General features: G+C 45.0%; 2 long non-coding RNA genes across 2 annotated transcripts; both read right to left on the bottom strand.

Moving 5' to 3' along the window:
* Positions 1-34,812: 34,812 nt before the first annotated feature.
* Positions 34,813-42,609, bottom strand: LOC118695665 (uncharacterized). Its single transcript, XR_004981569.2, has 2 exons — positions 42,363-42,609; positions 34,813-35,346 (listed from the first exon to the last, which is right to left on the bottom strand). It is a non-coding gene; the product is annotated as an uncharacterized LOC118695665 (long non-coding RNA).
* A 4,933-nt stretch (positions 42,610-47,542) lies between these two features.
* Positions 47,543-131,082, bottom strand: LOC118695783 (uncharacterized). The gene is made up of 10 exons (XR_004981584.2): positions 131,009-131,082; positions 126,761-126,807; positions 115,915-116,040; positions 90,904-90,965; positions 81,849-81,880; positions 75,947-76,022; positions 73,612-73,765; positions 63,115-63,209; positions 48,946-49,024; positions 47,543-48,332 (listed from the first exon to the last, which is right to left on the bottom strand). It is a non-coding gene; the product is annotated as an uncharacterized LOC118695783 (long non-coding RNA).
* Between the last annotated feature and the right edge of the window lie 13,097 nt (positions 131,083-144,179).

Genomic DNA, 144,179 nt, shown 5'->3' with positions numbered 1-144,179 from the left:
TGGTCAGAGCTTTTATTGCTCAGCCTGGTCCAGGAGGAGGCTGGGAAGACACAAAATGTGCTGCAGTTTTCCCCATAAAAAGTTCCAGAGACCTCCTGAAGTTTTCAAGTCAAATCATCACTGAGAGGATGACGAGCTGTACTCTGAATTTCACTGGGACGAGACATCCAGGATCTGAGAGCTCCCTGCTTTGTCTGGGGGATCTGATTCACGCTGAGCTGTCCCTCTCACCCTTGGCCACCACTGCAGCTTCCTGGCTGCTGCCACTTCCAGTTTTCACTCTTGGTTTGCAAGAGGGATGAAAACAAAACAAGCCCTAAAACCACACCAGAGGCTCTGGCTTGGCTTCGGTGTGTCAGCCTTTGATTCAAAGGAAGAGATTCCAAAAAACCAGCAAGGAATTTCCCTGTGGGTTTTTTTTTTTTTTAGTCCACTTGAAGAGAGCCAAGAGATCAGGAGGCGGCACAGTTAAACCAGCAGTTAAACCACAGTCCTGGCCACCAGCTCAGCCCTAAACTTGTCCTTCCTGAATGATTCTGAGACATTCCCAGCTCTGGGGTCACCCCAAATCCCTGTTGGCTCCTGATTCTCAGGGTGCCCTGGGAATGTCCAGGCACTCCTTCACCTGAGGATTTCAGGGAGGTTGTCAGAATCCAGGAAATTCCTCTGACTGCCCTGGAGGGCTCCAGACCCTGGCAAGGGGCTCAGAGACCTTGGTACAGAGTCAAAACCACCTGTGCCTTTGATTGTAACCCATGGAAACAATTCCCAACTTTGTGTGAGCTACAGGAGTTTGAGTAGAATGATAGTGAATTTATCACAGGTTGAAAATGTAGAATTTGGGGTTTTTATAATGAGGGTTCAGGGGGCAGGATGGAGGGATTTGGGTGGAAATTCCTCTGGCTGCCCTGGAGGGCTCCAGACCCTGGCAGGGGGCTCAGAGACCTTGGCAGGGAGTCAAAACCACCTGTGCCTTTGATTGTAACCCATGGAACAATTCCCAACCTTGTGTGAGGAGTTACAAGCCACAAGAGTTTGAGTAGAGTGATAGTGAATTTATCACTGGGTGAAAATGTAGAATTTTGGGGTTTTGGAATGGGGGTTCAAGAGGCAAGATGGAGGAATCTGGGTGTGTCTTGTCCTTCCTCCTGCTTCTTCTTGGCCTCCATCTTCTGCTGGGATGGTGGCACTTCTGGATTGGTTTAGAGTAGAGACAAACTGTCTAACACAGGTGATAGGGTATTGGAAAATTATTGCAAATAAAGTACAGGTAGTTTTTAGTATAAAAAGATAACACCACCCCAAGGGTGGTCAGTGTGCCTCAGCCCAATCTGCTGGACAGATCTCAGCAGGTCAGAGAAAGAATATTATGGATAAGAGCAAATAAACAACCTTGAGAACGAGAGCCAAGGAATCCCAACTTCTTCTTCAGTCTTGGGGCTGGGAAAAAGAGACTTTCCAACACCTTGGGGTCATCTCAACCTCAGAGGCCCCATCAGGAGGTGCCCACCCTTCTGCTGCACAAGCCCCTGAATGATCAGAAATGCAGCCAGGGGTCCGAATAATGCAAACTCCCAGCGTGTTATTAGTGCTGTCAATTTAGCCAGGGATGTTATGGCACGTGTGTCACTGAGAGAGACAGAAGCTATTATTGAAATGAGATTAGAAGCGTTTTGAAACATCAACAGTGGCATTATAGTTGGTAACATTTCCATCTAAAATAGATGACATTGATGCTATACAATCAACAATGCCACTGGGAATACAATATAGAACTGAAGACTAGATTGTTTTACTCTATATTGATTTTCCCTTAGTACTTTTTGATTAACTGTCAAATCAATTAGCTCTCCCCACCCAAACATAATATTTTTTGATGTCCCCCCTCAGAAACTCCCTGTTCAAGAGCAAACAACCCAGAGGAGCTCAAGTGCTCCAAAGTGCTCCGGAACAGAGGAATTGCAGGCAGAGATAAGTCCCCACAGCGAGCCTGCTTCTCCTCATCCTGCTGGAATCCAGCCATGTTTTTATTGAATCAGGTTCTGAAGCTGTCTAAGGCACTGAGGGATCTGATTATAGCCTTGCCACGATGTCCTTTTAAAATAAAATGCGTGGCATTTTCACAGTGACATAATGTTCCTTTGTCTCAGCAGAGACAGCGTGGCTACAAGTTTTTTACCAGCTTGGCCTTCCCATATTATAGATCTATAAATCCATCCATCCATCCATCCATCCATCCATCCATCCATCCATCCATCCATCCATCCATCCACCCATCCTCATTTCCCAGTCTCTACACAGCCACACACCTTGATAATTTTATCTTTATCCCACAAAAGCCCCACAGAAGCTGTAGGAAAATGTTATTAAAGATGGGCATTAAGGAGAATCAGTGAGACACCAGGGAATTTGCCCAAAGTCGCAAGCAGTCCCCAAACCCATCTGGTTTGCCCAATTACAAGATCCTCACCTGGGCTGGAATGGTCAGGAAAAAGGGAAAAGAAGGTTTCAGTCTGTGGAACAGAAGCTGAGAGCTCATCCAGCTCCTGCCACAGCTTCACACCTGAGAAGCAGCAGAAACTCAGATCCAGACTGAGGCAAGATCCCAAACCCCAGAAGTTCAGGAACCTGCTGGACCTTGTTTTTTCTTGCACTTTTTATTCGTTAACCACTGCCTTGATTCTACACCTTCTCTTTGTTTCTCTAATTCAAACTGTGTTCATTGTGAGTGTTGAAAATCTTCTGGGGGTGCTGTACATCCCCTCCATGCACCAGGGCTGATAAACTGGACAATGGGGGAATGTTTGCACTAGCAGTGCCTGTGGGGCCAGCTGGGACCAGGCCCTGTTTCTGTGGGGTTGTGCAGCCACACCAGCTCCAGCTGTGGTGTCCTGGCAGCCTGAATGGAGGGGGCAAGGCAGGGAAACCTCAGAATCAGAATTCACAGAATTCACAGAATTCACAGAATTCACAGAATTCACAGAATTCACAGAATCACAGAACCACCAGGTTGGAAGAGACCTTCAAGACCATCGAGTCCAACCCAGCCCCAACACCCCAACTCAACCCTGGCACCCAGTGCCACATCCAGGCTTTGTTAAACACACCCAGGGATGGGGACTCCACCACCTCCCTGGGCAGAACATTCCAGAACTTTATCACTCTAACTGTAAAATCTTTTTCCTAATATCCAGCCTAAATTTCCCTTGGTGAAGCTTGAGGCTGTGTGCTCTGGTTGTGTCAGAGAGAAAGAGAAAATCTGCCTGGAGAAAGAAAGAGACAATCACAGAGCAGGGGAGTGTCTGGGACAGGTCCTGGGTAATTCCCAATTCCAATTCCCAGCTCTGTCCCCGCGTGTCCCTCATGACCAAGGGGCAACGCACGATAAATAAAGATTAATAAAGATTCTAATAAAAACCTCCACTGCTCCACTAAAATCCAGATCACCCAACTCTTCCAGACTCCTGCCTGCTCCCCAGACCCTCAGGAGGGACAAGGATCCCAATCCCAGCCCGAGGTGCCCCAGTGCTGGGCTCAGGAGCCGCGGTGGAACCAGCTGCTGCCGCCACGCCGCCAGCCAAGACTCTCATTTGTTTTGGCTGGCGCTGAAGAATCAGCTTAGGCATCTCTGAGAACAAAATGGTGCGTGGAACCGGGCCAAGCTGCAAAAGATAAGAAGCAATAAGAGTCGCAACAGATTATTTGTCTGGTGAAACAGAAGGAGAATTCTATCGGGGGAGAAAACGCGCGCGGATATCGGCCCGGTGCTGCGAGCAGAGGTTCTGTGTGTGCAGCTCCTCTTGGGCTGCACAAAGGTGCTGAGATGCTGCTGCTGCTCCTGGGGATAACAAAATGCTGCTGCTGAGGAGCAGAGGCAGAGGAGAGCAGTGGAGAGGTGTTGGGGAAGATGAAACAGGAAGGCCTTATCAATATGATTGTCTGGCAAAAGAGTTTGAGAATATAGAAACCATAAGTGAGATTGAAATGAAAGCAAGCTTTGAGATCCCTCAGTTACTGAACAACTGGAAAACAATGGTGTGGCTGCTGAAGGTGATCCCCTTTTGATGGAACAACACCCTCTGCTTGCAGACAGGCCCAAGGGGCAGAGCAGACCCTGCAGCTTGGCAGAAGGGGCCCAAAGAGGAGTTTATAGGGTTTAAAATGTGACACAGTCCGGTAATGTAATGATTCTTATAGGCTGTATGGAAATGCTGTAGGATTTGTATCTTGTACTAGATTGGTTAGTGAGAATTAGAATGTTCAACACAGAAGATGATTTATTGTATTGTAACGGGAACCTCGCTCTCTTACCCCTTTTACTCTCTCACCCTCTCATCCTCTCTCCCCTCTCTTCTCTCAGTCCTGCTCCAGCTGTGCTGGCAGCTCCAAGCAGGGCCCTGCACTTGGCCCTTTGCAATAAACCCCAAGTTCCAAGACCAGAAGAAGATTTATTGTATTGTAACAGGAACCTCACCCTCTGATCCTCTCTTCTACTCTCTCTTTCTCTCTTTACCACTCTCTTTATCTCTCTCTCCCTCTCTCAGGCCTGCTCTGAGCTGTGGCTGCCAGCTCCCAGCAGGGCCCTGCACCCACGGCCCTTTGCAATAAACCCCAAATTCCAGCCCTGGCTGCAGAGATCTCTGCTCTCTGTCCATCCCAACCCTCCTAGCCCCGTTTCTCCTACAGAGAGGTGATTTCTGCACGGCTGTTCAGAGAGGAAGGCTCTGCAGTGACATGGCAACGCTGCAGGGGAGGGATGCACGATTCAGCCAGAATAAACACCAGGAGCAACAGCCTAAAATAACTGCTGTGCTCTCCTGTGAGGCTGGGAAGGGAGCTTGGGTTGAAGATTAGCCACTGCCTTCCCCAAGTGATTCTCAGCCAGGCAATTAATCTCTCTGGAACTGGACCCAGGATAAATGTATCAGCTCCTCGTGTGTTTCAAACAGATTGGGTCCATTTTCTCTGTGGATCTCACACAGGAGGGGAAAAGAGCAGGGGATGTAAGTGAGGAGGGATGCAACCGAACAGATCACAGAGCCCCAGCATGGTTTGGGTCAGCAGGGACCTTAAAGCTCATCCAGTTCCACCCTGACCCCTCCCATTATCCCAGGGTGCTCCAAGCCCCATCCAGCCTGGCCTTGGGCGCTGCCAGGGATGGAGCAGCCCCTGGGCACCCTGTGCCAGGGCCTGCCCACCCTCCCAGGGAGGAATTTATTCCCAATATCCCATCTAAATCTACCTTCCTCCAGCTTCAAGCCATCCCTTGCTGTGCTAGCACTGCATGCCTTTGGAAATCCAACCCAAAAGAGGAGAAAAATAGGGAATTCAGGAATCAAATATAAGCTTACTAAGCAGTGAGTGAAGGCTGGCACAAATGCAAGGATTAGGTTCTCACCTGACACACCCCAGTCTGGCTGAAAGAGCCTCAAAGCACCTAAAGTAATTTTTATTCCATAATGGGATCTAAAGTAATTTTTATTCTATGTCACTTCCTTAGTCAAATGTAAACTTAACTTCAAAGTTAAGTTTAAAACTTAAAAACACTGATTTATTTTTTAACAAAATCTCTTTAAAAAAGAAAAATTAAGATTTAACACCAAATTCATTACAAGTCTCCCCTTTCAGATCTAGGTTCATTCCAACCCAACCATCAACTGGGAAATAAATCCCAGAGAGGAGGCTCTGAGCAGGCACAAAACAACACCTACCTTCAGCCTAAACAACTGAATTTGCACATATTTTGTGCTAAAAACCAAAGGAAAATACAATAGCAGTGTCTGTCTTGGTTCCCCAGCTCTGTGAGAGGATGCAAGGAGACAGATTGCTCCTCCCTGTGAACCCAGGCTGCCTCAGTGTGCAGCATCTCTTAAAATTCAGGATGTTAAAGCCCTTGTGATAAACACATCTCTGCAGCCAGAGGGATCTTTAATCTCCCTTGATTTACAGGCATTTCATTGCATTTGAGTATAACTTATTTTAATAGCATGGTGGAAATTGCAGCAGGGGCTAATTAGAGCAACGAAGTTAGTTAGGTTTGTGTGCATTTGGAAAACAGGCTGCATCTTTCTTAATGGGATAATCTAAATGGATCACCCTGACCTGCAGAGTTTTCCCTGTAGGTACCAGGACTCTTCTGCACTTCTCTGAATGAGGTAACTCCCTTGGAATTAGGGGACAAAGATAATTTATCCCTGGGAGGGCCAGATCCTACAACTCTGTGGGCAACTCCCCTTCCCACAGAAATAGTGGGAGGTCTGGGCAGCTCAGAACCTGGCAGAACTGAATATTGAGGAAAAAAAAAACAAACCTCTACTTTCACTGCCATGTCATTAATAGATGCTCAACGTGCCTGCAAGCCCCACTGTTTGGGATTTTTAAGCCTCACAGTCATGGTCTTAAACTAAATTACAAACCATTAGGCCTCAGCCAAATCTGACTTGCTTCAGCACCACCAGGCTGGTTTGAATTTTTCTCAACTTGAGGTCGTAGTCTACAACTAATTCAAAACACATTGTGGAGGTCAACAAACCTGTCCCTGCCTCTCCCTCTTGTCTAATCCCTCAAGGTGAGTTCTCAGACCCAATCATCCTTGGATCCTTCTCTATAAAAAAGTGGAGCAGCCATTTTTGGGGTACAGAGTCGTTTTCACCTGAATTTTAGGGTGAGGTGAGTCACATCCTACAAGAGAATTTATTTTAAAGAATTTATTTTAAAGGAGAATTTATTTCTGCACGACCAGATGGGAGGAGCAAACAAAGGATTGACCAAACACCATTCTGCTCTCTGCCACCATCCACTGACCTTCCCAAGCCTCTGTGGGCCCAGTTCTAAGAAAATTACCTGACTTCCAACAATTTAAAGGAGGAAAGGGAAAACCATTCCTGTGTTCTGCTTTTCCAGGGTTTCCCTACCTCACACTGGAACAAGGAAAAGTCCACCTGGGCTCAAGATAAAAAAAATAACTGGGGAGCATCTTTGATCCCCTTTGAAATTTCCACAGAAGGATTTCATTTAATTTTCCAGGCTTCTTTGCCTTTCTCCTGCAATAATGGCTGATATCATTTAGTGCAAAGCACAACGACAGCCATTAAAAATGGTTATTAGTCTGGAACTGCCTTCTTAATAGGAAACACACATGCCACACTCTGGGAGTTCAATGTTTTTTAATAGACTTGGAGGTAAATGCCACTGTGACCCTTTTTCTTCGGGAGGGAGCGAGGCAGACACACAGGAATACGTTCCTTGGGCTGAGATTTTGCCCTTAGGCAGAGCCTTGGGCGGGAGGTGGAGCAGCTCCAGCGCTGCCCTGGGGAGGGGCAGAGCCTCTGAAATGCTCCTCTGAGGATCTGCAGCTCTGCTGCAGGGGAGGAGGATGCATTAGCGCTGCAGCATCCCTGCTCAGCTGGTGCACCAGCAGACTGACAGCCTTCTCCTCCCTCTCCTGCCTCCTCCTCCTCCTTCCCCCAGGCACAGCAGGACCTTTGCAGGGCTGGGCTGCCCTTCAAAGTGACCCTGGCAAGGCTCAGACAGACACGGGGGCTGTGGGTTCCTGGCATTAGGGCTGATCCCAGCTCCCCCTGCCTCCCAAATGCCCCTTCAGGAGCGAGGGGTGCTAAAAATTCCTGCCTTGGGGAAGAGTAAGACTGGATTTCCCAGCCTTCAGCAGGATGAAGGGGGACTGCACATCAACATTGAGCAGGAACATCAGTAAGAGCTTTGTGTATTTACTCCCCTTCTCCTTTACTGCACATCAGCATTGAGCAGGAACATCAGTAAGAGTTTTCTGTATTTACTCCCCTTCTCCTTTACTGCACATCAACATTGAGCAGGAACATCAGTAAGAGTTTTCTGTATTTACTCCCCTTCTCCTTTACTGCACATCAGCATTGAGCAGGAACATCAGTAAGAGTTTTCTGTATTTACTCCCCTTCTCCTCCCACACCTGAACCTGCTGTTTAAAAGCAGAACTTGGGGCCTTTTAATTGAAAATAGTAAAAGCACCATCCCCACTGCAGTGTGAGGAGCTGGGGCTGCCTTGACCTGATGGGAAGTCTCTAAATCCACAGCACATCCAGTGTTTTCAGCTCTTTAGCTCACCCCCTTCCTCAAAGCCTATTTCACCAAGTGGGAATTTGATTTGCACTGTCAGGGAACCTCCAATGCCTATCTGATGTTTGCATTAGGGTTTGTTGTTGTTTTTGCTCCTTTCATCACCTTATAAAGGCCACACAATGATTGCGTGATGCTGACACTTTTGACAGATGTAACATATGTGCAACAATATTTATCATTTATTTAGCATGCTGGGTAGAGAGGCTGGCAGGGCTCTGCCATGCCTGACTTAAAGGCTGCTGGCATTTCCATGAGATAAAACCCCATCATGCAGGGGGTTAAGAATTCAGGCATTTCAAATCGCATCAGGCTGAATCATGATTCAAATCAGAAAAGCCAGTTTTTGGTTCACTAAGGGCTGACAAAGTGGGGCTAGGGGGAGGGTCAGGAGGAGCAGGAATGGATGGCAGGTCACGAATCTCTTCTTGCTCTATGACCAGGCTAATGCAGTCTGGATTTGCAAATAACTGAGGGAGAGGGGGGTTCTGCCCAGCTCAGGAGCGCTCCTGCGTTTTCAGAGGCACCCATCTCCTGCCTTGCTGCTCCAGCCAGTGTGGGTGGAAGCAGACAGCAGCCAGTAGCCATCCTCTCTGAAGGGCCCACTGCAAAGGGTCTGACAGCTGCATTTTAAGGAGCACACGCCTGCCAGGCACGGGAATTCTGCTCTGCACTGAGGTCCTGCAGCTCAGGGAACAGAGAGGCAAATCCGTGCTGATGGAGAGAGGCAGCAAGGCCACGGCAGCCAGAGCCCAGGTCGAGCAGGAGCTCCACATCCAAATCCTCTGGGCTGTCCCAGTGTCTGTCAGGTGTGAGTGACACTTCAGACCCCAAACCAGTGCTCAGTGCAAGCATCATTCCTTCAGCCATCCTCAAAATCAAGATTTCGCTGACAGGTCTAACGGTAATGTCAATTTATTTTCATTATGTATTTCCATTCCCAAGGAAAAAGGGATTAAAGACCCCACCCAAACAACCAAGGGCTGCCAGTTTATCCTGACCCTGAGTTGCCTGAAGAGTAATGAGAGGAGTCCTTTAACTTCTGCCCAGTTGCAGCTCTCTCTGTTCTCACGGAGCAGCAACATACCACACATTTCATAATTAGGGCGAGAGGCAGAGATAAGGCCATGGGGCTGAGCACATGAAAGGAATGTGCTGGGTGTGGGGAGATGGTGCTGAAAGGAAGGAGAGTTTTGTGTTTTGTACAGGCTGGAAAAGGCTCTGGCAGAGCAGGGTTAGGGAAGGGGGAGCTGCGTGTGCCAGCGGGAAGGAGCACGTGTGGCAGGGCAGCTTCCCCTGCCGGCCCTGCTTTCCAAGGATTAAAGAGAGGCTGGGAAAGATCCCAAAGTCCAGGACACACGTTTAGGAGGAGATTTGGCACCCAGGTAAAAGGAACAAGTGCCCTGCAGTCAGAGGGACACAGCCAGGGTGGCTGTCCCTGAGTCCTGCAGACCCGGTTTGGGGCAAAGGGAAGATTTGGGATTTTTCCCTCTGACCGTTCTGCACAAATCCACCTCAAGGTAATATTTATGAAGCCCACTCTGCATTCTGGAGGGATTTTGTGTTAGTTTGGTTTGAATAGCCCTGGTTTTGGCAGCAGGGCTGAGGAAACCACACATTTTTACAAGATTCCAAAGTGAAGAGAGACCTCAGCACTGAGCACAAAGCACACAGCGGTGGCACAGCATTATTTGCTGAGCAAATCCAGAAAAACAAAGCCAGGAAATATGAAAATACAGCAACACAGAACCTGCAAATTCTGATTTTTAGCCTGGTCTCTGCTGCCTGTGGATGAGGCGACCTTTGGTGGGCCCATCCATGTTTCAGTGCCACTCTTGCTCCTCAGACCTTGGGTTTCTCCCTCTGATTCCAGCTCTGGGCTCTGAGCCCACAGCTCTGGGCCTGCTGCTCTCCTGACCTTTGTGGGCACTCACAGCTGCTCCTGGAACACCAATAAATGTCTGCATTCCATATTTCACCTCCAGCCCACAGCCCTCCCTGACCAAAGAGGAGCCTGAGATGATCTGAATATTGGAGCTGATATTATTCCTGTTAAAATTCCTGGGTGGGAGCAAATCCATATTAACCCTCAGCCTAAAAAAACAGCCCATCCGATTTCTTTTTTTGCTGGTTTAGATATTAAAATTCAGGCCTGGGTATCAGGTGTGGTAGCAGGGAGTCTCTCCTTTGTCTCAGATAAAAGCAACTCTCCTGATTTTACACCACTGCAGCATCCCAGGCTTTGTTCCTCACGAGGATCCCTGCCGGTGATAAACCAGGAAGGAACGACCTAAACGTGGTTTTTTGGGTTTTTTTTTTCTTTTTAATATCTATTGAAATGCTGTGTTTGTACCTGCCAGCCCTTCTGCTGGGGGTTTGCTCCTCCAGCAGCAGCAGCCTCACTACAAAGTGCTCCCAAATCCTCCCATTTTCCTAACAAAAGCAGCACATGAACCCCCTCCATAAATGGTGGGGAGCATTTTCCTAAAATCAATCAGCCTCTATTATTCACTTGAAGGCCAATCTCATTGTCTACTTCTTCCTCCGGAGGCCGATATCTGCCAGGTAGAAAATTAAGTTTCCTTTACTTTTCTTCCCCTACACAATTTTTCAGTGTTTCAGCACCGTTGTTCGGTGTGGGAAAGCGACTTCCTGTCTCAATAAACAAGTGCACACAAGGCTTTTCTGGACACATAATGGGCTCTTTTTTTTTTTTTTTCTCTTTTTCTTTCTTCTTCTTTTTTTTTTTTTTTTTTTATTTTATACAAAAATCATTCCACACTTAACACATCAATGAAGCCACTTAAGCTCTACTGCATCTGAATTAAAGGGGGAATTGTGTGATCAAAGAGTGTGAAGGAACCACACATGGAGTTCTTCAGACACTTTACTTTTGTTACATTTGATACATAACAAACCCAATAAATATGCTTATCCCAGCAGCCCATTTCATTATCTCATATCCTTATGTTTAAGAGCATTTCCTTGAAGAGCTGCTCTTTCTCCTTTGTTTTTTCAGCATCGTACTTTTGAGGCGGCTTATTTTAAATGAAGATGCTAAAAAGAGAGAAAAAAAAGAATTTATTCCCTTTTTTTTTTCTCTAGGTGTGCTCAAACAAGACGAAAAATCCCCCTCCACTGAGTTTTGCCCTGGATATATTTATTCATGTGAAAATACAGGCATTAACCTCAGTTATTGCAGGTTATTAGAGACAAGACTTGCACCAGGAATGTTTCCTAAAACTCTTCACAATTATTCTCCCCAAATTCATCCCTTTCTCTCCACCATAGATCGAATCACTTGGAAAAAATACAGATTTTGTGTACATTGATGCTTTCAGTGCTAAGAATAATTACCTGTTTGCAGCTAAATCATTAAAAATAATGAAGATTGGAGCCTGCCCTTTTTTTCCTGTTGTTTCACATGGAAGTGACCAATTTCTCTGGCCAACAAAGGAGCTGCAAGGTCTGATTTTTGGGGGAATTGCTGATTTTTTGTAGCCAGCAGTGACATGTGGCTGGTCAAAGAGCTGTCAGAGCTGAGCCAAAATGGGACCTTGTTCAATGAGCTGGAGGTTTGGGGGGTGATTTTTACCCACAGATGGACAAACCCAATGGTTCCGCGAGGAATCTCCATTTCCAAAAGGAACTCCAATAGAATTCCTGCTGGAAATTGCATGGCCAAAACGATATTTAACCCATTCTACCACAAATAACCATGGCAAAACCATCCACCAAACCTCCTGGATAACTTATTTGGGAGGGAAGGACGGGTGCTTTTAGCAGAGCTGCTCATTAAGAGGCATTTCAAAAATGGAATTTTTCAAACTGCCGTTGTACCCTTTTTTTTGTTTTTCCCAGCTTCCCCTCCACTTTCCCCAAGGGGTTGTGACAGAAACGCTCGAGACAGGGGGTTCTGTATCCCCTGGAATGGTGAGATCAGCCCCTGGTTGCTGCCACACACAAGATTGGCTCCTTTTTCTTTTCAAAAACAAAACTGAAGAAGAAAATGATCCTGCCTTAAAATCATGGACTGAAGTGAACACATCCAAACGTGCAGTAGGGAAAAAAAGCACCTGAATCACCAGAAAAAATCCCCCCCCAAAAAAACCACCCAAAAAAACCCCTAATAAAATATATTTTCTGCTCTGTTTAATTCTTATCAGTAAATATCTTTACAAATATGCTTTTGTGATGAGCACAGCCTGGTTGGAGCTGCCTTTGTTTCGAGGCTTCCCAAATCAAAACAAGCAAACAAAACAACCCCTGCCAGCTCCTCTCCTAAGTAGGGCACATCCCCGACCCCATCCCAGCCTCAGCAGCTCCCAGCCAAGCCCAGCGAGGTAAAAATTTCAATATTTCACCCCAACCATGGGCTGGAAATTCTCTTTATGTCTCAGAAACCTCCAACGCTCCGGCAATAGAGGCTTGACCACTAATTTGCGATTTTTATCCATGAAACAGCTCCTGAAATCAGGGAAATCTGGGACAGCATCATCAAGAGGGATGGACATAGGAAGGTGATTTTGGCACCTGTGGTTGAGGAGGAAAATCTGGTAAAAAAAGCTCAAAGAGAACCAAGAATTTCAAAAGGTAGAAGGCTATGAGAAGTTTTGGGTGTTACTTTCCTAATTCCTTTTCAGACTCAGGATTGCAGCTGACACCGGGGTCTGGAACTGCTTCAGGTCACAATCCTACAGCAATATTTAATGAATTTCTACCAAGAAAGTAGGGAAAAGAGAACCAAAACCCAGCAGCCAGGCTGCTGCTAAAAATTAATGCTAAAATATCAACCCAAAGTGCCACCCTCCCCCTTTGGTTGTGGTGCACTTTATTTATAGTAGTGGAATCCACATAGAAAAGAAATTTTCTACATTTCCCCTCCTTCTGTTGCTTTTTTTTTTTTTCTTTCTCTGCAAATCCATACTGGTCATTAAATCAAGAATTGAAGAAGTTTTTAGCAGCAGCTGGGGGATAAAATCTTGCTTTAACTCCTTTAATGCATCCCATTTATTTAGGCATTTAGACACTTCCATGCCGAAAATGATCTGCTTGGAACAAATAGGAAGGACAGAAAACATTCAAAGTATTTTTATCATGTTCTTTTTTTACCCCCCATAATTGAAATCCTCATCCAGTTTTGGATTTCTGCTTCATTTTCTGAACAGGAGCTTTTAAAGGTGACTGTGCTGGGCGTGGTTCTAATCCTTTTTTTTTGCTCCTGAGAATAAACATTTTGGGGAAATTAAAAGAGAAATAATCAATTAATAGCGTTTAAAACAGCCTGATTGCAAGAATTTGAGGGAAAAAGTGCAAAGGCTGCAAAACTTGCCTGAAATCTTTGCCAAAACACTTAACTGGTAATGAAAAAAAAGCAGCATTTGGGTTTTATTTTTTACAGATTTAATTGAGAAAAGAGACCTCAAAGACCCACTGATGCTTCCCTAAATCACTGCAGACATTAATTCTGGCAACACGTTGTACCCAATGATTAAACCAATTCCCCAAGCAGAAACTTTTGAATCTTGATGGAAATTGGGAAGCAAATTTCAAAAAGGAAGACGTGGATTTTTTTTGAATGGGGCCGTTTGGTTTTTTTCCTGCTGCATGAAATAAATTTTCCCTCATTGTCTTAATTCAATTTAATTTCAGACCTGCCCTGGGAGAAGCCTGAAAAAATTAGAAAAGTTGGCTTAATGTGTAAATTAAGGTATTTCTACGGATTTAACACCCCCCAAAAAAATCCACCAGGTGCACAAAGATGATCCTCCACTGGTTTTGGTGTGGAAGTGAAGATTTATTTCAGTTTTTGAAGCTCTTTCTGACAGTGTAAGTGCAGCTTGGAAATTCCACATTTCCCCTTGCCAGGTTACAATGGATCATTTGAGTTCCTAAGTCCAAAATCCTTCATTTTTTTTTTTTTTAAGCTGTAGCCACTTTTCCTCATACAGGAAAAATCTAATCAGGAATTGGGGAAGCGCCTTTCACTAGCACTTCCTAATTCCAGATATTTTTAGGCCCCTGAAGATGTTAATCCTGCAATTAGAACAGAAATAAACTGGTTTGCACAACAGTTCTTGGCAGAAAGGGAATTCCAGCAGCCCCTTTTGCTCCAATATGAGAGATTCCAGGAAAAACCTCCCCACCAACCTCAGCACAAAAATAAAGGAAAAGAACAATTCCAGGCCAGGCTGGACTAAGGGACTCAGATCCAGGGTTAATTTATTGATTTAGGGTGAGCAGAAACCTTAGAGACACACACAGTGTCCCTTTCCCCAAAGGAAAGTTATAAATTATTCCATACCGGAAATAAATTCCTCATAATTATAAATTATTCCATACCGGAAATAAATTCCTCATCCATCCATGGCTGAAAATCAGACCCAAAATCTGATCATTTTAATTAAAATTAAAATCTGCAGGTCGTAATGAGATTAAAATGACTTGTACTTGAGAGAGGAATAGTGAAAGTAGAGAAAAATTCAGATTTTTTTTCCTTGGGGAGAAAAATCCCAACCAGATCCTGGATAGCCAGGATGGCACAGCTGAGATGTTTTGGTATCCTTCAATAAAAAATAAAAATTGTCACCACACTGTCCTTCATAGATACCCCTCAACTCTCCAACTACATTTTCCAAGTGCTTTACGCTTCATTTTAACTGATTTAAGAGAAAATAATTCAAAATACAGTGTTTTAATGCCTCTAGAGAAAGATTTTGGCTTTTAGCACTGAAATAAGAATGGGAAAAGGTGGAGCCACTTAACCTTCAGTGGAGCTCCTGAAAACACTGGATTTTGCATTAAAAAGGGCCCAGAAATGGATATTTTTAATAAAATAAATGTATATTTGATATAATAAATAATAAATAATAAATGCATAATAATAAATAGTAATTAAAATGCATTGTTTCAGTGCCTCTAGAGAAAGATTTTGGCTGTTAACTCTGAAATAAGAGTGAGAAAAGGTGGAGCCACTTAACCTTAGTGGAGCTCCTGGAAGCAGTGGATTTTACATGAAAAAGAGCCCAGAAATGGATATTTTATATAATATAAATGTACATTTGATATAATAATATCATAAACAATAAACCCATAATAATAAATAATAATTAAAATGCATTGTTTCAGTGCCTTCAGAGAAATATTTCAGCTGTTAGCATTGAAATAGTGAGAAAAGGTGGATCTGGACCTTAGCCTTCAGTGGAGCTCCTGGAAGCAGTGATTTTGCATTAAATATCCGGAAATTGATATTTTATATAACATTTATATAGTAATAATTAAAAGGCATCATAAGAAATGCATAATAATGAATAATAATTCAAAATGCATTGTTTCAGTGCTTCCAGAGTAAGATTTCAGCTCTTAGCACTGAAATAAGAGTGAGAAAAGGTGGATCTGGACCTTAATCTTCAGTGGAGCTCCTGAAAACAGTGGATTTTGCATGAAAAAGAGCCCAGAAATGGATATTTTTTATAACATAAATGTATATTTTATATAATAATATATGAATACATGAATAATAGTAAATAATAACTTAAAATGCATTGTTTCAATGCCTCCAGAGAAAGATTTTGTCAGTGAAATAAGAGTGAGAAAAGGTGGATCTGGACCTTAACCTTCAGTGGAGCTCCTGAAAACAGTGGATTTTGCACAAAAAAGAGCCCAGAAATGGATATTTTTTATAACATAAATGTATATTTTATATAATAATATATTAATACATGAATAATCGTAAATAATAACTTCAAAATGCATTGTTTCAATGCCTCCAGATAAAGATTTTGTCAGTGAAATAAGAGTGAGAAAAGGTGGATCTGGACCTTAATCTTCAGTGGAGCTCCTGAAAACAGTGGATTTTGCATGAAAAAGAGCCCAGAAATGGATATTTTTTATAACATAAATGTATATTTTACATATTTCATGGAGCAAAAAGACAGGGAGCTCTCTCCTTTTGCTACTCCCTCACTTCCAGCAGGGCCTGGGCCAGTGCAAGGGAAGATTTGCAGCCCAGGGTGTAACTCATGATGAGCTCAAGTGGGAATCTGAGCTGTGGCATTTGAATTTCAGGGCGCATTCAGAGGTAGGAGAGTCCCTCTGTTCTGGCTGAACTTTAGATAAGCACACGCTGTGCCATGGCTCTGCTCTCCTCCCAGCATTCCTCGAATTTTCACTGCAGTAGGAGGAAAGGGAGAGGGGAAAAAAAAACCCAAAAAAAAAAGAAAAAAGAAGGAAAAAAAAAAAGGAGAAAAGGGAAAAAAAATAGGGGGGGAAGAGAGAGGGAAAAGTTTGGTTTCCAGGAGTTGTTTCATTGTGTGGATACCCAAAGGCTGGGTTCAATCAAGCCCCCAGCTGCCTCTCACACACACAAAGCTCCTCCAGGACCTTCCTCACCCTCCAAAGGCAATTTTTGGGGGTTTTTCCTGGGATTCCCTCCCAGGACAGGGCTTTTCCTGAGCAGGAATCTCTTTGACTTCCACTTTGGAGGGAGATGGAGGCTCCGAACCCCAGGGATGCGCTAAAAACTTGGCCTTGAAGAATCAGCTGCTCCCCACAAGCCAGGGGGTAAAATAAATAAATAACCCTGAAGGAGATGCTGAAACGCTTTCAGTAAAGATTCCTGGCTGAGGTTCCTCATTTTTTCTGCTGTTCTAAAGGTTTTTCATGACCATCCCCAAATAAATCCATTTCCATCCACCCAACTGAAGCTCCAGTCACTGCATTTTTTGGTGTCCACAGGGTTAAAAATGCTCAGAAATCCACAGAGCTCAGCCCCACTGCCCTTATTTTCTTGATCCATCACCACCTCAGGTTGCAGAAATAGAGCTAAAAACTAAAATATAACTAAATAAAAAATATAACAAAAGTATAAGAGAAAGATATAAGAAATACAAGATACAAGAAATATAAGATATAAGAAGTATAAGATACAAGAAATATAAGATATAAGAAATAGAACTAAAAAATAAGAGGCTGGAGACAGTGAGATAAATGATACACACATCAATAGACACAAACAATTAATTAGATATAGCTGATAGATGTTCTCAAGTAAAACAAATATCAACTCCCAGAGATTTAGTTTTTCCCTTGTACTGTGAGATTTGATCAATTAATCTTAGTTAGAATGCCTTTTTTTGAGAAAATCAACCAGCACTTGAATTTTTGAGCAAGTTCATCCCTTCCTTTGCTAATTCCCACGTAGCCTTTTCTCCTCCTGAAAGTTCATTTTTTGCTCTGGCGTTTTGGCTCCCATTTTGTTTCCCAGCAAAGCCACCCAGCCAGACAATAACAGCAAAACCTATTCCTTCCTTACCAGATAACACCCATGTCTCGGTACAGAATTCTCAGGCTGTAAATCAACTTGAAAAGCTAATTTAAGGATATTCACTTGCACTATTCAGGGCTGTACAAACATTCCAAATTCCAATTTTTCATCAAGACATATGTGAGCATTTAAAAGGGACTTAAAAGAGCCATTTTGCAGCTGAAGGGAGAAGATCGAGCTCCAGCCTTTTATATTTTTTTTCCCCCCTTCCGACGAGATTATCATTTAATATTAATACAAAAAAAAAAAAAATATATATATATATAATTTCCAGTGCTTCTGTGTATTTATGAGGTCCTAAGGGATGGCAGAGCTCCTTCAGCCCAGAGGAAAGCTGGGGGAATCTGCAGGAACCATGAGAGCGACCCTTGAAACATCAAATGCGCCACGGAATCCGCCGGGCCGGCGCAATTTCTTGCCCCGATGCTGTGGTGTTGGTTTTCACTGTATCTGCTGCTTTAATTGTTTCTGCCTGTTCAGCCCTTTGTCTGCCCAAACCCCCTCGCCTTAGGGAGATTTCAGAATCAAAAGGTGGGACGGGGCTTGGGCAGGAAATGAGCGCTGGTGGCGCGGCGGAATTAAAGGAGAAAGTTCAGGAGTGGCTCTAGGAACGGGCAAATTAATACAAATTTCAAATTTTAGGGTTTCTCCCTCTCCCTCTGCTCTTGGTTTTTTGGTTTATTTTTTTTTTTTTGGTTGGTTTAGTTGTCAGTAATCCAAATAAACCTCAGGAGCCCTGGGTTTGTGACTCTGGAATCTCTGGAATTAAAGGAAAAAGTTCAGGAGTAGTTCTAGGAATGGGCAAATTAATACAAACTTTAGGCTCCTCACTCTGTCTCTGCTCTTGGTTTTTTGGGGATTTTTGGTTGGTTTTGTTGCCACTTCTCCCCCATAAACCCTGGACTTGTGACTCTGGAATGAAAGGAGAAAGCTCAGGAGTGGCTCTAGGAATGGCTGGGTTAATACAAAGTTTAGGGCTTCTCCCTCTCCCTTTGCTCTTGGTGTCTTATTTTTTGGGGTTTTTGGGTTTTTTTGGTTGGTTTTGTTGTCACTTCTCTAAATAAACCCCAGGAACCCTGGACTTGTGACTCTGGAATGAAAGAAGAAAGCTCAGGAGTGGTTCTAGGAACGGCTGGGTTAATACAAATTTTAGGGCTTCTCCCTCTCTCCCTGTTCTTATTGTTGTTGGGTCTTTTTGGTTGGTTCTGTTGTCACTTCTCCCCACAAACCCTGGACTCATGACCCTGGAATTGATGGAGAAAGTTCAGGATTGGCTCTAGGAATGGGTAAATTAATACAAATGTTAGGGCTTCTCCCTCTCCTCTTGCCATTGGTTTCTTTGGTTGGTTCTGTTGTCACCAATCTGAATAAACCCCACAAACTCGTGTGTGTGACTCTGGAATTAAAGGAGGAAGTTCAGGAGTGGCTCTAGGAATGGCCAGATTAGCACAAATTTAAGGACCTCTCTCTCTCTCCCCTGCTGTTCTTATTGTTGTTGGATTTTTGGTTGGTTCTGTTGTCACTTCTCCCCACAAACCCCACAAACTCTGGGTGCGTGACTCTGGAATTAAAGGAGAAAGCTCAGGAGTGGCTCTAGGAACGAGTAAATTAATACAAACTTTAGGGTTTCTCCCTCTCCCTCTGCTCTTTTTGTTGCTGTTGGTTTTTGGGGGGGATTTTGATGGATTTTGTTGTCGCTGATCCAAATAAACCCCACAAACCCTGGGTTTGTGCCTCCATCCCGCTGATGGGAAGCCCTGCCTGTGCTTTGGTGCCACCCCAACCCTTCCCACGTGGGAGCTTGAGGAGACAGAAAGAGGCACAGGGAGCAGCACTCAGGTCCCTGTTTTTGGTGGGGGAGCGCAAAGTGAGCTCCCAAAATTCCTTACAACGCCCGTGGCATGCTCCAGGAAAATAAACAGAGCTGGCACTGGGATCTGTGCAAGGAATTTTATTTTTTTCCCCCTTTTTTAAGTGCACTCAGTCCTCCTCCCCTCTGCTGTCTCTCCCTTTCCCTATTTTTTTTTTCCCCCCTCTCATCTCTTTGGACAAAAGATTCCATAATCAGAGACGCAAACACCAAGCAAGGAGGATATGTACTTAAAATGCCACATGGCCAATAAAACCTATTTTACAGCAGATCTCACCTTTTACAAGCAAATTGACCACTGTAAGGAAAAAAAAAACCACAAAAAACTGGCCCAAAATCCTGGTATAAAACAGCTCCCAACACCCCAAACCTCAGTTACAGCTATTTCAACAACTGCCTGAAAAATACCAAGATTTTAAAAAATCAAAATAATAATACTTAGGAAAATAAATAAAAAGAAAATAAATAAAAATAATAATAATAATAATAGTAGGAATTTCAGTATCCAACCAAACCAACCAAAAGGTACAAGGCCACAGATTTCAGGAATTCATTTGGGTTAATTCAGATGGCAGAGATGAGGTAGGCAAAATAACAAGCAATTACCTTTTCCTGCCTTTGAAGAACAATGAACTTGGGAACTGGTCCAACTTTAGAAAGAGTGATTACTGATTTTCTGCTCAGAGAAACCTCTCCCTCCCCAAGACATGCAACACATGTGTACATATGTACTTTTTATGGCCATCCACTTATCTGTAGCCCATAACACTTGCAGGATTAATTAAAGATAAAATTCAATTATTTATTACATACCCTGCTAATTATTTTTGAAGCTCCATAAAGAGAGCAGGAAAAGCTGCCCAACACAAGCCATAATTAAGCAGAAAAGCAGCATTTGTGTGGTCACTTGGCCAATCCAACATGCAAAACATTTATCATTTAACCATTTCCTTTATATTGTGCACCAGCCTAGAAGGGTTTGAAAGCCGGGCAGAATGACAAATTCGACTTAAATCGAATTTTGAGGAGGGGAATATCTATTCCTACGAGTTTCGACAATCACTTTAGTGGATAATAAGCAACGTTAAATAAAACATGTAGCTAAATAGGCATTAAAGGCCTTTTACATACTTGGAAGAAAAGAAAACAGTTTTTTTTCTCTTTTTTTTTTTTCCCCCCTTTTTTTTTTCTTTTTTTTTTTTTTTTTTAATGCTGCAGACTGCAGGCATTTTGGTCTATCTCTGTCAAGTGCAATTCTTTCTTGATGAATGACAAGGTACGATAATAGGCTGCCGTTACCAGGGCAACCAGACAGCAGAGCTGTGTGCCTTGAATTTTGTCATCTGAAAATGAAACCAGAAGCAAAAGAAAAGCTGAGAATCGAGCGACAGATTAACTCTGAGGGGGGGGAGACGGGGACTGGCGGGGGGAGAGGGAGCACAGGAGGAGGAGGAGGAAGGAGAGAGCAAGGAGGGGGAGAGGGGGGGCTGCATTACAGGCAATTAAAATTACTGTAATCTGCGCTCGCCCTGTGTGTCTGGCTTGCAGTTGCAGCTAGAATTTGTCAATAAGCTTCCAGCTCTGTTTTCCTCACCGTTCTCTTTGTTCCAGGGATGTTTGGGGGGGTGGTGGGAAAAGAAAAAGCTTTAAAAAAGTACTTTTCGGGGCACTCACCTTTACCAGCAGCGCCCCCGGTTGCTCCCAGTCCCACCCGGCTGGGAGCTGAGGGTGGGGATGCAACGCTCATTTCATTTTGTCCAAAGGTCCAAACCTTCAGTGTGAACAGCGCTTGAAAAAAGGATTTTGTACTCCTGGCTCGCATCTTCAGGTCTCATTAGGCTGAACAGGATCCCCTCAGCCCGAGAATTCCCCAAGGATTTACCCCAATGGCTTCACCTGGCCCTGGGAAAATCTCCCCGGAGTCCTCACCTCAGCCGCCTGATTCTCGATCAGAGCCATCCCCACGGGAATTGGTTTTGTCTCACAGGGACAAAGTTGGGGACATTCAGGCCAAGGTTGGAAGCAGAAGAGCTCAAGAGGGGGCAGTTCACCAACTCCAACCTGGCATCAAATCTAAACACCAGGATCTGGGCTTGGTTCAGCTTGGCTTTATGGAGATGAGCTAAAATTCTCTCCTTTGTACCCATAAATTCCAATCAAACAGAATCAACACACACACACACACACACACACACACACATACAAGCCTTGGGTTTATAAAAAAATCCCCAAACTGCCAAGTTTTAGCTGTAGATGCACGATGTAAATGGCTTCACAAACTCGAAATATTCCCAGCTGAGCCACTGATTTATTCTGGAATTGTAGAATTATGGGATGTCCTGAGTTGGGAGGGTGGCACAGGGATCCTCAAACCCCACCTTGTCCCAAAGATCCTGGGGAAAGAACCTCTTCCAAACACCCAAGAAAACCTGATCAGATTAAACACCAGGATGGCTGGGTCTGGGCTCTGTGGAGATGAGCTAAAATTCTCTCCTTTGTACCCATAAATTCCAATCAAACAGAATCAACACACACACACACACTCAAGCCTTGGGTTTATAAAAAATACCCAAACTGCCAAGTTTAAGCTGTAGATGCTGGGTGTAAATGGCTTCACAAACTCAAAATATTCCCAGCTGAGCCAAAAACTCTGCCTGCCCAAGCCCCAGGAACTAAACCTGTAGCAAATTTCCTCAGTTCTGTAACCTGAGCCCTCACAATATTCGTGTTTCACCCTCTTCCATTCCCTCCAGAGATTTTTACAGATGTCTTCTCTCCCTAACCTCCTGGGTTCGCAGATTAAACTTCGCTCCTGCAGTTTGGTGGAAGAGCTGTTGATAAAATAAACCTCCTGTAATTTCTCTGCAGCCCCTCAGGCAAAACTCCCCGTGATCCTTGTGTGGTGTGGGTGAATCATTAGCGCTCCTGCACCTCAGAAATCGGCATTTCTGCCAAGTTGGAAGATGAGGAAACCACCACAGAGAGAAATCTGCCTGAGTCAGAGCCTTTGAAGAGTCCACGGGACTCTCTCCTCCTCCTTCAGCTTGGGCCAGGCTTTAACAGCACTTGAAAAAAGGACTTTGGATTCCTGGCTCACAACCTCAGGTCTCATTAGGCCAAATTTCTTCTCAGTGAGCCTTGTCTGAAAACACTGATTTAAAACGTATTTAATTCAATTAAAAAAGAATGCAAAGCAATAAACGTTGCCTAACCAAAATTACTCCACCTTTGCACAGGAAAATTACGCTCTGAGCGTGTCAGTCATAGAGATGACATGTTCTGGAAATAAAAATTCATAACCCATGCATGTTTTTACATGGGCAAGTCAGTTACCTGATTTTTAAGGTATCTAAAGGAAGAGATCATCCCTCCTTTTTCTCCACAGTCTAATGGGTTATAAAAGAATGACTTAATTTTTTTGGCATCTTGACCGCCTTTGAATATTTTCCATGGAAGAAGTGATTTTTCTCAATATCATCACTTCTGTGATTGGCTTTTTTGCCGTGGCAAGCCCAGGACGCTTCAGTTGTGCTGATTTATTTTTGCCTGGCTGTCACCCCAGGCCCGTGCCTGCGTGGCACCAAGGAGAGGAGCCCCTGCTAGCTCTGGCAGCAGCAGCCTCATTCCACACGGACTAATTAGCTCTGGGTGTTTTGGGAGGGAATGTGGCAATTCACACATTCACACAAAGTTTTGGAGCTGGATCATCCCCACGTTCCAGCGGAGCTCCTGCACAGGTAGCAGGAAGCCAACACTTTTGGTTTTTTTGGGGTTGAAGGAATGATCTGGCTGCTCCTCCAGTCTCCATCCAAGCAAGTGGTCACCAGGGCAATTACAAACCTGTCTTCATTGCCAGCTGTTTCCAAACCCTGCATTTGGAAGTTGGCTTATTCCTCCTTTTCCACTCAGTTTTTGAGAGGCAGCAGGAATCCGCGCTAGGATTTGTCACCAGCTGCATTTACAACATGTGAAGGTGTTACTCCTGATGATCTGGTAACCCCCAAATTGGTTTTTTCCAATGCAAAAAGGGGCTTTATTAAGGGATTTGTTGTATTTAGGGTTTTTTTAAATTTCCTTTTTCTATTATTTCCATTTTTTGTTTTCTATTTCCCTTTTCTATCCTCTCTGCATTCTCCTGTTTGTGCATTGTGAGAAAGGAAGAAAATGAGTTCTGCTTTATTTGAGTGGCTAAAAATCAGGAGATTTGGGTAACATATTAAACTCCAGCCTTTCTGCAGCTACCACACATCAATTCTACTTTTCCCCATCGTGTAGCACAGGTGCCTTTCACCATTTGGGAAGTCTCATGGCAGAACCGTGAAAACCATTTGGGAAACGCTCCTTGAACCCTTGAGTAATGCTCTGTTCAACCTTGGGAAATGCTCCTTGAAACTTTGGGAAATGTTCCTTGAAACTTTAGAAATGCTCCCTTAAACCTTTGGAAATGCTCCTTAAACCTTGGGAAGTGTTCCTTGGAACTTTGGAAATGCTCCTTGGAACTTTAAAAAAATGCTCCTTGAAACTTTGGGAAATGCTCCTCAATACCTTGGGAAATGCTCCCTTAAACATTGGGAAATGCTCCTCAATACCTTGGGAAATGTTCTTTGAAACCTTGGGAAATGCTCTGTTAAACCTTGGGAAGTGCTCCTTGAAACTTTGGGAAATGCTGCCTTAAACCTTGGAAAATGCTCCTGAAAACCTTGGGAAATGCTCCTTGAAAACTTGGGAAATGCTCCTTGAAGCTTTGGGCAGCCTTTCTATCTGCTTTGGTCATTGAAAGCAATCCTGTTTAAAGAAATCATCAACGTATTAATAATTTTGACTAATTCCACGCTGCTTTTCTCACAGTTGGGTGAGGCAGTGTAGAGCGCAGCCACCACGGTTATTTTAAATTTGGGGCTGAATTAAGGCCTCAGAGCTGTCTTAACCCCACCAGACCATCCTGATTTTTAATCTCCCGCGTGTTAACTCAAGCCGAGGCTGGGTTACGGCTCCTTCCTATCCCTGATAAGCAGTGGCAGAGCAAAAGCTGGAGTTGACTCGGCCCTGCGCATCCATCAGCGGCGTGCCAGGCAGTTTCCAGTCCTGGAATCCTTATTAACAGTGGTGATGGAAGAGGCCCCTGGAAAAGAGCGGGGTTTTCAAACACCTCCACGGGGAGGTGACAGCTCAACAAATCACCTTTGGATTCGTGAGCTCAGCAGATTGTTCCTGGAAGCTGTTGAGAGAAAATAAATATGGAAAACCACAATGTCATTTTTAAGAGTCGCTTTTCAGAGCCTGACCACATTTTAAGTATCTGCTAAGTGATGTCCTTTCTCCTCCCCTGCTCCCGGCCAAAACCAATGTTGTATCAATCTCCCGACAAAGACAAGCTTGACGCTGGGGTTGCAGACACCAAAACAAATACCACCTACAGCCCTCGTGAGTCACACAACTCATGTGATTAAAAAAAAAATATATATTAAAAAAAGAATTAAAGAAAGAACAGCTCAACTAATTGTTAATCTGTGAGACTCACAGAAAGGAAATAACTCAGCGAGGCTTTTCTCTTTGTGAATGACTCGGTGTTTGAGGGAGAGAGGATGAGTTATAAATGTGAAATAACTCAGCACATCTTTATATAATAAATGAATTTTGCTGGGCCCAAACCCACCCTGCATGGTCTGACCCCACGGGCAGCCCCTATAAGAAGCGCCTCTGGGGAAGTGCAAAGCTCCCTTTCATTTCCATGGGGTTGGATGGTCCTGCACTGAATCACAGAATCACAGAATCACAGAGACACTGAATCACAGAGTCACAGAATCACAGAATTGCAGAATCCCAGAATCGTGAGGTTGGAAGAGACCTCCAAGATCATCGAGCCCAACCTGTGCCCTCACACCTCACCCAGACCATAGCACCCAGTGCCATGTCCAGTCTGTTTTTAAACACATCCAGAGATGGTGATTCCACCACCTCCCTGGGAAGAGCATTCCAGTGCTTTATTGCTCTTTTGGTGAAAATTTTTTCCCAATATCCAACCTACCCCTTCCCTGCCATAGCTTGAGCCTGCGTCCTCTGGTTCTGTCAGAGACCAACCCCACCTCTCTGCACCTCCCTTCAGGAAGGTGTGGAGAGCAATAAGGGCACCTCTGAGCCTCCTCTCCTCCAGGCTGAACAGCCCCAGCTCCCTCAAACGTTCCTCACAGGGTTCGTGTTCCCAACCCCTCTCCAGCCTTGCTGCCCTCAGCTGGGCAGGTGAACCAGATCCATCCTGGGTTGTTGACACTGAAATGTCAGCACAGCTTCCAGACCCCAGCCTGCTGCCTTTGGGAAGCCCTGGGTGCTGGCAGGAGAAGCTTTGATGTCTTTGCACCTGTCTGTCCTCCTGTGCTGCTTCCTCCTCGTGGAGATCCCTTGGCTCAGCAAACTTCTCCAAGCGTCCTTCCTGAAATCTGCCTCAGGGATGAACAGAATGTTTAGTAAGAACTGGGGAAAAATGGTTCTTTTGGAGAGAAAGATAATGCTAAGCTTGTATCCATGGCATCTGGGTTTTCTGGTTATGGGTACATTTAAATGTATTTAAATACTGGTATTAAATGAGAGCTTCTTGCTCTGAGTGCAGTTGTCCAATAAATTATTTCAGAAATGGCTTCAGACTTTTGCAATAATCGGTTTCTGGCAAGCAACAGGACTCTTAAAAGAACCACTTTATCATTCTGAGGAGATCATAAATGGGAGTTAACTCCTAGATACGGTCGTTTGCAAAACCATCAGAGGTAATAACAAAACATGAGCCACTTCTAAATGGACTGCAGAGGAGGAAAAAACCTGTCACCAACCCTCAGCAGGCCAGCAAATGCAGGCAAAATGTATTGTACCCTGCAGCCCAGCAGATCCCCTCTCTGTCAGCTGCAGCTGGCACAAGAGAGTTTTTCTCTTTGAGAAGAATGCCAGAGCTGTCTGGTGGGCATCATCTCCAGTGGGCACTGAGAACTCTGTGATCCCAGCTCTGCTTCTCCCTTTGATGCCATTTTCAAGTTTCGCTTTCAGCCTTCTGTTCTCTCCAACAAAAGAACAAACAAGTCTCTCAGATTTTTATTTTTATTTTTTTTTCCCCCCCAATAAAAGCCATTGCTCATCAACCCTGAACCACTTTCTGCAGATTCTTCACAGGAGCACAGAGCCAGGAGGGATTTTCTCCTGCTGGGGTGGCTGAGGGGCAGGTTGGTTACTCATGCACCATATCCCAAACGATGTCACTGCTGACTCATGGTGACACAGGCATGGTGAAAATACGGGAATTCTCACTCTCAGATCTCAAATCTCTGCTCTCTGTGACCAGGGACAGGACCAGCATGGTGAGAATATGGGAATTCTCACTCTTTGAGGGCCCTCAAATCTCTGCTCTCCCTGACCAGGGACAGGACCTGAGGGAATGGCTGGGAGGGGTATCAGGGGATTTTTAGCTCAGCTGGGAATATTTTGAGTTTATGAGGCCATTTACACCCAGCATCTACAGCTTAAACTTGGCAGTTTGGGTATTTTTTATAAACCACAAGGCTTTTGTGTGTGTGTGTGTGTGTGTGTGTGTTGATTCTGTTTGATTGGAATTTATGGGTACAAAGGAGAGAATTTTAGCTCATCTCCACAGAGCCCAGACCCAGCCATCCTGGTGTTTAATCTGATCGGGTTTTCTTGGGTGTTTGGAAGAGGTTCTTTCCCCAGAGGCTGGTGGGGCACTGACCGTCCCCAGGGAATGGGGAAGGAGCTGCCAGAGCTCCAGGAGCTTTGGGACAAGGTGGGGTTTGATGATCCCTGTGCATCCCTCCCAACTCAGGACATCCTATAATTCTACAATTCCAGAATAAATCAGTGCCCAGCAAAATGATGAGCCAAAACGAACCAGTTACCCATGGAAACACACAAAAACCACCCCTCAGACACTCTGGATTTGGGGACTCCTGATGGAGAGCTGCAGGCCTCGAGCTGACAGAGGAACCCAAATATTTGGAGTATGACAAGAAGCAGCTTTGCCAATTTCACTTATCTGTTTTCATAACAGTTGGAGAGGCTCCTGCATCTCCAGTGGGGAGTGGGTGGGGGGTTAGGAGAGCTGCCACACTTTGATAAGTAGGGCACTCCGTTATGAAAGATTAAGGCCAGAGATGTGGATGCAGCTGAGTGTAAATGAGACTCCCAAGAGTGAAGATCAAAGTTGGGAGGGAAACCATAGTAAAGCATGAAAACCAAACTTCCTGCCAGGAACTGAAGCATGAAAGGGCCGTGGTGACTTTCAGCTGAAGGCCTCGCTGAAAGCTTTTGGGGGGAGGTCTCTGTGCCAAGGTTGGATGGTCCTCACTGGAAGCAGAAGGGAAAAGAGGGGTTCCTGCATGTCCCATGAGAAGAATCAATTCTGCAGGCTGGGGAATGGTGCTAACAAAGCCAGACAAGATACAGCTTTGATATTTCTTGGCATTTTTCTCCTACAAATATGAAGACCACAAGACTTTAAAAAAAGCCCAGAGGGTTCTTGTCTGTGTGTAGTCATGTAAACCACTGCTCATCAGAGAGGCTTTCTGGCCAAGGAATTAAAGCTGTTTCCTTCCTGGCCCCATTTGTTAAAGATTTTGTCTCTGCTGTTTCAGTACATCATAACTGGCTGGGACTTCACAGGATGGGAGAGGGGAAATCTCTTCCACAACAAGGTGATAGCCATGAACACTCATCTGGTGCAGGAAAAGAAGGTGCACTGGCCTCAATTCCATACTCCCTTTATCACAGGAACTCTGCACATGTTGCTACCTTGGCCAATTCCCTCACTCTCTGAATGACTTCATGTGAAATTTCGGGTAAATCATTCAATTTCCCTGTGCCTGCAAAAGAGGAGGGGTTTAAATAATGACTGTACTTACCCTATAAACTGCAACTCAGCCATTAGATCCATCTCATCTGAGCATCTGATAATCTCTTGCTGCTTCCCACATTGTGAGCATCAAGTTTGTGGAAATGTGGCCTGGAAGGAGCAGGAATGAGGTCTGTGCTCGTGCTCAGGTCAGAGGAGCAATAAAAGGAACACGGAGGAGCTGCTTTGGCAACGGTGCTTCTCACTTCCAGATCCCAGCCTCCTTTAATTAACTTTTCTAAAGTATGTGAGGAAAGAAGGGAGGAACACTGAGCTCTTCTCGTGTGCTCTGACTGCAGCAGAGCTTCTCTCCAAGGCTATTTTCAGCAGCTGCTGCTCATTGCAGCTCCCAGTGGAGGGGGATTAGGGGTGGCATCTCCCACTGAATGTGCCAGCGCTGCTGCCTGCACCACCACGTCTCAATTCGGGGTTAAAAAGGATGGTTTAAGGTGCTTGCTGAGCAGCCCTGGGCAGCTGTAGGTGAGGGAGCTCTGCCCTCCTTTGGATTTGCCCTGTTCCATGCCCAGGGACAGTGGCCTGCTCCCACAGCTGATGCTGGCCAGCTCCTTCCCTTTCACAGGGTTTATGGTGGGAGACAGAGCCTTGCTGGTTTATTTTCCCCCTTCCCCACATTTTTCTCCTTCAGTTTTCCATTCCACCCTCATCATATCTCTCATCAGGTCTCTCCCTCCCTCGATCTCCCTTTCACACTGGGCACAAGTGAGGTGTGAAGTTCCCCATCCCTCCGCCCCAGCTCTGCCCATCCCCAGCCTGTCCCAACCCCAGGGGCCTCCCCCTGGTCACCGGAACCCTGCAGCAATAAATTGGGCAGAACTGGCCAGGGCTGAAGTGCACAGCAGTGGAGAGCAGGGGATGTGCCTGGCTCTGCAGGAGCTAAACCACAAAATTCGCAATTCCTGGGCTGGAGCTGAGTAAAGGCTCTGGGTTCTCAGCCAGGGAGCTGGGTCAGGCTCAGTTCTGTGCTGCTGCATTTCCAGCCCACTTTAGCTGTGAGCAGAGCCACAGCCTCCTCACACCTTCCCCTCTGGCAGCAGGGCCAATCTCTGGGATGAATCCCCATCCACAGCCCACCTGATTTTACTTCCATCACTTTTCCCCAGTGCTCTCCCTCCTCCCATCCCTGCAGAAAGCAGTTCCTGACTGGGAGCACAGCATCCAGCACCTTCCAGGAGAGCAGGAATATTTATATCAGCTGGGGATTGAACCAGATTATGTTTAGCTTTAGTCCCCTCTTTCAGAAACAATAATGTTATGTGAATAATCCTTTTATGTTCATACATCTTGTATAAATATCTGAAACATGTAGAAAACCAAGGAGAGGAGGGAATTCATTAAGGTGGTCAAGGGGAATGTCGCTTTGAGGAACAAAGGGGCTGCTTAGGAGAGTTAAAATTGGTTTATCCCATTACTTTTTCTTTAGAAAGAAACCAGGGGAAACTAAATCTAAGGAAATTTTTCTGAACAATGGTGGGTATTAGTTGGTGGAAGCATATTCCTGAGGAGCTCATGGGAGCATTAGTGTGTTAGTTCAGCTGCCCTAAAATATGCATGATAGTTTTTCTTCCGTGTTTTACTGCAAAATTCCTGATCAGGCAGGTCCAAAGTCTGGAATCAATAGTAATTTTTCAATAGAGTTCCATGGATTTACAGGCAGGCCCCATGTGCTCATTATTTAAAATAAATGAAGGGAAGAAATAGTGAATCAAAATGTGACAGGAGCAGCAATTTTTGGAAAATCCCCCTAAGTTTAAAGAGACCTTCCAGCCAATTTTTTAAAGACAAAACAGAGCATGCATTGAATTTTCAGCTCAATGACATCATGTCACCCTGATTTCATCTGGTCCCCGCATGTTCCTGGTGGAGTGTAACTCGATGCAGCTCCATCCAGCCCGTGGCACGCTGTGATTTATTACAATTTAAATGATAAAGCACCCAAGAATGTTCAGGCAATTGGATTAGCCCATTGACTGAATGTGCAGACAGCTATTTTTAGGGAAGAGGTGTCAGTTTGTGCAATATTAGATGGCCTGGTCTGGTTTTTACTGAGGGGGGCAGGGGAATTTCCCTTCTCTCGTGGTTCTGATGTTACCTCTGTGCTCTGCTCTTTTCAAGTGAAGATCTGGATGTCACAAGATTTTATTCATCAAAGGTGAGACCAAGTCCTTGACACCCTCTGCTGAGTCTCCTGAGAGAGACAGAGGCTGGCAGGACAAACCAAGCCCAAACTTTGCCTGCAGTCTAAAGAGATTTAAACTCGGATTTTGGTGTTCCCAGATTCTGCAGGGATGGGTCAGCAATGACAATTTATGAGGAGCAGGACTGGAACACATGCAAGCCTCTGGATGCCAAGTTCTTGATTCACACCATCCCATCCTCATAAATCATCAGGTGGATCCTCCAAGCTGGAAGCTGCTGGACCCACAGCTCCAGACAGACAGACAGGAAGTGGGGAAAAAAAAGATGCTCCTGTCTTTTGTTTGACAAATATTTTAGGATAAGGCACCGAGCCAAAGCAAAAATAACCCTGAAACTGGAATAATTCATGAATAACGTGGCACAACAATGAAAGGCTCGCGTTAGAGCACTGGATTCTTTAATTCAGCCAAGAGGAGAAAGTGCTAAAATCAACACAAAGGGATCCCATTAGGAGATGAAAGGCTCGTTGCAATCCCTTTGGTTTACTCAGCTGGGTCACTTTAGGAGCACTGAGTGCTCAGGTGTGGCCTAATTCTCCTTTTCTTGTGTTCCTAAGCGGGGCAGGGGCTGAGGGCGTGTTTAGGTGGGAAGGGAATTCGAGATGTGTATTTGGAAGGACGGCATTAACATTCTGGCCATCCTACACCGAACTGCTTCAATCCCTCGCGACAAAATCAGGCAAAGGGCCCCAGTGGCTCCAAAATTTTGTTTCTTGACAGCAAACTCTTCATTTCACATGAAAGCACCGGCAGCTTCTGGGAAACAGGTTAAATCTGGTTCCAAACTTCCTCTTGATATGGACAAAAAATGCCCAGGGCTGGGCTGATCCCAGCAGGAACGAGACCTCCTGGGGCTGAGCCTTGGCTCAGCGCTTTAACATCGGATCTTAGGGTCCCTGGGTCACGGCGATGCCTGGCGCAATGCTGACAGTGAATCAGGGTCGGCTCGGGAAAGAATCCCTCCCTGGTGCATGCGTGGCTTCTGCATCCACCAGAGCCCAGGCCTTGGAAGGCTCTGAAGGCAGCAGAAAGGGAGAAAAAGCCAAAATTCAGAAGAGATTCATTTAAAAATAGAAAAGAGCAGGTTCGAGCGCTCATTCTTTTAAAAATCTCTATTTTTGCATCTCCTCTAGTAGTAAATAGAGGACAATTCTGGCGCAATTCTGACAATGAATTAGGGTCAGCTCGGGAAAGAATCCCTCCCGGTGCATGCGTGGCTTCTGCATCCACCAGAGCCCAGCCCTTGGAAGGCTCTGAAGGCAGCAGAAAGGGAGAAAAAGCCAAAATTCAGGGGAAAAAAAATCATTTAAAAATAGAAAAGAGCAGGTTTAAGTGCTCATTCTTTTAAACCGTCTCTATGTTTGCATCTCCTCCAGTAGTAAAATTGTTTTGGGTTTATGGAGGCACCGCCAATGCTGAGGATTTCAGGGATTAATGACTTTGATATTGCTAATTGTGCCAGAGCTGTTACCTTTGTCTTCTGTTTTAGCAGCAAGCAGGGAGAAGCTGAAAGGAAAGGATATGAAAGGATATTCTGGCCCATGTGATGTAAAAATAGGAGCAGGCTGCTATCAAAACCAGAAATTCCCTCATGGAATTTCCCTCCTGGTTAATCCCCCAGGTGCAGCTTCCAAACCCCTCTGGGCTGGGCTTTTCTGTGCCTCCTGGCGAGATTTACATGAAATATAAAATTATAAAAATTATGTAAAAATATAAAAATATATATATATATATATATATATATATATATATATATATATTAAAAATCTATATTAAAAATATTAAAATTACCTTGAAGGTAATTCTGCAGTCAGTGGTGGAGATGGAGCTGTGAAGTGCAGGGATCCCAAAAGAGCCAGTGCTTCCCATGGCAAACCCTGTGCTTTATTCCAGGGAATTCCCTGCTGCTGTATTTATCTACAATGAGGCAGAATTTAATGACAGAGGAAAATATGTGCAGAGTGAGGGGTTTATCATGATCTATTTGAAACAACAAATAAATTAGGAAGCAGGACTTTCACAGCTTTTGAGTCTTGAGGTCAAAACAACCTGAGCACCTCGAGAAGTCCCTGATGAAGCCAAGATTTACCTGTGCAATTTCTTTTCTGTGTGACTGACGCGAGTTAACGGAGGAAAGTCTTCCCTGAAAGCTGCGCCAAATGCAGCACACTCAGCTCCAAACACCCAAAAACTGCTTGAAGGGTGGGAGCCAACAACTTTCAGTGCGCTCAGGGCACAGCTTCATCCCCCCACCGCATCACCTACGCTGGAGGTGTCTTCACAGGCACAGATGGGAAAGGCTGCAAAGGAAATATTTGAAAAGTGAGGGTGCATTAGGGGAGTGATTGCAGCAGGGTGATTTATAGCTGCAGTAATGGGCTGGGTCTCAGCGAGCTGAAATCCAATTATCAGCCCTGCCATCTCAGGCAAAATGCTTAAGCCAAACTTTCTCATCAGGGCTTTTAGGTTTGGGTTGGTTTTCAGAGGTGCTCAGCACTTCCTCACCCCACGAAAATAATAACAGTAATATCCCTGGCCTTCTGCAAAGCAAACCCTCAGGCTCCCCTCCCCTGTCCAGGAGGAGAAAATGGATTAAAAAACCCCTAAAAGAACCCATTAAATCAGATTATATTTGATACTACACTGCTTGATAAATATTTTCAATAGCTGGGTTGAAAATCAATAATCTTACTCCATGTTATCAGGAAAATCAAAGTGAGGAAAAGAGGTTAAAAGTGGCAAAAATGAGGGATGGGATTCCCTTCCTGTGTGGATCAGGGTCAGGATCAGGAACATTTCCATACCCACCTCACAAAGGCACCTGTGAGAGGTAACTGAGGCCTCTGCAGAAAGGGGCTGGAGCTCCACAGATGAAGCTGCTGTGGAAGGGCTGCAGCATTATTATTATTATTATTATTATTATTATTATTATTATTATTATTATATAATATAATATAATATAATATAATATAATATAATATAATATAATATAATATAATATAATATAATATAATATAATATAATATAATATATGATATATTATATATTATATATTATTGATAATATATAATATATCATATATTATATATTATCTATAATATATAATGAGGGGCCATCACATGTGAACAAAACACACTCAGATATTTCTAAGATCTTGATTTCTTAGCTATGCTTTACAACAATGTGCTGTTTTCCAGCAGCCTCATCCATCCCAACCTGCAGAGGAATTCAGAATATTTCGTCTTTTTTTTTTTTTTTTTAATTATTCCTGAGATGACAACATTTTTTGTTTCTTTTCGGGGTATTGAAACCAAAAATGAGATTTCTTTTTTTTTTTTTTTTCAAAAATAAGAAGGGGAGGTTTCACACAGCACGTGCTAAAGGAACAAAACTTCTCCCTCGACATCTGTCCCTGAACAACAGAGGAGACCTTGGTTTCATATCTCAGCTGAAGAGATAAATGTGGAAACACCTCCCCCCTGTCCCAGCGCAGCGTCAGGGACTGGGACAGATCCCTCAGGACAGAGAACTGCTGGAGGCTCTGCTTTTGCCACTGGAGTCTCCTCTCCCTCCCATCTCCCAGAGAATTCACAGACCCTCCACACAACGGAGAGAGGCTGTGCTTTGGTGGGCTGGAATCTGGAGAAAATTCCTCCTAAAATGTCCCAAAATAGAGGCTGGGGAACAGGAGCAATTGATTGATTGATTGATTGATTGATTGATTTGCCTTTTCAGTGCCAGCTCGTGTGCCATGGCTTAAGGAAAAGGAGAATTTGCCTGCCTGAGGAATATGGGGCCTTCAGCTCCTTGTTGAATACTTTTAGCAATTGAACCAAAATGTTGTGTTTCTTCTGGGTTTTGATCACTGTTTTTAAGCTGTCTGTTCATAGATTCCTAAAGGAATTGGATGCTGATGTAAGGACACCAAGAAGGACACCACTAATTCAAAACCAGGGCTTCCCTCCTGCTACAATTCTGCAGCAGCATCTTCCAAAATCCACATTATCCCCCAAAACTACACACAGAAGGTCAGGCCATGAGAAAAAGAGCAAAGGGGAATGAAGGAGAGCAGGAATTCTACCAAAGCTGTGCTGTTATCTCTGAATTATCCATCAAACGGGGGAGAGAAAAAAAATCCAGATTTCAGGATTTTTTTTTCCCTATTTGGGCCTTCAGCAGGGAGATGCAACAAGCAGATGGTGGTGGAGCGAAAACACAATTCAAAGGAAAGGCAGATTTGGTGTGTGAGGTGCTCCTCGAGCCCACCAACCCTGTTCCCAAGCATCCAAACCCCAGCAGGAACCAGCCCCAAGCCCTCCGTGCAGGGCAGGAGTTGCCCTGCAAGCCCTGGTGGGAAGGGGAGAAAGGGGTGAGCAAAAGAGACAAACACACGTCAAGGAACTGATTGACAGAGGTGCCATTTACTGGATTCCTCGTGGAAAACCAAGTTCTTTGCATGTTCAGACATGATACAAGCACACCAAAGCCAAAGCAAAGTCCAGTGATGAATTTGTGATCCTTCCCACACCTCGTGGGCTGTTCTGGAGGAGCTGGAATCCAGGTGGGTGCGACTTTATCCACAAAGGAGTTGGCGCACTGGGAGGACTCTTCTCAATCCTCAGCATTTCTGACGCTTCCCAGCATTTCTTGCAGAATCCACCCTCCAAGTGAAGCCACCAGCAGGGCAGTCAGGTGAGAAGGGGGCACCAGGCGCAGCTTCCAGGGCAAGTTCAGCTTCTTGAGGCAGCCAGAGGGAGCAGTTTGGAGGCTTCTCTCAGGGGCTGAGCTTCTCCTCCTTGCCCTTCTGTCCACCTTCCAGAGGGATGCAACAGCACAGAGCACCGGGGCTGGGTCAGGGTTGGTGCTTGGCAGGAGCAGCCATGGGATAAACTCAGTTTATTCAGCCAGAGCTCATCCACTCCTTGTCCCTCAGATCCTGCTGGTGAGGACAGCCCTGGCTGGAAGGGTGCACAGCAGAGCCCCTGCTCATCCTTCCATCCATCCCTCCCTCCCTCCCAGCCCCAAAAAAACCCAGACATTTCTATCAGATCCACCACCAGCCCACTGCTGAGACACCGCTGTAGGTGGAGCTCTGCGAGTCGAGGCAGCAAATAAAGGATTCTGGAAGTGTCAGACATTTCAGTCCAGGAGATTAGAGATTCATTGACTGCAGTGTGGGAAGCGCTGTTAAAGAAAAACAATTGCAAGCAGGCTCACCAAGGAAAGCAGAGATTCCTCTTTCGTCCTGGAAATTATACATATTTTTTTAAAATTGGTTGGAATGCCCTCATGTATTTCAAACACAGTGCCAGAGCATTGGGTAAGAACGACAGAAAAACAGAAGAGAAAAAATGAATCCCTTGTTCACAGAAGTACCAGGGGTTTCATTGTTACATGTGGGGTACACCAGAGGGGCTCCTGGCATGTCAGAACCTCATTCCCAACCAGGAAATTTCCAGAGAGGAAGAATTTGTGCTTAAAGAACAGCAGCCCTGCAAACCAGGAGACAGAAATATCTTGGTGTGCTTTGCTTCCTTGCCCAAAGCACTTTTGGGTGCCTTTGCCCCTCCTATTCCTTCCTTTTACCTTCTACAAGTGAGTCTCCACCTCTTTTTGGGCAGGGAAAAATCCATTTCCATGTTCTTTCTTGGAGCTTGGAGGTTTTTCCCCTCCATGCATAACAATAATCCCAAACTGTCAGATCTCACCCCACTGCAGCACTCGTGTGGGTACCCATGGAGTGAAAAGCACCAAAACTGTAACACAGGAGGAAAATTCAGTCTGGGCCCAGGGTAAAAACCAGAATTATTGCTGAATCCCAGACTGATGCACGGCCCCTTCTGTTATTTAAAGCAGGAGATTTTTAACTGGCTGGAAAAGTCAAATTTTCAGGCATTCCTTTGTTTGGCAGAGGGAAAAGGAACCCCAAATACATCAACCACAGAGGCAGAGAATGGGAGTTTGCAAATGCCCCTCGTGAACTTGGGGATGCATTCAGATCAAAGGATATGAGCAATGAGATATTCTGAATAATACAGAGAGATATTCTGAGCAATATCTGAATAACACAGAGAGATATTCTGAGCAATACCTGATGCCCCTAATTACTGGGAACGTGCCTCGCTGCGTTTTCCAGGATGGATCAATGCCCTGCAGGTCCTTGCCCACGGATCTGTGGATTGCCAACCTGGATTGAGCTCAGGAGCATCAGCAGCCGCTGATTCCAGGTAAAAAACTCATGAATCCAGAGGAAAAATGTATTTTCATGGCATGAGAGTTGTAGCCATCCTACTGAAGACCTAAAACAACTCCACAGATGACGATGGAGCTTTTCCCAGTTTGGTTTTGGCCTTGGAATGAGAGCCCAGGTTAAACCAGAGACCCCAAACCTCCTCTGAACTTGGCCACATGTTTCTCAATGCCCAAAAAAAAAGCTGGAACCAGCCAATCCAGAACCCAAATTAACTCTATAAAAAGGTCTTGGACTCCAGCAGCTCCAAATGCCAGCCCCATGCAATGAACCCAAGAGAGGCTCCTGGCTGAAAATTTGATTTTTTAAAAGGATCCCTCGTAACAGATCTGGCTTCTCCTCTGCTATTGACTAATATTGAAAATTCCAGCTATGCATATTCATTTCCTCTAAATACCTGATCCCCTTCCATGGAAAATATTATCCTGAGGAAGAGCCCAATTAAATTGTGCAACTCCTTGGTGTTACAGTATCAGGTGGGGAAGCAGCAGCAATGCTGGAAAACACAGGATCTTGGGGAAACCCCACGTGTTATTAGGTTTGATGAGATCCATTTTCTTGATGGCTTCTGAAAGATCTCCGTGCTAATTAGCTAAGAATACCACTGAATTATTTAATTATCTCTACTTTTGTGCCATGAAATATGTTGTCATATCACACTCTGTCTTGCCGTTGCTCTTCATAGTTAATGATGCCTTTGGAGTTGCTGATTTCCTTTGTTCTCCCTCTGCAAGTGGTTTTTGGTGGTGCTGGGGAAGGAGGGGAGAGCGCACAGGGGAGGCCAAGGCAAAAAAATCTCAGGTTTTAAAGAAATTTTGATGTGTGGGAAAATCTTTTACACATGCTCAGCTCCAGCTCCATGTGCCTGTCTCAAAGCTATATATTTATTGCTAATCCAACCAGGAATTCTTTCCAGAGGGGGAAAAAAAAAGAGGGAGAAAACACCATTTAAAAAAAAAAATTAAAAAATAGAAAATCGGCGAGGAAAGCTTTTTTTTTTTTTTTTTTAGCAAGGAAGAGGTAAATTATGATAATTACTCTGACTGGTAGGGTCCTTAAGCATTACTAATTAGCATTTATTGCCTGGATTATTGAAACAATGTGTGTGTTCCCAAGAGTGAGGAAGAACTGGGATGCTCTTTCCTTGGGAGCCCTGGGAAAAGGGCAGGGCAGCAGGAATGCGGCACAGTTGGCACCGAGGCTCCTCTCCAGCCTCGTGCAGAGCTGGAATTGTACCTTTGGGAAACCCACGCCTTGAACTCCTCAACCCTGCCTGCCTTCCCCCCGAGCTCCTCGCGGAGAAGGGAGCGAAATTTAGGGCGGAAAAAGGAGGAAAAATAAAATTCAGAACGGTTCGGAGGTGCGGATGAACGTGGGGTTCATGCTCTGGGAGTTGCAGGGTCTCCTGTTATTGCGGGGATTGCGCACAAACCTCCTATGAACAAGAATTTCATTGCTCTAAAAGCGCTGAGGCACGGCCAAGCGCTTCCTTAAAGGGTTAAAAAATCCAACAAAAAATAGGAATATAGTGGTATTTCCAACTGGCTCTGTGAAGAGCTTGCAATCAGATTTCGGCACAAACTGCATTTTAATATCGAGCATTTCTAATGTGATTTGGGTTCGGAATCAGAAATCGATCAGGAATTAATCAATCATCTAATCAGCACTGGCCACTGCTCAGCATCTCAACTGCAATTTGCTATCTGGCCCAATAAATCCTTAAGTACCTTGGAAATGATTCAGGGAAGAAAGGCAGTAAAAGTATTCTCCTTTTTTCTCCTTTTTTTTTTTCGTTTTTCTTTTTTTTTTTTTTTTTTCTGTTTTGTAGCTGCAGCACTGTGCAACTTTAGGTCCTGTTAAACCCCTGGAAATAAAAGAGCAACAATGGAAAACTGCAGAATGCCTCGGACCTTTTATTTTTACCTTTTCCTGCCACCAAACCCCTGTGCCTTTCAACTTGGGAGAGCAAGTTCCAACTCGGCCACAACGAGGTCAAAGTCACCGAGCTCAAAGCTCCACTTGCTGCTCAGACAGAACTCCCAGACACAGAGTTTTGCAAAAGTTACAAGATATATATACAATTTTTAAATAACTATATTTTAAAAAAAAATCCCACACCTCATTTGCTTCTCTTTCTCCTTCTTAATTATTTGCATCACATATTGCACAGAATATTTAGCAATGCTTTATATTAAATACGGTGGCAGCATATTGGATATACTTTTAATTGAAACTTGGTCCAGCCTGGTGGTTTTTATTTTAGTATTATTAGTCTTATTGAAAATTAGTCTTATTGATAAAGATCTTTAATTCTTAATAAGCTTCATTTATTCTATTTATTGATTAAATTAATGCCTAATATTTATTTTCTCTTCTATTTTCCTTGTAAGAGAAAAAAAAATCGTCTTTTCGTCCACAGATTCGGGGTTTTTTTAATAATGAAAACATAAAATAATGAAAACTGACGAAATTATTATCAGAAAAACTCTGTGACACTAAGAGAAGAAAGCCACAAAAAATAAACCCCGAGTGCAATATCCCTCCTTTTGTCTGCAGAAGGTAAAAATCGCTGCAGGAATCGTTCAGGATCGAGTTCTGTCTGCTCGAACAGAAGCGATTCCGGCCGGCGATTTCTGATTTACTGAGTTTGACCAGCGCTGACATTTCTGCAGCTCCGGGGCACGGCCGTGGCTGAAATCGCCCTGAACCTGCCCGGAATTTCTGTGCCCGGAATTCTGGAGCGGGAAGCAGCGAAAGGAGAAGGGTTGGGAGGGGGGGGACGGGACCGTTCTATTCCCTCCTTTTCTCCTCTCCTTTCCCCCTGGAAAATCACCCTGGGGGGGTAGCAGCGCAAAATTCTCTTATTTTCCATCTTATTTTCCATCTTATTTTCCATCTTATTTTCCATCCCTTCCTCTCATTTATTTTTAATTTTTCTTTTTTTTTTGGGGGGGGGCAGCTCTGCGCGCTCCCGCCGCGCCCGCGGCCGCTCTGTCCCTTTAAACTGATGCCTCCGGGCCAGTCCAGACTGGGAGCGACTGGAGCTGCTCCCAGTCGCGCTGCGCGCAGGGGCGCGGAGCCTCCGCGGGCTCCGTCCTCCCCCTTTTTCCCCCCCCTTCCCCTCCCCGCCCATTGTTTTGCCGCAGCCCCGCGCAACCCCCGCCCCGCACCGCGCAAAAACCAGCGCGGACACAATAGCGACCCCCGGGGAGGGGACAGCGGGGACATCGCGGGGGGTTCCCAACGCGGGGACCCCCCCCCCGAGAAGCGCGGGATGCGCGGGGATGCGCGGGGATGCGCGGGGGACCCATCCCAGCCTCGCAGACAAAGCGCTGCCCCATTCCCTCCTGGCGGAGCGGGGAAAAAATTGAGATTAAAAGCATCGGGAAAGGGTAAAAAGAAGCCCGGAAAAGCGAATTTTTGCGGGTGTGGTAATGGCCGGACAAAGGTGCGGGGCTCCAGCGCTCCCGGTTGCGATTTACGCCAGGTAACAGAAAATAAATGCGGTTACCAAGCAGGTAGCAGCAAATAAATGCGTCTCGCTTTGGGATTAAACAACATTTGGAATAATATGGAAAATCAGAAGGACGAGGCTTTCTTGGCGTTTTTTTTTTTTCGGAGGTAAAACGCTCAGTGTAATTACAGTGGCAAGAAAAAGCAGCTAAAATTCATTAAAAAAAAAAAAAAATCAAAATCAAACAAGCAACCTTTTCCAGTTCAATAACTGTTAAACAACAGGAACCAGCAAACGTATCCTAAAGCTCTCAAATACCAAAATGTTACACCGTCAATTCATTTTTGGTGCATCGTTTTAAGTTCAAGCATTTGCATTCAAATATCAAACAGGAATTCGGTGCCATAACAAGGTACAGTAGCTTCATTATAAATTGCCTGGCAGAACAGAGATAAGAAATACAGTTCCAACCATAATTAATTTTACAGCAACATAAAAAAAAAATCTAATAAAGAAAAAACAGCAGCAGCAGGAAACATTTTGGACATTTCTGATTCATCATTTACATATCATATTGCCCGGAAAAGCAGCAAAGCTGGAAGTTCTAGAAAAGGACTCAAAGAAAACTTCAGCATTTCTTTTTACTTCCCGACCATTAATACATGCAACCATTTTATTCTGCACTTTATTTTCCCAACCTATAAAACCCAACCCCGTCTCCTGGCTTTTTTTTAATTTTTATTAATTTTTTTCTCTCTCCTTTTTTTTTTTTAATTTTTTTTTATCCTTTTTTTTTTTTTCTTTTTTTTCCCCCCCTTTGGTGTGTCCATAGAGCACATTTCCAAGATTAATCGTTCAGTTTTAAACTTGGAAGCATGAGGCATGCTGGGATTTCAGCTGAGGTCAAGCACCAATGTACCGAGCTGTTACTGTTACGCTCTCAGGGTACTCTGTGTTGCTCTCAAGAAGGAGGGTGGGGGGTGGAAAGGCAAAAAAGAAAAAAAAATAAAAATAAAATCAAAATTCAGATGCTCTATGCAGTGGCCTGCAGCAAAAAAAAAAAAACAACCCCAAAATCTCCCTGTTTTACCACAGGCGTGATATTAATATTCCTCCATATTGGAATATCTGTATTTATGGTTTGATTTGCTTCTATTAATGAATAGGTCTGAGGATCGCCATGCACACCTCAAGAACTGTATTTACATGCATCCGTATCATGTATATCTTATCTACACACGCATATATAATAATCACCCTGTGTGTACACACATACACCCCCATATCTAGATCAGCTGGAAAATTATCTCGTGAATATATACACACACATTAAAAAGGGAAAAAAAATATATTACAAGAAAAATCTCAGCGGTACGAACGCTGATTTTAAATCGATTTTTATACAGAAAATGGCCATAACCACCGCCCTACATCAGCCGATGGAGGCTAAGGAGGAGAAATAGACTTATTTTTCCTTAAAAGGTCTCTAAACACTATTGTATGTGTGTGTATACGGCTCTAAATATCCACACCCGCGCTCACACATATACACATAGAGAGAGGATATATTTCTAAAATAAAATAAAGATGTCAAAGCACAACTCACAGCTCCCAAGAGCCTAACCCGTGGATTTAAAAGCTAAACATCACAAGTTAGGGTCTCAGGGATTGAGAGGGGCGCAACAAACTAGTCCTTGCAAAAAAAAAAAAAAAAAATTAAAAAAAAATACCAAAACCAACGGGGATCAAAAAATAAGAATCATTTAAAAAAAAAAGATCAAAAGGAGAAAGAGGAAAAGAATAGCAGGCAAGTTCAATTCATGGCTCAAGATTACAAAACAGGACACACAGGTGGAAGGAAAGAGCTTCTCTAAGGACCCTCTGTCGAGAGAATACATTCCATTTTTAATCGTTTATACAAAAAAAAAAAAAATAATAATAATAATAATAATGACATGGCGCGGCAGGTTCCTTACAGCTCCCAACAAGGTCGCTTGCGACAAATACACGAAAAGTCTCCGCATTTAAATAACGAAGAGGAAGTTTGGGGCAGTGACGGAATTATTTTCATTGTTTCAACGAGAAGGAATGCAGAAATAAGAGCAGGAATCCGCAGGCTCGCTCCCGGCCCCTGGCACAAAGCGTGCAGCAGCAGCAGCAGCAGCAAGGCGCTGCCTCCCCGCCCCCTCCGCCAGCCCCGGGGATGGAGAAGAACCCCGAGCAGCCACAAAAGCAGGTAGGAACTCACCGTTCGGAAGCGGGGGAGGCTCCGGTCGGCGGCGGCGGGAAGGGCCGGGGGGGCCGGGGCAGTGCCCGCACCAGGCTGGGTGCCCGGCGGGGTTTGACACCCGAGCGGGTGCGAGCGTGCGGTGTGTGCGCAGCCAGGGAGGGAGGGAGCGGCCGAGGGAGGGCGGGTGTGTGCAGCTGGGCAAGCCGCTTGCATTTTTAAAACATCTCTTTCTTTTTTCTTTTTTTTTTTTTTTTTTTTTCCCTCTCTCTCTCTCTCTCTCTGTCTCCCTATTTTTTTTTTTTTTTTGGAGGTTAAAAAAAATAAAAAAAATTAAAAATAAAGAGGCGGTGAGCTGGTGGTGGTGGTGGGGGGGGGGTTGGTTGGGGTTGGGGTTAGGGGGGTGGGGGGAGGAAAGGAAAAGGAACCGAATTCCTCCGCAGCTCCTCTCGCCCGCCGCCCTCCGCGCTGCCCGGCAATGCCGCTGCCGCCGCTGCTGTTGTTATTATTATTATGATGAAGAGACGGGGCTGGGGGGCTGCGGGAGCCGGGGCCAGCCCGGTGCCGGAGCGAGCCCCAGACTGTCAGCGGGGAGGAGGAGGAGGAGGAGGAGGAGGAGGAGGAGGAGGAGGTGGAGGAGGAGGAGGAGGAGGAGGGAGGAAGGGCGCGGGCAGCAGCGCCGCAGCCCCGGCCGCCCTCCCCTGCCAGCCGCCGGCCGGGGCTTCAAAGGAAAACCTGGAGAAAAAGCCGCTCGCCGGGAGAGGAGGGTGCACACACAGCACACGGCACACACGCACACAAAGGGACTCCATCCTGCACCGACTCCTCTCTCCGAGCACCTTGTGCACCCCCAGCCAATGGAAATTTACGCCGGCCATAACCCAGAGCAGGATTTCGTCCCCAGCTTGCCACCTCCTTCCCTCCGCGCTTCTCCCCCTTCCCTCCCTCCCTCCCTCCCTTTCCTCCCTCTCTCCCCCCCCCTCCACCCCCCCGCCCAAATAAATAATACGGATCCGCACCCTCCACCCAGCTCTGGAACCGCTTCAGGCCCAGCGGCATAAGCGGGGAGAAGCCGAAACGTTCCGGAGGGCCCGAGGTTAAAAATGCAAAATATCCGGCGCTGCCGAAGGCAGCTCCCCCCCGGCCCCGGCCCCGCCGCCGCCCGGCCGGGGGCAGCGGTAACAGGCACCATTACGGAACCATCATCATCATCATCATTCACTCCGTCCTTTTCTCACCTCAGGAGTCTGAGCCCATTCACCAAAGTCCTTCCTCGTCCAGGAGCTCAAATATTTTCTTTTTTTTTTTTTCCTGTTTTTTTTTTTTTTTTCCTCCTTCTGGATCAGCCAGTCCCGACATCATTAAACTATAGTCCTCCTCTTCCTCCTCCTTCCTTCTCCCCCTCTCTGTCTCCCCCTCTCTCTCTCTCTCTCTCTCTCTTTTTTTTTTTAATTTCAAAAAGGGGGAGTGGGGGGGTGGCTGGGGGGTGTGGGGGGGAAGCAGACATAGCTGCATGAAGTGGCTGCCTTTTCGAAAGCACATTTAATCTTTCCTGGCTCCCCTAGGCTTCGATGAATTAGAAGGGAAAGGAGAGGAGAGGGGGAAAGAAAAAATCCAGGCAAGGGAGGCTGTTGAGGGACAGCAAGCATCAGGCTCAAATCAACGACCAGATGAAAATGTACTAGACCACACTGCCCCCTCTCTTCCTCTCGCTCTGTCTCCTTCCCTCTCACACACTCTCACTCCTGGAAAGCTTCAGTGTCTGGTTACAGACTCTTTTGGATCCTTCCCCCCGCTCCCCACCCTCGCCCTTTGCCAACTATCCTAGAGATTCCTTGCATGCCTACTTAAATCTTTAACAGAATAAGGACCCGGCTCCCCCCCGCACGCTCTCACACTCTCACACACTCCACTGCCGGTCACCCTTTCCCAATAATCCCTTAAGCCGCCGGGAGAAACTCTCCGGCGCATCCCCTCCGCATCCCCGGCCCCGCCGCATCCCCGCCGGGTACCAGCCCCGGGACCCCGCTCGCCGCCGCCTTCCCGAGGGGGTGCAGGGGGCTGAAAGGGGGAGCAGAGGGGCTGCAGCCTCGCATCCCCGCGGCTGGCGGTGGATTTGAAAACAATAAAATCCAGCGCTGGCTCCGGCGGGTGCCCCCCGCTCCCCCCCGTCCGCAGCCGCCCGTGGAAATCGCACGCCCCACGTCTGCAGTGAGGCAGGCAGACTGCCTGGCTCATGCCCGTGATGACTTTAGAGCTGACAACCTCCTCTCCTCGACCCCCCCTTCCCCTCCACACCCACCCCTGCGCTCAATGGCAGCGCTGCTGCCTCTCGCACCAGACTATATTTGCAATATGTGCTAATTTACCAGCTATATGCCCTTGGATTTTAAAATGAACTCATCAGTCAATGTTTCTAGTAGCGATGCTCCCTCTCTCTCCCTCTCACACACCCTCCGCTGCAGACATGTTACTCATTCTGCAAGCATTTCCTCCCCGAATGTCCGTCAGACGCATATACACTTCATTGATCAAACCAAATCCCCTGATAACAATAAATAATAATACAGACAGTTAACATCAGCGGGGAGTGGAGCGGGGGGGGCGCGGGGGGAGAGACAAAGATGACGACTAAATCTGCATTGTGCTTTAGGAGCCGAGCCCTGCCTTTCCCAGGGATGCTCCGCACAATGCAGAGCACAGGTAGCCCCAAAACCGAGCTCACGCCTCACCCTGGGACCTTGCCCGGACCCCCCCTTTGCCCAAACCTCGGGGGTGGTGATGTCTAATACCTGAACCCACACAGGCTTCAAAAGGTGCTTGTAGGAACAGAAGAGAAGGTGGTGCTGGCTGTGGAGGAGAGGAAGCACCTCACGAAAAATACAGCGACAAATGCGGGCAGTTTCTTTGTTAGGCTGAGCACCGCACAGACGCTCAGGAATTAAGGGTACCCGGGCACCCAAAGGCACCAGGACTGCCAGAAACACCTCCCAGCTCCCCCTGAAATCCCTTTTCTTTGTACCGAAGGCAGGGAGCACCTATGCAAGAAGCCAGGTTGGGAAGAAGGGCTGTTAAACATCCCCCTGTTACATGTGCCGGGTGTTTCAAGGGCTTTAGGGCTGCCCTGGCTTTATTTCCCTCTTTCCTGGGGCTGAAACAGGGGAGGCAGGAGATTGGGATTGCCCCTTGGGATTTTGGCTGCTTAGGCAGCTTGTGTGGGTCTGGCACAGAGAAAGTGGCTGCAGTGTGAGTGTTCGGGAAGTTGGGGAGGGTGGGGCTATCTAGAAATCTTTGACTCACTGGGGTAACTCCCTGAGCACAGGAATCAAATTCTTGCTCCAAGCAAACTGCGTTTTATGAGCACCAGCCTCAGAATGAATTTCTGCATGCACACAGAGCTGGGGACAGCTAAAATAAACGCATGGAAATAAATATGGAGTCCCTAATTAAATCATTGGGTGCAATGCAGAAGCCTCTGGGTGATGGAAGAGGTGGGATTATGCAGCAAAGTCGGTTTGGGAATCCACAGATACAAATTTTCTTATTTATACTGGCATAATCCTGATTGGCATCAGCCTAGACAGGGGAAGAATCACACCTGCGTCCTGAAGGATCTAATCTTTGGGAGAAGTGCTCTGGATGAGTGACTGTATCTGCCAACCATCCTTTCACTCCCTTTGAGTCCCTCACCACCCTGCAAGATTCCCCCGTCACACAGAGCATTTCACATCCATTGTCTCCTTATCTCCCTGCCAATAAAAAAAAAAAATGTTTGATTTTTTTTTTTTCCCAAAGTTTTGTAGCAAACACATAATTTCTTTACACACTTTAGCCAAGCCTTTGGAGGATACTTATTTCAAGCAGTTAACACCTGACCCCAATTTTTGTGGGTAATTAGTGAGCTAGATAACCACACAAAGTGGGTAATTATTTAGTACCCAAGGGTACTGTACAAGAGGGTAGAGGCTGGCGGTGTTAACAAAAGCACATCCCTAATTATTGTCTCCATCCCGATGTTTTAAGAATAGTTACTTCCACCTAATGATCCATGATAAATCAGTAAACTCTTCGATGGGATAACCAAGGGCAGGGAGGGAGGGCAAACCAACAGAAGGCACAACTTCAATTTCTGTGCAAACTCCAAGGAAGAGAGAGGAATCCCCTTGGAGAAGGCGAGACTGGAAGTGCCTGCTCTGGGACAGCCTGAAAACCATCCCTAAAAGCCACCAGGGTGGTTGGGAAGGGTGAAAAATCACTTTAAAGCTGTGCAAATGGGGTGTTCTGTGTCTGGGGAGGGTCAGAAATGCCCAGGGAGTTGCACTAGGCGGGAAAAAAAAATATGTTTGATGAATTTCAATTATCCATCACTGCCAATATCTATGTTGCATTTTTCCCATGGAAAATGCTGCATCCTCAGGAGGATTGTCCTCAAATTTGAGAAGGGAGAAATGGGATATGAAATATTTAATATTAAATTTATATATATACATATAATATATATAAATATATAAAATGTATATATGTATAAAATATATATAAAAATTATATATAATTTTCATATATAAATTATATATAAATATATATACACACACATATATATACACACATATATATACATAAATTACATATATATAATTTATATAAAATATATATATATACACACATATATATACATAAATTACATATATATAATTATATATAAATATATATACACACATATATATATATATAAAATATATATATATATAAAATTTCTTAAGATTTGAGGTTTCACCCTGAAATCTGGCAAATTTTGAAATACATCAGTTACTAAGTGATGGAGCTGTAGGAATATTTGAAATATTGAAATATTTGCAATATTGAAAACAGAAGCTAAACAATATTCAGTAGTTAAATCCACACAAATATCCCCAAGGCAGGGGTCAGAGGAGGGTGCCACACTGGTTTTGGTGACAGGAAAAGGAAAGTAAAACTCAAGTTCCACCTCAGCCTGAGGAAGAATTCCCCACATGGAGGCGGCAGAGCCTGAACAGCCCAGGGAGGTTTTGGTTCCCCCTGTCCTGGAGCCACCCCAGCCCCACCTGGCTGTGTCCCCGTGTCCCTGCTCCAGGTGACCCTGCCTGGCCAGGGCCGTTGGGCTGGGCCATCTCCAGAGCTCCCTTCCCACCCCAAATGCTCTGGGATTCTGTGAGAAAAAAAAATAAAAATAAATAAAATTGTTTTAATCAGCAGCAGCAGCACATGATAAAGAAGAGTTTGCTGGAAATGGATCCATGGAACAGGAGCGCTCCCATCCCCTGCCCACCGCCTGAGCACTTCACACTCACTTAAGGACATCCTCAACCAGGACATTAGGCTCAGAGGAAAAGCACTTTCCTCTTTTAATTGCTTTTATGAATCACCACCGACATCCAGACACTTCATTTACTGGAGTCCAGCAACCCCGTTTTGCAAACACTCAAATTCCAAAATGGTAAAGGCCTGGCAAAAATAATAAGATAAAAATAATAATAAAATAAAAATAATAATAAAATAAAAATAATAATAAAATAAAAAATAATAATAAAATTAAAATAAAAATAAAAATAAATAGAGGCGTCATTCTGTTTGGTTTGATCCCAGCTTTGCATTTAACTCAACTTGCTGCTCTGGGCCAGGCACTGCACAAAAAAGCCACAACTGGTAGCATCACCTGGCCCTGTGAGCACCAGGAATTCAAAATTTAAACAGAGAAAGTTTCAGGGGTTTCCACAACTTCTCATATTTCTCTATTGTTCAGTGGTTTGTTGGGTTTGGGTTTTGTTTTTTTTTTTCTGGAGTGAAATAACCACAACAGAAAGAGGCCTGAAAATTGTTCTCATATTTAAAAAGGGGCCAAGTCTCTGCAGTCCATTTATAAATAAATATAAATAAAATTGGTATCCCCCCCGCTAATCCTCTCAGGGACATGGCTTGCAGGAAATTCTTGCAGAGAAAGTTTGCAGAGAGAAGCTGGAAAACAGAAAGGAAGAATGAATTTAATCATGGAGACAGGATCAAAGGGAGGAGAGACCTTGGCAGGTGCTGTTGTAGCAGAAATAGAGTAAACACAAACTATTATAATTTTTTTTCCCCTCAGATCAATTGGAATTAGCAATTCAAAGGGGAAGACACACAGGAGAAGGGATGTTCAGCCAGGGAGGAAGCTTTAGGGACTTTAGCATTAAATATAAAACCTTGAGGCCTTTTTGAGAGCAGTCAATAACTTCACTCTGGGCAGAGTGAACAGAAATCATTTAGGAAATATCTTTAAAATAATGCTTACAGCTCAGCTGTAAGGACAGCGTACATGAGAATAGTTTCCAAATTGATAAAATATCTGCAGGGGAGTAGAAAACATTCAGTAATAGAAATTAAGAATTGAAATGATGCGAGGAAAGGTGAAATTCAGAGTGGAAAGCAAAACTGGGCAAAGTTGTCATGATTTGGACATTTCCAGAATGGTGACCTTGCCAACCAAAAACTTCTAATTTGAGTCCCACTGTTTTGCAGATCAACTCCACACCGAATCACTGATAAAAATCAATATTCTGCAAAACTACAGAACCATCAGGACAACACTTACCCCATCCCTGGAGGCTTGGGAGCCCTTGGAAGAAGCTGCAGTGTCCACATCGCTTTTGTCACCCTCCTCCGATCCCCTGCTCTTCAACAGAGAGGACAGAGGGTGGTTCAAAATCATCCCAGTCCCATTTCACCACCTCCAAATCCTTTTCACCCAGCAGCACCTTTCCCCTCCAAACCAACAGATTTTGCATTGAAAAGTGGTGCTTGGATTTCCCCCTCACCCTTCAGTTCTGCCAACGGGCTCTCCCTGAGCCCCAACCCCACCCTTCCCTGGATAATGGGGAAAAATTGAAATAATAAAGGTGAGAAAGGCATAAAACGATTGGATTTAAAGGTGGCAAAGCGAGGGGAAAGGAAAATGGAGTCTCTGTGGCTCTGGGCACGGGGAGCCAGGTCTGGAGAGGGACGTGACAGACAGGATGAGTGCCAGGACTGCTGGGGGCCTGCAGACCCTGCTCAGTGTCTGTGGCAGGAGCAGCAGCTCCCGCTGCCCCTCTGCCCTCCTGCATCGCCGCCCTGCAGGCTCTGCTCCACCCCAAACTCGCAGCTCCTCCTGCCCACAATGCACAGAGACAGCCTCAACGCTTCCAGGAGACGCAACGTGGAGAAAACAGGCAGAAAAATCTGAATTTCAGCTCATTCGCTACACTAACGAATCACCTTACTTGGGATTTTTAATGTGCTGTGATAACGGTCTCGAGTCGGTTGCACAAAAATAGTTTTGGGTGATAAATCTTATCAGTGTAAAGCTAAAAGAGGTGTCAGCACAGAGGCAGCCCATCAGAGACATTTCTTCCCAGCGTGATCCTTGCAATTCCAACGTGAGTGCCTCTGAACAGCTCACTCAGGATCAGCTCCTCTGCCTTCACAGCTCCCTCAGGAGGAGCAGGGACCTCTGTTTTATAGGCAGGGAGAAGAACCAAAGGAAAATAAGTGACTCATCCCAGACCCCACAGGGAGTCCACAGCAGAACTTCTGGGCCTGCACCGAGGGCTTGACAAAGAAAAATAAATGGTTTCACTCTAAAGGTAGGACCTGTGCAGCCTTTGCCCATCGATAATAAAACGAGACAAGCCCCACGAGCAAGGAACAAAATTAAAATGCCAACCTTCATTCACCTGGTATCTCCAGGAAACCCAAACTCGTGTTTCCCGCAGGAAACACCAATTCCCAGAGAAACCCCTCCCAAAGCCACCCTCACCTGGCATCATTCAGCACCAGCCCCTCCTTGTCACTGTTTGACCCACACGGGTGGTCCCGCGTGGAGCCAAGTGCAGCAGCAGCAGCCCCCAAGTGCTTATTTGATCACTTTCCTGCTTAATTGCCAGTTTTAATTACTCGCATGGCAACAACAAGAAGTCAATCTGGCAACGGAAATCCATTCTTTGAACAACTTCTGCCTCTTCCCTCAGACACAAACTATTGCTCTATAAGCTATTCCTGATTAACAAGGGGCCCTCGTGGGAAAGCCACTGGGTTTCATTTCCTTCAGCTGACAGCCCCAAGTCCCTAAAATCCAAGGGCAGAAGAACCTTTATTTTATGGTGGCAAGATGACACTGGTTTTCCCCTTGCCATTTTCCTTCAGGAGGATGCATCAGCACTGCGTTTGCTCCTCCATGTGGTGGGATTTCTCAAATAAAAGCGTATGTTCGATATGTCTGAGCTTGGAAGCAGAGCTGCATTAGCCTGTTAACCATCCACGTTTGCTTCAGACTTGGCCAGCCACCTAGAAAACCTGCCAAGACCTCTCTGGCAGCATTTTCCTCACAGTTCCAGGAAAACATGGAATATTCAAAGAATTTCAGGGCCTCGTTTGTCACCACTCTCCTTGCCCACTTAGAGCTAAATCACAGGCAAATTGCTCTAATGCCCTATTAAAGATTTAAAAATGGTCTTCTCCAGACGAGGGTATCTGAGGACAAATCTCTGCTAATATATAATGCAAAAAGCCCTGTTCAGATGTGATGCAATGTGGCAGGAGGCAGGGAGGGAGCTGCTGCACAGCCCTGCAACTTCCCAAGGGAGTTCTGTCCTGTTTGGGGCTTTTAAAGCTCCCTCAGCCAGCCAGGCAAAGCAGAGATTGCTGTTGTGCTTGCTGTTATTCCACAAATGGCTGCGACCTGACAGAGGGCAGGCTTAGATGGGATATTTGGAATAAATTCTTCTCTATGAGGGTGGGGAGGCCCTGGAATGGATTTCCCAGAGAAGCTGTGGCTGCCCCTGGGTGCTTGGAAGCGTCCAAGGCCAGGTTGGAGCACCCTGGGATGGTGGAAGGTGTGGAATTAAATGATTTTTAAGGTCCCATCCAACCCAAACTATGAGGGAATTCTGAACCCATTGAGATTTCAGGGTAAGAAGGAAACGAAAAAGTGAATTTCCAGCAGAGCTCATCACTCCTGGGGCTGAAGGCAATGCTGTTGAAGAGCTGATCTAGGGACAGGGAGGTGACCAAAGGACATCGATTCCATACCCAAAATTCAGAGCAGGGAGGTGGCCAAAGGACATCGATTCCATACCCAAAATCCAGAGCAGAATCCATGGGAATGACACCTGGAGACATTTCCTTTGCAATTTAAACCAAGAGCCAGCTCCTCTAAAAGAGGAAGATCCTGAGGGAACAAAGTCACTCCTAACCAAGAGCAAACACTGGCACAGAGAAAAAAGCTTTAAATAATTTGGAGAGTGTTTTTTTTTTTTTTTCCTTAGAGAGAATAAAACCTCCTTGTGATTTCAGATGTCAAGCAGAGTTTTCTTGATTCCCAGCAATAATTTATGGATTAAACATTTTACCTCTTAAACATTTTACCCCAGACTCGAGTATGGATGGAGAGTTCCCTGTTGCTGACAGCTAAGCAATAATAAAAATTCATATAATACTATAAATAATACTATACATTATAAACTATATTTTCTTATATTATAAATTTATTGGGTTATATATTAATAATATAAGAAATAAATATGGTATTTCTGAGCAGTGATTTCTATCCTAAGACCTCCAACCAGCCCTGGTTCAGCAGCCTCACCACATCTCTACTAACATGGAATGCACTGGACACTGATTGTGGCTTTTCCATTAACACCTCCCCTGGTTAACTCCTCATTCAATAATTATTCTCACATGCAAATGAAGGCAAGCACGTGACTGAACTGTCTCAGGCCTCTTGGAAATTCAGTTCCTTTCCCATTTCAGAAGGGAAGGGCACTCTCTAAAATCAGCTGTAGATCTGCAGCAGAGAGCAGTGGAGCCTTCCCTTCCAATTTCCTTCCTGTTTTCCCTCCGTCCCTTCCAATTTATTTGTGTTTTCTCTTCTTCTCTTTCAATTTATTGTGTTTTCTCTTCTTCCCTTACAATTTCCTTCCTGTTCTCCCTTCCAATTTCCTTCCTGTTTTCCCTTCTTCCCTTCCAAATTCCTTTGGTTTTTCCTCCCTCACTTCCAATTTCCTTTCTGTTATCCCTTCTTCCCCTCCAGTTTCCTTTCCACTTTCGCTTCTTCTCTCCCAATATCCTTCCTATTTTCCTTTTCAAATTCCTTCATGTTTTCCCTTCCAAATTCCTTCCTGTTTCCCCTCTTCCCTTCCATTTTCCTTTGTTTTCCCTTCCTCCCTTTCAATTTCTTTCATATTTTCCTTTGCCTTCCATTCTCTTTTGTGTTTTCCCTTCTTCCCTTCCAAATTCTTTCCTGTTTCCCCTCTTCCCTTCCAATTTCCTTTCTGTTTTCCCTTCCAAAGTCCTTCCTGTTTTCCCTTCTTCCCTTCCAATTTCATGTTTTCCCTTCCCTTTCCATTTCTTTCATGTTTTCCCTTCCCTTCCATTTCCCTTTGTGTTTTCCCTTCTTCCCTTCCACTTCCCTTCCTGTTTTCCCGTCTCTCCCTCATTCTTTTTTTTGTCAAACCCCATCCTCCCCATCCTTTGTGGATGGAAATGCAGCTCCGAGGGGAAGCTGAGGCACCTGCCAGGCTGCAGACACCCCCTGGGCTGCTGTTTGTTGTCACAGGAGATGAGAGGCCACTTCAAACACAACCAAAACAAACTTCTCACTAAAGCCACACCAGCGCCATTAATCCCAGAATGGGTTTGACCTGCTGCTTGCAGCAATTCCTTAAATCTCCCTTAAGCTGAGGAGCACAAAGGGGCTGCCTGCACTGGCCTTGGGGACAGTAAAGAAATTATTTATTTATTTTTTATTGTGGTGACCCCAAATCTCACACCAGCCTGGGCTGTGCCCCACAAATCTGCAGCCAGGATGGCTTGGGAGTGACCTCACAAACTTCTGTGACTTCTGGTAGTGCCAGGCTTGCAGAAAATTCATTATTGGTAGTGCCAGGCTTACAGATAATTCATTTCTGGTAGTGCCAGGCTTGCAGAAAAGTCCTTTCTGGTAGTGCCAGGCCTACAGATAATTCAGTTCTGGTAGTGCTAGGCTTATAGGAAATTAATTTCTGGTAGTGCCAGGCTTGCAGATAATTCATTTCTGGTAGTGCCAGGCTTACAGAAAATTAATTTCTGGTAGTGCCAGGCTTGCAGATAATTCATTTCTGGTAGTGCCAGGCTCACAGATAATTCATTTCTGGTAGTGCCAGGCTCACAGGAAATTCATTTCTGGTAGTGCCAGGCTTACAGATAATTCATTTCTGGTAGTGCCAGGCTCACAGATAATTCATTTCTGGTAGTGCCAGGCTTACAGATAATTCATTTCTGGTAGTGCCAGGCTCACAGATAATTCATTTCTGGTAGTGCCAGGCTCACAGGAAATTCATTTCTGGTAGTGCCAGGCTTACAGATAATTCATTTCTGGTAGTGCCAGGCTCACAGATAATTCATTTCTGGTAGTGCCAGGCTTACAGATAATTCACTTCTGGTAGTGCCAGGCTCACAGATAATTCATTTCCTGAGGAGGAAAAAGGCCACAGCCCCTGTTTGGGCGCAGATCTGTGGCTGAGTGAGCTGGATTTTGTGCCCAGCCCTCCAGTGATGCTCCTTCTGGCCTTGTGTGTTGTTGCTCCCCTTCCTCTGCTCTCATTTGCACTGGACAGGAATTACCCAGTGCCACACATTCGAAAATTGCCATGAACACTGCAGGACTGCAGCCGTGAGAAGGGCAAACGTCCATCCCCCCTCATTTTTATTTCCCAATGGCAAATTCTGTGCTCAGTCCTTTGGAGGAGCCATCCACATCCATTCCCTCTTCACTTTTATTTTCCAGTAGGAATTTCTGTGCTCAATCCTTTGGAGGAGCCATCCACATCCACTTCCCCCTTCATTTTTATTTCCTAGTGGGAAATTCTGTGCTCAATCCTTTGCAGGAGCCATCCACACCCATTTTCCCTTTCATTTTTACTTCCCAGTAGGAATTTCTGTGCTCAATCCTTTGCAGGAGCCATCCACACCCATTTCTCCCCTTCATTTTTATTTCCCAGCGGGAAATTCTCAGTCCTTTGGAGGAGCCATCCAAGGACTGGGCCACTCCAGACTTCCCCAACATTTTCCCCCAGAAGTGACCAGAATTAGCAGCTTTGGACAGCCCAAATCTGTCCTTCCCACTGGATTTTCCCTGCTCTTGAGCTGCTGCTTTTCATTCCAAACCTTATGGAGCCTAAGCTCAGTTCCAAAGTTGTTACAATGAACGCCCATAATTCTGTGTATGGTTATTAAAAACACAAGTATCTAATCTGTTCTAGACTGGCAAAGTTCTCATTAACTTCTAAAAGCAATTAGTTTCCTTTTTTTTTTTTTTTAATTAAATACTGGTGGAAAAAGAATGGCTTTATAAAACAGTTTGAATTTGTCACTATTTAATTTCAGTCACTTTGTGAAACTGAGAGATTCCCAGCCTCCCTCCTCATCCTTGCTTTTCCTCAGAGCATCCATTTGTTTTTTTCCTTTCTGATGGGAATGGTTCAGTGCATCCATTTCAGATTTATCTCTGGCACCTTTTTAGCCACTTTTTGTCCTCTCAGATTTGCTGGAACAGCTCCTGGGCCATCTCAGTGTCTTTGGACCCCAAAATTTCCCTTTAGCTTCGAGCAGGGGTTTATCCACTCCCGTTTTATATAAGGAACAAGGCCTAAAATGTTCATAAAAACTAAAATTCATGGCTTGAGTTATAAATCTACTGAATATAAGAAAAACAAGCAGCTAAGTCTGGTTGCCCATCAGGAATTCAATGATTCTTAAAAAGGGTCTGGAGTGGAGGTGATGGGAGGGAGGAGCCACTGCTGATAAAACAGAAGAAATAATTTCAATTTCTTTCCATGTCTGCCCCAGAAACCTGATTCTTGAACTTATTTCCCCAGGAAACAGGGCCATGACATTGCACAAAGAGGCTAATTTCACCCTATAGCATCTACAGATTATTTGCCTGGGGAGAATACATTTTATATTTTAATGTATAAATCTAAATATGTGCAAGTGGGACTGCCTGGAGCACCAGCAGAGTCAGGGCAGCCAGGAGTTTTGTCTTATTTAAAGAGCAAATTAGAATGAAGGGGAGATGCATTCCCAAATATTTTGGATTTTGCTATGCTATGGGAAATTTCCAGACATGAGATTTCTTTTCTGTTCCAGTTTGCTGAAACCTTGCCAGCCCAACACCACAACTGGGAGTTTGTCCCTGAGTGAAGCCCGAGCGGACACAGAATTTACCCCAAAAATTCAGAAATTCTGAGCCTGGTTTCACAGCTAAATCCTCAAGCTGAGAAGAGGGAAAAGTGGGAATGAGAAGGAAAAAGTTGGTTAAAAGAGAGGGATGTGCTCTCCCATCTGTGCCTCAGATTGTTCATTTCCAAATATTGAGCTGCTCCACACCAGCTCATCCCTTGGCTGGGAATTGCAATCAATGTCCCCATCTCACTGTGTCCCTCATAGATTAAATTTGTATATGAATAATTTTATTAATTATATATTTTTATTTATTTATTTATTTATTTATTTATTAGGGTAATTTATTTATTTAAATTTTTAAAATTTATTTATAGTTTTATATAAAATTCTATACACTCCAACACACACACACACACACAGACAGAGAACTTCCCTCTCCTGGCACTCCCAAAGTTGTGGGGAGCAGCATTTCTGAGCTATAACCGATTTCTGAAATATAATTTATTTATTTTTATTTATTATTTTAATTTAATTCCTTTATTTAAGTATTTTAATTTATTCGTAATTTTATATAAAATTATATACACTCCAACACACATACACAGAGAACTTCCCTCTCCTGGCACTCCCAAAAGAGTGAGGAGCAGCATTTCTGAGCTATAATTTTTTTATTCTTATTTTTTATTATTTTAATTTTATTTCTTCATTTCAATATTTTAATTTATTTATTGTTTTTTATAGAATTCTATACCTTTAAACTCCTACACACATAGAGAGAGAATTTCCCTCTCCTGGCGTTCCCAAAGATGAGAGGAGCAGCATTTCTGAACTATAATTTATTTAATTTTATTATTTTAATTAATTTATTTAATTTTAATTTATTATTTTAATTAATTAATTTATTTAAATATTTTAATTTATTTATAATTTCATATAAAATTCTACTCTTTTAAACTCCAATACATGAACACAGAGAGAGAACTTCCCTCTTCTGGCGTTCCCAAAAAAGTGAGGAGCAGCATTTCTGAGCTGTAATTTATTTCTGAACTAGAATTTATCTATTATTTTAATTTTATTTCTTTAAATATTTTAATGCATTTATAACTTTAAAATAAAATTCTATACTTTTAAACTCCAACACTTGAACACAGAGAGAGAAGCTCCTTCTCCTGGCGCTCCCAAAGACAAGAGGAGCAGCATTTCTAACTTATTTCTGAACTATAATTTATTTATTTGTGTTTGTTATTTTAATTTTATTTATTTCTTTAAATATTTTAATTTTTTAATAATTTTATATAAAATTACATACACTCCAACACACGTACACAGAGAGAACTTCCCTCTCCTGGCACTCCCAAAGACGAGAGGAGCAGCATTTCTGAGCTATAATTTATTGAATTTTTCTTTTTAATTATTTTAGCTTTATTTATTTATTTCAGTATTTTAATTTATTTATTATTTTTTATAAATTTCTATACCTTTAAACTCCAACACACAGAGGGAGAGAACTTCCCTCTCCTGGCATTCCCAAAGATGAGAGGATCAGCATTTCTGAGCTATAATTTATTTAATTTTTATTTATTATTTTTATTTATTTATTTATTTAAATCTTTTAATTTATTTATAATTTTATATAAAATTCTCCTCTTTTAAACTCCAATACATGAACACAGAGAGAGAACTTCCCTCTCCTGGCGTTCCCAAAGACGTGAGGAGCAGCTCTGAGCCTGGGGAATGAAATTATCTTATTTTTAACTGTCTGCTCAACTTTCAGACAGAAAATCCAGATGAAATCCTGCAGAACCCCATCATCATCATCATCATCATCATCATCATCATCATCATCATCATCATCATTTACTCCCGAGGTTGCTGTGCTTGGAATTCCAGCTATGGCAAGAATTCTGTAGCTATGGCAGAGATTTAGAGATGGCACCAGTGGAGCACTCAGGGCCCCATTCATGGAGCCATGAGTCACTCTGGCCTCCCACCCCAGCTCATCCCAGTCCTTGCAGAGCTTCCACGTGCAAATGATTTCACTCTGCTCAATGCATCTGATTGAGGAGGGTGCAGAAATAGATTGAACTCATTGGTTAAAAATAAATAAAAAAAAAAGGCTGAAAAGACTGAAAAAAAAATCCCTCAAATTTGTCACTGTTTCATTCCACTCCTTGCACTCACTTTGTGAAACTGAGAGATTCCCAGCCTCCCTCCTCATCCTTGCTTTTCCTCAGAGCATCCATTTGTGTTTTTTTCCTTTCTGATGGGAATGGTTCAGTGCATCCATTTCAGATTTATCTCTGGCACCTTTTTAGCCACTTTTTGTCCTCTCAGATTTGCTGGAACAGCTCCTGGGCCATCTCAGTGTCTTTGGACCCCAAAATTTCCCTTTAGCATCGAGCAGGGGTTTATCCACTCCCGTTTTATATAAGGAACAAGGCCTAAAATGTTCATAAAAACTAAAATTCATGGCTTGAGTTATATGAATATATAACAAACATATGAAATATGTTTGTTATATATTGGGTATAACAAACAAACAAACAGCAAAGCAGCAGAAAAACAAACAGCAAAATCTGGTTGCCCATCAGAATTCAATGATTCTTAAAAAGGGTCTGGAGTGGAGGTGATGGGAGGGAGGAGCCACTGCTGATAAAACAGAAGAAATAATTTCAATTTCTTTCCATGTCTGCATTTTCCACAAGCATCAGAGCCATGTCAGAACAGAGAAGCAAAACATGAGCACTACTGGGAGGATTTTCTTACTGCCCAGCGAGCCAGGAGAATAAAATATTTCAGAATACCACACTTGAGCAGCAATTCTGGGCAGATAATTTCAGTGGTGCTCTACAAGAGGCTTAAAAGCTTCCCTTAATATGCACTTTACAACTGTGGCAGACTAATGATGGTGCAAGACCACAAAATATTCCCCAAATCATTTCCCTAATGACCTAAAGCTTTCAGATGGGCTGGTGGTGTTTGCTGGGTGTGATTTCAATGAGGATTGAGTTGAAAATTAAAGATTGAGCCAGAGCAAGAGCTGTCACCTGTCTCTCAGGAATGCACCTGTATTACAAACAGTGCAGAATGCCTGCACAGCAAAGGCAGGATGATTTTGGGGTCAATACTCACTCAATCTAGGCAGAGCACATCCAAATATTGGGTTTTACCATGCTCCACAGCTGGAATACAAAGTTTTTAGGGATAGACTGGTTCCCAGCCTGTGGAGGTTTGAACTGCTGCCATTCCATCCAGGTGAACTGGGACATTTTACAAAATACTCTGAATTTTTTAACTGAGAGATCTCAGCACAAACGGCTATTTTACCTTCTCTGTGTCCTTTCGAGCTCCTTCCTGACTGCTGGGTGCATGGCTGGGATTGCTGGGTCTGTGGCTGGGATTTTGGGGTGCCTGGCTGGGATTTTGGGGTGCCTGGCTGGGATTTTGGGGTGCCTGGCTGGGATTTTGGGGTGCATGGATGGGATTTTGGGATGCATGGCTGGGATTCCTGGGTGCGTGGTTGGGATTCCTGGGTGCGTGGTTGGGATTTTGGGGTACGTGGCTGGGATTTCTGCAATTTCTGCAAAACTGGAGCAGAGCACCCTTGGAAGTCATTGCTCTTCTGTCAGGTTTAGAGCAGGCTTGAAATTTAAAAAGTCTCAGAAGTTGTTGGGAACAAGGAAGGCACAGAGTCACAACTGTACCCAAGGCACACGAGCTGTCCTTTCACTGGACACCATTCCATAATTCCTTGGACGTTCGCAGTTTCCTTTATGACACGTGCAAGCATCAGTGCCTTTTTTTTGCTCTTTATCCCTAATAAATCCCAGCAAATTTGGAACCCATCTCACATTTCCTTGGGCATTGTCCCCCAAGGCCTCCTCATGGCAAGGAGAGTTCTGTGCCCTCCACACCCGTGGTCCATGAGGGAGAGCAGGGATGGAAGTGGGGTGGGCCATCCCCTGTCCATGAATTCCCCAGGGATGGAAGGGGAAGTTCTCCTCTCCATAAATTCCCCAGGGATGGAAGTGGGGTGGGCCATCCTCTCTCCATGAATTCCCTCAGAGGGATGGAAGTGGAAGTGGAAGTGGAAATTCTCCTCTCCATTAATTCCCTCCCAGGGATGGAAGTGGAAGTGGAAGTTCTCCTCTCCATGAATTCCCTCCCATGAATTCCAGCGGGGTGTGCCATCCCCTCTCCATGAATTCCTTCCCAGAGATGGAAGTGGAAGTTCTCCTCTCCATGAATTCCCTCAGAGGGATTGAATTGGGGTGTGCCATCCCCTCTCCATGAATTCCCCAGGGATGGAAGTGGAAGTTCTCCTCTCCATGAATTCCCTCCCAGGGATGGAATTGGGGTGTGCCATCCCCTCTCCATGAACTCCTTCCCAGGGATGGAAGTGGAAGTTCTCCTCTCCATGAATTTCCTCCCATGAATTCCAGCGGGGTGTGCCGTCCCCTCTCCATGAATTCCCTCCCAGGCTATTTCTGGTCCCTCACTTCTCGCTCAGGGACCCCAAACAAGGCCAAAGTTTCCATTTCCCTATCTCAGGACAAACACTCTGCTGGGAGGTGGATTGTTTCTTTTGCATTTCACATTCCAGTGGAAACATTCCCTGAAAAACAGTGGCTATCTCCCTGGCTGTCCAGAGGCTGAACTGAATAAAAACTGGGACTGCCACCCAAGGAAAACAGGACATTTTTGCGCCTCCACTGCTCAAGCTGGGAGAAACAAAACCAGCAATTAAAGGCAGCTCTCAGGGCGAGCCACCTTCCTTTTTTCCTTCCTCCTCTCCTCATTTACAGCTCCTGAGCTGTTCCTTTCCTCGTTGCAAAAGGTCCAGGACTGTAACAGTGCCACGTTCTCCTGGAAATCTCCTTAAATGGCACATGATGGAAGCCATATGATGGGAGCTTAATTACACAGGGGGCATATGGAAGGCATATGACACGGGGACATATGGAAGGCATATGATGGAAGGGCATCCGAGGACATATGATGGGAGTCTAATTAATTGACAATACATTCCTCTCATCAGGGGGAGAGCTGGAATGCTGTTTTGTTCACAGGGAAAATATGCACATTGAATTATGTTCACCACTGGCCATTCTCCTTTTTTAATTATGGTTCCTTGGGTTTTGGAGCGGGATGGGTCTTTTCATTTACGCCCCACGGATTTAACGTCGAGTTGGGTTTGACAGGATTTGTTATAAATAATCATCAGTTTTGAACCTTCTGAAGTTTGGAGTGTGAAGAGCAAATCTGAAACATTACCACCAAAAAAAATAAGAAAATAAGAAAAGCCTGTTCTTGTTTGGGATTATTCACAAAACTGCTCCTAAAGAGTCCCAAACAGGTTAAAAAACCACAGGAAAAAAAAAAAAAAAAAAACAAAAAAAGAAGAGCCTGTTCTTATTTGGGATTATTCATAAATAATAAATAATGCTCCTAAAGAAGTCCCAAACAGGTTAAAAAACAAACAAAAATAAAACCCCCAAAAACCAAAACCAACCAAACAAACAAAAAAACCCAACAAAAAGGAAGACCCCGTTCCTATTTAGAATTATTCACAAAGCTGCTCCTAGAGAAGTCCCAAAGAGGTTAAAAAAACTCCAAAAATCTCCATAAAAAGAGCATGTTCTTATTCGGGATTATTCACAGAGCTGCTGCTAAAGAAGTCCCAAACAGGTTAAAAAAACCCAAAAAAAGAAGAGCCTGCTCCTATTTGGGATTATTCACAAAACTGCTCCTAAAGAAGCCCCAAACAGGTTAACAAACCACAAAAAAAAAAAAAAAATCCCAATAAAGAAGAGCCTGCTCTTATTTGGGATTATTTACAAAACTGCTCTTAAAGAAGTCCCAAACAGGTTAAAAAACCCAACCCTCATGGAAAAAAAAAACCCCTCTGTGCTGGATGGGAATCAATGCAGCTGAAAATTTGCACTTCCATCTGCAGAAAGATTTATGGGGGGGAAATAAGGTAGTGCCTGGAACGTGCCAAGAAGATTCCTCATTTTTTAACTACCTGCATGTGTTTGGGGCATGTGCCTCCCTGAAACACAGAACAGCCTTGTGTTATCCCAGATCCTCCCCTTGTCCTGAGGAGCTGCAGAGCTATAAACCACGGCAGTGGTACCTGGAACCTCTTTGAAAGCAAAACGGGATCAAATCCCATTAATCCACTCTTGGAAGAACTCATAAGTGAGCCCTGAGTAACCCTCACAGCTTCTCTTTGCATTCAGCAAACAGGGATTTGCAGATATTTAAGTTTTTAAGGGCCATTTTACCAGAAAAAAAAAAAAAAACCCAAAAAAACCCAACAATTTTCTGGGTTATTTAGATACCTTGAAATATCATTATGGTGTTCACACTTTCAGATTAACCCAATGAAATTAACCCAGTGCCTGCTCTTTATTTTTCTTCACCAACTGAACAAGTTTAGGAAGAGACAGAGCCTCTAAATTCTGGGAACTCAGGAAACCTTGCCAGAATTACTCATCCAGAGAGTGAAAAGATTTAAGTTCAGGTCCTGGGCCCTGACCAAGGGTTGTGGCCACCACCTTCACCCAGGCCCCCAGAGGAGCTGAGCCCTGAGTGCTGCCAGCATCAAAATGTTCACTTTCCTTTTCCAACTTTAGGAGAGTTTCAAGGGTTTTTCAGGTCTCCAGTATTCAGGCAAATAAAACCATGGATTTCAGGAGCAGTTGGGTAAATGGGATGTTCCCAATTCCCTGCATTTTAGACCCGTAAAACACATCAGAAATGTGGGGGTTTTGGCCCCACAGCTTCTCCACAACATTTGGGGTGTTCCCCATTTCCTTCACCCAAACTGGTGGGACTAAGAAGCAAACTTCTGCTTTGAAACACTCCATTTTAATGTACAAAAACCCCTAAAAATCCCTAAAAATTTCAGCTGAGTGTATTCCCACTGGATATTCCCAAGGAACAGCTCTCCTGATTTAGGTACTTTCACCAAAACCCTCCAAGATTTTATCTGGAATAAATATCTGGATAAAGCCTCCAAGGCTTTATCTGGAATAAATATTCCCATTTCCCTGCAATTTAGACCTGTAAAACACATCAGAAATGTGGGGTTTTGGCCCCACAGCTTCTCCACAACATTTGGGATGTTCCCCATCTCCTTCATCTAAACTGCTGGGGGCGAGAAGCAAACCTCCGAAACACCCAAATTTAATGTACAAAACCCCCTAAAAATCCCTAAAAATTGCAGCTGACTGTATTCCCCACTGGACATTCCCAAGGAACAGCTCTCCTGAGTTAGGCACTTTCACCAAAACCCTCCAAGGTTTTATCTGGAATAAATACCTGGATAAGGCCTCCAAGGCTTTATCTGGAATAAAGATCTGGATAAAACCTCCAAGGCTTTATCTGGAATAAAGATCTGGATAAAACCTCCAAGGCTTTATCTGGAATAAAGATCTGGATAAAGTCTCCAAGGCTTTATCTGGAATCACCAGCCTTGTTTAACTCCCAGTGTAGGATTAACTGAGCCAATTAAAGATTAATGGAAAGGAGGGAAAAAAATACAGGATATTTTTACCTTTGGAGACTTCTGCTTGCTGACCATGCAGGCAGGAGCACTGAGAGGTTGCCATGGTGCTTTTTTGGGAATGTTAACACCACGCTGCTCCAGGGCTAATGAAGGAAGACAAACATCACTGGATTTGCTACAAACTCAATGAAACAGCACCAACAAGTCGAGAAAAAACGCTTCCAAAAATCAACATTTTCATAATTCTAGAGAGGCAGAAAGATTTCAAAAGGTTTTCCAGCTGGTCTTACCTGCCTTTTTCCTGTTCCAGGTGTCCAGAGCAAAGAGTGCTGAGGATTTTTGGTCGCTCCTCACGCCGGTGTGTGCAAGACCCAAGGAAAGCTAGGAGGTTGTACAGTTATCTCCCTTGGTGTAATTCTAAACTATACAACCTACTACCTCAACCTGGATGCATGCAGTCAAAAATTCATAACCTCAGGGGCTTCTAATTACACACAAAAAAAAAACAAAAAAAAAAAATCCAAAAAAAAAAAAGCCTCCAAATCCTCAGTGGTTTAATTTAGAGGGAATAAACTGCTGGGGGAAAAGACACCAAGCCCAAATTCAGCTCCCCACGATGGAAATGGGATAAGACACAACGAGCCAGGGTTATTCCTGCTGGATTTGGGTGAGATCATGGAGGTTTTCACACGAGATGGAATTTGATTTTCCCCTGGCCAAAATAATGGTGTTCCCCTTCCACAGCAGATTCAGAACATACACAGACATATTTATTTCTTAGAAAGCATTTCAAGAAGGCTTAGGGTGAAATTTGTCTTTTCCTTTCTGAACACGCCACGCTGACCTCGACCTTGGCTCCTGGATGTCTGAAGGATGTGCAGGAATGGGGCTGGGGGAGAACTGCAGAAGGGGCACAAACCCTGAGGTGAATTTGACCCTTGCACCAAAGGGTCCAAATGAACCATGCTGGGAAATCACCTCAGCAGGCAGCCACCTTCCCTTCACAAGCCACACATTCTAAACTTGTATTAATGCAATGCATTCATTCCCAGCCAAACAAGCAGGATGTCATCCTTGTGACTCACCCAGCACCCACCAAGGTAGCACTTAAAGCAGAAGACTTCCTGGGTTTTATTATTTTAATTTTAATTTTAATTTTAATTTTAATTTTTATTTTTATTTTTATTTTTATTTTATTTTTATTTTATTTTTATTTTTATTTTAAATGTATTATTATTATTATTATTATTATTATTATTATTATTATTATTATTATTATTATTATTATTATTATTATTATTATTATTATTATTATTACTATTATCATCCCCAAATGTGCTGGTGGGGCTGGAGCTGCCCCTCAACTGAGTCCAGTCCCTGGCACAGGAAGGAGATTCCAAGGGAATCAAACCTCAGGGATGAACATTGAGCTCTGCTGAATTCCCAAGACAAAGCAGAATTCCTGATGATGGAGAAGGCACTGCCCTGCCTTTACACCCCAATCAGAATTCAGCCTGCAACAGCAGGAGAACACGTTGGAAAAAATGCAAAATAATCTTTCTGTGATGTCTGAGTGCCCATGGTGCTGATGGTATCCCAATTTCTCATGATTCCATATTTAGTAAAGTTTACTTTGACCAAAGAGTGGAAATGCAGCATATTTGAGTTAGCAGCAGAGAGCACAGGCACTGTTAACTGTTTGATCAGCTGGAGCAGGGACCAAAGCACGGCTCTGGATAAGGAGCTGGATAAAGTCCCATTATTCGTGCCATTATTCGTGCCATTACTTGTGTCATTATTGGTGCCATTATTTGTGCCATTGTTTGTGCCATTATTTATTTGTGCCATTATTTGTGCTATTATTTGTGCCACTACTTGTGTCATTATTTCTGCCATTACTTCTGCCATTGTTTGCCATGGTTTGTGCCATTGTTTATTTGTGTCGTTATTTGTGCCATTGTTTCTGCCATTATTTATTTGTGCCATTATTTCTGCCATTACTTGTGCCATTATTTGTGCCATGATTTATTTGTGACAATATTTCTGCCACTATTGGTGCCATTATTTTGCCATTGTTTGTGCCATTATTTATGCCATTGTGCCATTATTTGTGCCATTGTTTGTGACATTATTTTGCCATTGTTTGTGCCATTATTTATGCCATTGTGCCATTATTTGTGCCATTGTTTGTGTCATTATTTCTGCCATTATTTATTTGTGTCATTATTTGTGCCATTATTTATTTGTGCCATTATTTCTGCCATTATTGGTGCCAGCATTTGTGCCATTATTTGTGCGATTTTTTGTGCCATTATTTATTTGTGCCATTATTTGTGCCACTGCTTGTGCCACTATTTGTGCCGTTATTTCTGCCACTATTTATTTCTGCCATTATTTATTTCTGCCATTATTTATTTCTGCCACTATTTATTTGTGCCATTATTTATTTCTGCCATTATTTGTGTCCCTTCGTGTCCCCTCATGTCCCCTCTCCGTGCCTGCTCTGGGCAGGAGCAGACCAGAGGCAGGCACAGCCCTTGTGACACTTCCCTATGGTGGCACCGAGCTCCCTGTTTGTTTTCTGGTGATTTTTGTCAATTATGTCTTTACCCAATTAGCACAATCACACCTAATTACGCAATTAGGGTGGATCTGTAATTGAATAACAATGCTGTGACACGTTATCGATGTCAGGGAGATTCTGCTGAACGCGTGGAGCTCTGTGCTCCTAAATCAGCTCACGGGGCCCCAGTGCCTTTTGCTGGGACCCCTTTTAGGCCTCTTGCTGTTTCAGAGTCCCAGAAATGATTTCACCCTTCTGGGGACAAAAGGGAATCTCTGGCCCAGCCCAGCCTTATTCTAAAGCTCCAGTGTAATTAAAAAATTGTGTTTTTTCTCTGCCTGGAACTCTCTGGTTCCTGAAGGAAACGTGACTCCAGCTGCTGTCCTAGCACAGAAATGCTGGCATTCACATCCACTGAATATTTTTTTTTTTCCAAAAAGAGACAGAATTCCACTGGAGAATTCTTCTCAGGCTCCCCAGCTCTGGAGCTCCCACCTGCCCACGGCACCAACCCCAGCAGACACCAGGACCAAGCTTTAGTCTGCGCTGGGAAGTTTTCACTCCTCACTGGTTTTACTCCTGCTCCCTTCACTGGCTTCAGGTGAGAGAAAAATCCACAAAGTTCCTTCCCCTTCTCACATTTCCTGCTGAATTTCCCCCAGGAGCGAGGTGAGAATCCCAACCTAGAGCTGGTTTTGGGAACTGCCTGGTTGGAATATCCCATTCTTTTCAACCAGTGGAAAGCAGCAATTCAGTCACAGAGAAAAGCAGGGATGCAGAGGGCAGAATATTCCCAAAAAATGCCATAAAACAGTGCCTGATGCATGAATCCCCTGCTCTAAATCACACTTTATGTGCATTTGCAGACCTACTGACTTGGAGCAGGATTCCAGCCATGGGCACTCACTATGGAAAGGTGAATTTTGTCCCATTATAATCAGGAAAATCATCAGCTGAGGGGTGCAGAGGGCAGAATATTCCCAAATAATTATTATATATTATATATCTTATATTTTATATATATATATATATATATATATATATATATATATATATATATATATATATATGTATAAAATATCTTATATTAGATATATATTATATTAATATCTATAATACATATTATAGATATAAGAACATTAGAATAATATAAGAATATTCTCAAATAATTATTATATATTATGTATCTTATATATAATATATATATTAATATCTATAATATATATAATAGATATAAGAATATTAGAATAACATAAGAATATTCCCAAATAATGCCCTAAACCAGTGCCTCATGCATGAATCCCCTGCTCTGCATCACACCTTATCTGCGTTTATAGACTTTGAACAGGATTCCAGCAATGGGCACGCCCTATGGAAAGCTGAATTTTGTCCCATTCTAATCAGGAAAATCATCAGCTGAGCTTTGGCTCTGCCCCTTTGGGGCTGTGACTGATGCAGAAGAAGGAGGAGCTCACCTTCAGCTTCCCTCTCAGAGCCCAGGCAGGGCCTGCCGAGGAGGGGGTGGCAAACCAGAAACCACCCCCAAAGCAAATGCCCTTCCTGAAGTCATTGAGCAAAAAATAAATACAAAAACCCCACAAATGCCATGGTTCCAGCTGGAGGGCTGAGATCCCACTTGCCAAATTTCAGCCTGGAGTGATCTTTCCTTTTTATTGGTTTTTTGTCAGACAGGAGGGGGTTTTTCCACACTGGAAAGGCTTGACACGATTCCTGCTGCTCACCTCGTTCCTTCAGCTTTGTTTGGGGAAATTTTCTTAGAACTTGGTTGTAATGAGGAACCTCAAGAGGTCCAAAGGTTTACCCAGCTCAGAGAGCTCTCCCAGAATTCTGGCAAACACCCTAAAAAGGGCTGGGAGTCCAAGAGGCTGCAAAGTAGGGAGAGAAACCTCATCTGGGCTCAGCAGAAATCCAGAGCAAGTAAATATTTTGAAAGCTCTCCAAAATTTTTCAGCTCATGACAAAAACCTTGCCTCAGCTTTCAGCCGGGGTTGCAGCAATCTGAAGGTTTGCTCAATATTGCATTTCAATCTCTGGGTTTTTCTAGGGGAAAGGTGGCTGAGCTCTCACTCCTGAAACAAATGTGATTTTTGGGAGGAGCTGGAGCATCAGCCCTGGGTGAGAGAACAGAACCTCACAGCTTCTCTTTGCATTCAGCAAACAGGGGTTTGAAGATATTCAAGTTTTTAAGGGCCATTTTACCAGAAAAAAAAAAAAAAAACAACACAAATTTCTGGGTTATTTAGATACCTTGAAATATCATTATTGTGTTCACACTTTTAGATTAACCCAATGAAATTAACCCAGTGCCTGCCCACGCTGATCTAAGGGGGAAAGTGGCCCAAGTCATAAATGCTGATGGCTCCAAATGACCCCAAAACATTTTTTAAATTATTTTTTGGTTTATCCCAGGCCTGCTTTGTGACTGAAACCCTGCACAGCATGATCTGGACCTGGAGCCAAGGCTGGGCTCAGCTGCATGTGAAAAACGAAGGAGCTGAAGGAAGCTGAACCAACACCTCCAGGGTGGATTGCTGGGGCTGGATTTCACCATGAAGCTGCCAAAATCCAACCAGGCCCAGCTCAGGGAATGCCACCCCTGCAGTGCTCCTGAGCAGGTGCCTTGGATCCCTCCCCTAAAAACCCTCCCCTCATTTTCCCCCTTTATTTCCTCCCCTACTGATTAGAAGCAAATAAACAAAAAGAGAGGGAGGAGGCGGGGGAGGAAAAAAAAAAAACCAAATAAAAAATCAGATTACTGAAATAACCAGAATACTGAAATTTATCTGCTTTTTAAGAGTTGAACCAGATTTGATGATCTGAATAAGAGAATTTGGATAGGGTTCAAATTCCAGGGTGCACAATTCCATTCTGCTTATCACGGATCCCATTTGCCACTGCATATGGTTCTCCTAATTATTTTGTGCTCCTCTGCCGACAGGGGCTCACTGTGCTCCTCACCAGGCTGGGGAAGGAGGCAACACACGAATAAATTCCACTTTTCATGCCTCAGTGGGGACCACGAGACATCCCTGGCTGCAGGAGACCTTACAGGTGTTCTCAGGGAGCAAGGGGAGTGAGAAATGGTCAGGGAGAAATGGCACAGTGATATTTTGAGGGAGGAAAAGATTTACCAAATATTAGAATTTAGTTTTTTTTTTAGAAAAAGAGGAGATTTGGGTAACCTTTGCTTCCTCAGAGAAGAACTTCTGCTGCTTTCAAGTCTAACCCTGGCCAAACAAGCCCAGCAAAACCTCCCCAGATGCAGCCACACAGGAGGGTTTTGGGGATTTTTTAACCTTTAAAGCAGCCACTCTGCCCATTTCCAGAGAAAGGAGCTGCATTAATGAAGGCACCGATTTTTGGAAAGGATTTTGGGACATTTTGGGGTAATTCCCACATCCAGGTGCTCTGGTTTGACCCCAGCAGTGCCTCTTGAAGTCTCCCTGCAGCCTCCAGGTGGGTGAAGGGCTCTGCTCTCAGCACCTCATATAATATATAATATATAATATATAATATATAATATATAATATATAATATATAATATATAATATATAATATATAATATATAATATATAATATATAATATATAATATATAATGTAGAATATATAATGTAGAATATATAATGTAGAATATATAATGTAGAATATATAATGTAGAATATAGAATATGTATAATGTATAATAGATCATAGATAATATTATATATATAATATGTAATACAATATTATATATATAATGTATAGCAATATATTAGAATATATGAGATATAATACATAATATTAATTATATGTCATGTATAACATATAATATATTCTCTATAATGCATAATAATGAATTATACTCGTTATTATGCATTATATAATGAATAGTAATTTTTAAAGGGGGAAATAATAATAATTTTAAAAAACCCCTTGTAAGCACAGGTTTTATTGGGTTTATTGGATAGGCTGAGCTCAGAGAAGCTGAGCTGATGCTGCTGTTCCTTCCATCCTCCCTGCCCAAGGCTTCCCTGAGCCTGTCCCACAAAGCTGAGCCACAGCACACCCCAAACTCACCCCAAAAAACCAGGAGCAATCAGCAAACATGTGAAACGCACCTTAAAACGAAATGCACTTTAAAACTCAACGAGAACAGGTTTTACTGGATAAGCTGAGCTCAGAAAAGCTGAGCTGCTGGTGCTGCCAGAGGTGCCCTCCTTCCCTGAGCCTGTCCCACAAAGCTGAGCCACAGCAAACCCCAAACTCACCCAAAAAAAGCCTGGAGCAATCAGCAAACACGCTCAGCCTCGGAAATAACTCCCTGCTCCTGCTCCCAGCAGCTCACCCCACTTCTGCTGCCACTTCTCTGGAGTTTCCTTTCTAAGCACCCAGCTGTGTTTAGACCAAGCCTCTCACCAAAAGGAGGTAAAAAAAAATAAAATTCAGATATTGATTAGCAGGTCCCAATTTATTCGGAGAGAAATTGCACTAAAGAGAAGAAAAAAAGAAATCTATTTCTTCTTTCCTCTTTTATGGTTCAATTATTGATTTCCTCATTAAAAAAAAAAAGAAAAAAATCAAACCAAATGGGGCGGGGGGGGGGCTCATTTTGGGACATATCTGACCCAATTCCCCTGCCAGGGGTCCTTTGGCACTCTCCAGGCAAAGCCACCTGAAGTGCCAGAACATCCTTGACCACTCCAGAACATCCTTGACCACTCCAGAATATCCTTGACCACTCCAGACCATCCTTGACCACTCCAGATCATCCCTGACCACTCCAGATCATCCTTGACCATTCCAGAACATCCTTGACCACTCCAGACCATCCTTGGCCACTCCAGATCATCCTTGACCACTCCAGATCATCCTTGACCAATCCAGAACATCCTTGACCAATTCCAGGCTTTTCTCAGCCCATTCTACCCCAAATGGCTTCACAGAGGAGGGACACCCGACAGAAATATGGATTTTACTGGGTTTTCCCAGCTCATTTCTCATTGAAGCTCAGACTAAACGAGCCCAGGCTTCCCCTGGAGTCAGCACGTGGGAACCCAACCAAGGTGATGAACATTCACAGCATTTAAAAAACCAACCTCAGAGCTGCCCAGACTATTCATAAATCTTCTGGGAGAACAATTTTTTACTGTCCCAACCTCCTCCTGCTGCCATGGTGAGCTCCTGCTCATCCCACCACGGATGGAGCAACCTCAAAATCCCCAAGGGGAGCTTGGCTCCAGGTGCCTGTTCTGGGTAAAATCTCACCACAGAACAGTCCAGGGGCAAGAGTGCTGCTGGAAACGACTCATCAGCTTTCATTCCTTGATTTCCCATCCAAAGATATGGGGAATATTGAGGAACAGCTTTTCTACCCAACTTTGCATCACACAGGGCACCAAAATCCAATTTTTTCCCCCTTTTTTTAATCCTAGTTTCAGCATACAGGGAGAAAGAAAAGTGGTTGGACTTCCCTGACTTCATTTTAATATAAATGTTTAATACAACTTCTATAATAAATAGAAAACACATAGAAAACCCTGGAAATTCAGCAAAGAGAGGGGAAAAAAATCCCTTTTTTGGCCTACAGCAGCGTATGTCAAAAGCAGCCAAGTTCAAACCAGAGAAATTTAAAAGTGGAAATGCAGAGCAAATCTTTGGTGGAATTAACACTGAAAGCTGCTGGAAAGAAATAGTCAGACTTTATTTTGAGTTTACAGCCTAATTATTTTCATATAGACTCTGTACATTGAGGTTTTAAAAAAATGACTTCTTCCAAAATAATTGTTCCACTCTCCCAACTTTAAAGTTTTTTTTTTACTTTTCCACAGCAGCCCTTGCACTGCCTGCTCCCATGGGTTTTTTCCTGTCCTATCCTTTCTTTTGGATTTTCCAGCATGATTCTTTTCTCTTAAAAACTATTTGAAAAGACACAAACACCAAGAAATTGGGAGGAATGGGGTTCTATAATAAAATGATTCCAAGTTCCTGGATATAAAGGAGGAGAAGTGATTGTTCCTCTCACAAATTCCTGGACTGAGCAAGGGAAGAATAACTCCATGTTGCAAATGGAATAAATGAATTTATTTTCATAAATGAAATATTTCAAATATTATAAATGAAATTATTTCATTAATGAAATAGAAATAAATGAAATTGTTTCATAAAAGAAATGAAACTATAAATGAAATTATTTAATCTGCTCCAGAATCAACACAAGAATGCTCCCTATCACAGCCCCATCACCAGAGCAGGGCAGGCCATGGGTGGGATTAAATTTCTTCATCCTGATGTCAAAATCAACTCCCCCCATCCCCTTTTCCTCAGCACCACGAAGCAAAGTCCCCTTTGGGCACTTAAAGCTGAGGGAGAGATTTGCAGCTCCACTTTTATATTCCTCTAAATAAAAATAAAAATAAAAAAATAAAAATAAAAAATAAAAAATAAAAAATAAAAAATAAAAATAAAAATAAAAATAAAAATAAAAATAAAATAAAAATAAAATAAAATAAAAATAAAAAATAATAAAAATAAATAAAAATAATTAAAATTAATAAAAATAATTAAAATTAATAAAAATTAATAAAATTTAATAAAAATAAATGAAAATAAATGAAAATAAATAAAAATAAAAGAGGGAGGAGGGGGAAAAAGAAGGGAAGAGTGAAGAATATTTGAAGTGCAGCAGCATCCCAGGGTGCTCTTGCCAGCCAGCCCCAGACCTATAGATACAAGCTTGTGTGGAATATGAGCACAAGTTCGGATCTACGGGTTTGTGGCAGCAGGCAGGGATTCCTGCTGGCACTGACAGGGTTTGGGGTCACATTTAGGGGGGATGGAAAGAGAAAAAAACCTTTCTGCAAGTGGAATTTCTGGGTTTTAGCCAGGAGCTTTCGTTGTCTCCAAGCCCCTCTTTGGAGGGTGGGAGTGGATTCTTGATTTTGTCCTGATATAAAGCCACAGATTCCTGCCCTCCCATGAGAGCCTCATGAAAATCAGCAACATAAAAGAAAATGAAATTTCAAACCAACCAAAATAAAGCTGATCTGTGGTTCTTCCTCACAAGCACTTTGCTGGACAGAATTTCTGGTGACTGCACAGCACTGAGGTTAACAGGAATTGGATTAACAGGCAGCACTGGAGGTACATCACTAAAACAGGGTGGGAAACGATCCAACAGCAAAATTTTGGAATACAAACAGAATTCCAACACACAGCCACCCCCCCACCCTGCAAAAAGCTGTTTCCATTCTGGCAGCCTGGCTAAACAACTGCCTGAGAGTTGTTTTAACTTTCAGAGAAGTCATTACTGGGCTGGGGTTCTACTTTAATTCTATTTTTAAAGGCCAAAAACAAAACCCCTGTCACTGTGCTGAACAAGCTGGCACTTCCCCCTAACCTCAACCCTGCATTTCTGCCACACAGACAAATATAAAAGTTCTTTAGGATTTCTCTAATAAAGCTTGAAAAGCAAAGTTTTGCCGCCGCAAGCAGGAGGGGTCCCCTCCTTCCCCTGAGGTTTCCAAGTTTTCTTCCCTGTGGAAGGAATATTTCCCATTTTATTGGTGGGGAAAAGCAGCCTGGCTGTGAGCTCCACATGGAGCTGGTGGACAAAATCACTTGCTCAGAGTGTCACCGATTTTTCACTTCTTTTCCTTCAGGAGACAAACCAGATTAATGCAAGTTAATATTATCCTCTGTAAAATCAAACAGGCACCACTTGGAAAAGAATTTTGCTATTTGGATGCTGTTAGAACCCTCTTCTTTTATTTTTTTAATTTTTTTTTTTTTTGGTTCAGGTTCTTAAAATAAATCGCTTCAACCTTTCCAGCCTGGTAAATATGCAATTATAAAATACAAATTTTTCCTTTATTTAGAATCGCTGGGTGGCAAGGAACTCCTGTTATGGATGTTAAACTTTCACCATCTGCCCAAAGGTTATCTAAATTCATCCTCCAACCTTACATCCCTCTGCTGACACTCACCTTAGAAGCATCCAGCTTTTCCCAAAGTTTTCAGCAGCCAAAAATCCGTTGCTGCAGCATCTTTGAAAATTGAATTTTCGGGGGGAGAAAACTCAGTCCCTGCAGTGGTGGAGGCTGGAGCGGGGCAGGGATTGTGCCCTCCTTGGGAACAGAGCTGCAAATGGAACACAACAAATGTTACCCAGCCAAAAATAACCCCAAGCCTCCAGCACAAAGCTCATTTATTGCAGGGAACCTGAGGTTAAAATCCAGGTTGTCCAACAGGGCCTAAAGGTGCAATTTTGGGGTCAGCTGTTGCTGGGTGCACCAGGATTTCTCCCTGTTAAAGGGAATTTTGCCCTCAGCCTCACTGTGTTGTGAAAAACACCATCAGATGGTTTCTTTATATTCAGTATATTCATTTGCACCCTAATGGTGGGAAATTAATTTGGAAAGAATTTTTAAAAGTTGAATGGAAGGTTTATGTGGTGTGGTTTCTAGAAAGTTTGGTTTGGTACGTACGGTGTATAAGGTTTGTATGGTGTATAAGGGTTAGATGGTGTATAAGGTTTACATAGTATGGTTTATAATAGAAGGTTTATATGGTTTTTATAGAAGGTTTCTATTTGTATGTAAATTTTTGAGATAAGAAATATTGATTTAGAAATGTTATAGAATAGGATAGTCAAACAAAAAAAGCTTAACCTGACATGCAATGTTCTTTACATTCAGTTATGTGTATGAAGTCAGCTAATTTGAATGTCTCTGGTAGAAAAACATTTGATTCTTTTATATGAGATGATCTCACTGAAATCATCATGAGGTTACATTTTCCTCGCTTTATCTATTTCCAAAACCATTTTTTTCCTTTTCCATTAATTCCCGGGCCAATCTCCTTTCCCTGGGACAGGTTAAATCCATGAAAAAACCCAAGCTGTGGAATTTGGGCGGCTTTTGCACGGGACACGTGTCCCCAGCTCTGCCTGGAGGGGACACCCGGAGCCAGGGCTTCGAGGAGCCTTGCACATGCTCCAGGAAATGTGGGATTTGTTGGGAAAACCCTCCCTTTTCCTGCTGCACCTCCCACTCCCCACCTGATTGGCTTTTCCAGCACAAAAGGGAACGAGGGGAGTTGGGATCCATCACCAGAGCTTCACTCAGGGGGGGGGAACAAAAAGGGAGAAAAAGGGGGAGAAAAGCAGCAAGAGCCACCCCTGGGAAAGCTCCAAAGAAATTCCCACAGTAAATTTGATTGTGCCCCCCTGCATTCCTGAGAGCCCTGGAGCAATGGGGCACAGGGATGGCATTCCATGGCACCTGGGGGCTGTAAATTGCAAATACCCAGGAACCAGCCTGCCCCTTTTGGAAAACAAACCCATGGACAAGCTTTAAGGCAGCAAACTGAGAAATGCAGCAGCAAAGCAACAGTTTTGTTTGTTGAAAAATACTGATTTTTAATTTTTTTTTTTTTTTTTTTTTTAATGAGAGCTGCTTTTTCAACAAGAATTTCACTTGTATCCAATATATTCAGGAGGATTGAAAGAGAGCCATGGATTTGCCAAGATGTGGGGTTGGAAATGTTTCCCCCCCCATTGATTAATCCCAGAGCTATTGTACCTTGTGAAAACCTGATGAACACACACACAGTGGCAGAAAATCCATCAGAGGCAAACAAATCAATCAGCATCAGCCTGAATTTGCCTCGAATGCTGAGATTACAAATAAAAAGTTTCAACCTGTACATTAAGGGATTTACATTCAGGTTTCTCAGATCCTTACACTGAGCACACTTTGCTTCATTATTAATTTTACAACATCAGTGATCACAGGATCAACAAGGCTCTGCTACGTGGGACAGCCAAAAACACAGAATATTTTTATCAGTAACAACCCAATATAAAGCTGGTGTTTTAAAGATTTATATCCAAAGGAATATAGATGGAAATATGGGGATATAAAATCTCTGAAGATCTAACACTGGGGTTTGGTCTGTGGGTGGTTTTCTTGCAAACCACAAAGCAGAAATGCCCTGTCCAGGGAAATCGATCACCACGGAATGCATTGTGCTCCTGAGCAAAAAGCTGTTTGCAGCCATTTCGTCCTTCTGCCCCGAAATTCAGGCAAATCAGAAACACAACTGTGAAATAATTCCCATTCTTTTCTCCCCAGTTTTAACCCCAAGGTAATTAGGCCTATAAATATATATATATATATATATATATATACACATATATATATATTTATTTACATACACACACACATGCACTCTATCCTAGCAACTTTTTAAGGATTTCTTATGAAATAATTTTAAGGAATGAGAAAGGAAAGGGAGATACTGACTGAGAATCCGAATTACCTCAGCAGCATTCTGCAGGGTTTCCTATGGAACGTGCGCTGCCATATTGCTAGGCCCAACTCCTCGGGAACGTATTCTGGAAGACAAAATATTTACGGATATTTTCATGGCATATTTTCAAGGAATGGATGCTGTTTTCCTACAGCCAGAGGCTACAGCTTTTAGGAGCAAAAAAGAACAGCCAAGCTCCTACGAGAGAAACGCCTCCCCACCTCCCAACATCCTCATTTTTATATTGGTTTTTTGGATGATTATTTCCCGTCTTCCACCTTGGCTCAACCCCCCCCACAATAACGTGGAAATAAAACATTCCTGGGAACACAACCGCTCCAGAAGTTTGCCAGTGCTGTTCCCACCAAATCCATTCAGGAAAAGAAAGAAAGGAGGACGAGGCGAACGCCTTCCCTGGCAGTCAGCGACCCGCACCAACTCCTGCAAGTGATTAGCTCTGCTCTCCAGATCCTCACCCCAAAATTCCAGCTGGAGCAAGCAGAATCAAAGAGGAGCATCGTTACCTGCTTTGGAGGACGTTCCCCAAGCAAGCTTTTTGAAGCTTGTTGACTCTTTTAACACTGATACAAGGAATAATTATTTCTCGGTGCCGGCGCGATTGTGAAAAGAGGAGAAGCCCCGGGTTGTGGTGGCTCCGTGGATGCTATTCTTTTTGCACCACAGCAGGATTCTTGGCTGCCAGTCCAAGCTGCTTTCACTTGCCAAGTTTTAAGATGCCGGTTTTGCCTTTCATTTTATTGTTCCTTTCGCAACGTTAAAGAGCAACTTAAAAAAAAAAAAAAAAAAACAGAAAAAAAAAAAAAAACCCTAAAAAAAAAACCCCAACCCCATGCACAGCTGCTGTCGGGGAGGGGGGGAATTATTTGAATTTTGCACAAGAACGGAGATGAGGAAGGAGAGCTCTGTGATGTAACCACAACGACACCCACAGAAATATTCCCAATATTAAGGGGGACGGGCCGGCTCCCGACGCTGGCCAGGAGAGCAGGGAAGAACAAAACCCAAACCCAGCCAGAGCCACGAGCAGCCACGGCAGAGGTGGAGGTCGGTGCCTCTCCCCCCTCTCAGCACCAGCACCTCGATTTCTCATCCCCTCAAGGCCGTTCCTCCCCACTGAGGGTTCATCCAGGGGTGCAGGGATGGTGGGATTGGGGAGCAGAAGGATTCCCCCCTTTTTTCCGTGGTAGGATTCACCCATTCCCAAACATGCCGGCCTTTCTTGGATGCAATGCCACTGGGAAGAAGCTCCATGGAAAAGCCTCTTGGTCCCAACTCCCTCCAAACACATTCCTTCAGCGTAAGCCACTCAATTTAATTTAATTTTTTTTAATAATTTATCAATAGATAATTTTTTAATTTTTTCCCTTTTTTCCTGTTTTTTTTCCTTTATTACATTTTATTTTTTTAATTAATTAATTTTTTTAAAAAAAATTTTTAACCATTATTATTTTTTAAATCCCCAACTCCACCGCCGAGGAGTTGATTTATTTCATTTTCCTTGACGTAGAAACAAAACTCCCGGGACCCGTGCCAAGGCTCGAGCGCATTTAAATGAACAAACAGCAACAAAAAAAGTTGTTTGTGATCCTTTTGGGCCGGAATATTGAAACCATGATGGGGGTTATGCTCTGTGTACACCATAAAGTGCAGGATTATGGAACCCTGAGCCACCACTTGGTGCTGCAGATGTTGGAGGGACACAAACTCCAGATGTGGGCAGGGAAAATCCCCACTCGGTTCCTCAGTTCCCTGTTGGACACTGCTCCTTTTCCCAGGGCTGAGGTGCCTTTATCCCAAAAAATGGGAGCTGTTCCCAGCCCTGCCAGCAGCTGCTGGGTGTGCAGGATGATGGAGGCACTCCCATAATTTCATATTTAAAGGGAAAATCCTGAGTCCCAAACTCCAGATGTGGGCAGGAGAAATCCCCGCTCGGCCCCTCAGCTCCCTGCTGGACACTGCTCCTTTTCCCAGGGCTGTGGTGCCTTTACCCCAAAAAATGGGAGCTGTTCCAAGCTCACAAACAGCTCTGCCAGCAGCTGTTGGGTGTGCAGGAGGTGATGGAGGCGCCCCCATAATTTCACATTTAATGGGAAAATCCAGCCTGAGTCCCAAACTCCAGATGTGGGCAGGGAAAATCCCCGCTCGGTTCCTCAGTTCCCTGCTGGACACTGCTCCTTTTCCCAGGGCTGAGGTGCCTTTATCCCAAAAAATGGGAGCTGTTCCCAGCTCACAAACAGCTCTGCCAGCAGCTGCTGGGTGTGCAGGAGGTGATGGAGGCGCCCCCATAATTTCACATTTAATGGGAAAATCCAGCCTGAGTCCCAAACTCCAGACGTGGGCAGGGAAAATCCCCGCTCGGTTCCTCAGTTCCCTGCTGGACACTGCTCCTTTCCCCAGGGCTGAGGTGCCTTTATCCCAAAAATGGGAGCTGCTCCCAGCTCACAAAGAGAGAGAGGTGCAAACAGCTCTGCCAGCAGCTGCTGGGTGTGCAGGAGGTGATGGAGGCGCCCCCATAATTTCACATTTCCAGGGAAAACCCAGCCCGATCCCAAGTTTCTGTGCAAACCCACCGAGTCTAGAACAAGAGCAGCGTGAATTAATAAAAGGGGGAAAGGAAAAACAGAAGCTTTGTTCTAAAGTGGAAGCAGAAGATGTGAAATTTCAAAATCAGATGGCTGGGGCTGTGATTTCTTTCATTTAAATGAACTGATCTGTTGCTAAACTGCTGCTCTGGTGCCAAGAAACTTTTAACTCCTTCGGCTCAAAGCCCGCTGAGTTTTGCTGTTTCCTCTCTTCTCCCAGCCAGGCAGAGATTAAACCAGAGGGGAGAAGTGAAAAAGGGAGCGGGGAGGAAAAAATCTGAGGGCATCAAAAGGATGAGGGGATGAAACCCACAGGCAGAGCACAAAAGAGCTCCGGGAGAATTTCTGCAGGACAAAGAGCGAGGTTCTGGTCCTGCAGCCTTCCCAAACCTTGGAGAGGAGACAGAAAGGCCTTGGAGCTCCCCAGCTGCACCTCCAGCACCAGGAGCAGGGCTGGCAGCAAGGAAAACCCCAAAATCCCTGAAATCCCTGACCTGAGTGATGGCAAACGTTCACTTACCGAGAATGCCAAAGCATTTCCAACAGAACCCCCTTCCCTACACGTGTGAGAAAGAACCACCAAAAAAAAAAGCTCTCAAAACCAGCCCTAAAAAAAAAAAAATAGCTGCATTTGGGTGGAAGTTCCTACTGCTTTTCCATTTGGTTTTGGGGTTGTTTTGCCCACGACAAAAAAAAAAAAAAAAAATTGAATAAAAAAAAATAAAATTGAAGAGAGACGTGTTGTAATTAGAGGTAATTCCAGGGGAAAAATATCTACCTGTAGAACAAAAAAAAAAAAACAAAAAACAAAAAACAAAAAAAAAAAAAAAAAAAACCAAAAAAAAAGAAAAGAAAAATATATTTCTGCATTTCTGTATCTCCCACTTTGCAGTTCTGCTGCAGTTCCCCCTAAACTGCTGCTGCTTGCTCCAATCTGCTGCCTGCTTAACAACGGAATGACAGGCAACATCTGTTTGTATAGAAGCCAAGATCAAGCCTTCAAAATGTTTTTTGGCTCAGTTTCTTCTTTTTATTTTTTTTTTCTTTTCCTACCCCCCCCCCTTGGAAATAATAATTAAAAAAAAAAAATAGAAGCAAAAGAAAAAGTAAAAGCACCCAGGAAGATTTTGAAACAACTCAAGTGAGGCTGCAACTCTTTTCCCCTTGAGTTATTTCGAGGTACAGGGCTTGGAGGAGAACTCTGCTTTTCTCCACCCTCCTCCCCTGCTCTCCCCACCCTTCAGCCTCTCTCTTGCCCCATGCTATTAATAAAGTATCACAGAAACTGGGGGGAAAAAAAAAATAATAATAATAATCCAACGTACCTTGATCCCTACAAGGCCACTCCCTCCTATGGGGAGGGAGGGGGTTCTTCAGGAGGCAACTAAAAAAAAATGGCACGGGGAGGGGAATATGGGATTCGGGGACAGACTGCCACAGTCCTCTCACCCTGGTGGGTTGGTTTTGTTTTTTGGTTTTTTTTTCCCTCCTCTCCTCCATTTTACAGACTGTTAAATATATTGTTTGGAAAATCAAAGGGGTTGTTATGAAATGAAATAAAAAAAAAAAAATAAAAAAAAAAAAAGAAAGAAGATGCGGGTGATTAAAATAAATAAATAAAAAAAAGAAGAAAAAAATTAAAAGCAAATCAGCCCGGCTCCAAATACAATTCCAATGAGTAACAATGTCAGGCTGGTGCCAATGCTGTGGCAAATCGGGAGAAAGCACAATAATTCCACATGCTGAGATGTGAACAACTGGAAAGGAACCAACTCTGGGCAAGTCACAATAAAAACTATCCCAGTGCCCCCAGCCCCTCTGCCATCCTTCTCCGAGGGTACACACGGGGGGGAAAAAAATAAAATCAAAATGAAGCCACTAATTTAACAAAAGGAAAAGGCAAAACAACACTGAGAAAAAAACTCAGGGAATGTTTTATTCGCTGGAGATTTGGGACAACGCCGCTGCACTCACACGTATGGAAAAAAATAAAAAAGGGGGGGGGGGAGAAAAAAAATTAAATAATCAGAGAAGTTGCTAAGGAGACCTGGTGTAAACTGGGAACGCAGGCACATTTGTGGCCTTTCCCCCCGTGCTGCATCTGGCATTCCGAGCACGCAGCACTGCGGCACCATTGCAGCAGCGCCCAGCCCGGCCTCGCACGGGGCTGCGGGCGGAGCGCGGCTCCGGAGCCGCTTCCAAAGGGAACGAGTTAAAGGCGCCGCTGGGTGGGGAGGGCTGGGGGCGGGGACCTGGCTGCGGAATATAAAATACAGGAGCCCCAGCCTGGGAAGGGAGCTCTCCAGAGGGAGCGGTCTCTGGGTGGATGGGGAGCGCTGCGAGGCTCTCGCTGCGGCTCTGCCTTTCTCTCCTCTCCCGCTTCTGCTGACAAAATGCCCCTTTCCCTGGCAGATGTCTGAATCCCTGCCAGATCTAACAATGTCCGACCCACCAGACGCTGGGGCCCGCTCTCCCAGCACGCTGTCCTCGTATATCCACATTATATCCGTATATCCACATTATGTCCATATATCCACATTAAACAACCTTGTTTTTCCCTCCTCCCTTCGGGTTCCCCCCCTGCCTGTTCCCAAAGCACGCTCCTGGATGTACTATTTTCACCTTCCACTTTTAGGAAGGGACAGATCAAATCAAAGCCTGAGCTATTTGTGTGTGGTGCCTGCTGACCTTGTCTGGGACAGGATTAAACTTGGTGAGGTTTTCTTTTCTTTTTTTTTTTTTTTCTGGTTGTTCCTTGATTTGGATGCAGGAAATCCATCTCTTTCTTTAAGCCCTCCTTCCCTCTCTTGCCCATCTCAAATCCTCTCCTGCTGATGGGCAGCTCAGAGGGATCATTCAGCACCTGCTTTTCCTGCTCCTTTTGTGCCCTGCGCTGGGGGAGATGCGGATTTCCATCCTCACACGAGGAACCCAGGAATCTACAAAACCAGCAGCAGCAGCACACGTGGGAAAAGCCAATTTCGTGGGCTGTGCCTTGGAGCATTCAGCATTCAGGAGGACTTGCAGCTCCCAAGGAAAATTCTTCCCGTGGCAGGGGCTGGAATGAGGTGGGATTTAAAGTCCCGTCAAATCTGGGATTCTCGGCGTGAGGGATTGTCCTGAAGGCAGCAAATCCCACAACAGGAACCCAGAGCTCCCCAGGGAGCATCACCTTTGCTTTCTACCCAGGACAGAAGCACAGGAGAGGGAATTCCTTGTGCTCAGCCTCAGGGGGGTTCCCTGTCCAGGTCACCCCAGGCAGGAGAAATATTCCATGAGTTGGGAGTCGGGATCAAGGTTTGACTCACCTGACTGCTTCTCTTGGTTTGGGAGAGCCCATCTGAAAGAAAAAACACCAAACCAACAAGTTAAAACTGTTCATTTGAGATTCAGCGTTTGCCCTAAAAGCAGAAATCCTCACAAAACCAGGATTTTGTTTCTCTGAGTTAAACCAAAGCACACAAAACAAACATTCCCCTTTCCTCATCTTGCTCAACTCCTTTGTACAGCCTGGTGGTTCTGTCCCAAAACCCAAAAATGTGAGGTTGAGGCACCTGCCTTGAGGTCCACACATGAAGAAACAGCTGGAATGAGCTTTGAGGGGTTGCTGGGGCTGAGGAAGGACAAACAGCTGGAATGAGCTTTGAGGGGTTCTTGAAGGAGATTTTCACTTCCACAGCAGAGCCAGGAGACGGGATCAAGCCACAGATCCTCAAGTCCATGAAATCCCAGTTATTTCAACTTAAAATCAGTGGAATTGGTACCTGGGCTGGGGCTGCCCACACTCCTCTGTCCCCTGGGGGAGCAGGAAAACATCCCCTGCCTTTGGCCCTGAACAGCCACCTGCAGCTGCCCTTTGAAACCTCACCCTGCACAGCACAAACCCCCAGCTCTGCTGGGGCTGCCTCAGCCCTTTCCCATCCTAGCAAAGCACCAAGCCCTGAGCAGCCCCAAAAAGGAGCCCTGGGCAAAGCTCCCGACTGCACAGGGCACTTGGAAGGCTCCATTGTGGGGAGAAAGCTGAGAAATAGCAAGAAAAATCACTTTGAACTGACAGAGAGGAGGTTTAGTTGGGATATTGGGGAGGAATTCTCCCCTGGCACAGGTAAATTAAATGACCTGAGCTGCATTTACTCCACATTATAGGAACACTTAAGTGGGGTTTTCTCCTTCTTTTCTGGGGATTTATCTCCTCTGTGGATGCCTCCAAACAGTTTTATTATTTCCTAGATATTTTTAGATATTATTACTTCCTGGATATTATTTTTTCCCTGCCAGAGCTGCCCTGGATCCCTGGCAGCGCCCAAGGCCAGGCTGGAGCAGCCTGGGATGGTGGAAGGTGCCAGGGAGGAACTGGATGAGCTTTAATGTCCTTCCCATCCAAACCACTCCGTGGCTCTCTGGTGAAAAGCAGAAGAGGCAAAAAGATGCTAAACCCCAGCGCAGGTGCAGCACCCGGTGCTTTCCACACCTTCCCACTTTTGGGGCCCTGAGCTTTTCAGAGGAATTTCTGCTGCTGAGCTTGACTGAGTGGGGCTGCATTTCTGTTTTGGTTGCCAATTGGAAGCCACTATTTTTATCCCCAAGTCCCCCAAAGCATCTGTTTCCCTGGAGCTATTTAAGATTTCCTTTTATAAGACCTACTTAGAGGTGTATCATTATTTTTAAGCGTTACTCCATGCAGCCACGTTCCATTTTATCATCATTGCAAGTGTCATTACCCCTGCTTTCAACTGGGGAATTTAAAGGAGAGATAAAATCCTTGCAGGGGGGGACTGAGAGTTGCTTCCCCTCCAGCAAATATTTTGGGATTGTACCTGCCTGCCACTTGGAACAAGCTGAAAGGAAAAGAAATCCCAAGTTATCTAGGAAAAAAAATAATATCTAGGAAATAATAATAATAATAATAATAATAATAATAATAATAATAATAATATCTAATAATTATATCTAATAATAATCAAATTCCCTATTGAAGGATTCCAGAAAATTCCCTGGATTACCAGTTCAATTCCCTACTGAAGGATTCCAGAAAATTCCCTGGGTTATCAGTTCAATTCCCTACTGAAGGATTTCAGAAATTCCCTGGATTATCAATTCAATTCCCTACTGAAGGATTTCAGAAATTCCCTGGATTATCAGTTCAATTCCCTACTGAAGAATTTCAGAAATTCCCTGGATTATCAGTTCAATTCCCTACTGAAGGATTCCAGGAAATTCCCTGGATTATCAGTTCAATTCCCTACTGAAGGATTTCAGGAAATTCCCTGGATTATCAATTCAATTCCCTACTGAAGGATTCCAGAAAATTCCCTGGATTACCAGTTCAATTCCCTACTGAAGGATTCCAGAAAATTCCCTGGATTACCAGTTCAATTCCCTACTGAAGGATTCCAGAAAATTCCCTGAACTATCAGTTCAATTCCCTACTGAAGGATTCCAGAAAATTCCCTGGGTTATCAGTTCAATTCCCTACTGAAGGATTTCAGGAAATTCCCTGGATTATCAATTCAATTCCCTACTGAAGGATTCCAGAAAATTCCCTGGATTACCAGTTCAATTCCCTACTGAAGGATTTCAGAAATTCCCTGGGTTATCAGTTCAATTCCCTACTGAAGGATTCCAGAAAATTCCCTGGATTACCAGCTCAATTCCCTACTGAAGGATTCCAGAAAATTCCCTGGATTACCAGTTCAATTCCCTACTGAAGGATTCCAGAAAATTCCCTAGGTTACCAGTTCAATTCCCTACTGAAGGATTCCAGAAAATTCCCTGGATTATCAATTCAATTCCCTACTGAAGGATTCCAGAAAATTCCCTGGATTACCAGTTCAATTCCCTACTGAAGGATTCCAGAAAATTCCCTGGATTATCAATTCAATTCCCTACTGAAGGATTTCAGAAATTCCCTGGGTTATCAATCAAATTCCCTACTGAAAGATTTCAGGAAATTCCCTGGATTATCAGTTCAATTCCCTACTGAAGGATTTCAGAAATTCCCTGGATTATCAATCAAATTCCCTACTGAAGGATTCCAGAAAATTCCCTGGATTATCAATTCAATTCCCTACTGAAGGATTTCAGAAATTCCCTGGTTTATCAGTTCAATTCCCTACTGAAGGATTCCAGAAAATTCCCTGGATTACCAGTTCAATTCCCTACTGAAGGATTCCAGAAAATTCCCTGGGTTATCAGTTCAATTCCCTACTGAAGGATTCCAGAAAATTCCCTGAACTATCAGTTCAATTCCCTACTGAAGGATTCCAGAAAATTCCCTGGATTACCAGCTCAATTCCCTACTGAAGGATTCCAGAAAATTCCCTGGATTACCAGTTCAATTCCCTACTGAAGGATTCCAGAAAATTCCCTGAACTATCAGTTCAATTCCCTACTGAAGGATTCCAGAAAATTCCCTGGATTACCAGTTCAATTCCCTACTGAAGGATTCCAGAAAATTCCCTGAACTATCAGTTCAATTCCCTACTGAAGGATTCCAGAAAATTCCCTGGGTTACCAGTTCAATTCCCTACTGAAGGATTCCAGAAAATTCCCTGAACTATCAGTTCAATTCCCTACTGAAGGATTCCAGAAAATTCCCTGGATTACCAGTTCAATTCCCTACTGAAGGATTCCAGAAAATTCCCTGGATTATCAGTTCAATTCCCTACTGAAGGATTCCAGAAAATTCCCTGGATTATCAATTCAATTCCCTGCCCTGCCACAGGCCGAGGATGGGAGCAAAGGGAGCAGCAGAGATTTCCGGGAGCTGACAGAGGAAGTGACCACCAGAGCCTGGAATTTCTCTCGCATCTCCTGGTTCCAGTCCAAATGTTTGAACCACAACATCATCCCTCAAGCCTGGGACACCAGCAGAACCTTTAACCCTCGTGCTGCGAGCTCCTGAATCATTTCCCATCATTTCTACAGCAGAGGTGGCTCCAGGCCGGGGCAGGACCCTGATCTGGCAGCTCAGGGCTGGAAATGGAAATGGGTTCAGCTCCATTGCAGCTGAACCCAGCCCAGTTTGGGATCTCAGCCCATACTGGGTTCCATCTCAGGTTTGGGCATTCCTGGCAGAGCCTTCCATGCATTCCTGCCTCAGCTGGGCTGGGGCAGTTCGCTGGGAGCTGGAAATGGGGAGGGAGAACCTTTCAGATACAATTTCTCACTGGCAGAGTCTCCCCTGCCACTCCATTCCAGTTGGGGGAAAAAAAAAAAATTGAATGGGAACTTTAGGAAAACTCGATGGTAGTGAGAATAACTAATTTTAAATAATTTTAAAATTAGTTATTAAAGATTTTAAATAATCTTTAAGTTTTCACAGAGATTTGTGGGGAGGAAAGAGTGAGATCTTCTGTTGTCCATACCAGTTAAGTTTTGGGGTTTTTGGTTTGGTTTTTTGGGTTTTTTTGGGGTTTTTTGTGGGTTTTTTTTTGTTTTGTTGTTGTTTTTTGTTTGGTTGGTTTTTGGTTTTGTTTTTTTTGGTTTTGTTTTTTTTTAATTAAAGATTTTAAATAATCTTCAAGTTTTCATGGAGATTTGTGGGGAGGAAAGAGGGAGATCTTCTATTGTCCATACCAGTTAAGTTTTGGGGTTTTTTGGTTTGTTTTTTTTTTGTTGTTGTTTTTTGGGGTTTTTTGTGTTTTTTTTTTTTTTTGTTTTGTTGTTGTTTTTTGTTTGTTTGGTTGGTTTTTGGTTTTGGTTTTTTTTTGTTTTTTTTTTTTTAATTAAAGATTTTAAATAATCTTCAAGTTTTCATGGAGATTTGTGGGGAGGAAAGCGGAAGGTCTTCTACTGTCCAGAACATGCCTTTAGTAGGCATAAAAACACTTCCAGCACAGCGCCCTTCAACACAGAGCCAGCCAAAAAATACAATTAAATCTCTGTTGGTTTTCACAGCAAGAGTGATGGCTGGGGAAGGAAAGAAGGAGGAGAAGGAGAGTGCCCATTTTCCCAAGCCAGGTCACATCAATCTGGGCTGCCAGGGGTACCTCCATGATTTCCCATGGTTTGGAGCAAGTCAGCAGCAATTTTGGGAATGTTAAAGAGCTGGCAGCACCCAATGAATAAATGGAGGGGGCTCCTTACAGCCCAGCCACCAAAGGAGATGGATCACCAACCTCGAGGATGATTCACTCATAACTAAAAGCTGAAAAACCACATTTCCTGGGCTGCTGGACACAGCCCCAGCAGAGAGCATCCTTCCTTCCGCCCATCCTGGGGAAAAAACTCTTTTTTTCTGGCTGCAAAACTCTTCTGTGGGGAGGGGAACCAGAGGTGGAAAGGCTGAGGAAGGGTTTCACACGCTGCTGGCAAAGCCTCTGCAGGTACCCTGATTGTCTCTCTGCAGCACAACGGAATTGAAAAACAGAAAAGCTGGAATCAACTGAAAATGAAGGGTTTTTTTTCCCTTTCCTTGCTCCTGTGGGATTGTCCTGTGCTGCTGGACACAGCCCCAGCAGAGAACATCATTGCTTCTCCTCATCATGCCTGCAAAACTCTTCTGTGGGGAGGGGAAACAGAATATTTCACACGCTGCTGGCAAACCCTCTGCAGGTACCCTGACTGTCTCTTTGCAGCTCTGAGAGCAGCACAACTAAATTGAAACCAAAAAAAAAGCTGGAATCAGTTGGAAATGAAGATTTTTGTTTCTCTTTTCCTTGCTCTTGTGGGATTGTCCCTTAAAGCCCTCAAGGCTGAGCATGCAGGAGTTGGTCCTGTTTGTCAGAGCAACACCCACTGCTGCAAACTGGGAGAGGGAGAGGAGCTCCAGCCCTGCTTTGGATTAGGAAGAGACAGGAGGAATAAAAAGAGCATCTGACACTAAAATAAAACTGTTTTGGTCACTGCCATCTCTCTTATTCTAAATGAAGCAATTGTGGGCTCCGTTTGTTTTGCATTCATAATTAGCAGACGGAACAGATGGCAAAGGCGTCACTTAAAGCCACACGTCCGACAAAATAACCCAGGCTGCCAGTGCTGCTTCTCACTGGGAACAGGGAATGGTTCCCCTCTTCTCCCACTGAAAGGCATCCCAAAGAGAGGAGCCAGCAGTGTCTGAGTGGAGACTCACGGCAGAAGGAGCCCATTGTGGCAGGAGGGTGGGAAGGGGGGCGGCGAATGGAACAGAACACAGGGATGGAAAGGAGCAGAGCACTGCCAGCAGCACAGCCAGGGGCTCAAAGATGCACTGAGCCCCTCCTGCCTTCAGTTCTGGGCTGCAGGGAGAAGCTGGGAGCTCTGGGTTCCATTTCAATGACAGCTGGACAGGAGATGTTGTCCATGAAGGTGTTGTGCCACACCTGACTCTTCCCCTCCAGACCTGCAGGGAGGATGCACACTGCTCTTCCCTGAGTGGAAAACTCACTGGGAAGCTGCTCAGAGCACAGCTCCCCATCCCTGGGTGTCCTCAAGGCTGCAGGCAGAGGTTGGGAGCTCTGGGTTCCATTTCAAAGCTGGACAGGAGATGCTGTCCATGAAGGTGTTGTGCCACAGCCATACCTGACTCTTCCTCTCCAGACCTGCAGGGAGGATGCACTGCTCTTCCCTGAGAGGGCAATTCGCTGAGAAACTGCTCAGAGCACAGCTCCCCATCCCTGGGTGTCCTCAAGGCCACACTGGGCCAGGCTTGGAGCAGCCTGGGATGGTGGAAGGTGTCCTTTTATAGGACAGAAATATTTCTAACAGAATATTTTAATTTCTATCTAATAATCTAATAAAATATTTCAAATTTCTATTTCTAATATTTCTAATATTTCTAATGGGAGCTTTAAGCTCCCTCCCAAGCCCAGCCATGCTGGGATTTGATGGAAATTCAGCTCTCAGGGCTGGGTTTGGCAGGATGAGGGAGGAGTGGGAGGCAGTGGGAGCAGCTCCTTTCCCTCCCGTGTCTCACTGTGGTCACCTCAGATGTGGGACAGCCTGCTCTGCTTCCCTCCCTTCCTGCAGGAAATCTGAGCCCCAGCCAGGCTGCAGGAGTGTCTGAGTGCTGAATTCCAGCCTGCATGATGCTCCTCTGCTTTGCATGAATAACCACGTCCTGGCAGAGGCAGCTCTTAGTGCAGGTACTCCCTTCCTGCTTCCCCCAGTGGCCCTAGGAAGGCTTGGACTGGTGAATTCTTTAATTTCAACCCTTATTTTTAATGAGATTATAGCTTTGAGGGCTGATTGTGCATTCTAATTGCTGATTTTTTAAACAGGAGCAGGGAGCAGAGCCCAGGTTTCCCCTTTGCCAGGTGAGTGCCAGAGGCAGCACATCAGTGGGCAATTTTCAGTGCACTAAATCCTTTTTTTTTTCCCCACTGGAATTGTGAAAATTCGGTCTTTCTTTCCCCACAGCTTTAGCAGGAGCTGTGCAGAGTCAGGACAGCTGAGTGTTGAAGGTGCTGAGAGCCTGGATGGGCAGCACATCCTTCTCTTTTCCTTGGTCTTTTCCCACTGCTCTGCTCTGCTTGGTTTAGAGAATCCCAGCATGTTTTGGGTGGGAAGGGACCTTGAAGCTCATCCTTAAAGCCTGCTGATAACAGGTGGTAAGAACTGCAGCATCCCATTGGGAGATGTGAGATCAGAGGGAGGAGCCAAGCATTCCTGCCTGGATATAATCTGGAGATTCTGGAACACCAGCCAAGCATTCCTGCCTGGATAGAATCTGGAGATTCTGGAACACCAGCACGGCTTCTGCACTGGATTTCCAGAGGAACAGCAGCTGCCTCTTGCCCTGGATCTTCAGAGGCAGAGACTGCACCTTTCTCCAGGATCCCTGCTCCAGCAGAACCAGCCCTGACACTGCAGGAGGGCTGAGCCACAATTCCAATGGTTCTGCTGCTAACACCTGACCCACAGGGTGTCAGGCTGGGTTCTGACTCTGGCACTGTTGTTTTGGTTTACTGCATTGTTTATTTTATCCTTTCATTTTCTTCCCATTAAAGAACTGTTATTCCCTGCTCCCATATTTTTGCCTGAGAGCCCCTTAATTTAAAATTTATAGCAATTCAGAGGGGTGGGGAGGGTTCACATTCTCCATTTCAGGGGCGGCTCCTGCCTTCCTTAGCAGGCACCTGGCTTTGCAAACCAAGACAACCCCAAAGGTTTACAAAGGGATTTCCTGGGTGTTTCACATTTGTGCACAGAGCTCCTGGGACTCTTCTGCAGCTTTTCCTGTTGCCTGGTGTCCTCCTGGATTGTCCCTCCCTGGTGTCCTCCTGGATTGTCCCTCCCTGGTGTCCTCCTGGATTGTCCCTGGCTGTGCAGCACCTCCCCTGTGCCTGGCATTCATTCCTGCCCAGGGGCAGGGTTCTCACAGTGCCATAAAATTACCTCATTCCTCATCATGAGCTCATGAGAATGAGGTAACCAAACTCACCCACAATAAATTCATCCTCATTATCCAACCCCGGTTTGCGCCTTTTTTATCGTTATTAAATTAAACTTTATCATTATTAATTAAACTTCTCCACGTCCCTTCTGCTGTGTTAATGCATTTATGGCACCTTGAATGACCATTCCTTGGGTCTGAGCTCCAGCTCGAATCCCAAATATCCCACTGGAAAGATTCTGGCTTGGGAGGAGACATCTGCAGCCTCTTCCCAGCTCCCAAAACAAAGGGATGTGCACCAGCACCAAGCTTCTGGAAGCTTCCACATCAGAAGCGCCCCAGGTGAGTTTTACCCACAACTTTCCCAAGCTCAGGCAAGTAGGCTGAGCTTAGGAATAGCTGAGCCAGTCCCAAAGCCTCTGGAAAATCAAGGTTTTTATTGATTTTTCCATCTCTAAGGATGCTGGAAAGCCTCAGAACTCTGTATTTCCAGTGATTTTGACAATAAAACTCTGATATTGCTCAGGGTTTACAAAATATAGATTAAAAAAAAGCACCCTGATCTCAACATTAAGACTTCTTTTTTTCTGATAACAACTTGAAGTTCCTTTGGCTTTCTTTCATCCTCTTCCTATAAATTCCTGCCCAAATTTCTCAAAAGGGCAGAACTGGAGTCCCTTCAAATGCACCAATAAATAAAATAATAATTAATAGGTGACTCAGATAAAGGCTTTCCATCTCAGGGCAGAGGAAAGTATTAGCTAATTAATCATCAAGTTGGCATTACCTTATCTTTTGGCACCTCCAAGAAAATGTAAATCTGAAACGAGTTGGGGGTGGTGGTGTGTGGAAACAAAGGAATAAGAAGCCAACAATAGTTTTGGAAATGGATGACAAAATCCAAATGTTCTGCCTGACTGCTGCTAAATTAAGCTCTGTGTTATCAGTGCAAAGATTAGGAAAAGGGAGATTTTCCTCTGAACCTCAAGTCACACTTTGGAGCTGCACAGGACACGACAGCAGGAGTGGAGACAAGAGGATTCACTCACCCTGAAAAGGAGTGGAAATGAAAAAGGATCTGCTCAGGTCTTGGCTACCCCCAAACACGGCTCTGTGGAGGAAAAGAAGAAAGAAAGGGTTAATTTATTGTGTAGGAGATGAAGAAGAGATGCTCACTCTTCCTCCCACCCAGGCTCCATCCAACCCACCTCTGCCTTCAGCCCTTTTTGCCCAAAATTCCCTTTTCCCCCACTTTTAAGTGGAAAGGGCTGCAGGGAGGTCCTGCCTTGAGCCAAACGCTGTTCTGGGAATTATTTCAGTGCTAAAGCAACGAGGAAAATTCATTTTCCCACCCCACCTTCATCTGAGGCTCCCAGCTGCTGACCAGAGAGGGAAGATCATCAGCTGGAGTTGTGTTTGCTCCAATTGATTTTTTTTTTTTTTGCTTCTTTTGAGCAAAACTTCCCCTTTCAGTGAGAGGTCATCTCCACAAGCACAGCCCAGCCCTGGACGGATTCACCAATTAAAGCTTTGTCAACCTCTGCTCGAATTTAAACCATCCCAGCTGGCACTTTTTACCCCAATGATTCCACACGTTCCTTCCTCAGCTCCAATTAACAAAGATTCAGCTCAGCTCCATGACAAACGTTTTGCAAGCACCTGTGGGTGTTGATGGGATCAAAGGAGCTGCATTCCTTCCTGCCCAGGCACAGATCCCTTCCCTCCTGCTGGAGGAGGCAGTGCCATGGATGGGCACGTTGTTCCTCCAAAGGAAAAAAAAAAGGAATTTTATTCCCAAAGAACCGGGAATAAGGGAAGGTAGAAAAGGTCCCTCAAAGTATTTTTGTCTTTAATTCAACATATCCTGACCTCCAACAGCCTCACTGGTGACAGCCAAGTCTATAAAGCAGAAGGGATGAAGGCACATGGCAGCTCCAGGGAATCATGATATTCCACAAATCCAGCTTCAGTTTGAGCTGGATTTGTGGAATCAATTCATTCCTAATCAATGAGTCAAAAAGTTGATTTACTCCTAATCAATGAGCCCACAGACCCTCTGCAATCCATCCAAATCAAAACTTATTCCTTCTTTCTTCCCTTCTCTTTTCATTTTGCCCCTAAAAGGATGGGAAATCCAACAACTCAGCGTGTTCTGATCAAATGCACAAAAAGCCACCAGGACCTGGTTTTAGCTGCATCAAAGTCCAGCAGAGGCTGCATTTTCTCCCCCAGTTCATCCAGCCACAAAGATTTACAAACATGGCAAAGGGAAGCAAAACATTTTGGATCCCTACAAAAAAGAAGATGCACCTTTAGGTGTTGCAGGAATTTTTTCCCATTAATTTCAAGAACGAAGTTAAGATTTTTAATTTTTTTTCCTTTTTTTTTTTTGGTGAACGTGGCTGGTTATTTGACGAGTGAAGCATTAGATTTGCGAGTTGTTCTGCAAGCCAAAACACGCTCCCTTTTCATTCATAACACCGAGCTGCTCGGCGTTAAACAGCCGATTATCATGAATGAAGTGGGTGTAACTTCCTTGAAATCCTCCAAAGACCTGTCAAAGCACAGCTACCGCAGCTCGCTTTTCTCCTTGAAGCACACACATCATTGCTTTAATTGTTCCCCTATCCCCCAAATGTGTTCCGTTCAAAGTGAGGGGGTTTTTTTGGGATTTTTTTTCTTTTTTTTTATCTTTTTTTTTTTTTTTGGGAGAGGAGAAAAAGGGGAAGGGTGGGGAATGATGCCTCGGGATAAGAGAGGGAAAGTGGGGCTGTGTCTCCGCCGTCCAATTTTGATTTTTCTTGTGGGGATCTAAATTAAGCTTCATCCGTTTAAAAGTGTGGCAGACAAAACCTTACAAATCAAAGCCCTGGCCTGTTTTGCATGGATAATCAAGAGCCTCTGGCTCTTTTTTTTTTTTCCTAAGAGGAAACGTTTAACCCTAAAGAGAAGATGATTCGTGGTTAAAGTGCTGGCCAAGCACTTCAAAAATTTAAATTTGACTCCAGGTTTGCCATTCTCCACTTCCTTCCCAAGATTTTTTTTGCCCAGTGTTGCCACTTTGATATTTGCAGACTGGGATGGTCTGAGCCAAGAGGCTGAAAAACTGCACTGATAAACACACATTAAATTGAGATTTAATTACAGATCTTTCCAAGGATGAGCATTATCCCAAAGAAAGACCTGCAGCATCTCAGCCGTTCCTCTTATCCCTCTTATTATCCCCACATTCCTCTTATTCCTCTTATTTTTCTTTAGGACACCAATCTCGGCCAGCATAAATTGTGATCTCACCACTGACCCACCAAACATTTCACCCTCTTGCCTGAACACTGCTACAGCCTGGAAAACTACAGAAAAGCCACTAAAACAACCCCAAACCCACAGGGACTGACACACTTAACAAGGTTCAGTCTCAGGAAACACTGGGGAAAGTGGCACCAGGGAAAACCATTAAAATTTTCAGATTTCAGCTCAGACTCTCAGCTAAATGTCATTATCTCACCCACAACCAAAACATCAACAACAAATCTTGATGGTGCTTTCACGACAGCAGCTTTTGCACATCCCTTAACAGCTCTAACACTAACAAAGGCTGGTGCTTGGGGGGGAAAAAGTATAAATATTTGTCATTTGGAAATCATTTTGGAAAGCATTTTGGAAAACTCAAAACTTGTGATGTACTGCAGCCAACTCTGGAGACAGGAGCCTCCCACCTGCTCCTGATTTTTATCCCAAAGGGGTGATGCCCACCTGGGGGCACCCACCTTTGACTGGACACCGGATCCCACTGAAAATTCCAGTGAAAAAACTGCATCCTCCACCAGCTCCACCTCACAAAAATCCACATTTCTCCCTTAGCAAGTGGAAATGCCAGCTCCCGAGGGATTTCCCTGCTCCCACAGAAGCCAGAGGGAATTTTGATGCTGGTTTCAGAGGCAGTGAGAGCTGCATTTTCATTCTCCTGGCTATCCTGGGCACAGAGATTCCCTCCTGGCTCTCTTTAGCTGCCATGCAGTGCTGCATGCAGCTGCATTGCTGTGAAATGCATCACTGCCTCTGACTCACCCTGCAAAGGACACGTTTGTAAACTGACCCACCATTGACAAAATCCTCTCTTTCTTCACTTGGAGGAGGCAGAGATGAGGCAAAGGTTCCTCGTCTGATTCATTTCCTGGGGAAATTTTTACTCCCTGCATCTTTTTTCAGTCCTTATTCAGCCAGCGAGTAGTGAAGTGATTAATACAAAATCCATGCTTGACACAGAGTGGAAGGATTCATTCAAATTCTTTTAAAATCAGCTCTTAATTAATTGCTTAGAAAAACAACCCGTTGCCAAAAATGTGGGGGGTTGGTTTTCCTGCCTTTTTTTTTTTTGCCTTTTTTTTTTTTTTCTTTTTTTTTTTCCCAATTGAGAAAGCTTTTTCAGTTGAGAAACTAATTACAGGCACACAGCAAAATGCATGAAGGACAAAACCTGGCACCTTTTTGATATTCAGCCCCTCAGAAGGAAGAAATAGGAACCTGGACAGGGCTCCAGGGCAGCTCCAGCTCTGCTGCTTCTCCACTTCCATCCAGCCCTGCTCCTTTCTGCAGAAATCCTGCGGGCATCAGGCACGACCACAGTGAGCAGGAAATTCAAACTGCCAGAAATAAAAGCTAAAGGCAAAGAGAGCCCTGTGGAAAGTGCTGTAAGTTTCTGGACAATTTTTGTCTCCCTGATTGTTCACACCAAGGCAGTACTAACCAAGTCCAGATCGGGATGGGGTTGGGAACAATCCCTGGGGTTTGCGAGGCTCTGCAGGGCTTGGCACTGGGGACCAGCCTGATTTCTCCATCCTGCCAGGGAGGGCAAGCTCAGCCCACGGGATTCAGGAGAAGAACGAGCCTGTCCTGTCCTTTCCTTTCATTTCTCCTCCCTGTCTCCCTCCCTCTCTCCACATTCTTCTCCTCTCGCCTTTTCCACGGCGAGCACTGAATGATGGGATTTTTGACATCAGAGGAAAGTCATCCCTTCTCCACTCCCCCAGCTCCTGCCTGTTTCCTCCTCAGCCACTCTGCTCCTTTGAGAGCTCCATCCCCACTCAGGGATCAGCTGATCCCACCACAGCAGCATCCCTGAGCATCCCAAACCCTGCCCCGAGACCCCCAGCCTGCTCCACTCTCCCTGGCAGCCTTCAGAGCTCACTCTGGCTGCTGCAGAGCTGGCAAAGCTGTAGCAAAATCATTGGTTGGGAAAGGTAAAGCGACCTCTGTTTACTCGGACTCAGGGTCCGAGGACTCTTCTACTCAGGGATCAGCTGATCCCATCACAGCAGCATCCCTGAGCATCCTTGAGCATCCCTGAGTGTCCCTGAGCATCCCTGAGTGTCCCTGAGCATCCCTGAGCGTCCCCAAGCATCGCAAACCCTGCCCCAAGCACACCAGCACAATCCACTCTGCCTGGCAGCCTTTAGAGCTCACTCTGGCTGCTGCAGAGCTGGCAAAGCTGTAGCAAAACATTGTTTGGGAAAGGTAAATCGTTGTTTACTCGGACTCAGGGTCCGAGGACTTTTTTCCTCAGGGATCAGCTGATCCCACCACGGCAGCATCCCTGAGCATCCCTGAGCATCCCTGAGCATCCCAAACCCTGCCCCAAGCACACCAGCCTGCTCCACTCTCCCTGGCAGCCTTTCGAGCTCACTCTGGCTGCTCCAGAGCTGGCACTCACTATAGCAAAGTCATTGTTTGGGCAGGGTAAAGTGACCTCTGTCCACTCGGACTCAGGGTCCGAGGACTTTTTTTCCTCAGGGATCAGCTGATGCCACCACAGGAGCATCCCTGAGCATCCCAAACCCTGCCCCAAGCACACCAGCCTGCTCCACTCTCCCTGGCAGCCTTTAGAGCTGCTTCAGAGCTGGCAGAGCTGTAGCAAAGTCATTGTTTGGGCAAGGTAAAGTGACCTCTGTTTACTCGGACGGCTCAGCCGCCCGCAGGGAATAACTGGGCTGGAGAGAAGCGAAAATGTGGCTGGGAAAGCTCCGCGCTCGCTGCCACAATGAGCTGAATGTTCGGGCAGTTCATGCCCTCTCTCCTGCAGTTTCTGCAGCCCTTTGATTTATTATCTGCAGCCAGACAGCCAATGACCCCATCCCGCTGCAGCAAGCCAAGGACAGATGAGAGACTTGTTCAGCTCAGCGCATTTTCTGATCCCAGCAAATACCCCGTTAATTATCATAAGCTGCCAGGCACCTGCCATAAGTTGTTTATTAAAGAATAGCATTAACCAAATCGGGATTTTTTTTTTAAACCACGCATTTCCTCCTCCAGTAGCACCAGTGGATTCCAGCTGGTTGGATTTATTGGATTCCAGCTGGACCCATATTGGGGTGCACAAGTCAGGGAGTATTTCGAACCTTATTAGCATAAGAAAATTGATAGACAAAATGCCTTGGCAAAAGCAAAGGGAACTTTGAAAATTAGACCTAGATTGCAAAAAGATTCAGTCAAACAGGTTTACCAGAAAAAGAAAATCCCATTTGTCGCAGACATCTTTTATGAAAAATCCTTTCCTTAGGATTTTTCCTCCTGAGAAGCTGAGAGGCCTCAGGAACAAAATGCAAACAATGGGTATCTGCTGCTGTGGAATGCAACAGGTGCATCTGGGATTGGGCTCATGTGGTTGTTTCTAATTAATGGCCAATCACAGCCCAGCTGGCTCGGACTCCCTGTCCAAGCCACAAGCCTTTGTTATCATTCTTTCTTTTCTATTCTTAGCCAGCCTTCTGATGAAATCCTTTCTTCTATTCTTTTAGTATAGTTTTAATGTAATATATATCACAAAATAATAAATCAGCCTTGTGAACCATGGAGTCAGATCCTCATCTCTTCCCTCATCCTCAGACCCCTGTGAGCACGGTCACACCCATTAAACTCTGCAAGCAAGAGATGTTGTTATCTGCGTAAGTTTGTGCGTGTGATTTTAACCTAATCGTTGCAGTACACATTACTAGTCTCCCTAAAATGCTGTATAAGCGTATCCCACAATAAAATCGGATTCTCATCACCGACTCTGTCTCCCCTTCTCCCTCCATCGCCGGCAGACCCAGGGAAGGGCGAGCGGGGCTCGGCGGGGTCGGAGCAGCCGCGGCCGCGGTGACTCAGGAGCGGCTCTGAGTCACTCACGGAGCTGCCCCGGCTTCCTCCGGCCTCCGGGGGGGCGGAGGTCGGAATTTCCTGCTGGCCCTTGGCCTTGTAAATCACCACGTCCTGTTGAGCCGCTCTGCCGGGAGGGCAGCGAGTGGGAGGGACGGGGCTGCCGGCCGGTCCACCTGCTCGGCAGGGGCAGGGGTGGGAATGCAGCTCCCCGAGTCTTCCCGCTCCACACAGAATTCAGTAATTCATAATTTGGTGTGTCCTGACACCTTCAGATCCCTGACAACCTCGCTGGAACCACACACTGCCCATCCAGCAACCCACAGACCCAAATCTCCACTTAGGACAGCACTGATACAGCCCCAGGGGATTTCTCTGCCTCCCTTCCCCATAAATGAGAAGCCCTGGCATCAGTTACACCTATAGATCTGAAGGTGAAAATCAAAATGTTGGTTGGAGGTCCTGGGATAAATCCAACCCTGTGAAAGTCTTCCCAATTAAACTTAATTTCTTGTGGCTGGAAAGATTTCACTGCCACAAAGAGCTCAGATATAATTCAGTAATTCATAATTCAGTGTGCCCTGACACCCTCAGATTCCTGACAGCCTCACTGGAACCACACATTGCCCATCCAGCAACCCACAGACCCAAATCCTCACTTACATGGACGGCACAGGTACAGCCCCAGGTGCCTTCCCCATCAATGAGGTGCCCTGAACACCAGCCTGGCAGCAGTTACACCCATGGATTTGAAGGTGAAAACCAAAATGTTGGGTGGAAATCCCGGGATAAATCCAACCCTGGGAAAGTCTTCCCAATTAAACCTAATTTCAGTTGGGCTGGAAAGAATCCACTGTCCCGAAGATCTCATGGATGATCTGTGCCTCCATGACCCTGAGAAAAGCCAATGGATAACTGAGACAATGGACCATGGGCAATCAGGAAGGGAAGGAAGCTTTTTAGCCATGTGAAGAGCACCTTCCAGAGCAGACCCCACTGGCCAAAATCAATGTTTGAGTCAGGAAATTGAATGGTGGAAAGGAAAAGAAGGATGCTGATGGCACCCAGCAGAATTCCTGGCCATGCCCCAGGGCTGGTGACACAGGACCAAGTTTATCCTACACCAAAAGCGTGTCCAGGAGGGAAAACGAGCCCAGCACACCTTGGAAGTTGCTCCTTCAGACTCCACTCAAAGCTGACAGACGGATTTACTCCCAGGCTCACCTGTCCCTGTTGTACAGCTGTGATCACTCAGAAACTGTTAAATATTACACAGTGACAAAAAATTTCACACAGCAACTCACCAGCCCCTACCACAACGGGGTTATAATCCCCTGCCAACAAGTGGGGGGGACTTTTAAACCTTTATTTCCAGTCCTGCACTTTTACACTGCTTTCATTTCATCCCTTCTAGCTGAATTTGATTTAATTATTGCAAGGAAAGTTGTCCCAATGTGCAGCCAATGGAGACACAGAGATCCCAGCCCAGCCCAGGACTGCTAAAAGCATTTATGACACCAACACTGCCTGGGGAGTTTGGGGATGGTCAGACCTGAATGGATTTTGGCAGGTCCCAAAAATATTATGGTTTTTGAGAGGGATCAGTTGGTTCCTGTCAGACTTTCACATCTCATCTGGGAGATGATGGCTTTTGGAACATCTTTTGGGGCATATCATTATCTAAGGGCATCAAAGAATTGTAAAAAAAAAAAAAAAAAATCCATGAGAAATACAAACACGTAGAACCACAAGGAGATTAAACCTAAGCAGGTTTTGACCAAAACCAAGACACTCATTTTTTTATCAGCCAGAGTCAATTCCCCCCTTCAGGAGCTCCTGAAGGCCAGTGGGTGGATTCCCATCACTCAACATTTCAAAACCAAGGCTGGGTGTTTTTCATGCAGACAGGGAAGGATTTTGGCCAGCAGTGCCCAGAGGGTCAGAGCAGCCTGTGCTGAGGATCCTGGCTGGCTCCAGCCCCTCCCCAGCGCTCACCTCCAGCAGCACTTGTTGTTCACAGCCAGCCTGTTTCCCCACGCATGACCAGAGCTGACCCTGCTTAGATTACAAAAGTTAAAGGGTCCAGAAGTGAGGAAAAACAGGAAATCCAAACAGTGAAAATCTCAGCAATAACGTTTCCTAACAAAGACCTTCAGATCTCGCTCGGGGCCGGCAGCTGTCTTGGTGACGTCCAGAAAGGGCCACGTTCAGCGTGGTCCTTCTGCCATTTATTTTTACCCTGTTTATTTTTCTATACTGTGACATTTTCCTCCTTTTTTTAAAGGCCTGGTCATAAATGAGGGTGCTAATCCAGACCTGAGAAAACAGACACAAATGCACGCACCCCATGTGCTTCCATGGCATGGGATTTTCCCTACAGAACATCAAGCCTGTGCACCACTTAAATCCCCTTTTGGGGCCACAAAATTGGGATTGAATCTGCAGAGATATGAAAGGAGATGATCCACAGCTTAATTTATTCTGCCATAACCTCTAGGGCTGCAAAGTAACTCCAAACATGATCCTAGTAAGGAGTTATGAGCTTCATTTTGAAGAAAAATGTCATGTTTGTTTGTTTTGGTGCTTCTGCATTTTAGACCTCACCCAAACCTCCTGAGCAAATGTTCTGTACAGATCTGCCTGTGATGCTGCTGTGGGCCAAACCTGTGGGTGGCATCAACTGGCATCACTCCTGTGCCACTGGGTCATCAGTGAAGACCTTGTCCTGTTATGGGACCGGAGCCTGCTGTGGGATTAAAGGAGCTTGGAGAGGCGTTTTTAAGGCCTGGTTGTTTTCCGTTCAGATTTTAAGTTCCACCGCGGGTGGTTTTGGGGGTGAAATTGGCCTTTTGCTCCCCGGCAGGGCAGGTTTTTGCCATTACACTGCCATCTAGTGCTGCGAGCTCGCAAGGGAAAAGAGCCCCGGCCTGCAGGGGCCACCACCAGCAACAGCCAAGCTCGGGCTCCAGGAGTGAATTACATCCAATTAAATAAACAGAATCACCAATGAAGTAAACAGAATCACCAAGTGCACAGCCACCGGTGGTCCTCAACCATGGCACAATAACAAAACACTTCCAAGAGAGGGAATTGCACAGAAGCTCATCCATTTTCCAGCTGCTCTCCATGGTGGGGCACGTTCAGGATGTGCAAGTTTGAAACTGAAAGTCTCCAAATCCAGCTGCTCCCCTGGTACCAGGTGGCATTGCTGCCACCAAGCAAGAGGTTTTTGATGAGAAGAGCCCTCCTGCAAAGCCCTGAATGCCTCCAGCCATGTCTTTTCCAGCTTTCCTGGATCTCTTCCTCATCCCAACTCCCTCCTGCCTTCAGCTCAGTTGTATCACAACATCTGGGCCAAATTTATTCACTTTGTAATTGATTTCAGTGGTTTCCACCATGGGATTTTTTAGAGTGCCTCTCCACAGCCATCACTGTGATCAGCATCCAAAAAGGATTTTCTAAGCCAGCACGTCACAGCACTCACAGAAACCCTCCCCACGCTCAAGGACTGGGCAGCAAAGCTCAAACTCAACATCTGAACACTCACAAAGTGACCTTTACGAGTTAAAAGCCCCAGCCCTGAGGTTTTTACTCATGCAGAGGATATTTGTCCTCTGTGGAATGTGTGTCAGAGGGCGTGAAAGTGAGAGTGTCTTGAGGTTAGCGATTGTTCAGCCTCATAGTGGATGAATCATATGATAACACCACAGCAACATCCTGCAGGATTGTCAGGAGCCTCTATTCCTCTATTTCTGGCACTGTGTCCCTGCTCTGCCTCATGAGCAAACGTTATTTGTGCTCTGCTACGGAAACCCCAAACCAAACACTGCTGGAGGCTCCTCCTGCAGGCCCAGCCAAAATCCCCAGGGCCTCCTTGAGCCTGCAGACACCCCTGGGTGATGGGTGCTGTTCACAGGGCTGAGATGGATGGATGGGGGGCACCTGGGCTGCTCTGCACGTGTGAGGAGCAAAATTTGTATTTCCTAGGCCCCACTGAGCTCAGTGGTGAGGGCACAGCTTGAATGCTTGAATGCACAGTTTGGGAAGGATGTTGAGATCCTTGAATGTGTCCAGAGGAGGCAACAAGGCTGGAGAGGGGTTTGGAACACCCTGTGAGGCAGCCCTGAGGGAGCTGGGGGTGCTCAGCCTGGAGAAAAGGAGGCTCAGAAAAGGAGACTCAGGAGACTCAGCCTGGTTGAGCCTGCAGACACTCCTGGGTGATGGGGGCTGTTCACGGGGCTGGGATGGATGGATGGGGGGCACCTGGGCTGCTCTGCACGTGTGAGGAGCAAAATTTGTGTTTCCTGGGCCCCACTGAGCTCAGTGGGAATAGACTGGGCACTGGAGAGGGCACAGCTCGAGTGCTGTGCCCAGCTCTGGGCCCTCAGCTTGAGAAGGACCTTGAGAGCCTTGGATGTGTCCAGAGGGGACAGCGAGGCTGGAGAGGGGCTGGGAACACAAACCCTGAGAGGAACCCCTGAGGGAGCTGGGGGTGCTCAGCCTGCAGAAAAGGAGACTCAGGGGCTGCCCCCATCACTGCACAGCTCCTGAAAGGTGCCTGTGCTCAGCTGGGGCTGGGCTCTTTCTCCAGGAGCTGACACAACCAGAGCACACAGCCTCGAGCTGCACAAGGGAAATACAGGCTGGATAGCAGGAAAAAGTTTTTTCCAGAAAGGGTGATAAAGTTCTGGAATGTTCTGCCCAGGGAGGTGGTGGAGTCCCCATCCCTGGGTGTGTTTAACAAAGCCTGGATGTGGCTCTGGGTGCCAGGGTTGAGTTGAGGGGTTGGGGCTGGGTTGGACTGGGTGACCTTGAAGGTCTCTTCCAACCTGGTGAATCTGTGAATTCTGTGAATTCTGTGAATTCTGTGAATTCTGTGAATTCTGTGAGTCAGGGATCTGGGACAAGGCTTGGGAGGCACAGGGTGCTGAGGGAACAAGCTTAGCAGCGCAGGTCAGATTTATCTTTGCCTGTTTTCCTTCTAGATGACCATAAGAAAATCGTTTTGCCTTTCCTCCCTCTTTTTTGCCTCTCCAGACCCACAATCCACGGCTCTGCTGCTCTTTGAGCTGCACCAGGAGCACACTCAGCTTCCTTTGCCAACCTCAGCACAAACTGAGGATCTTTAAGGTCTTTTCCAGCCCAAACCCCTCCACGATTCCACCTGTGGGAAGCCAAACACAGCGTGGCACAACAAAACAGATTTTGGGGTTGCAGGAAAAACACCAAGGATCTGAAGCACGAAAATCCAGCTGGGATCCCAGTCTGGAAGTCCAAGCACACATTTCCAACCCCTCAGCGCCGCAGGTGGGGCTCCAGGGGCACAGACAGGAGATCTGGCTGCTCTGGGGTGCAGATCCAGCTGCTCCATGCATCCCTTCCCTGGGAAAGGTTTGCTGTAGGAACTTTGGGAATAGCCACTCTTAGGGCAGAGGCCCTTCCCGAGGTGGTGGCAGGATTTTGGCCTCGGGTTTGGGACTCTGCTTCCAAAACATCAACAAATGGAGCTCATATTTCAGCCATAATCCCACAAGATTCCAGGGAACCGTGGTGGGAAAAAATCAGGATAATGGTGCAACAACATTTTTGTGGGGAATAACACCAGGAAAACATTTAAATCCTGTAAAACTCCATTCAAAAACTTCCAGATAAATGTTTTATCCCTCATTAGAAATTACTTTTTTTGCATTTTACTTCTACAGAATTTTAACTATAGCTTTACTCTTATTTTTTGATATATTAAAGAAAAATCCAATGTCGATGCAGAACCCTTTTAATCCATCCCTAGTCAATGCATATTGCCTTTAAAAAATAGCTAATATTTTGATGAAATGGCAAATTCTGATTGAATGGGGTTTTTAGGAAGAAAAGAGGAAAACCTTCAGAGAAATTCTGGGCCTGTTTCTGAAAATAGCTAAATTTGAAATATTTTGCAAGGATTATCTTCTCTTTAACTCTAAAACAAACAAATTTCTCAAATACCACTAAATGGTGGTGTTTTTACACCCTTTCTATTTTTCCATCTCCACTGCAAACATTTGCAGGGTTTCAAGCACTACTTGCAGTAGGAATTTCCAGGATATTCCCACTAATAAGAAGGAGATTTTTAAAACAATCTAGGGAATTAGCCACACATCTTCCATTAAAACTAAAGCACCCTTGCCTGCTTTACAATCTCATGAGATTAATTTGAAGAAAGTCTATTTAAAATGAGTGTAAAAGTGGGCCAGTATTAAAATGTGGGAGCTGAATCCCTTCTCAGTGCAGTGGGATTGGATGGGAATTTCCACACGTGCAGCACCAAAAAGGTGCTGCTCTGGATTCTGAACAGAATTAAAACAATTAAATTTTAATTGAAATCATTTAATTCCACATCAAAACAAACACTGAAACCAAAACCAACTCAAAAAAAAAAAAATCAGTTTAAAGTCAAACAAGGCAGTGAGGACGTCAGCAAGGGAAAGCAGAGACGCTTTATGAGGTCATGTTTACTATTTTGGCTTGGAATATTTGGATTATTCGATCCCATTTTTTCTGCTTTCAAATCCCAGACCTTAACATGGCTCTGACACAACCCCAAAATCCAACACAGCCCCAAAATCTGACACCACCCCCATGGCTTCCAACCCCCCAGCCGGGCTGAGCATTCCTTGCTCTGAAACGAGGAAAAAAAAATCCTGTCAAATTCAAAAAATATCTCCAGTGCTGCCTCCTCCTCATTTCCTGACTGCAGGCAGAGCGGAAATAGCTACATTTCCTGAGCAGGGCTGTTCTCCAGGGAATGGCAGCCTGTCTGTCTGTCTGTCTGTCTGTCTGTCTGCAGCAGCAGGGGCTGGGCTCTGGAGAATCCCTGGATTTCCAGCAGGAGCTGGGATCGTGGCACTGGGGTGCAGGGGACAGCCAGGGTGCTGAGGAGGGAGATGGGAGTACAAAAATGCGTTTAGAAGGGGAAAATAGGGAAAAAAGAGGGAGAAGGAGGAGAGTTCTCACCAGCCAGGTCTGTGTGCAGGGAGAGCAGATGGAACTTTGGAGTCCCCCAGATTTTGTCTGGGTTCTGTGTAGCCTTGGGCTGTGCTCCAGATAAAGGGAATCTGCTTGGTCCTGATCCCTTTGAAGGTGGGGTTTCCATGTCCTTATTCCATATTCTGTATTTAGGGAATCTGTTTGGTCCCAATTCCTTTGGAAGGGGTGCTCCTATATCCTTATTCTATATCCTTATTCTATATTTTATATCCTTATTCCATATCCCTATTCTATATTTTATATCCTTATTCCATATCCCTATTCTATGTCCTTATTCCATATTCTGTATTTAGGGAATCTGTTTGGTCCCAATTTCTCTGGAAGAGGTGTTTCTATATCCTTATTCTATATCCCTATTCTGTATTTTATATCCTTATTCTATATTCTATATCCTTATTCTACATCCCCAGTCTGTATTTTATTTCCTTATTCTATATTCTATATCCCCTGTATTTAGGGAATTTATTTAGTCCCAATTCCTTTGAGAGTGTTGTTTCTCCATCCTTATTCTCTATCTCTATTTTCTATATCCTTATTTTCTATTCCCTGTATTTAGGGAATCCATTTGGTGCCAATTCCTCTGAATGGGGTGTTTCCATACCCTTACTTTATATTTTTATTCCATATTCTGTACATAGGGAATCCATTTGATCCCAACTCCTCTGAATGGGCTGTTCATATATCCTTATTCTTATATCCTTAATTTATATTCTTTATATAGGAAATCTTTCTGGTCCCAGTTCTGAAGAGGGTTATAGGTATATTCTATATCTTCATTCAATATTCTGGATATTTCATATCTTTATTCCATATCCTGGATATTTCATATCTGGATATAGGTATAGTCTATATATTTATTCCATAGTTTGGATATTCCATATCTGGATATAGCTATATTCTATATATTTATTCCATATCTGCATATAGCTATATTCTATATATTTATCCCATATCCTGGATATGTATATTTTATATATATATCCAAATGGATGTCCATTTGGGCCCTAAAAGTTGATTTTCCATTCTCAACTCTTTGTTTCGGTGCTTTAAATCCTGAATAAAGAGATTTAGGCAGCTCTGGGGGGAAACCAACCAGCCCTAAAGTGGAGGAAATGATGGACACTACCAGTCTCAACTTGAAATTAGTCAAGAAAAATCTCATTCACAGAGGCAGTTTGAGGAAAAAGAACAAAAAATTACAGGTAAAGGGCCTGACTGCCATTCTAATGAACAAATAATCTCCAAAAATGTGACCTGAGGTCACCCCATGGCTCTGCCTGCTGGGAAGCTGCCTTGGACTTGACCCCTGCATCATCTCCCAAAGAGGATCCAGCTGATAAAACTGATAAAAACCAAAGTTTACTTGCTGAAAACATCACCTCAACCTGACCAGGATCAAACCCAATCAATCTGCAGAGCTGCCCCATTTTTCACCCACAAAACATCTTTTCTTTGGTAATTATCAATCACCCTTCTGCAGAAAGGTTCCTCCAATTTTTTTGAACTACTCAATCCTTGGAGAGACAGATGAATTTTAATGATTTAGATTATTAACCTAAAGGTTGATCCAGACTGGGAGGAACAGAATAATTTGTTTAATCATTATTATTATTTATAATTATTTAACATAGGGGAGAAAAATATCACCTTAAATGTCATCATGATGCTTTTTTAATTGCCTCGGATGAAATTCAGAATAATCATTACTCTGTAAACGTATACAGATCTAATTTTAAATACCCCAAGATGCTGGATATTTCTCTGGAAAATGCAGAGGATGCATATTCATTACTGGATAGGGAATTGCAAAACCAGAAAAGAATTGATCAACCAGTTATTGAAAATTAATTCTTTTCCCAATTCACAGCTGGGCTGTCATTTGACATGAGGCAGAAGAAGAAGCTGAGCCAGGTAATTTTTCTTCTTCCCTCATTCCAGAACTTTAGGATGTGCCCTTTAGGAGGAGGGATGATTTGTGGATGCCTAAAAACGTGCTTTTAATTTGGAATATTTGTATTGTGGACTAAGGATGGTCACCCTGAGGGATGGGCAAGGACAACTTCCATCTGTGAGGGATATCAGAGCCCAGCCCCACATGGGATGTGTAAAACCAGAGAAAATACACAAAAATCTGTCATTTCAAAGGAATTGTTGCTGCTTTAGCTTCGTTTGGTGTTTCTTGGGTTTTTTTGGGGGGGTCATGCAGCTTATTTTTGGAGATGAACAGCATTAAAAAATAATTTTGGGATGGAATAGGGTGCCCAGAGCACTGTGGCTGCCCAGTTTTCCAACACCCCTGGACTTCCAACCCTGCATTTTTCCCTGTTCACACTGGATTTCCAGCACCCTTGGATATTCAGCAGGTAGCCCAGCATTTGCCCTGCTCACACTTGGTCTTGTAACACCCTTGGACTTCCAATTCTGCATTTGCCCTGCTCACACTTGATTTTCCAGCACCCTTGGTTTTCCAACCCTCCATTTTCCCCTGCTCACACTTGGTTTTGTAACACCCTTGGATTCCCAACTCTGCATTTCCCCTGCTCACATGGGATATTCCAACAACCTTGGACTTCCAGCAGGTAACCCAGCATTTTCCCTGCTCACACTCGATTTTCCAAAGCCCTTGGACTTCCAGCAGGTAACCCAGCATTTTCCCTGCTCACACTAAATTTTCCAAAACCCTTGGACTTCCAACCCAGCATTTTCCCTGCTCACACTTGATTTTGTAGCACCCTTGGAATTCCAACCCTGAATTTCCCCTGCTCACACTCGATTTTCCAGGGCCCTTGCATCTCCAGCAGGTAACCCAGCACTGTCCCTGCTCACACTGGATTTTCCAGGGCTCATTTCCCCTGCTCACACTGGATTTTCCAGGGCTCATTTCCCCTGCTCACACTGGATTTCCCAGGGCTCATATTCCCTGCTCACACTGGATTTTCCAGGGCTCATTTCCCCTGCTCACACTGGATTTTCCAGGGCTCATTTCCCCTGCTCACACTGGATTTTCCAGGGCTCATTTCCCCTGCTCACACTGGATTTCCCAGGGCTCATTTCCCCTGCTCACACTGGATTTTCCAGCACCTTTGCACCTCCAGCAGGTAGCCCAGCACTGTCCCTGCTCACACTGGATTTTCCAGAGCCCTTTGTCCCCCAGAGCTGCCTTGGGACAAGCCCTGCCCGTTTCCCAGCCCATCCCTGTGCTGGGGACAGGCCCCTGGAGCCTGGGCTGGGGAAACATTTGCATTTTCATTGGCACAGGTACAGCATTCAGGATTCTTTCAGGCCAGGCCAATTAAAACAAGCTGAAAACTGCTGAGTGAAGCAGTTTGAGGCAGGATCTGCTTACATTCCCCCTCAGAGAAAAGCGGGGGGCCCACTTGCTGTAACTCTCTCCCTCTCTGCACAGCGTGGGTTTTGAGCTTTTTTATTTTTCTTTTCCCTTTTTCTTTTTTTTTTCCCTTTTTCTTTTTTTTTCCCTTTTCTTTTTTTTTTTTTTTTCCTTTTCTATTTTCCCTTTTCTTTTCCCCCTTTTCTTTTTAAGGTGGAATAACTTGTGCCCTTTACATCTCTTAGAGATGGGTGGCAGGACTTGAGAATGTGGCTTCGTTTTCAAACCAGGCTGTAAAACCAAATCGAGGCATGGGAATTTTGTTTAAAAAAAATAAAATAAAAGGGGAAAAAAATAAAGAAAAAACCACAAACCCCAAAACTGGTTACTCTGCACAGATTAACGCACTTTACCTCCTTCCCAAACCTTGCCTGGTATTTTCTTAAAAAGGAATAAAGCCACATAATTAGCAATCAGTTGAAGCCTAAGGCTTTTCTGCCACCACAGAGACCATTCAATGCCTACTGGCTCTCCCAACACACTCCTGGTACTCTTGGGTTTCATTTTGGACAGCCTCTTTCAAACCTCAGCTGGGTTGTAAATGCAAACTGACAGGTTAAAAGATACCATTTTTATACCCCTGAGCAAATAAAAGAAAATAAAATTAAAAGCCATCCTACCAGGGCTGCTTTATTTTAGAGTGATAATCCCTGAGAGCTGCAAGAAGGTTGGGGGAATGATGAAGGGTCCCAGGGATGGAGGGATATCTGCTCCAGAGGGTCAGGATTCTGCATCCACCCCTTTACTGGGGGGAAAAAACCCCAAGATTTTTATAGCCCTGAGCAAATAAAATAAAAATAAAAAGCCCATCCTACCAGGGCTGTTTTATTTTATAGTGATAATTCTGAAGAGCTGCAAGGTTGGGGGAATGGTGAAGGGTCCCAGGGATGGAGGGATTTCTGCTCCAAAGGGTCAGGATTCTGCATCCACCCCTTTATTGGGGGGGAAAAAAACCAGGATTTTTATACCCTTCAGCAAATAAAAGAAAATAAAATTAAAAAGCCCATCCTACCAGGGCTGCTTTATTTTATAGTGATAATCCTCAAGAGCTGCAAGAATGACGAAGAGTCCCAGGGATGGAGGGATATGTGCTCCAAAGGGTCAGGATTCTGCATCCACGCCTTTACCCTGGAAAAAACCTTTTTTTTTTTTATTTTTTGGCAGTGCCAGAGCCCACAGTGGCCACTTCCAACCCCCTGCATGCCAGGACTGCCACAGAGACACCACCTGCAAATGCCCCTGCATCAGTCTGGGGGGGAATTTGGGCCAATCCAGCAGAACAAACCAGGCCCAGGGATTTGCATTTGTTTTCATGGCTCTAAATGAGGCTGTGCCACTGCTGGGCTGGGCTGCATGGAGGGGAGATGTGCCCTGCATGGAAAATTTGGGTCCATTTGGGGTCGGGCTGGGTTTCAGGCAGTGGCAGAAGGCAGAGGGGTCTGCACCCAAGTTTCTTTTCACCTTGATGAAGCAGCACTGGGCTCACACAAATACCAACAGTTCCATCAATGCCTGAGCACCAGAGAAACCAGAAATCATAACCAGAGACTAAATGATAACCAGAAACCAAATGATAACCAGAGACTAAATGATAACCAGAGACTAAATCATAACCAGAGACTAAATGATAACCAGAAACCAAATGATAACCAGAAACCAAATGATAACCGGAGACTAAATGATAACCAGAGACTAAATCATAACCAGAGACTAAATCATAACCAGAAACCAAACATAACCAGAGACTAAATCATAAACCTGGCACGTCATCCCTCACCCAATTGTCACCAAGATGTTAAGGAGAGGCACAGGAGGAACAGAAGAGGGGACAGGGAGGGCTGGAGGCAGCAGAAACACCAGATTCCTCAGATCACCCCTGACAGGAGCCAATTCTCTCTCTTTGCTTTCAGAGCCCTGCTCTAGGAACAGGCTGGCCCAAGGGACTGGGAAAGTAGGACATGAGGACTATTCTGGATCAAAATCCTTTTCTTTTTCAAAGGCTCCTGGGTGCCCTCCTCAACGACCTGGAGCGGCTCAGCTGTCACCGGGCACACAGGTGCCTGCCAAGGCGTTTATTGATTTCACCAGGGCAGCCAGAGAACAGACAGCAGCAATCCCTGAAGCACAGGGAACGTGCCACGAGCATCCTGTGACCCCAGCCCTGCCTGCTCAGAGGGTGGGGGTTACTGAGCTCTGAAAGGGTGAGCGCATCCCCAAATTATAGAAATAAATAATATCAATATATAATATATAAAAATTATACATTTATAAAATTATATAAATAAATGGATAAATAAGTAGATAGAAAGAAATATAAATTATGTAAAAATAGACAAAAATAAATATATAAAATAAATATAAATTTTATAATAGATAGAAAAAATATAAATTGGATAAATAGATACATAAATATAAATTAGATAAAAATAGATAAATAAATAGATAAAATAAATATAAATTAGATAAAAATAGATAAATAAATAGATAAAATAAATATAAATTATATAAATAAATACATAAAAATAGATAGAAAAAATATAAATTATATAAATAAATACATAAAAATAGATAGAAAAAATATAAATTATATATAGATAAATAGATAAATAAATATAAATTAGATAAAAATAGATAAATAAATAGATAGAAATAGATAGAAATAAATATAAATTATATAAATCGATAGATCAATAAATAGATAGAAAAAATACAAATTATATAAATAAATAAATAGAAATATATATAAATTATATAAAAATAGATAAATAAATAGATAAAATAAGTATAAATTAGATAAATAAATAGATAAATAAATAGATGAAATAAATATAAATTAGATAAATAAAAAGATAAAAAATAGATAAAATAAATATAAATTAGATAAATAAATAAATAAAAATAAATATAAATTATATAAATAAATAGAGGGCAGTGTGTGACATTCACGTGGAGCTTTGATGCTGGAGTGTGAGCACTTGAAAGGACAGAGCTGATCCCCTCCCCTGGCTGCCCTGCTCCACAGCCCCTCCTCTCCTCTCACACAACACCTCCCCTCCCTCTCACCCACAAGCAGGAATTTCTTTTATCTGTTGGAAATTTTTCCTGCTTTCTTCCCCTCACTGAGGAACCTCCACCTGGATTCACCTGTGCACAGCAAAAATCAAACAGCAGCAAACAAACTGAAACATCCTCTAGGCAGAGATCTCCTCTCCTGGTGAAGGTGATGGTGAAAGGAAATCCAGGTAAAAACGGAAAAAAATACAAAGAAAATCTTTGCAACTGATCTTCCTTGAGGTGGATCAAGGTTCCGCCTGCCTGGGACACTTTCCATGACATTTGCTAAGGCCATCCCCCAAACTGGGATTCCCTCAGCCATGCTTTTCCTCCTGCTCTTCGAGAGGGAGAAGAAAAGAGGCAAAAACTAAAAGGGAGGATCAGGAAACACTCACTTGGCCACGTCCTGAGCAATTCCCAAGACATGCCAATGCCCTGAGCGTGCCCAGGTTTCCTGCTGTCCCCTCAGAGAGGGGATTTTCCACTCCCACCTTTCCCCCTCCTTTATCTCCCTCCCTGCTGGCCCCTGAGCCTGCTGAGCCCAGCAGTGCAGATTAGATGTGAGCAAAGCACAGAGCCCTGACTCCCCCAGACAGCCTGGAGAGATAAAAGCAGCCAAACACTGTCCAGAGACAGCTCCAGCAGCTCCCTCTGGGTGATGCCTGGGACTGGGGACCCTCCAGCAGCTGCCCTGCGAGTCCCAGGGGCAGAACCACTTCTTTCTGCACCCTGTGCTTAAACAGAAATCGAGTTCTCCAAAATATTCAATGGGAACCTTCTCTGAGCATCAAAGAGCTGCTGCTCAGGGGTGCAGAGGAGCAGCCAGTGCCAGCCTGCAGTGTGGGAACCCAGAACATCCCTCTGGCTGTCCAGAATGGCCAGGACCCTGCCAGGGGGCTCAGAGACCATGGCACAGAGCCCAAAATGCCCCTGTGGGTTTGATTAGGAGCAAATTACCAACCTTAGATGAAGATCAGCAAGCCACAACAGTTTGGGTAGAGTAACAGTGAAGTTATCACGGGGTGGAAAAGTAGATTTGGGGTTTTCTGGTATGGGGGTTCAGGAGGCAAGATGGAAGGATGGACATGCCCAGTTCGTTTCTCCTTCTTCTTCTTGGCCTCCATCTTCTGCTGTGATGGTGGCACTTTGGGATTGGTTTGGCGTAGAAGCTCACTGTCTAACACAGGTGATGGGCATTGGGAAGTCATTGTAAACATTGTACAGGTAGTTTTTAGTATAAAGACATAACCCTGCCCTGGGGCAGGCAGAGTGCCTGGAACTGTCCTGCTGGATGGACCTGGCAGGGCAGGAGAAAGAATTTTATAGATAAGGAACAATAAACAACCTTGAGACAGAGAAATGAAGAGCCCTGACTCCTTCTTCAAGCACCAGGCTGGGAAAAGAGACTTTGAACATTCTTGGGGTTGCAGTGACCCAGAAAGACCCCGAGACTGCAGGAGCGCAGCTCTGCTGAAATGTCACACACCCCTGCTTGTCCCTCCAGTGAGCCAACAGCACAGGGTGGCACTGATCAGGGGAAACAGCTCCAAGATCTGTCCCCAAGAGCTGAGGCCCAGCACAGCTGTCCCCTCTCCCTTGAGGGGTGCCCCATTCCCATTTCACACCCCTGGATAGGAGCTGTCCCTGCTTTAGGGTGTGTTTGTAGGGCACAGGTCAGCCCTGCAGCCCCATATCCCATTTTTATGCTCTTCATCCCCTGGAGATGCTGGATTGTCCTTCAGTGAAGCTCAGAATGGTTTGGGCTGGAGAGAAAATTGAATATCTTTTCCTTCCACTGTGACCGTGTTCACAGGGGTCTGAGGATGAGGGAGGAGATGAGGATCTGACTCCATGTTTCAAAAGGCTGATTTATATTATATAAAATAATATAATATATATCATAAAATATATATCATATATTTTATGATATATATTATATTAAAACTACACTAAAAGAATAGAAGAAAGGATTTCATCAGAAGGCTGGCTAAGCATAGAAGAAAAAGGAATGATAACAAAGGTTTGTGGCTCAGACTCTGTCCGAGCCAGCTGGGCTGTGATTGGCCATGAATTAGAAACAACCACATGAGCCCAATCCCAGATGCACCTGTTGCATTCCACAGCAGCAGATAACCATTGTTTGCATTTTGTTCCTGAGGCCTCTCAGCTTCTCAGGAGGAAAAATCCTAAGGAAAGGATTTTCCATAAAAGATGTCAGTGACATTCCACACCTTCCACTCCTCCCTGGTGCCACAGCAGCACCAGCATCCCCAGTGACACTGGCAGGGACACGCTGGGCAGTGTGCAGGGGCTTCTCCAGAGCTGGAGCTGTCACATTTATCTCAGACTCCTCCAGAGCTGCTTGGAGCCATCAGGCAGAGCACACAAAGGGACCATTCAGGGCAGCCCAGCCCCAGAAACAAAGCAGATGCTCGGGGGAAGTTTGCAAAGAAGGCACAGAAGGTTGGCAAAGCTCCTCTCCCAAATCAGGGCCCATCTCCAGGCAGCACCAGGAGCAGCCCCATGGCTCTGTCTGAGGAAGGGCAGCCAGGGGGACAGAGCCTGGCAGGGAGCAGGGCTGCAGAAATAAACCCAAGCTCAGAGGCAAGCAGAGCTTTTAAACTCCTCCACCAAGTTTGGCTGCTCAGGTCTTTTGGGCTTTTCTTTTTTATTTTTTTTTCCCTCACTGTTTTGGCAAATTAAGGAGTGGAATGGGAAAGCAAAACCTCCCATCTGACCTGCTGGGAGCTTTACTCTTTGTGAAACACCCGAGGGGTCAAGGTGCAGGGAATGTGTACCAGAGGTGAGGTTTCAGAGGCTGCAGGGTGGCACTGAGAGATTTTGAAGCTCTCCTAAAAGAGGATGCAATAAATCAGGTCTGAAACCAGGGACTGGTCCAAGCAAGGTCAGTTTTTTATCTGGAAAGGAAAGATTCAAATGCTTCAAGTGAGGGGGAAAAAAACAAAACAAAACAAAACAAAACAAAAAAAAAAAACCACAGAAAAAAATCCCAAAAAACAATCAAACACAAAAAAAAAAAAAACAAAAAAACAAAAAAAAACCCCAAAACCAATTTGAAATGAACTTCCTACTTATTTAAAGACCAATCCAAACTGCTTTTTTGCTGGTATTTCAGGAATGAGCCCGACCAAAGGCACCTGGTCTGGTTTTACAGACTGAACCACTTTTGGAAAGGAGTCAGAAGGGATTTGGACAAAAACAACGGAGGCCCAGACACAGAGGCTGCCCTGGGAGAGCGTCCCAGCTGTCTGCTCAGCCTCAAACCTCTCCTCATGTGCGTGCAGGGGAGGCAGGGGGACCTGTCAGGGGTGGCTCAGCTCCGAGCTCGGGGCCAGCAGGGGAAATCCTGGTTTTCCTGGCTCCAGGGAGCCTGCAGACCCTGAGCAGGCAGGACAGGGGGATTGTGAGCAGCAAAGGTGGATGCTGGAACTCAGGAGAGCAGCTTGGCGGGGCCTGGATGGCCAAAGCACCTGCTGGGGGTGTTTGCAGAGGTGCCCAGCATAAAGCAGCCCTGCCCTCACCACCAGGCTGGCCCTGCCCCTTCCCAGCCCTGCCATGCCATGAATCACGGGGTGGTTTTGGTAAAGCCCATCCAGTGCCACCCCTGGGACACCTTCCACCATCCCAGGGTGCCCCAAGGCCCATCCAGCCTGGCCTTGGGCACTGCCAGGATCCAGGAGCGGCCCCAGCTTCTCTGGGCAACCTCTACCAGGGCCTGCCCACCCTCTGATCACCTTCTTATCTCATCTAAATATCTCCTCTTAAAGCTGAGCAGCATTTAGCTCTGAGACCAGCAGCATCTCCAGCTGAGCCCAGCCCATCCACTCTGGAGCTTTGTGCATTCCCCTGCAGTGAATTCACCCAGGCCCAAGCCCCTCACCACCAGGCTGGCACTGCCCCCAACAAAACAAATCCTGGAAGGAAACGTGTGGGAAATGCTCCCCAAATCCTCCCCCCTGCTCACAGAGGATCCAGCAGGGTTTGGGAGCTGCCAGTCTGCAGTATCACTTCTGAGGCCTGGCTTCTCAGGGCTGTCCTTCATTGAATCCCAGCATGGCTTGGGTTGGAAGGGACCTTAAAGCCCATCCAGTGCCACCCCTGGGACACCTTCCACCATCCCAGGGTGCTCCAAGCCCCATCCAGCCTGGCCTTGGGCACTGCCAGGATCCAGGGGCAGCCCCAGCTTCTCCGGGCACCCTGTGCCAGGGCCTGCCCACCCTCTGATCACCTTCTTATCTCATCTAAATCTCTGCTCCTGTAGTTAAAAACTGAACAACATTTAGCTCTGGGATCAGCAGCATCTCCAGCTCAGCCCTTTTGTGCATTCCCTTGCAGTGAATTCACCCAGGCTCAAGCACAGGGAGCTCTGATCTCCACACAGGGGCCTCCTGTTGCTGCCACGGAGCAGGAAAATGCCAAACATGGCTCATACCAATCCCACCTCTCACTAATCTGTTTTGTCAGCTCATCAGAATCTTGAAAGCAACCTTTAAGTGCTGGGAGGCATCCTGCTTTCTAATTAGGCTCAGTCAGATTTTGTGGTTTAGTCAAGCCAACCTGGCTCGCTGCTGCAGCTCCAAACATGTGCACTTGAAATCAGTTTTTCCACTCAGAAAAAAAGATAAGGCCCCCAGTTTCCTCCCCTCAGATAAGCTGAAGGAGAAAGGAGCATGAAGTCATGTCCCTGCCACCCCAAATCTGTGTGGCTCTGTGTCCCATCTCCACAGCCCCAGCTGAGCTTTGCTGGCACCCAAGGCCGGAAATTGAAGCACAGGATACTCCAAGGGTGGAGAATAAGAGAATCCAGGGGTTTCTGAGCCATCAGAAAAGGTTTGATAAGCTACTGTTCACTGCCACTGTTATTTGTGTTTTCAGGAGTGTCACGGTGTTCTCAGCATTCTGCAAACAGCAAGCCAGAGCTCACAGACCTTTCCAACCAACTACAAAATGCAAAAAAAGCACAAAACTCAAAACTGAATTTTGTTCAAAATTCAAAACTGAATTTTGTAATGTTCTCAGCACTCTGCAAACAACATCCAGAGCTCACAGACCTTTCCAACTAACTACAAAATGCAAAAAAAGCACAAAACTCAAAACTGAATTTTGTTCAAAATTCAAAACTGAATTTTGTAATGTTCTCAGCACTCTGCAAACAACAAGCCAGAGCTCACAGACCTTTCCAACCAACTACAAAATGCAAAAAAGCACAAAATTCAAAACTGACTCACTCTGCCTGATTATAAAGCACTTCCTGAAGCTTTCCACCAGCCATTTGCTTGCTATAAGAAAAAAAAAATGATCTAATCCAATTTATTGAATCATTTCTGCCTTGCAACTCTGTAATTCCTGACACCAGGGCATTTCCATTTTGATCACCCCTAAAACCACCTGCAGAGCCTGAGGGATCAGGGATGCTCCTCAGAGCTCAGAAGGCACTGACCTGGTGCAGAGGTGACTCACAGGACTCCTGTTCCCTTGGAATTCAGCTTGAACCTTGGTAATCCCTCCCTGGCAATCCCTCCTTGGCCGTGGCATTCCCTTCTCACCCAGCTGCCAAAAAGGAGATCTGAAATGAAAATAATTAACATCAATCACTCATGGTTTTGGTGTTTGGTTGGTTTTTTTTTCCCTGCTTAGCATCCAAACCCATATCTTAGATAAACAAACAGCACAAAGAGTTTGGCCCCAGCCAAAACCTGGCTCTGAACAAATCTGGGTGAGATCCTCATGGCTGGGCTCTGTCAGATGGAATTCTGTGAATTCATTCCCCTCAGCTGTGCTCATTATTCAGTCCCCAAACCCAGACAGCTCCCATGGACATGCCCTGAGGCTTGGACACATCTCACTTACCTTCAGGGACTGCCTGAGGAAGCTGAAGGTGAGGGGTGTCCCCAGGGCACTGCCACAATGGCACAGGGGCTCCTCTGGGGCTGCATCTCTCAGCATTTGCCACAGTGCCTGAGGGCAAGGCAAACCAACTGCTGGGAGCCAGCCAGAGCCTCAGACCCAGCTTTTCCCTGGGTCTTTTCCCTTTTCCCAGCAGCATCCTGGCTGCTCTTGGCTCCCACCCCAGAGAGCAGCACCTGGGGAAGGTCCAGCCCTGCCCAGCTGAGAGGGCACAGCTCATCCACCCTCACACAGCCCATCTTCCCTTCCAGGAGACAGCAGGGAACTGCTGTCCATGTGGGGCTCAAGGGCAATTCAGCACTAAAATCCAGCAGGGAGAGAGCTGCAGAGCTCTGCCTTGCCTTTGCAGCTCTAATTTTGCTGAAAAGGGATTAATTAATGGCTGGTGGGCAAGGCCACAGTGCCTCCCTGGCAGCTCTGCTGTCACTATGGAGATCCTGCACTCCAGGGCTGGTGCCACACGTTGTCCTGGCAGGAGGATGCCCACGCCCAGCCAGAATCCCACATCCCCCCCTGTGGGTATCCAGGAAATCAGAGGGGTTTGGGAAAACTGCAAAGGGCCTCAGAGACAGCAGAGCTGTGATTAGAGCCATGCAGCAGCCGTGAGATTGGGCAGCAGAAAAATTGTGTCAGAAATAGAAAAGTAAGGACAAATAGAACAATGGTCTGTGTATTAATGCTTGTCTAGAATAACTCCTTAAGCTACAGAAAAGTTTATCTAGTGAGATATTAGGAAGTTTTAAGTTTAATTATGAAGAGCTGTGCATTGTCTTTTAAGGCTCACAAGCAGGTATTGTATTCAAAATCAACAAGCATTGTTTTAACCAAAGGTACCTGTGCTTATAGCTTATAGAACTATTGTCAATGTGCTTTTGCTTGGTGTGATTGGTCAAAAAAAGTTGTAAAGTGAGTTGTAACATGAAGTTCTTGGTCTGCTGGCTGGGATGTGAGCTGGTGGCATCTTCCCATTGTCACAACCATGGAATGAGGCGGATGCTGGAAAATAAAACAACTCAAAACACCTTCCCCAGCAGTCCTGTCCTGTTTGTGATTTGTACATAGATTGGGCAGCTGAAAAATTATCTAAGAAGTAGAAAGTGAGGACAAATAAAACAATGGTCTGTGTATTAACACTTGTCTAGAATAACTCCTTAAGCTGTAGAAAAGTACATCTGGTGAGATGTTAGGAAGTTTTAATAATGGAGCTCTGTGCATGGTGTTTGAAGGCTCACAAGCAGGAGTTGTATTTGAAATAAACAGGCATTGTTTTAACCAAAGGTACCTGTGCTTGTAGTGGTTGGATGGAACTACTGTCAATGTGCTTTTGCTTGGTGTGATTGGTCAAAAACTCATAAAGGGAGTTGTAACATGAAGTTCTTGGTCTGCTGGCTGGGATGTGAGCTGGTGGCATCTTCCCATTGTCACAACCATGGAATGAGGCAGATGCTGGAAAATCAAACAGCTCAAGGCACGTTCCAGCAGTCCTGTCCTGTCTGTGGTTTGTGCACAGCCCCTGGCTGCTGACACCCCTGAGCTGTGGGAGCTCTGCTGGAGCTGCTCCAGGGTTCCCCGGTGCCAGGGGAGCAGAGAGCTCCATCCTGGCCTGCAGATGGTTCCCCCTCTCCCTTGGAGGGGCTGAATGACTTTTCAAACCTTTGATTCCTGTTGTATTCACTTCAGGAGACACAAAAGTACAAAACCTCAGCATGGAGTGACTCCCTCACTTGCTTTATTATTTTGTTGGGTTTTTCTTTTTCCTTCTCACACCCCCCCCCACCCCTTGTCTTTCCTTTTCTTCTCTCCGTGGACAGTTTTATAATTTTGGCCTGTGGCCAGAAAGTCTGTCCTGATTAGCCTGGGCTGGCTGTGAAACACCTGCAGCCCATTAGAGCAGGAGGAGGGGAAAAAAAAATAAAAATCCCTTGTCATAGGTGAAGTAATGACCACTTCTCCCTTTGTTTTAACACTAAAAGGACAGTCAGGAGGAGAACCAAACAAACCCAAGGCTTTAACCCCCTCACCTGCCACTGGCTGCTCTCTGGGTCATTTTTGCCTGGTAAGTGACTCCAGTAATTTGTTGTCACTTCACCCCAGTGAGATTTACAGGTTATTAAACACGATGTGCGCTTGCTGCACTTGAACAGTGCCCCCTGCACCTTATTTTATGTCTTTGTGAGGAGCTAACCAGGCACAAGGAGGAATAAAATCCCCTCTGGGCAGGGTACAGCTGCACTGGCTCCTTGAAATGCCTCCAGTGTCCCAGCTGGTCCTGGCTGCCACCACTGCCAGGGCCAGCAGGGTGGCAAAGGGCTCAGGAGGGGACAGGCACCAGTCCCAAGGCCCAGAAATGTGACCAGGGCACAGCAGAGAGGCAGCAGGGGCACTCAAGGTAGCACTAAAGCTCCTGGCTCTGGCACAGCACAACATTTTTTTATAATAAACACAGAAATTGCCAGGATCTGGGTACATGGTGACACTGGGGACAGTCAGAGGCAGCAATTCTGGGCTCAGCTCAAAGCCCAGCTCATTGTACCCCTGCAGGACTCTCCACCTGGAGAGGAGCCCCACTTCTGACCCCAAAACCCCTTCCTAAGATGTGTTTGTACACCAGGATTCCTCCAAAGAAGGGCTTGGTGCCTGCTGAGATGAGGCAGCAAAGAGATCAAAACATCCCTCAGAGCTCTCCTGAACAGGGCCATGACCAAAACACACCTGGGATGGAGGGAACACCACAGGGAGAGCTGAAAACACACCTGGGATGGAGGGAAGGTCACAGTGAGACCTCAAAATAGACCTGGGATGGAGGGAACACCACAGGGAGACCTCAAAATAGATCTGGGCTGAAGGAAAGGCCACAGGGAGACCTGAAAACACAGCTGGGGTGAAGGAAAGGCCACAGTGAAACCTCAGAACACACCTGGGCTGAAGGGAACAGCACAGTCAGACCTCAAAATAGACCTGGGATGAAGGGAAGGACACAGTTACACCTCATAATGGACCTGGGATGAGGGGAACACCACAGTGAGACCTCAGAAACACACCTGGGATGGAGGGAAGGCACAGTGAGACCTGAAAACACACCTGGGATGGAGGGAAGGCACAGTGAGACCTGAAAACACACCTGGGATGGAGGGAACACCACAGTGAGAGCTGAAAACACACCTGGGATGAAGGAAAGGCCACAGTGAGACCTCCTGGGTTGGGGACACCTCTCTGAGAATCCGTGTGTGTCACAGGGACAGGAGCTGAGGGGACAGCCAGAGATGCAAATCCTGCATCCTGCTCCACACCTTGAACGATGACAACAAAGCGGGAGCTCAAAGGCAGCTCCAGGAGTTCTGCTGCTGGCTGCATCTCCAAGGGCTGGATGGCATTTCAGTGCCAACAGCCCATCCAGCCAAAATGTCAAAAAACCCCAGAGCTCCTCCCCAAACTTGCTGTGTTTTCATCAAAGCTCTTTATGTAGCTGCAAGGCACTGGAGACATTTACACCCCAGCAGCTGAATTTCTTTAGTTCTGCATCCAGTGGAGTTCAGCCATCAATGAAAAAGAAAAGGGAAAAGAAAAATTTGTGACCACAAGGGACTCTGTCAAATATTCCTGCTGCTGTCCTGGAGCATGGAAAAGCAAGTCTGCTGCTGCACACAGGTCTGACTATTTGCATTTTTAATAATTCAAGAGTTTAATTAGTATCATGCCCTTAATCAGAGGCTGAAAATACAGCTGAAGTCATCAGAGCTTAATTAGTTTTAAAAAAAAAAAAAGATTCTGCAGTGAAAATGTCTTGACAAACATGGAGCTCTGTCCTCAGCTTTGGGCTTCAAATCAGCTTTTACCTGTTGCTTCTGATTATTCCAGCCCACCTCAGAAAAACATAAAATCCTCAAACAAATCAGTTCTGTTTATCCCTATGAACTCTTCCACAGCTTTCTTGAACTAGACTCAGGAAAAAAAAAAGCCAAAAAAACAAAACAAAACAAAAAAAAAACAAAAAAAAAACCACCACCACTACCACCACCACCCAAAAAAAAAAAAAAAAACAAAAAAACAAATAAAACCCCCAACAGTTGGAAAATAATAAATTAAATTAAACCAGGTGTATCCCATAAGCTGCACGTGAAATTCCCCTCTGCAGGAAATAAAACATCCACAAGAGTCGCTGGATCTTCAGTCAGGTCAGCAGGAACACATTCCTGAGGGGGATCACTGGATGGGCAGAAAAATCCCCTTTGAGCAGCGGGACTGGGAGCTCAGACTGGTCCCAGGTGGAGCCTGGGATGTTCAGGGGAGTTATCCCAGTGTGGGATGAGCAAATCCAAAATCCAAAATGCAAAATCCAAAATGCAACCCCATCCCTTCCCTCCCTGCGGCTTGGTGGGGTTGTACAGGACATCCTGGATGGGCTTTCCCAACAATATTCCATTCAATTCTGGAATTCATCACTGCCCAGGGCCGTGGAGACCGAGCACACCCCCAGGTTCCAAAATGGATTAGTGAAATTCATGGAAATTAGGCCAACCCCAGGCAATTAAATATGCTAATCCGGATGCAACTTCCAGTTCAGGAAGTCAGGCAGCCTCATGCCCTTCCACCTCTGATTTATTCAGAAAAAGGAAGCCAGAAAAAGTTCTCACCATGCCAAAACTGTCCCCTGGCTCTGAGCATTAGTGAGAATTGCAGTAAATCCTTTTTTTTTTTTTTTTGGCAGGAGGAGGGGGATATATTTTCCCTCAGTAATGATATCACAGCCTGCTGTTTCTTTCCCTCTGCAGCTCCTGAACCTCTGGGGAACCTCCCAGCTCGCTGTGTCCTCAGGAATATCCCAGATAAATCAGGGAAACCCACTGCAAGGTGATAGCAATCACAGAGAGCACTAAATTCCATTTAGTGTGGAATTAGGAATCCAGTCACTTATGTCCCTAGGAAAGGTCTGCCTGGATCAGACTGAAAAAAAATGGGTTTTTTTGGGAGTACTGGGCTAGAAGAAGATTCTAGAAATTCAAGATGGAAAAACGGAATTTTGTTTGTCCACAAGGAGAGTTTCAGTTTGTTTGTCCACAAGGAAAGTTTCCTGTAGCCCCAGCAAAATTTAATTTATTCCTGACACTCCTCGGGAAGCTTTTATATATATAAATATATAAATAAATATAAAATGAGTTTATAAATACAAATAAATTTAAAATAAATTTATAAATATAAATAAATTTAAAATGAATACATTATAAATAAAATGCATATAACTAAATTTAAAATAAATACATTTTCTTCTGTGCCCTCATTCCCTTTGAACCCTGCTCAGCTCCTGACCCAAGGAGCAGCGTTTGGCCTGGATTTTCTGCTCCCTGCTCCCTTTACCTGCCCCAGGAATTTCCCCCTGCTCGTGAAGGTGTTTGGGGGCTTTGCTGCAGAGCAGAGGACAAGATGACAAACGAGCCAGCCCACAGCACAGGAATGCAAGAGGGTCCCAGCTATTTTTAATTAAGAAGCGATGACAGCTGACTGCATTCCCTGACACTGCAGTGAGCGGCTCCCTGACCCAGACACCGTGGGCCACCCTCCTGTCAGGACCCAGGACATTCCTCCAGACCCTGGCAGGGGGCTCAGAGACCTTGATACAGAGTCAAAACCACCTGTGCCTTTGATTGTAACCCATGGAAACAATTCCCAACTTTGTGTGAGCTACAGGAGTCTGAGTAGAATGATAGTGGATTTATCACAGGGTGAAAATGTAGAATTTGGGGTTTTTATAATGAGGGTTCAGGGGGCAGGATGGAGGGATTTGGGTGGAAATTCCTCTGGCTGCCCTGGAGGGCTCCAGACCCTGGCAGGGGGCTCAGAGACCTTGGCATGGAGTCAAAACCACCTGTGCCTTTGATTGTAACCCATGGGAACAATTCCCAACCTTGTGTGAAGAGTTAAAAGCCACAAAAGTTTGAGTAGAGTGATAGTGAATTTATCACTGGGTGAAAATGTAGAATTTTGGGGTTTTTAGAATGGGGGTTCAAGGCAAGATGGAGGAATCTGGGCGTGTCCAGCCTTTCTCCTTCTTCTTCTTCTTGGCCTCCATCTTTTGCTGTGATGGTGGCACTTTGGGATTGGTTTAGAGTAGAGACAGACTGTCTAACACAGGTGATGGGCATTGGGAAGTTATGGTAAATAATGAACACGTAGTTTTTAGTATAAAAAGATAACACCGGTGTGCCTCAACCTGACCTGCCAGACAAACCCCAGCAGGTCAAGCAAGAATGTGACAGATAAGAGAAAATAACCTTGAAAAACAGAACTGAGGAATCTCAGCTTCTTCTTCGAGCATGGGGCTGGGAAAAAAAGACTTTTTAATACCTTGGGAGCCATTTCAACAACCCAAAACCTGAGACCCTCTGAAGGCCGGCTCCCATCGGTCCCACCAACGCTGCTGTTATTTATAATATGAATTATAAATTGATATGCACGTCTGCACAGATGCAGGGCTCACCAAAGCCAACAGCCTCCAAACCCTGCCAGAAACGTGGCCAGGCTGAGCAGCAGGAGGAGGCAGCAGGTGAGGGGAGGACAGCCAAGGTCGCCCTGCTGGAAGCGCCAATTCTCGTCTCTAAGAAATGTTCTGAAGGTTTGGACAAATTCAGCTGTTATTTTCATTTTTTTTGGTTGGTTAAAGCAGTAATAGATTGAGCAGGGGAGAGGCACAGAGACAGAAAGAGCAATTCCTGCTGTAAGGCAGAGAAGGGACAAGGCAGCATGGGCTTTTCTCAGGGATGGGCTTTTGTCAGCCCACAGGCCACAGGGAGGGTTTAGCTGAGAAAGACCAGAGTGACCTGGATTTTGAAGGGTAGGGATTCACCTGGCCTCATGTAAGGACTCTTTGGCAGAGATGGGAACACAGTCCAGGTGTCCAGCTCACACTGGCACAAGAGACTGGCACAAAAGTGGCACCAGACAGCCCTGGGAAGGTGTCAAGAGGAAAACACCAACCACAAAGAGAGACTATGAGACTCCCTTTTGTTCTCAGGGCTCACACAGCACTGAATCCAGCAGCTTATCTCTTTACCTTGAGCTCACTTGTTGGTTTTAGCAGAGAGATAAAGGAAAGGTTCCTTTCCTGCCTTTCCAGAGGGCCACAGGGAAGAGGGATGAGCCAGCAAAGTCACCCAGATCACGTAGGAACTTGGCACGAGCGAGACAAATCCATTAAGGGCCATCATCAGGAACTTTCCAGCCTGGCTGCAGGCTGGGAGGGGGCAGAGCTGCTCTCTGCTGTTGCTAAGAGAGCCCCCCCAGCCCTGCTCTGCCGGCCCAATCCACGGCTCCCTCCTCCCATTGGCTCCGCAGCCGCATCGAACCATCCTGACAGCTTTTCCTCCTCCTCCTCCTCCTCCTCCTCCTCACCCTGCTGCCTTCTGCCTATGGCCTGTCACCAGGGGAGAGCCAGCCAGCCACGGAATCAATACTTGGTGCATTTGCATTTGCATTCCAGCCCTGCCTGCCCGTGTCTGTGCATCCCCAGCCGTGCCCACGGAGAGCAGGGGTGCCAGGCTGGTGCCTGCAGTGCCACAGCCAGCAGGACCCAGGGACCATCAGCATCCTGCCCTGTGAGCCTGGGCACAGGGGTCTGAGGATGAGGGGAGAGATGAGGATCTGACTCCATGGTTCACAAGGCTTGATTTATTATTTTATGATATATATTACATTAAAACTATACTAAAAGAATAGAAGAAAGGATTTCATCAGAAGGCTGGCTAAGAATAGAAAAAGAAAGAATGATAACAAAGGCTTGTGGCTCGGGCTTTCTGTCTGAGCCAGCTGGGCTGTGATTGGCCATTAATTAGAAACAACCACATGAGCCCAATCCCAGCTGCACCTGTTGCATTCCACAGCAGCAGATAACCATTGTTTGCATTTTGCTCCTGAGGCCTCTCAGCTTCTCAGGAGGAAAAAATCTTAAAGAAAAGATTTTTCATAAAAGATGTCTGTGACACTGCCAGGGCTCTGCTTCTCTCAGAAGGTTGCAGTTTATTGCAGCCCCAAGATGTGTGAACAGTCTCTGTTTCGGCCCGTACGTTCGAAGAACGAGTTGGAGTTCTTCAGTTCTCAGTCTCAGACTTTTTTATTGTTTCTTATCTATAAAAAATTTTTCTCCTGCCCTGCCCAGGTCCATCCAGCAGGACAGTTCCAGGCACTCTGCCTGCCCCCAGGGCAGGGTTATGTCTTTATACTAAAAACTACATGTACAATGTTTACAATTACTTTCCAATACCCATCACCTGTGTTAGACAGTGAGCTTCTACTCTAAACCAATCCCAAAGTGCCACCATCACAGCAGAAGATGGAGGCCAAGAAGAAGAAGAAGAAAGGCTGGACATGCCCAAGTCCCTCCATCTTGCCCCCTGAACCCCCATTCTAAAAACCCTAAAATCTGCTTTTTTACCTAGTGATAATTTTATTATTACACTGCTTTAACTTCATACAAAGCTGGCAATTTGCTCCATGGGTCATAATCAAACCCACAGGTGCCCTGGGCTGCGTGCCAGGGTCTCTGAGCCCCCTGGCAGGGTCCTGGCAACTCTGGACACCCAGAGGGATGCACTGAGGTCTGACAAGCTCCTTCCCAGCAGCCTGGCTGAACTGGCGTCCCCAGCTCTGTGCTCACTGGACACCTGGGGAAGTGTCACAGCTCCGTAAGTGATGCCCTGTGCAGTGAGATCTTAGGAAGTTTCTTGGCCTGAAGGGATCTGGGAGCCTTCTGGAGCAGGCAGGGAGTGTGGGAACACACCCCACAGCCACAGAAAGCTTCTCTGGCTGGAGCAGGCGCTGCTTGGGCACAGCCAGGCTGCAGAAATTTGGGAGCAGGGAACTCCTGGTGGTGGGCAGTGAGACACAGCAGCACTGGGACAGCTCAGCAATCCAGCCCAGAGCAGGTCAGGATTTGGGAGCAGGCACAGGGAAGGGACAGGGGAGTTGGGACAGGCTTCCAGCACCCAGCAAAACAGGCTGGGACTGACCCTGGGCATCAAGGAAACACCAAACAGCCAAATATTGCCCCTGGCTTTGGAACAAACTGGGAGAAAGAACTCACTCAGTGGAGACAGAAACCTGGGGCACCAGGAGAGGGGTGAGCAACTCCAAAGGCAAAGCCAAGCAGCTGATGAGCCGTCCCCAGGCACACTGGGACACCAGGGAACAGCAGCCCTGTGGCTGTTTGCCTTCCCCACTCAGGTGAGTCAGCATCCGGACTGAGGAAGAAAAACTGGAGTTTCCTTTTCTGTCCAGGACAGCAAGAGGTCAATGAACTCAGCACAGCCATCCACTGGATGGACACTGTCCCTAAATACCAGATTTTCCCATCCTGGACATTCCCTTTGCTCTCTGTCCTTTATATTACACAGTTAGGCAGAGTTCTAACCCAGACTGTTGTCAAATAACACAAATTGTTGATCAAGACAGGAAAACTTCCTCAGAAAATTTCCACTGCTAAACCTATTTATTTGTTTCAGGGGTGGGGGTGGCTGGACACAAGACACCAGGTCAGTTAAAAAAAAAAAAAATGAAGTTTGACTTGAATAAAGCATTTTTTATGAAATCCCCAGGGATGGTTTCTTTAATATGAAATGGAACTTGGAGTTGAAAGGAGGAGAGAGAAGAAAAGAGCGCGCATAAAAATCAGGTTCAAATCCCTGCTTGGCCTCACTCAGCAAAGAACTCTGAATTAGGTCTACAGTTACTTAAACAGCTTCAAATATTTTGGGATCTCTCTGCAGTTCCTGTGATCTAAGTTTCATCCTGAGGCAGAACAGCAAGAACGTTCTGAGCTCCCAAAACCGACCACGGCTTCGGACGAACGGATTAAACGCAGCTTCAAAACAAATCTAATTTTTTATTTTGGAGCTTCTGCAGCGTGGAGATGTCTGCCCTGTAATTCCTCCCAGTTGTGTGCTCACACTGGTGCAGAGCTCCATGGAACAGAATTAATGGGCTGGAAGGAGAGCTGCAGTTATTTTTCTGTCTCTGCACCATGTGAGGCTCTCCCTGTTGCCTCGAAGAGAAGCACGAAATTAAGCAAAAAGCCAGGATGATAAAATGAACTCCAATAAGAACTTTACTGTGAGTTAAACCTGTTGTGGCTACTCAAGACAAAGCCTCTGAATTCAGCTTTTCTGATCAATAAAAGCCTTTTAAATAAAATGAAAGCTCTCAGAGTAATTTTAGGGTGGAAAAGATTCCATCCCTGACAGCCTGGCTCCAAATTTTTCTCCTTCCTGTTACTTCCTACAGGAACATTCACCTGGACATGTTAGATTTGCTGTTTAAAATTTTTTGTTTAAAATTTGCTGTTTAAAATTTGCTGTTTAAAAGTTTTAAAATTTAAAAAATCAGATTCTTACCAGGAATATGGAAATGTCCAGCAGAAGTCAGAGCTGGGATGGAGCACCTGGAGAAACAGCAAGAAGATGAAGATGAGGAATAATGTGAGTAATATTGAGAATATTCATCTGATAGCATGGGTACCTGAGAGGAAACCCCAACCCAGCAGAGGGAAAATCGTGTCCATGGCTGTGTTTCCCTTTCCAGGATGGATCTGCCTCTAGCCCAGGGTTCCAGGATTCCTCTCCCCACCTGCCTGGCACAGCTGATGGAGAACGAGAGCCAAGAAACCTGAGAGCCATTCCTGAGCCAAGGACTGTTCCCAGCTCCCTTCTGCTCTCAGATCCCCCGTTCAAAAGATAAAATCCCCAAAATATTCATTTTCACATCTCCCTTGTCTCAACAGCCACTGAAATACCAGCAGTCTTGTCTTTTTTGTTCTCAGAAATGCTTTTCCACGTGCGTTTTGGAATTTTCGACAGCAAAAGTCAAGCCAGGGCTGCAGCCCTCCTTGCTTTGTTGTACAACTGCCCTGAAGGGATCTGATCCCTGCCTGTCTGCTCCTGGTTTGATCCCCAGCCCCATCCCATGGACACAATTCCTCAAGGAGCTGGGATGGGTAATAAAGCCAAACCACAGGAATAGTTCCCACAACTGCTCCGTTCCTCTGATGCCAAAATCTCTCCAAACCTCGATTTCATCTTGAAATAATTCAGGACAAGGTGTTATAGTCCCATTTTGCTGTTAAAAAGAGGTGCAGCACAGCGCTAAGGATTGTCCCAGGCCATAAAAACAGCAGAAAAAAATGCAACCAAAGCCCTGATTCCTGATCCAGAGCCACTTCCTCCATCCCAGTGGAAAACATTGTTTCCTAGGATGACTAAAAATATTGGGATCTTCTGTGAAATCGAGTGGGGTGCCTAAATGTTGAGGTGAAACAACCAGCCCAGCATGGGAAACTGCAAAAGGGGAAGAATATCCCAACGTCCTGAGCTCTGGTCCCATAAACAGCTTCACAGCTTGTTTCCCACACAGGCACCTGGATTTTGGGGCAGGCAAGGAGTGTTTGTACATGGTCTTGTTTTCCCTTTCCCTTCACATCCATCCACGGCCAGAATGTAAAAATCCATGTGCGTAAATATCCATGTGCATATCAAAGGTATTAAAATGAGAAGGGACTTTGATGTTGGACTCGAGAAAATGCTGCTGACACCACGCAGAGCTGTGGGAATGAGCTGCCTGCTCAGAAATCCAAGGATTTGGAGGACAGACCTTCCCCTCAAGGTGCTTCTTCCCACCCATCACCTGCTCAGGAAAATGAATTTCCCATGGTTAAGCCTTGACTCCTTCTCCTGGGTTTGTGCCACCCCATGAAACTGTCCCAGTATCACCATAACAGCCCAGAATAATCAGAATTTTGGTAATTAGAGACGTATCTGGATGCCTTTGGTTCCAAACCAATTCTCTCAAGAATGACCCTTAAAGCAAAATAAATCAAAAAGAATAAGCAAGAAAAAACAACTCCCTGCACTCATTCGTTTAGGATGACAGATCAACAAACACAAGCATCTTATTTATTTAATTTTTTTTTTTCCTTCACAAGCAGCTTTTTATATCTCCTGACCCAAAATAAGCCCAGCCCCAGCTGCAGTGCCATGTCAAACAGTAATTACTCTATAAAAGGCTGACCAAATGGGGATATTGGTGGGCCAGAGGCACGGAATTATTTTAGGACTCACACAAACTTTCTCTGGGAGTGGAGAGAGGAGCTGTGGGCACAGTGGTGCACCTGAGAAACCAGCAAAAACCAGAGGGGTTTTGTTTTTATTTTTCCTGCTTGTTCCAAGCCTCACCACCTGGTGTGAAATGGCTTTCCCAAATTTCAGCTCAAGGGAAAAGGGAGAAAAAAAATAAATAAAAATAGAAGTGAGATCTGTTTACTCCTCAAAAAAGAGGCTTTGCTCTGTGACAGGTTTGGAATTCCTGCCGCACCTCACCAAAAACTTGTGGCAAGAATGGAAGCAAGACCCTTGAAATATTTCATTCTGCTGGGAGGAAACAAAAAAATAATTTAAATAAATAAATAAATAAATAAATAAAGTCTCATCAAATTCCCAGAATAGTTGGAGGAGACCTCAAAGCTCATCCAGTTCCATGACAGGGACACCTTCCACTACCCCAGATTGTTCAGAGCTCCGGCCGGCTCAAGGATGCACCCGCTCCTGATATTTGGCAATGTTTTGGCAATATTTTGACGATATTTGGCAATATTTTGACAATTTTTAGGCTCCCTGAATCCCTCCTGCTGAGCTCCTGATTTAGGAGCCCCTAAATCCCAACTCCCTCATCCCCTCAGGAGCCTGAATCCTGTCACCTGCCTTGTGGGGAATCCTAGAGAGGCTCAGTGTCTGAGAGGGGCAGTGCTCGGTTCAGAAGCTTGCTCCTGATTTTTGGCCATGTTTTGACAATATTTTGGCAATATTTTGACAATTTTGGGCTCCCTGGATCCTTCCTGCTGAGCTCCTGATTTAGGAGCCCCTAAATCCCAACTCCCTCAGACCCACAGGAACCTGAATCCTGTGGGAAGATGGGGAATCTCTGTGGGCAATCCTAGAGAGGCTCAGTGTCTGAGAGGGGCAGTGCTCGGTTCAGGAACTTGCTCCTGATTTTTGGCCATATTTTGACAATATTTTGGCAATATTTTGATAATATTTTGGCAATATTTTGACAATTTTTAGGCTCCCTGGATCCTTCCTGCTGAGCCTAAAGGAGCAGGAGCCCCTAAATCCCAACTCCCTCATCCCCTCAGATCTTCAGGAACCTGAATCCTGTCACTTGTGGGAGGCTGGGGAATCTCTGTGGGCAATCCTAGAGAGGGTCTGTGTTGGAGAGGGGCAGTGCTTGGTTCAGGAACTTGTTCCTGAATTTTGGCAATATTTTGACAATATTTAGGCTCCCTGAATCCTTCCTGCTGAGCTCCTGATTTAGGAGCCCCTAAATCCCAACTCCCTCAGACCCACAGGAACCTGAATCCTGTGGGAAGATGGGGAATCTCTGTGGGGAATCCTAGAGAGGCTCAGTGTCTGAGAGGGGCAGTGCTCGGTTCAGGAACTTGCTCCTGATTTTTGGCAATATTTTGGCGATATTTTGACAATATTTAGGCTCCCTGAGCCTAAAGGAGCAGGAGCTCCTAAATCCCAACACCTTCATCCCCTCAGACCTTCAGGAGCCTGAATCCTGTCACCTTGTGGGGAATCCTAGAGAGGGTCAGTGTTGGAGAGGGGCAGTGCTTGGTTCAGGAACTTGCTCCTGATTTTTGGCCATATTTTGATGATATTTGGCAATATTTTGACAATTTTTAGGCTCCCTGGATCCCTCCTGCTGAGCCTAAAGGAGCAGGAGCCCCTGAATCCCAACTCCCTCATCCCCTCAGACCTTCAGGAACCTTGTGGGGAATCCTAGAGAGGCTCAGTGTCTGAGAGGGGCAGTGCTCGGTTCAGGAACCCTGCAGGAATCGGTGGAACTTTTCCAGCTTCCAAAATATCCCTGCTCCTTCTGCCATGGGCAAACAGGGTGGAAGAGGAAAGTGGTTTAGTGAGTAAGAACAGAGCAAATTCAAAATAGAAGCAGAGGGGATTAAAGCAAATACCCAGAGTGTCCCAGCCTGTGTTTACTGCCCAAATCCTGTGGCAGTTCCTGCTGGTTTCAGGGGGTTCTTCCTGTGTTGTAACTTTGGGATTAAACTTGGCCACTGCAGCTCCCAGGAGGGAAATGCTTCTCCAAGCCATCCTCCAGTCTCAGAGCCCAAGGCACCAAACTGCACGTGGATTTTTGCTGGAAGGGCTGGGAGAAAGTGGCAGCATCTGCCTGACGTGAAATTCCCATCCTTAATTAGGGATTTCAGAAATAAATCCAGTTTTCCTAGCAGGATGGAGGGTGTCAAAAAAAAAAATAAATAAAGGGAGGTTTTAATGATCTCAGTGAGAGTCAAGTCTGTTTTCCACTCAATATGGGTTTTTGCACCCAGGAATTTCATAGAATCATGGAATTATTTGAGTTGGAAGGGTCCTTAAAGATTACCCTTTTCACACCCCTTAATTTCAAATGAAAAATTTGTGGCAGCAATGGGTTTGTGTGATATTTCACAGTAAAAATACACAAATAAATCTGAGTTTAAAAGTTCCCGAGCTCTTAATTCTCAGTTCAATTCCCAGCTGGCACAAGGGACAAGAGGCTGATCCCTCCAGGTGATGGATGGAACATCTCACCTGCAAACAGCTCCTGCTCAGGCTGCTGGCCAGTGGGAAGGAGATGGGTTTGGGATGGCAGATTTTCTGTGTGCTTCTCAAAAAAGGCTTCACCAGCACTGGCAGACCCTGCAAAAGAAGGGAATTCATGGTGAAATCAGAAATTAACTCCAGATTTTCCTCAGCTGCTGAGCGCTGCAGAGCCCAGCTCTGGTCACGTGCTGGGAGTGGCCTCAATGTGAATATTTTCCTTAGTTCCTTCCTCTTTGGATATCCCTGATTCTGAAACCTTCCTCTGAACATAACTGAGGTAAGCACAACACAGAAATTGCAGGATAATTGAGGAAAATCATGGAGAATAAATCCGCATGCCCTGTGTTCCACGGAGTGGCTTTAGAATGCTGGGGGTTATTCCTTCTCCCTCAGTCTGCCACCAGCACTCAGCTACATGGGAGAAAAGGGATTGAAACGAAATTAAATTACATTAAATACCGTGTCTTGTTCATTATTAACATCTCCTGAACAGTGCTGAACCTCTCACTTTGCGCCACAACCCAAATTTTAGGGACTATAAAGAGCTGGCAGCAGGCTCAGACCTGGGCTAAGTTCTGAATTAAAACCTAAGCCATAAGAACAGCAGTCAGAACCCCAAGTTCTGTAAAAGTTACCCTGGCCCCAAACGCTCCCTGCAGACTTTAAAGGTGAGAGATGTGACAGATGGCTGCTCCTGCAGCACGAGCGATGCAGCACCTCTGTACAAATATTGTACTGTGCAAATATTCATCAGCTCATTCCTGCCACAACGGTGTCAGGTAAGATCATTAACACCACCCCTAATTTCCCTGATAAGTAGGCTGAGACAGGAGGGTGGAGAGCAATGTCTAAACTGAAGCAGTGAGTAACAAAGAGAGCTCTGAGCCATCCTCCCCTCTCAGAGTCCATGCAGGGCTTTTATTTTTAATTTTTTTTTCTGTTTAATTTAAAAAAAAAATGAAATCTTTGGGACAGTTTGACCCTGTGCCAGCTGAAGTTTGACAGCACAAAAAAAAGCAAACAAACAATGGATTTCAGCTCACACCAGAACTAATGAAGCATTGATGTTACACTGAAATGGGGCTTAGCTTAAGTATCCATTTTTAACTCTCAGCTGAAGTGAAAACATTAATTCATGCAAATCAATGTTCCCTAAACAATAATTTTCCTCTAGAATGTTTCTTCTTTTTTAACACAAACTCTTATCTAACAGAACCCATTTAAAGGATTATATCTGCAGAGTTCAGCAATTAGCTCTGTAAATTGTTTTCCTTGAGTGTAGGGAAGGTTCCATTACACAGTGAAATATAAAGTGTATGCTATAGTCCATGAAAACCTCTCTTGGAACGATGATTATCCTTCAAAAAGGCTGGGATGAGGGCCAGATTACCAGAAAGAACTCAAGTTCTATTTGTACACCCAAAGTCCCCCTTTATTTCATGTGAGTATCCACTTGCAGCCCATCTTCAGGGGTTTTGAAAGGTAATTGCTTCTGTGGAACACCCACAGGTGGAGTTTTCCCTAAAACACAGCCCTGAAAATCCACTCTGAGGGATAAACAAGCAAACAGGAAAGGAGTGCGCAGAAACAGGGGAGGGATGTGCATCAAAACAGCTAAAAAAAAGGTGGGAAAGGGCACTGAGGGCACTTCAGATGCTGCTGGAAGTGAGGATGGAGAGGCTCCTCCTCATCTGACTGCAAATCCTGAAAATCTCTGGAGAGGTTTGTGGAACAAAAGTGCAGAGGGTGTAAAAGATGGCTGGAAGTCACCTGAACCACCTGAATCGCTCAAATTGTTGCTTAACTAAAAATGGAATTGAGCTTGAGGATCCTCAGGATTAGAAATGCCACAGCCTCACTGAGCTGCACCACCCTCCCAGGTCTGGGCGTCCTCCTCTCCTTAAATCCAACCAGAATTTCTCCTGGAGTGACAGAAGGGTTTTTTCCTGTGGTTTGGAGGCAGCTTCATTCAACCAGGGCACTCACAGGTGACACCAGCACGACACCCTGAGCCTCAAGAGCCTGCTTGGCACAAAACACAGCCCCTTCTCCTTGTTTTCCATGGACGCCTTGGTTGTATCCATCCATCCATCCATCCATCCATCCATCCATCATCCATCCATCCATCATCCATCCATCCATCCATCCATCCATCCATCCATCCATCCATCATCCATCCACCCATCCATCCATCCATCCATCCATCCATCCATCCATCATCCATCCATCCATCATCCATCCATCCATCCATCCATCATCCATCCATCCATCCATCCATCCATCCATCCATCCATCCATCCATCATCCATCCATCCATCATCCATCCATCATCCATCCATCCATCATCCATCCATCCATCCATCATCCATCCATCATCCATCATCCATCCATCCATCCATCCATCCATCCATCCATCCATCCATCCATCATCCATCCATCCATCATCCATCATCCATCATCATCCATCCATCCATCCATCCATCATCCATCCATCCATCCATCCATCCATCCATCCATCCATCCATCATCATCCATCCATCCATCCATCCATCCGTCATTCCATCCATCCATCCATCATCCATCCATCCATCATCCATCCATCCATCCACCCATCCATCCATCATCCATCCATCATTCATCCATCCATCCATCATCCATCCATCCATCCACCCATCCATCCATCCATCATCCATCCATCCATCCATCCATCATCCATCCATCATCCATCCATCATCCATCCATCCATCCATCCATCATCCATCCATCCATCCACCCATCCATCCATCCATCATCCATCCATCATCCATCCATCCATCCATCATCCATCCATCCATCATCCATCCATCCATCCATCCATCCATCATCCATCCATCCATCCATCCATCCATCCATCCATCCACCCATCTATCCATCCATCCATCCATCCATCTGTCCCTCATCCATCCATCCATCCATCCATCCATCCATCCATCCATCCATCCATCCATCCATCCATCCATCCATCCCAGCAATCCAGACCCTTACAGCAAACCCTGATTCAAGTCCTCTATCCCAAAACCTCAATTCAATCCACGTCCTGGAACACACACGAGGTGGTGCCAGGCACACAGAGAGGACAAATTGCCCAGAATAAAATCCAGGAACCCCAATTCCTCATCTTCCCTGTTACCTGTGAGACCAAACATCTTTTGGGGATGAAGAGAGAAGCAGAGCTCCTGACACAGAGCAGTCCCACGGGGTCTCAGCCCAGCTGACCAATCTTGGAGCCTCCTAGAGCTTCCACCGTTTCCACAGTGACTTACGGAGTGAGAGCCAGCTCGGAGCAGCCACAAAACACAACCCTGATTTATTCCAAACCCATTCTATTTATCGCTGTCACTTCTCTTTCCCATGCCAACATGCACACGCTCAGGAGACAGACACATTTCCATGCTCTCAGCTGGGAATCGTGTTCCTGCAAGGCTGGTGGATGATGCACAAACTGTCTCTATTTGTGTCCCCCGTTTCAGATGGCAGGGTGCCCACCAAACAAGCTGATTATCACTTGCCCTGGGCTATCAAGGCAAGGCAATGGTATGTTTAGATCAGCAAACTGCATAACAATATAAATGTCATCTATTCCACGAGAAGCTTTGGCAGGATTTTGCATCTTGCTCCTCTTTGCGGGGATGTGCCAAAAAGAAACATGAAGACTTGCAGGAGGAAAGGGGGGCACGGGGTTCCCACCCCTTCCTGCTTGCCAAGACACGTTGTGCAGCACTGGGTGTCTCGTTGTCATCCCCCAGGACCATCCCAAGGTATCAGATGATCCATGAACACCCTGGTAGGGATATAAATATACAGAGAGAGCTCCTTTTTCTGCTCAGCCAGGCTCACAGGCAGAAATGAGGCACAAGCAGCGTGGCTGGCACAGCTCAGGACATGATCTGTACCCTTGCCCAGAAAGGATGGCAGCCAGCCCGAGGAGAGCAGCCCTGGGTGGGCACTGCCCGGGCAACATCTCTGCTGCCAGGGCAAGGCTGCAGCAATGCCCGGCAGCTCTGGTGGAGAATGGGCTCAGGACACTGGGACTGGGACACTGGGATTGGGACACTCTGATGGACAGTGGGGTCTGGACACTGGGACTGGGACACTGGGACTGTGACACTGCAGCTCTGGTGGACAATAGGCTCAGGACACTGGGACTGGGACACTGCAGCTCCACTGGAGAGTGGGATCAGGAGACTGGGATTGGGACATTGATGGACAGTGGGGTCTGGACACTGGGACTGGGACTCTGAGATTGGGTCACTGCAGCTTCAGTGGAGAATGGGATCAGGACACCGGGATTGGGACACTGCAGCTCGGGTGGATACTGGGATTGGGACACTGGGGTTGGGACACTCTGTTGGAGAATGGGCTCAGGACACTGGGATTTGGACACTGGGATTGCGACACTGCAGCTCAGGTGGACAATGGGATCAGGGCACTGTAGCTCCAATGGAGAATGGGCTCAGGACATTGGGATTGGGACACTGCAGCTGGCCTAGCACTCTTTAGGCTCTGATTCCTGCTGCAGACCTGTGTGACATGGAATGAGGGTCTAGGGACAGCTCCTGGTAAGGGAAAGATCCACCAAAAGAGAGAAAAAAGCAGGAAAGGGTACCCAGAAAACCATCCTGGCATGGTGTGCTCAGGGGAACAACAAATTTATATGAATTCACAGCAAAATCCTTTATCCTGGCTACTTATGAACTTGATTGAAGTTTGATTTTCACAGCAGACACTCAAACCCCTTGAATGAACTCTTCCCACCCATTTCTGAGCAAGGTTCCTTCTCTGAGATGCTCCTCACTGCTCTGCACAACCCCACTGCATCTCAATTTCTCCATTCAAGTCTTGGGTCAATGCTGGAACCACACACAGCAAAATTCCACAGGGCCTCTCCTAAGGAGATTATGCAAAATGTCACTTAGCATAAATTCCTATCTGAAAATGGAAGGGTGCTTTACTTAGTTATGCTAACGAAAAATCAGAAAAGATATTTTGTATTTCTGATGCTAAAGAGAAGCCCTGAACTTTTTCTTAGTCATGCCTTTCTGCCATTGCATATTCCTCATAAATTCATATTTACAATACCTTCTGTTACCAATTTCTTTTATTTCTGAGAACAGAAACGGCTCTGAAATACTTTTGTTTGCTTAGCAATATCCAGATGCATTAAACTCTCTTACATAAGAGGATTTGTTCTTTCCATTAAAGTTTTCAGGGGAGAGATATTTAAAAGATTATGAAATATGCTTGCAAAAAGAATTAAAAAAAAAAAAAAGAAGAAGAATGTTGGAACATATCCATCAATATTTCAATATAAATTGTTGAAGCACCAGAATTACACGGTGCAATTATCTCACAGAATGTATAGCTCCTAGCACTGATCTTTATGTTCAACAGAAAAAATGGTTCAATACATCACAAATGAATGTTCATTAAGTTGTTGGGGAGAATTCTGTCATAATTGAATAATGGAACGACTGCACCTTGAGCATCTGCTTCAAAACTCTGCTGCTCTGACTGGATCCAGCACAAGGGGCCTTTTATGGGACATTTCTGCCAGCACCAAGCTTTGTACAAAGTCAGATTTGTTCTGATCATAATGCCAGATATTTTCTGATTATTATTTTCTGATTACTTTTATGATTTGTTCTGATTATTCACCACAGATCTGATTTGGACTCTCCCTGTAAGCAGTTCAGAATATCCAACAAGTCAGTGGCACTTTTGATCCCTGTGAGTCCCCTCCAACTCAGGATATTCCAGGATACTTCAAATGAGCTGGACAACTGCCTCCAAGAAAATATTGTGTAAAAGGGCTTGGATTTCTCTCAAGTTTTGGGGTTTTTTAAAGAAATTAGTGTCAGTTGTGTTACTAGGTCACAGAGTCTATTATTATTATTATTATTATTATTATTATTATTATTATTATTATTACTATTATTATTATTATTATTATTACAGTGAGCAGTGCCACACTGTACATGGAATATTGAACAAAATTAGTGGCATTCTGATCCTTGGGGTTATAACTCAGGATATTCCAGGATACTTCAAATGAGCTGGACAACTGGCTCCAAGAAAATATTCTGTAAAAAGACTTGGATTTCTCCCAAGTTTTGGGGTTTTCAAAAGAAATTCAGTGACAATTCTTTTAATATGTCACAGAGTCTTTTTTTAGTATTATTATTGTTATTTTGACGATGATGATGATGATGAATATTATTATTATTATTTTCCCTCATATTCTTCCTTTGTAGCAACAGCTCCCATCCACTGATCCAAAGTGTTTGGTGCCCTAGAACAGAGGCTGGGCAGAGCTAAAGAATAAAGCAGGGATTTATTAAAAGGCCTCAATGGATCCACCTTGGGCAGCACAAGAGCCCAGCCAGGGCTGCACCCAAGATGAACCAAAATAGTCACAAAATGAACCCAAAATGGTCCCAAAATGAACCCAAGATGAACCCAAAATGGTCCCAAAATGCACGAGCGCTCCCGGGGTCTCTCCCTGGGATCAGTTCTGCTCCATTTGCATCTTGCAGTTCATTGTCCCATCCCAGCTCCAGCCCATGCAGGCCCATCCTTGTTTTTCTCTCTCCAGCCCACGGTGTTTGTGCTCCTGGGCTGAGATTTGGATCATTTGTCCTTGGTGCCCAGCTGGAGCAGGAATTGTTTTGTCTCCCTGCTCTGTGCCCAGAGCTCACCATCCCCTGATGTGAACCCAGACCCACACACTAAAGCAGCACAGAACCTGAAAAATAGAAAATCCAAAACCTGAGGCATCAGGTTAAAAAAAACAAAAACAACCTGCTGCCAAACAGGGGCAGGGTTTGGGTAACGAGCGAGACAAGGAGAGCCCCACCAGAACCCCCATGGCCAGTTTGGGCTCAGCCCCGCTGTGGATGTCCAGGCTGGCTGTTCCCTGGCAGTAAATATGCAAAGTTCCCCCCTGGCACACAAAGGGAGCAGTTTTTCCGCTGCTGTAGATCGGGCCGTGGATAATCAGCCCGCTATTCACTTCCCCGGCGCTGCGGAAGCGCAATCAGGAAAGCATTATGAGCAAAAACCTGCCCTGCAGGGATAGACTTGCTTTAATAATGTTTATGACTTGTCCATATTGTATTTATGTCTGGAAGTTGATTCCTTGGGTTTTCCCACCCTTCCCCCCCCCCCACACAACTGCCAGCCCCCAAAAGACAATTTGCAAGCTGGATGCTCCACCAGGAGAAAAAGGGGGAAGTGCTGATGGACACTCTGCTCCCTCCAGGCTCAAGATCCCAGCCAGAAATAGCACTTGATTTGATTTTATTTTATTTTTATTTTCCTAACTTCACCTTTTCCTGGAGTGCCTCGTTCAAAACCAAGCCAGTGTTTCACAGATTAACAGGTTTGGCCCTCAAAAAAGTGCAACTCTTTGGGCAGGTGCTGCCCTCCTGTCCTGGAAGCCAGCCAGGATTGATGCCACAGCCAGCAATAATGGGAGAAAATGATTGGAGATTCCCCCCAGAATCTCACAATTTTCTTTTCAAGCCATCCATCTCAGCCTCCCAAATCCATCCCAGAAGAGCCAATCACACAGGCTGGGAGAAAAATCAGGCAGAGATTTGCTCCATCTCCACACTCCCAGACAGCTCCTGCAGCAGGAACCTGCTGGGTTTGCTCTCCCTGGGTTATTCCATCTGGATTCTGCCCCTCCTGCTGCAAAACCTGCCCCAAACTTCCCAATCTTCCAAGGCTTTCAAGTCATCAAACGCTGAAGGTTTGGTTTAATTGTGGCAGGTAAATGTGACGGCAAGGGCAGGCACAGAAATTGAATGTCTAGGGAGGAAGGCACACAAGAATTCCTAAATTGCAGGGATTTCCTGGGTGTTTTGCTGCATTTCCCTGCTGTCCAAGTGCTCTCACGCTGCTGGGAGGCAGGAAAATCCCCAGGCACCTCTGCCTTGGTGGGACCCAGAGCTGGATCCAGGCATGGCCCGAATCTTTAGGCACAAAAACCTTCCCCTGGCTGAGGGCCTGGCAAACCATCCCCTCCTGAGAGCACAGCACAGCCCATCCTGGCACACACACCCCAAAATGAGGCAAGACCAGTAGGATAATTTTGGGACCCAACCAGAATGAGTGTCCGGGCTCCCCAAACTCCAGCAGATCCTCCCAAACCTCCTTGGCTGGACAAAACCACTGCAGAGAGCGCAGAAAAGGAGAAATTTGGATTTTATCCCCGCCCTGGGGTCTCCCCATGGCTCCTGCAGGGAGAGGGAGAGGAGGAATCACTTCCCAAGGCTCTGCTGACCTCTCCCTGCAGCCTGGGCACGCAGCAAGGGCAGGTGGAGGTGAGCACCTGGGGCTCCTGGGCCTCGCAGCTGCCCTGCTCTCAAAGCTTTGTTCAGTTTTACAGCGCTCAAAGACAAAATAAACAAGTCAGTGATGATTTCACTCGCCTGGGAGCCCGTATTTGCCTACCAGAAAAGCCCCCAAAAGCCACAAGCTTTCCTTTTTATTTACCTCTTTTATCTTTGCTTATTTTCTCTGGTGAAAAGTAACCCAACCTTGGCTGGCTGTAAACCCAGGCAGAAACAAAAACCCTCTTGAATTCCTCTTCATTATAAATGGATTGTCAATGTGTTAAATAAATCAGTGAAAATGGAAATCCAAAAATAAATAGCCATCCTGCTGTTGCTATGACAACTCAAATTTTTTACCTGGACAGAGATTTTCTGTTTCACAGTTCGGAATGGCTGAAAAGGAGGGTCACATTTATTTTATTTTTATTTTTTTTTTTTTAATCCTGGCACATTTCACCACCTACCCCCCAACATTAAAAAAAAAAAAAAAGGGGGGGGGATTATTTTTGGTTACTTTTTAGCAAATGAGGGGAAGATTAAAGAGAGGAGCTATTTTTCACTGCAGACAGGAGAAAGGAGACACATTCCATTTACAACAACAGAGCTCAGCCCAGAAAGGACAGAGAGCACGAAAAAATTCAGGATTTCAAGGCTTTCATGTGGCCCTGCCAGGCAAAAGGCAGGGCACGTACAGAGCAAGATTAACATAACTTAAAGCCATATTTTGGCTCATTTATTAAGGCAGTTTTGCCATGGGAAAAAGCAACATCACCTCAGAACAGCAATAAATATTTTGCAACTTGTGCCTTTGTTGATGTCAGGGAAATGTGTCTTTAAATGACCCAGACTGCAAAATTAATGCATTTCCTGGTGCTTAAAATGGGAGAACTCAACCCAATTCCCCCCAGATCCACGTGGGAAAGCTCGAAGCACTGAAAAAATCCCATTTTGCAGTGGAATTATCTCCTGATCTACCCCAAGGAACATTCTGGGGTGGGGAATCGAGGGGAATTCACCAAGAGTCACCTCAGGTGTCACCTGGGGCTCCCTGGCCAAGCCCAGCAAAGGCACATAAAGGTCTTTTATTCCATTTGATCTGCTTTAAATAATCTGCTTGGTATCTGCTTGTCTGGAGCCTGGTGGGTGGATGATTCACAGATCAGAGAACACCTTCATCTCTTGGCTGGCACACAGGCAAGGAGCCTTTTCCTTCACCCCAAGAGGTAACAACAACAAAAAAAAAAAAAAAAAAAGAAAAAAACCCAGCCAAAAAACACCTTAAAAGTTCAGAGATTCAAAAAGGCAGCTAAAAAAACCCCACTTGGAAATAGCATCCCTTTGGTTTGTTTCCATTGGCCAATCTCTTTGTTAAATAAAATGAATTTTCAAAAAAAAAAAAAAAAAAAAAGGGAGTCTTGGCCGAAATGTTTTCTTCAGGATGAAACTTGGTGACTAGTTAAAATAACAAAATAAGAAATAAAAACAAAACAAATCAGACTCAAACAAACAAACAAACCCCAAAATATTCAGAGTTGGGGGTAGGGAAGAAGCAGCACAGAAGGAAAACGCTCCCAGTGAGGAATCTCCACAAATCAGCCTTTTCCACCACAAAAAATACCTTTTGTCACAAAATATCTTGACTTGCCTTCAATGGAATGAATTAATCTCGGTCAAAATTCAGCCTAATGGCAAGAAAATGCTAAATACACCCCAAAAATCATCCAATCAAATGCGAAATTCTCACGGAACCATAGGCAGGATAAAGAGCATTCAATGGAATGAATTAATCTCCATCAAAATTCAGCCTAATGGCAAGAAAATGCTAAATACACCCCAAAAATCATCCAATCAAATGCGAAATTCTCACGGAACCATAGTGCAAACTGCCGCACCGAAACGCAGTTTTTTTGCTATTAATGTGTGTTCCTCCCAGTTGCTGGGGTTTTCATGGCTCTCCCCACACACATATGCACACACACAGGGCTGGGGAAAGTGCTCCAAACAAATCTGGGTGTTTGCATCCTGCCTTGCCCGAAAAGCAAAGCAGACTGTTCAAGCAGCAGCCGCTGAAAGCAAGCATTCAATTCTCCTCGGAGGCTCGTTTTCCTCTAAATGGGCCTCTCAGACTCGGTGACAACTCTTAGCTGCTTGAGAGAGAGGAGAAAAAAAAAAAAAAAAAAGAAAAAAACTGGAATAGAGGAAAAAAAAACCAACAAAAAAAAAAGAGAAAAAAAAAAAAAAAGAACCTATTTTCCAGTGCAAAGTAATCCCTGCTCCATTGCCATGGCACCAGACATCCGTCTCTTTCTTTCATTGACCAGACGAGGTCCTCCTCAGCCTCTAGCTCCTTTTTTTTTTTTTTTTTTTTTTAAAATAGAATTATTTTTTTTTTTTTGTTCATGCCTGTGTGTGTGTGTGTGTGTGCTCCTGAATTTGTTTCCTCGGTAGGAAAAGGAGTCATTAAAGTATTAGTTGGGGTTGATTGATTTCTTCGGGGAGAGGAGAGGGGTTTGCGGGGCTTTGTGAGGATCTCAGAGCAGAGGTGCAAGGTTGGAATGAGAAAAGGAAGATGCAGCTTGGCCCTGGGAAAGGCAGAGAGCCCCCTTTGCAGGCTGGGAGCTGAATCCCTTCCGAAAAAAACAAAAACTCGGTGATTTCTTCAAGGTATTGTGAGCACCCGTGAAATAAAGGAGGAGGACAATGTAATCTCTCTTTGCTTTTAACTCCAGAGCAGTTTACATGATTGTGCCATGGCTGAGGGGCTGCCGACAGACTGCAGCAGAAAAAGGAGAAAAACAAAACACAAAAAGCAGAAACTGAGACAGATTAAAATGAAAAAAAAAAAAAAGAAAGAAAACCGATAAAAATTAAATATATACATATATATACACTCAAAACCAAAGCAGTGCAGAAAATCACACAGAGGTTACCAAAACCACCTTAACCCTGCTCCTTTTTTTTTTTTTTCCTTTTCCTCTTATCCTCCCCTGCTTCCCAGGTTAAGGAAACCCCCAACCCAAGTCCAGCTTTTTGGGGTGCACCACAGCAGTTCTGGTCGGTGACTCAGCATCTGTTGCTTTCTTTTCTTATTTACTGGGTCCGTTTCAAAGGCACCTCTGGCTCTGGGGAGGGTTCAGGGTTAGGGCTGGGGGATCTGGAGGTGCCTGGGGGGGTTTTTTTGGGGGGCAATGATTCAGCACCTTGGCAGGATGGGTGGCTGCAGCACTCGTGTGACTCTGATTTCCCCATCAGGGCAGGAGAACCTGATGGGTTTTGTAGGGAAAACAAAGGAAATTTTCCCTGACGCAGAGGGAAACACCTTTAGTGCAATTTCTGGAGTTTTTTTACCAACAAATAGCCCCCAACAGGAGCCCTGAGCAGACAGATGGCTCTGAGCTGCCTATTGCCACGCTTCACCTTTGGATTTCACAAAAAAATCAATTTCCAGTGGCATCTGCAGGCCGGGGCAGGAGGAGGGAGCAGGGCCAGGGCTCCCAGTGCCCCCTTGATCCCCCTGGCTCCTGCAGTCTGCTTCTGCTCCTAAAAACCACTGGCTCCACTTGAGAAGATTCACAAAATCTATGTTTTAAAGTTTCATTTTCTACTTTTTAACTCCACATCTTTCATTCCTAAAGACTCCTGTGTGCATCTTTCTGTTCAACAGTTCAGCCCACCCTGGCAATTCCTGGAATTATAACGTGGGTTTTGCTGTTGGATGGCACAGCACTGCAGGGAAAACAACAATTCCAAATCCATCAATGAATTCCAACCAATTCAGCCCAAGGAAACCAAGAAAGGGAGGCAATGCTGAGGGAGGCACTACTCAGCAATCCCCATCCCAGGAATTAAATGAATAAAAGCAATCTGATGTTTCATACTTTAGGATTTTTTAAACAAAATTTTCCTCCTAAAAACCACTGGCTCCACTTGAGAAAATTCACAAAATCTATGTTTTAAAGTTTCATTTTCTACTTTTTACCCCCACATCTTTCATTCCTAAAGACTCCTGTGTGCATCTTTCTGTTCAACAGTCCAGCCCACCCTGGCAATTCCTGGAATTGTAACGTGGGTTTTGCTGTTGGATGGCACAGCACTGCAGGGAAAACAGCAATGATCAATTCTGCACTCAGCACAGAGCCAGAGGGGATTTGTTACTCCTTGGGAAGCTCCCAGCAGAAGGGGAGGTGGATTTCTGGGGGCAGAGCCCAGGGTTGCAGAGTTTTTGAGTGGCCCCTTCCCACTCTGCTTCCCCAGAAGGTGTTGGACACCTGATTCAGGAGCACCTGAGGGTGACACCACTGCTCCTGGCATGGTGGCACTTCCCAGAGGCACAGTTTAGCCCAGATTTTGTTATTTAGGTTGCTGGGCACAGAAAGGGGAAGGGAGAAGGAGAAGCAGAGGGGTGAGGTGATGTCAAACACGTTCCTGACATCATCTGGTCACCCTGAGTCCGTTCACCAGCCAGGAATTCCTCCCAGCCAAGGCCAAGAGGACACTTTTGTTGGGGGCACGAGGGACAAAGGTGCCTTGCAGTGTTCTGGATGCTTTGGCACTCACACATCTCAAAACTCATCTCCCACCGCATTAAGGAAAACGCGTCTCCCCCAGTTGGCACAACTGTGAAACCAACCCCGGTCTGACACCTCCCTGAGCGCCAGGAGCTGGCACAGAGAGCCAGCAGGAGCCTCCTGCCACCCCATCCCAGGGTCAGCCCTCAGGAGGAGCCTCCTTTCACCCCATTCCAGGGTCAGCCCTCAGGAGGAGCCTCCTGCCACCCCATCCCA

The sequence above is a fragment of the Molothrus ater genome, chromosome 22, assembly GCF_012460135.2.
Source record: "Molothrus ater isolate BHLD 08-10-18 breed brown headed cowbird chromosome 22, BPBGC_Mater_1.1, whole genome shotgun sequence".
NCBI classification, from domain to species: Eukaryota; Metazoa; Chordata; class Aves; order Passeriformes; family Icteridae; genus Molothrus; species Molothrus ater.
Note: the sequence above shows the minus strand (reverse complement) of the source record. Positions and strands in the feature narration are given on the sequence as shown.